The sequence below is a fragment of the Chiroxiphia lanceolata genome, chromosome 28, assembly GCF_009829145.1.
Source record: "Chiroxiphia lanceolata isolate bChiLan1 chromosome 28, bChiLan1.pri, whole genome shotgun sequence".
In the NCBI taxonomy this organism is placed as follows: Eukaryota; Metazoa; Chordata; class Aves; order Passeriformes; family Pipridae; genus Chiroxiphia; species Chiroxiphia lanceolata.
In genome coordinates this window covers 341,669-463,564 of record NC_045664.1, presented here as the reverse complement: position 1 = coordinate 463,564, position 121,896 = coordinate 341,669, and the positions used below count along the sequence as shown (strand labels likewise).

Genomic DNA, 121,896 nt, shown 5'->3' with positions numbered 1-121,896 from the left:
TTGTGCAGCTCTGACATGAATAAATGTCCCTCTTGAGTGTGTCATTACTGGAGCGTTGCAAAGGCGGTGAAGAATCCCATTCTTTGCAGACACCGGGATCCCGCAGTGCTCTGAGCTCCGGCAGCTGCAGACACTCAGTGCTGGGGCATTGCAGGGCTGAACAAACCCACACAGTGGGAAGGGTCTGATCCCTGGAAAACCCCCCGGGACAGGCCATTCACGGGGCAGGAAAATTCCCGTTCAAGGGGCAGGAAAAAGCCTGTTCCCAGGTCAGGAAAGACCCACTCATGGAGCAGGAAAAGGCTCGTTCATGGGGCAAGAATGGCCCGTTCCCGGGTCAGGAAAGGCCCGTTCCCGGGTCAGGAAAGGCTCGTTCCTGGGGTGGGAAAAGGCCCGTTCCTGGCTCGGGAACAGCCGCGTTCAGGGTCAGGAAAGGACCCTTCCCGGGGCAGGAACAGCCCCGCTCAGGGTCAGGAAAAGGCCCGTTCCTGGGGCGGGAAAAGGCCCATTCCAGGGGCACAGAAAGGCCCATTCCTGGGACAGGAAAAGGCCCGTTCCTGGCTCGGGAACAGCCCCGCTCAGGGTCAGGAAAAGGCCCGTTCCCGGGGCACAGAAAGGCCCGTTCCTGGGGCAGGAAATGTTCCCCGGTCCCCGGAAGCCCGTCCGGGGCGGTCCCGCCGCGCAGGCGCAGAGGCCGCGGCCGCCGCCGGCCGGGGCTGAGGCGCCGCTGCCGCTCCGGCCCCGCTCCCGCTCCGGCCCCGCTCGGCGCGGCCTCATGAGGCGGCGGGGCCGGGCCGGCCATGGGCGCCCTGGGCAGTCGCGTCCTGCGGCGGAGGGGGCCCGTCCCGCGGGGCGAGGCGGCGGCGGCCGCGGGCAGGGCCGGCAGGAACGGCAAGAGGAAGCGCGGCGGGGCCGCCGAGGGGCCCGGGGACAGCGACAGCGACGGCGACACCGAGCGGGACGAGCGGCTGCTGCACCCCCGGGGCCGCAGGTCCGGGGGCCGCGGTGACCCCGAGGGGGACGGGGCAGAGGGGGCGAGGGGGCAGCTCGGGGGGCACCGAGGGCCCCTCGGGAAGGGTTATTGAGGTTTTCTGATTTAGGTTTTGAATTTAACCTTTTTTGAGGGGTTTGGAGTTTTTGTTTGTTTGTTTGTTTGCTTTGCCGTTTCGGTGCTGTCGGAGGGTGTCGGATAAGCGTCCAGCCCCACAGCCGAGTGCCCGCAGTGCCCGGCACAGCCGGAGCTGGGGGGGCTCCGGGCCCCGCTGCCCCCAGAGAACGGGGCTGGTCCCCACTGAGTGTCCGGGGATGGCACACTCCGTGAATGATTTATCTCAGAGTTCTGCTGCCCCGGGTGCTCGCTGGAGTCCCACAAAGCACAACAGCTATGGAACTTTTTACTGTTTATACGTTCTAGCAAAAAAAGGAATTAGAGCTCACTGGCTACGAGTTACACGGTTTTCTTATTAATTAGTATTCCAGTATTCTGCTGGTTAATGATATTTTCTTTTCCGATACATCCACGTGATTTTCATTTAAAAATTTTCGTTTACATGTACGGGTTCTGCGATTGAGTCAGTATAATTTAAACACTGTGCATCAAGACAGGCAGCTCTTTCATGGTAAATTAAGTTGTGAATAATTATCCCAAGGCTGGCAGTGAGAGTTTTGGGGGTCAGGCCACTCTTTGGGGTCAGGGGAGGCTCTGGGGTGCTCGAAGGATGTTCCAACACCAGCAGTTTTCCCAGATTTTCCCAGTTTCCTCGTTTTGACTCTTATTTCTCTATTTCCCTTCAAATTTCCCCAAAATGTTCCCCCATTTTTGCCTCAAATTTCATCGATTTTCCAAATTTTCTCAAATTTCTTTATATTTACTCTAATTTTTCCCAAATTTCCCAACATTTCCCCGAAATTTCACCAATTCCCCCAAATTCTCCAAATTTTTCCCCAAAGTTTACTAAAACTTCCACATTTTTATCCAGAATTCCTGTAGTTTCCCCCAAATGTACCCAATTTTATGAATTTCCCCCAAGCTTCCCCATTTTCCCAAATGTGCCCCAAACTTCCCCATCTTTGGCCCAATTTTCCCCATTTTTGCTCAGATTTTTCCATTTTCCCCTAAATTCCCCTGATTTTTCCTCAAATTGCCCCATTTTCTCAGAATTTTCCCCAAGTGTTCCCATTTTCACCAAAATCTCCTCATTTCTGCTTCTAATTCCCCTAAATTTCATCACTTTTCCTAATTTGATGAAATTTGGAGAATATTTTGAGAATACCTTGGAATTCTGGGAAGTTCTGGATTTCCAGGGGGATTTAGGGCCAATTTTATCTCCTTTTGGGGCTGATTTGGTTGAATTTCACACTATTTCAGCAAATTTTGGGCAAATAGTGGCACAGGCAGGGAGTGGGGAAGTGGTGCCAGCCTGGGGAGGACGTGGCAGGGAAAATCCTGGGCTTGAGACCCACTGCTGCTGCTGTAATGGGACAGTTGGGAGCAGTGTCTCACTGTTTGTTTGGTTTGGTTTTTTTTACTAGGAAAAAATTGAAAAGCACATCGAAATACATTTATCAGACTCTGTTTTTGAATGGGGAGAACAGTGATGTCAAAATCTGTGCTCTGGGAGAGGAGTGGAACTTGCACAAGATTTATTTGTGTCAGGTAAGTGGCTCCTTTCTAAATCCCAGTAGGAACTGTGCCTTTAGTTAAATAATGTCTGGGAACTGTGAAGTGTGACTGGAGATTTATCCTTTTTTTTTTTTCCCCTTTTATTTGGGACTTTCACTCTTCTTGTAGATGCAAACAGTTAACCAGCTCCTGTTAGCAGTGTTGGGAAGCAGAGCTGCATCTTTGTGTTTGAAAAGCTTCTCTCTCTTCCTGTGTAATTTTTTTTATTCTGTTTAATTTATTTCATTCTTAGTCTTGGTGCATCCTCTGTGAAAACAGTCCTGAAATTTGTCTTTGATGTCCTGAGAACATGTTCCTGTTTGCTGAACGGGTGGCTAAGTGGCTCTTGTGGTGTGAACATTCTGTCAGGGCACAGGAGGCACTTCCAGGTGGGATTTGTAGAGCCTGTGGTGCCCCCGTTCAGTGTTCCTGTCCCCTGGGCTCGGGGGCAGGGACCTGCAGGGACATTGGTGGTGCTGGCTCTCTGTGCTTGGTATTGGTTGGTAGGAGCCCTCAGGAAGGATTTCTTGCAGCTGCCTGAGGAAGGTTTGCACAGGAGCTCTAGGAAGGAGTAAATCTCAGTGAGAACCTGCCCAACATCCTCTGTATGTACAGACCTTTCCTTTGGGCCTGGTTCAGGTGCAGTGCTCTGTGCTTGTGCCTCAAACACCCTCTGTGTGTACAGACCTTTCCTCTGGGCCTGGTTCAGGTGCACTGCTCTGTACTTGTGCTTCGGGAGCGCAGAGGTGCTGTTGGCTTTGCTGTGTCCTCTGTGTCACAGCTCCTGTGTCACAGGCTGTGGCAGGAGCAGAGCTGGCAGAGCGGCCTCGCTGTAGGAGTGATGTTTTTTGGGAGAGGAGTCTCAGGGGAGTTCAGTGTTCTCATCAGGCAGGTCCTGTTTCAGGTCATGCTCCAGCGTTGGAATTATGTTACTGTGGGTAAAATAGTTTTGGAGGTTAGAAATAACTGCATGTAAACGACTCTTTTAATACCATTGTGACTCTGAACTGCTGAGTAGCCTTTCTGAGCCTGTTTTTCAGCTCCTCTGGTCCCTCAGTCACTGCCTTGAGCTGGATAAAGGACAGTCAGGTGCTGCTCTGACTGTTCACAGCAGCTCTGAGAAATGGGGGATTTCTGTTCTCTGATGCCGTTACTAAAATTATAAATTCTTATGCAAATGGGGAGTGATCTCCATGGCAAAGCTGAGGCAGCCTCGTGAGGAGGGTGTGGTTAGTGAGGTCCTGGGTTTGAGAGGAGTGTGTTGTGTGCCATGGTTAGGGGTACACTGAGGGTACAGAAATACTGACCTGATCAAAATAAATCAAAAGTGGGGCTTGTGTTATTTGCTGCCTTGGGCTGAAATGCTGAGTGAAGAGGTCAGGGAATGTGGTACAAATAGACTTTATTTTTTTGATCTCTCAGGTAAACTTCATTGATAGCATCTCATAATGGGCACATCTGCTGCTGGGAAGGAAAATCAGGAACCCTAGTAGAGCATTATCTTTCCCTTCATTTGGATGGAAACCTCTCAAATTCTAGTTTTATGTGCCTTACACTTAATAATAAAAGGTATATTGCTGTAAATGGTGTATGTGTCTGTGTCCTTGGTATGAGACTACAGCCTTGTACAGTAATTTGTATGTCTTGCATGCCTTTCTTTTATTTTTCCCCAGTCCCCAAACTGGCATTCCCTAATGCCTGCAGGATTTGTTGTCTGCTGGTAACATCAAGGACTTAGCTCTTGGACTAATTCTGCCCCCACTGGTGGTGTGGTTTATAGGAAAAGAGCTTCTGTGGCTTTTCTGGCCTTTTAAAGCTCTTTTCTTTGGTCACACACATGTAGCCCAAATTTCCTGTAGGCGTTTTCAGTGTCAGAAACAGCAAATACAGTTGGCCCCTTATGAATCTGTCAGAATGTTTAAGCTTGTGAAAGTTCCCTTAACACAGTTTGTTCTGCATAGAGGTAAATATTAACCATGTTTTGTTCCATGTGCTGCTTTTGGCACTTCTGTTTGGGATGAAATCTCTTAGTTGAGTTCTTTTTCTCTCCTCTTCCCTCCTACAGTCAGGCTACTTTTCCAGTATGTTCAGTGGCTCTTGGAAAGAATCCAGCATGAACGTCATAGAGTTGGAGATTCCTGACCAAAATATTGATGTAGAAGGTAAGTGGGAACCTCTTATTTTAACGAAACCCTGAGGGCAGGGGTTAAGTTAAACCTCGTGGTCCTCAGAGGTGGCACCTGTATTTCTCTGTTTTACAGCTGCAGGGTTTATTTAACTGGTGGAAGCTCAGTGCTGGGCTGGGCACTGCCACAGCTCGTGTGTTCTGTTGGGGGCTCTGGGCTGGTCAGCACTCTGGTTTGTCCAGAGCAGCTGAGATCACAGGGAAGGTGTGCAGGGAAGAGGTTTGGTTATAGTTCAGGACTCTTTTGATGCCCCATGCTCACTGCTCTGTCTGTTTGGCTCCTGTTCCCTGTGCAGCCCTGCAGGTGGCCTTTGGCTCCCTGTACAGAGACGACGTGCTGATCAACCCCAGCCGCGTGGTCGCCCTGCTGGCAGCAGCCTGCATGCTGCAGCTGGTAAGTCAGGAGTGCCAGGATCTCTGTCTCTGCCTGAAGAGAGGCAGAACAGTTCATAAAACCCTCGCCAGCATGTCCTGTTTCACCCAGAGAAATGAATCAGCTTTTCAGGCTTAGTGGGAAAAAACCTAAACACAACTTTCCAACTTTTGTTGTGGCTAAGATTCAGGTGTAAGATTAAGTGCTGCTTTGAGTCATATCTAAAAGTAGATTAAAATAGGTTTTACAGCTCATTTGCTCTACCCTGAAGACATTCATCACGCTTCTCTTTCGTGGGAAATATTCTTCAGGCAAGTCTGTGTTTCTGGGGAGCAGTGGTTGAAATGTTTTGGGCAGCATAGCACAGGTCACTGCAGCCTGGGGTCTTTGGGGGTGGCTCAGGCAGGAAAATCCACATGAGCTGCACAGTGCCTGACATTTCCTGTTGGGAAATAAACACTCGGAATACTTGTGGGGTTTTTACCTCCCTGCAGGATGGCTTAATCCAGCAGTGTGGTGAAACAATGAAGGAAACCATCACCTCCCAGACCGTGTGTGGGTACTACAACTCCGCGGGGACGTACGGGCTGGACTCCGTGAAGAAAAAGTAAGGATTCCTGTCTCTGAGCTGCTTTGGACATGGCTAATGATCAGTGAGTTTACACACAGTACAGTAATGCCCAGGTTATTGTTTTATTAGAATCATAGAATCATGAAGGTTGGAAGGGACCTTTAAGATCATCCAGTCCAGCTGTCCAACCAGCACTGCCACTTTAACCCCTAAAACCTTATCACCCAGTGCCAGAGCCATACACCTCTTAATTCCGTGACTCCACCACCTCCCTGGGCAGCACATTCCAGTGCCTGACCACCCAAACAGTGGAAAAATCTGATCTGAATCTCTTCTGTCTCAGCTTAAGGCCATTTCCTCTGGCCCTCTCACTGCAGGCACAGCAGAGAAGAGCAGTCCTCACCTCTCTACAACCTCCTGTCAGGGAGTTGTGAGCAGTGAGGTTACCCCAAGTCTCCTCTTCCTGAGACTAAGCAAGCCCAGCTCCCTCAGCTGCTCCCCAGCAGACGTGTTTCCTGGATCCCTCAGAGCCCTGGTGCCCGTTGCTGCCCACGCTGCAGCACCTCAGTGTTCCTTTGGAAGTGGGGCCAGACCTGCAGGCAGCACTCGAGGTGTGGCCTCCCCCGTGCCAGGCACAGGGGACAATCACTGCCCTGCTCCTGCTCCACACTGTTCCTGATACAGGCCAGGGTCCATTGGCCTTTTTGGCCACTTGGCCTCACTGTTGGCTCATACTGAGCTGGCTGTCAAGCAGCCCCCCCAAGTCCCTTCCTGCTGAGCAGCTCTCGAGCCACTCCTCCCCCAGCCTGGAGCTGCAGGGGTTGCTGTGACCCAAGTGCAGGACGTGGCACTTGGCCTTGTTGAACCTCATGCTGTTGTCCTCGGCCCACTGATGGGGTCTGCCCAGGCCTGTCTGCAGAGCCCTCCTGCCCTCCAGCAGATCCACACTGCCACCCACCCTGGTGTTGTCTGCAGGTGTACTGAGAGCACAGGTGACCCCCTCATCCAGATCCATAAAGGTGGGAAAAAGGACTGGCCCCCAACCAGCCCTGGGGATGCTGCTGCTGATGGACCCCATCTGGATTTATGTCCCTTCCCCACAGCTCTCTGGGCCTGGCCATCAGCCAGTTTGTTGCCCATCCAAGACTCCACCCATCCCAGCCATGAGCAACTGGTTTCTCCAGGAGATGCTGTGGGAGATGGTGTCAGACACTTCACTGAAGTCTGGACAGACACATCCACAGCCTTCCCCTCATCTGCTGGGCGGGTCACTTTGTCAGAGAAGGAGATCAGGTTGGTCAGGCAGGACCTGCCTTTCGTGAATCCACGTTGCCTGGGCCAGGCTGTCCTGCCTGTGCCATGTGATGGCACTCTGGATCCCATCCACAACCTTGCCTGGAACCAAGGTCAGGCTGACAGGCCTGGAATTCCCTGCATCATTCTCCTGACCCTTCTTGTAGATGGGTGTTACATTTGCTGCTTTCCAGTCAGCTGGAACTTCTCCGGTTCACCAGGACTGCTGGTAGATGGTTGAGAGTGCTATGGCAAGTTCTTCTGCCAGTCCCCTCAATGCTCTGGGGTGCATCCCATCAGGGCCCATGGACTGGTCACTGCCCATCTCCTCCTGGATTACAGGGCCTTCACTCAGCTCCCTATCCCTCAATTCCAGGGCCGAATATCCTCAGGACAACTGATCTTGATATTAAAGACCAAGGCAAAGAAGGCATTGAGTACCTCAGCCTGTTCCTCATCCCCTGCCACTGCATCACCCTCTGCACTGAACAAATGATGGAGACACTCCTTGACCTTCCTTTTGCAGTGTATTTGTAGAAACTTTTGTGTTGTCTTTAACTATAGTGACTAAATCAAGTTCTTGTTGGGCTTTGGCCCTCCTAATCCTTTGACAGCTGCCTGATTTTGGCTTTGCTCATCCTATTGTTGAGGTTCTACTGTCATCAACTCCCTTAAAATCTGTGCAGATTGTGGCAGGTTGATTGGCCTGTGCTGTGACTGAGGGAATTACAGTAGTAAGGACAGTATGTTTGGTCTCGAGTGTGACAGTGAAGTAACACATGATCACAGGCTGTTTCATCGAAAAGTGGCTTTAATATGCAGAGTTCAAGCTGAACTTCAAATGAGGAGGGCTAATGCCATATTTGGGAGCAGAATGCTGAGAGCTCCCACCTGCTTCCTTGTGCTGGGACTCAGTGTGTTCTCAGAGCTCTGCGTGGCATTGACAGTCCTTGGAATTCTACTTGTACTGTGCCCTTGGAGAAACTCAATGCACTTTTAATAAGAGCTTCAGAAAATTTCCTGGCAAACTCCCAGTGTTTGAAAGAACTCTTTTTTTTTTTTTTTTAATATTTTTATGCATTTCTGGCTTGGGTTAAGGCAACATTTCCCAGTCCTGTGGGGCAGCATCAGGCTTTGTGAGCCTGAGCACCTGTTGCAGGAGTGTTGACATAGAGGAAAAACAAGCAAAGGTCTTAATTCCTTGCTTTCCATACAGGTGCCTTGAGTGGCTCTTGAACAACCTGATGACCCACCAGAGCATTGGACTCTTCAAAGAACTCAGGTACTGGGGCTGCACTTCCCCTGCAGGGATGAAGGACAACCTCTGCCCAAGTCTAGAGCTCACTGCAGATCGTTTTCTGGGCTGTTGCTGGTTGGTTGTTCCCTGTCTGCCCTTCTTCCTTTTCTCTCTTCTGTCTCACTGACCTGTTATGGTTGATTTTTTTCAGCATAAACCTTATGAAGCAGCTGATCAGCTCCTCCAACCTGTTTGTGCTGCAGGTGGAAATGGACGTGTACACTGCTCTCAAAAAGGTACTTCCCAAGGGGCTGCTGGGGCTTGGGGCAGTGGAACCTTTGTGGGATTGAGTGAAAGTATTTAACTGAGTATCAGAACCTCTACAGGAATGAATGCACTATGGAAATATCTCTTATTGATGCATGGATCACTTATTTAAAACCTTCTTCCACTGACTCACTAGAATTTGTTTGTTTTTCCCAGTGGATGTTCCTTCAGCTCGTGCCTTCTTGGAATGGGTCTTTCAAGCAGGTGTTGACTGAAGCTGATGCCTGGTTTGCTGAGCGCAGGAGAGGTAGGAGAAGTTGCCTGGCCTTGGTTTGGGGTTTGAGTGCAAGTAATTTCTTAATTTTAGTGGCAAATGGTGACTCACCTGCTCATAATATCGATCTCTGATCAACAAGTAAGAACTCAAATATAAATAGGGGCTGGCAAATATTGGGGAGAACAAGTTGTGATGCAGGTGCTCTGTGTTGCAGAGTTTGGGGGTGATGTTGCTTTCCTGGAATCAGCCCAGGGAAGTGCATTCCTGCCCGTGTTCTCCCACCTGAGGCTGCAGTACATCATCAGTGACCTGGCCTCGGCCAGGATCGTGGAGAGAGATGCCCTGCTGCCCTCAGGTGAGTGAGTGCTGGGCACAGCTGAGGCCTCTCCTCGGCTCCCGCGATGGGTTTGGGGCACCTCACCCCCAGAAGGACATGGAGGGGCTGGAGGTGTGCAGGGAAGGGAACGGAGCTGAGGAAGGGGCTGGAGCAGCAGGAGGGGCTGAGGGAGCTGGGGGGGCTCAGCCTGGAGAAAAGGAGGCTCAGGGGGGACCTTCTGGCTCTGCAACCCCCTGACAGGAGGGGGGAGCGGGGAGGGGGGGTCGGGCTCTACTCCCAGGGAACAAGGGACAGGAGGAGAGGGAACGGCCTCCAGCTGTGCCAGGGGAGGGTCAGGCTGGATACTGGGGAAATTCCTTCCTGGAAAGGGCTGTCCAGCCCTGACACAGCTGCCCAGGGCAGGGGTGGAGTCCCCATCCCTGGGGGGTTTAAAAGCCGTGTGGATGTGACAGTTGGGGACATGTTCAGTGGGGGCCTTGGCAGTGCTGGGGAATGGTTGGACTCAGTGACCTCAGAGGGCTTTTCCAACCCAAACTATTCCATGGTTCTACTCAGCTGATCCCATTCTGTGTGCCTTCCCAACCTGTCCTGCCCTGGAGTCACTGGGAAGGGCTCTGTGTTTTCTTGTCTTACTGCTCATGTGTTTCCTTCCAACATCTGTTTGTGGCTGGAGATTCAGCAGAAGCTGAGTATAAAGATTATAGGCATAAAAGCATTCTGCTGATCAGTCAGATTATCAAAGTACTCTGCAGTCAATACATAATACATTATCAAAGTTTAAATGATCTCAGAGCCCCAGAGATGGAAAAAAGGTCTTTTGCTTTTGAGAGAGCAAAACTTCCTGAGACTCAACTGTTTTCTAGCCATTACTTTCTAAGAAGAGCTGAGTAGGTTTTAATAGGATTTGGAATAATACCTGAAAATGAAGACCAAAAGCACAAGATGCCCTGAACTCTTCTTCTCTCTTCCAAGACAAGTGATGTTTACTAACAGATTTAGGATGATTTGGGGCAGAGAGGATATTCAAATATATTGCTCTTGACGTTTTATTTGCACTTTGACTTGTATAAAATGCATTCCCCTTCTAGGGCCGTGTGCTTTTTGAAGCCCAGAGAGGGAAATGCTCATGTTATTGGAGATTGCTGCTGTTACATCACAGTATCACTGGAAAAACGAAAAGCCCCTTCTCATCTTGCTGCTGAAATCTGAGTGCCCAGATCACTGTTCCCTGCTCAGCAGCTGTGTGAACCTGGCTGCTCTTGGATGAATAAGGCTGGAAATGGGTTATCACTTGAAAATGTTTTCCCACTATCATTCCTCTCTCTTATCATGGGAGACATGTCCCCCTCTTCCTTCTTCCCTTTTCTTCTCCCTTCTCTCAGCCAGGTCAGTTGTGCTCCTTGTAAGTGTTTGGAACTCTCATGCTCCCCCTTTGAATTTGGCTCCTGGTGTCCTTGTTCACATTTCCCTCTGGTCAGAGTTCCCTTGTCAGAGTTGAATCCTTGCAATGATTTTTGCATCTTAACTCTGCCAGTTTTCTCCTGGCTGTCACATACAGAGTTTGACATGGGTTAAAAAAATGTAACTGTCCATTCATGTGTGTCTGTGATGTCTGTGTGGGTGTAATAACCACGTGCCAATTAAAACTGAATTTATTGAGCTGTTCATCACTTTTATTTGTAATTTCTTGACATTGTGTACTTGTCACCTCTCCATACTTGAGATATGAAGTAGATAAGTCCACTCCTGCAGCATTGGGGGTCACAGTGGAGCCCTACCTTATGTAAATGTTTAACCTGTCTTTGAATTATGCTGCTATAAAGTTAATTTTTTTTCATCTCATGTTGGCTTTTCTCTTCATGCTGCTGTAGATGTCAGCATGATGCTGTGATGCCAAGTTGGGATGTTTCCTTTGAAGCCTGATGGAATTGTTTAGATCCTCCTGAGGCTTTCCTTGCCATTGAGCTGGTGTAGGGTCACTTCAGTTTGCCTTTCCTGTGCTGCCATGTCCTGTCTCTGCCAGCAACAATGACTTAATCACTCTTTGTGGCTGAATGTCTGAGCAGCCCTGAGCTCCTCTCTCTACCCCTTTGAAATGTTGGAAAGATGTTCTCAGAAGCTGGATTAGGGCTCTCTGTGCCTGTGAGGAGGGAGCAGGGCCTTTCCTCCCCAGAAATCTGCCCATCTCTTGAGTGAAAATGAAATTACTGCTCAAAGGGACTGGCTTTCCCTCCTTCCAGTTCTGGTTTAAATTAGTGCCTTAATAGCTGGAGAAGAGACTGTTTTCTGCACTGGGTGTTATGAAGTAGAAGAGGAAGGAACTCTGTTGTCCTGGGCTCAAAATGCCCCTCTCAGGGTGTTCTTTGAGTGTCAGGGGGAGGCAGCACTTCCACACAGGTAGGAGTGGTCTGCTCTGGTGTGCCCAGAGCACACTTGCTTGACCTCCAGTAAGTGAGTTAACATTTTGTTATGCATAAAAATCCCCAAAGAACAGCTCTGAGCTTTGATATGTGATATTTTACATGATCAAGTGATGTATAAAGTAAATGGAATCCATTTACTAAGGAAAGGTTATAGGTACAGTGCAAAAGTCATCATAAAGAATAACTTTGGGTTAATGACCCTTTAGATCCTTAATTGAATGATGATAGAGGAGAGCAACGCACTGTTACGAAGTGGCTTTGTCGCATGTGAATAAAATGTTGCAAAGCAGCAATTTGCAGGAGCTACACTTGATTGCCATCTCTTACCCTTTCTGTGGTTCTCGCTGCCCAGCTCTGGGATGGGCTGGGATGGGCAGCCTTCCCTTGCTGTTCTTCAGGGAGTAAATGTTGTGTCAGTTCTCAAACCCAGAAGCCTTTACCTGTGTGTGTCAGAGGATTCTGACAGGACTGACTGCAGCTCTGAGGCTGATTCGCTGGTGCTGGTTGAAGCAGCAGGAGGAGTTGTGTCCCAGCTCCCAGGGTGTGCAGAGCAGCGCTGGTGCAGTGCCCTGCCGTGGCTGGGTGGCACTGTGGCACAGGGGAAGGAGGAGCAGCTCCTGTGCCAGGAGGATCCCAGAGCTTTGGACTCTTGTAATCTCTTCATTCCAGCATGCAGCCAAAAGCTGTGTTCAATCAAAACTGTTGCTCTTCCTTTGCAAGGAGGTTTAGATAAATCCTGGGGCTCACTTTGGGACAGGCTGCCAGCATCCAGCATTTGAGGGGATGCTTCATAGCTGAGAGTCTGCAGAAGGGGGACTTTGCTGGGGACCTTGTGTTCTGGTGGAGGCCTTTTAGATAATTCTGGATGAAATTCCTCTCAAGGTAAAGAAGGAAATCACACTGAGTAGTTGAAAGTAATGCTGTGATTATTTATTTATTCACTTTTATACCCTCTGTGTGTGTAGGGCCTGCAGGCGAAAACTGAAATTCTGTGTTAGGAGTTCCCAAGACTCTTCTTTGGGCAGGAAAGGTGCAAGAGGCAGAAGTACATAATGTGTCTGTGTGAGCACAGTGTTCATTGTTCTGTTTTACTTGGTGACTTCTGAACATTTCCTAAGCTGTGCTTTCCTTCTTAATGTCTAGAAATTAACAGATGAACTGCAGTTGAAATATGAGGTATGAAATAGATACCTACACATAAACAAATAGAAAAGATGCTCTCCCTCCTGATTTGCTTTCATTCCTTGCCTTCTGACACATCCATTCTATGGCCCTTCCCTGCACAATTTTCCTTATCTCATTTTTACACTTTGTTGTACTTCGATGAATTCCCAGTTTGCTCCTGTCACAGTCTGAATTCTCACACTAGAGACAGTAGGACAAGGGCTGGGTTTAATTTTTCCTTCTGGGAGTTGTAAGTCGATCTCAGCCATGTGATCTCACTCCTCCTCCCTTCTGTCCCCTCCATCAGCTCCTGCTTTGGTTGTAGTCCCGGTGGTTCTTCTTCCTCCCACCCGGCCCATTCCCCCAGTGCTGGTTCTCATCCATGACCTTGCTCCTGTTCATTATCTGGACTGAGAACTTCTTACACCCTGTGCTCTTGGTGCCTGGGATCCCCTCTGTGTAACTGCCTGACAGACTGTTTGGGTTTGTTCTGTTTTATCTCTGGGTTGCAACATTAAATTAACAGAACTGATAAAATCTTTGTGTGTTCTCCAAGGAAGACATGAGTTGTGTTTATTCCTAGCAGGGCACAATTTCTATTTGTTTTACTATATCTGTGCTAAGTCACTGTTTCCTTTATCCTTGATTCTGTTTTCTTCTTGTGTAACTTGTGTAAAATTCCACTGGGGATTCAGAAAGCAGCATCTTCTCCCAAGGGGTTGTTAACAAGCTCCTTGGCTGAACAGAGCTTTGTGTGCTGAGAAAACGTGTTGAGTTGCATCACTTTTTGAAGTGGTGAATGTTTGAGGAGATGAGCATAGTCTGGAGTTCCTGCCTGTTGGTTGTGGATGTTTCTCTATATCCCTTCTCCTGTGGTTGAGGCTGGAGCTGGAGAACACAGGGAGCTATCAGGGGGTGGGTTGCATAGGCCATCCAGCTAACAAGTGTAACTCCATTATTTCAGTGTCATTTTATTTCTTTATTTCAAATGTTTATGACCATCCCCATTCCCAGCAGCAAAGACAACAAGCTTATTTATTTTTTTTCAATTTTAGAATGGCTGTCCTCTGTTTACAAACAGCAGTGGTTTGCCATGCTCAGAGCAGAACAAGACAATGATATTGGGTAGGTATATTACAGGCTTTCTTTTCTTTCTTTCCTAAATTAGAAACCTTCCTCATATAAATTCTGACATGATTAATTTGGGAGTTTACATTAAGGGGGGGGAAGCATATTTCAGTGGTTTTTGGGGGAGTAAGGATACTTCAGTGGTTTTAAACTGTTGCTCTCTGTGGGGCTGCCTGTTCCCTTGGGCTCCCGTCCTTTAACCAGCAGCACTCTGGAAAACTGGTAGAGTGGGACCAGAGGGCAATGCTGGGTGGGGGACACACGTTCTGTATTTTCTGTTATGTTGGTTAATGCTTCTCACCAGCACTTTGCTTTGCAGTGAGTGTCGAGGCTGCAAAAGGGTCATTTCTGAGCCTCCCAATTCCAGGATACTTTGGGAACAGTGCTGCAGATGGAGAGGCCTGTTCTGTCCTGGGCTGGGTGGGCAGGAGGCTGGGGGGCAGTGGAACTGTGTCGGTGCAGGAGGCAATCCATCCTTTTTTGTTTGTGCAGGGATAACTCCACAGTAACCTTTGTTCCTGCCCCTCCCGTCCTGGCCCCCCAGGCAGCGAGCAAGAGCCCAGCACCCAGCATGGCTCAGCATCCTGTCATCTGTTCCCCCATTCCCCTCTCCTTTCACAGCCTTTCCCCCTCAGGGTTGTGTTTGACATCTCTCCTCTGCCAGCTCTCCAGCTTTCCTGAGGCAGGGCATCCTTCTCCACTGCTGAGACCCCATTCTCTCCATAATCCTGCAGTTTTATATCCCATCTTTTTTCCTTCCTAGACCACGTGCTGCATGGTGTTGGCATTGCCTTGGTAGTGAGGAAATGCAGCTGATCTGGGGAGGTTTAGGTTGGATCTCAGGAAAAGGTTCTTCCCCCAGAGGGTGGTTGGGCACTGAACAGGCTCCCCAGGGTTTGGTCACGGCCCCAAGGCTGCCAGAGCTCCAGGAGGGTTTACACAACACTCTCAGGGACAGGGTGGGATTGCTGGGGTGTCTGTGCAAGGCCAGGAGCTGGACTCGATGATCCTGGTGGGTCTCTTCCAGCTCAGCATATTCCATGATTCTCTGACTGTGGAATTCCCTACCAGCTCCCATGTGTGTGGGGGTTTCCATGCCCTCCCCAGGGCTGGGCTGGGCTGTCCTGTGTGTAAGCCCTGAGTGGTGTCTGGGATGCTGAGCCTGTGCCTGGCAGTGGGTTGTGTGTGATTAGTGTGTGTTACATGTGTGTGTGTTCCCCCAGCTGTTCCCCTGCCTCCTGCTTGCTCTTTGGCACGTTGCCATGAGCCAAGTCCCCTGAGCTCTTTCCAACCACCAGAACTGTGGCAAAATGCAGCTGGGGGAGTTGTCCCTGTCTTTCTCTTCTCTCCTGGTTCCTAAAGTGCTTTGTGGAGAATAAATGCCAGGTCAGGCAGCTGCAAAATGTCTGTAACCTTCCAAAAACCAGCAAACCCAGTGGTTTATTTCTCCCAAAGCTGGGTCAGCCCAGCACGTGGAGATGGACAGGTTGGGTTGTGACGGGAGAGTTCACTGATTGATCACAGGCTGGAAGGTGTGAGAACCACTGACCTGATCTGAACCAGGGGCCATGTGGGTTGGGGCAGTGTTCAGTTCAATCATCATCATGGCCGGGCTTCGCAAACGAAGATTTGGGAAGGGTTCTGCCCACCTTTGTTACAAACACACTGGTGGCTGAGGCCAATACGAGATAGACACGTCCGGTTGCAAAAGGCACAGCAGAAAGACTCCTTAGATGGTATATTCTGTGAGGCATGATTCTTTCTGTGTTGTCTTTTCTCCTCAAGGGTGATCCTGCTGCGTTCTCAAAGGCATCAGCAGCGTTAGAGATGGGGTGTCTCCAGAGCTCCCGGTTGGAGGCCAGGGTAGACCAGTTCTGATGATCAGTGTGGCCAAGGCTGAGATGTTGTTTCAGGGAGTCCTTGTGTCTTTTCTTCGGGGCTCCTCTCATGCGGCAACCAGTGGCAAGTTCCCCATAAAGCAAGATCTTAGGGAGGGGGTGGTTGGTCCTTCATCCTGGAGCCGTGCCCTGCCCAGCACAGCTGTGTTCTCAGCAACATGGCCTCAATACTTGTGACTGCTGCTTGTTCTAGAACAGATGGATTGGTCACACAATCTGACCAGTGGATGTTCAGGATTGTACGGAGGCAGCGTTGATGGAAGCGTTCCAGGAGTCGCAGGTGGTGGCGGTGGATGACCCATGGTTCAGATCCATATGAGAGAGTATACAGCACAATGGCTCTGTAAACACTGATCTTTGTACTTTTCTTCAGGTGTTTATTACACCATACTCTTTTATGGAGTTTTCCAAAAGCTCTCTATGCCTTTGCTAACCTGTTATCTATCTCCCCATCAATCTCACCATCTGAGGAGATGAGGCTACCTGGGTAATTAAACTGCTGGACTGATTTGAACTCTGATTCACCAATGGTGATATGGGGATGATGGAAGACTTCCTGAGGTGCAGGTTGATAGAGAATTTCTGTCTTCTCTAAGCTGACTTCCAGCCCAAAGAGCTCAGCAGCATCTGCACAGCAGGATGTTAAACACTGCAGAGCTGCTTCTGTGTGGGCAACAAGGGCGGCGTCATCAGCATAAAGCAGCTCCCGGACAAGATGGTTTGAGGTCTTGGTGTGGACCTTCAGGCTTCCATCAGTACGGTATCAGATGTAGATCCCGTCCTGATCCTCGAGGTCTGCTGTGGCCCTTTGGAGCATCCTGCTGAAAAAGACTGTGAATAGGGTTGGTTCAAGAACACTTTGTATTATCACTTTGTATAAGAAGAAAGGAATTAAATCTGATTGCTCAAACTATCGTGGTATTACTCTGCTCTCCATTGCTGGCAAAGTCCTGGCAAGAATACTCTTGAACAGACTAGTACCCACTATAGCAGAAGGAATTCTACCTGAAAGCCAGTGTGGTTTCAGAGCCAACAGGAGCACCACAGACATGGGATTTGTTCTCAGACAACTGCAAGAGAAGTGTAGGGAACAGAACAAAGGTCTCTATGTAACCTTTGTCGACCTCACCAAGGCTTTCAATACTGTGAGCAGAAAAGGTCTGTGGCACATTTTGGAACGTTTAGGTTGTCCCCCCAAGTTCCTCAAAATTATCATCTCACTCCATGAGGATCAGCACGGCCAAGTCAGATATGGCAATGCCCTTTCTGAGCCCTTTCTAATAAAGAATGGTGTGAAACAAGGCTGTGTTCTTGCTCCAACCCTTTTCACAGTCTCGTTCAGCAGTGTTCAGTTACAGATCTCCCATCTTCCCTAAAGGTGAAAGTCTTCCCTGTTCTCTTGCTGTACTTCCGTGGCAGTAGCAATTCAGGATTATTCAGGTGGAGGGTTTGGCTGGATCATTACTGACCAACCAACAGCCAGTGGAACTGTTCTTAAATACATACAGTTCTGTTCTGAAACAGCTTGTGCTTTACCCCCAACACCCTGTGGTGTGGTTCCATAGCTCAGTTATGTGTTACATAGGAAATATTTCCTTAATTGCTTCCTTTTGATGTTATGTAATAGTGTAAAAAATCCCCCAAACTGTGATCTGAAGAATAGTCAGGATCTTTAAGAAGTGGTTCTCTTCAGCAGCAGTGCTCTGGGAAACAGTAGAGGTGAAATGCAGAGTTGTGACTCTCATATTCAACTCCTAAAGATTAATTTTGGATGCCATAGCTTGTTTCTGATGTGGTGTTTTCTTGGGAAGATTTTTGCACTGCTGCTGTGGCTGTGTCTGGGAGCAAACGTACCCTCCTGGGTGGTGGGGAACCACAGTTCCTGGGGAAGTGAGTATTAAGTCACCAAAATTCTGACACCAGGTAGGACCCTGTATTTGCTGATTTGGATGTGTTTTGGTAGTTCACTGCAGTGCAGTGGGAGCATTAGAATTGTCAGCCAGAGGATATATGAGCTGCTGGAAAAGTGAGTTCCCACAACCTGCAGTGGGGACGATGGGGATCATCCAGCTTGGGAAAGAGCAGCTTTCATGTTCAGCTGCAGCTGAGGTTTCAGTGGCTCTTGGAAGGAGTAGAGTGTTTTTCTTGTCTAGTTTTCCCTTTTGCAGTCTGGGATTTTTTAAGATGTTTTAAAGACAGTGGAACCCAGAAATGTCAGCACAGGCAGCTCAGCTACAATGAGCCTTGTGCACAGCACACAGTCCCTGAGGAGATCCGTGGGGCTTGGGGGCCTGGGAGCTCTCCTGTGCTGCCACCCTGCATGAGAGGCCTGGGGCTGGCAACTTGTGCCTTAGAAGGGAACCTGTGCAACTGTTCCTTTGTGTTAACACAGATGTCTTGGCCGTTTGTCCAACCTGTAGCTGGAAGAAAAGAATTAAGGTTTTATAAGCCCATCCTTTACCCAGCTCTGCCACTCCTCTTCCCACACCTGCTGCCTGTGTTGATATCCCAGCACATTTTTTCCTCAGAGGTAAGGAAACAGCCTTGGGAATCAGAACAAGATGTGACTCTGACTCCCCTGAGCTGAACTAGGGCTCTATTTCCACACCCTCCTTGGAGCAGAGTGTCATTGCACCTGCTCATCCCAACACTGCCAGCATGGAAATGGCACTGCTTGGACACGTGGCATGTGTGTGCTCTTGGTAACTTCAGGGAGGGGGAGAAGAGTTTCTCTTCTACTTGATGAGTTTGCATTTAAAAGGACTAAACATTTTATTTGCTCTTCAGGATTGGTGAATGTTTTAGTGTAACACTGGAGTTTGTGGCTTGGAACTGGAGCTACTCAAGGTCTACTTGTGCTAAAGTGGATCGTTTTTAATTAAACATGTGTTCTGTGGCAGAAGCCAGACAGATCTTTCGAGCCCAGAGCTGGATAGTTTCTACTCTAACAGTCTCTTTGGCAGTGTTTGAGGAGGAAATAGGATAACTCAGCTGTTCACTGTGTGGCAGCTGATGGAAGTGGTTAAAGCTGAAGTTTTGCATCATCTGAGGCTGCTCCAGGGGTGGGGAGGGGGATGCTAATGTCTGTCTGAGCATTATGGACTAATGTTTGTGAAATTTGTCACTATTTAAACAGAAATAAATCCTTTATCACCACTGCTGCATTTAGGTCAGCCACAGAACCAGTTCAGCTGGAAGATGTGGAAAAGCACACGGGAGGTTCTTGGGTGAATTTGGTTACTGTGATGAGTTTATGTGCTTAACCTGTTCATAAAACACTTCATCTCCCAGGGTTGGTTTTTGCAGAAATGGAGAGAAAAGACCCAGGCTCTGTTCATAAAAGCATTAACTGCCAGTTCCTGGGGGGTGTGAGCAGTAGAAGAGAACAGATGCTGCATTTCTTGTGGCTTGTGGAGCTTGGAGGATGTTGTTGGATCTTGCAGGTGTATAGTTTGACCTGTGGGGGGTTGATGTCTCTGGGGTTTATACAGCTTGGCCTGGTGTCACTTCAAGACTGTCTGGCAGTGGAAGTTGGTTGGCTGATGAAGTCATTGTGTGTGAAGTGAAGTGAGTACCACACCTCTGGAAAGCTGGGGCTGCTCTCCCTCCTGTGGCTCTGCAGGGCTGCTGGATGTGTGGAAGCACCAGAGGAGACTTGGGTGGAAGGAGCTGCTGTTGATGTGGGATGGCAGAACAGAGAGGCTCTGGCACGTCAGGAGCACTGAGGGAAGAGGGTTTTTTAGGCAAGTTGTATAACCAACCCCTTGAGAAACCTCTCAGTGTCTTGTGGCTGCTGCTTCACTGCACTGCTGCTCTGCAGGGCCCTGCAGCTGTGCCCCAGCACCACTTTCTGCTTGGGCCTGGGAGATGGGACTGATGTGTTTAAAAAGGACTTGGGTCTTTATGAGGCTTGAAGAATGTGTTTCACTGCAACAGCTATAGCTTTGTTATCTGGAAAAGTTCTGTTATAAAAGTCCTGCCTAACTGAGGTCTCACAGCCTGGTTTGTGTGGCAGTTTTATAGAGTAGTTGGATGTTTATGGGACAATTCAGGATGGAAGGGACCCAGAGAACTCATCTGGTCACACCTCTGCTAGAGAAGTGTTGGCTGTGGGTCCTTTCCAACTCAGGGTATTCTGTGATTGTGTGGTCAGACCAGTTTACTCCAGTCTGTTCATCTTTCCCACGTTAAGATATCATACAAAGCTGTCAAAGTGTCCTTAAAGATGCTCTTTTATTTTTTTCAGGCCCCAGGAAATAAATAAAGAGGAACTGGAAGGGAACAGCATGAGGTGTGGTCGCAAACTCGCCAAGGATGGTGATGTAAGTGGGGCAAAGGCTGAGGTGTGTCAGGCATTCCCAAAACACTCAGGCCCCCACTGTCAAACTGCATCCAAAAGATGTCATGAAATCATTTTGTTCTCCCCAGAAGGATGGAAACACGTGCTGTCTCTGCAAGGAGTAAGGGGTTGGTGTTTCATGGTGCTCTTGTGCTGCAACTGAGACAGTGTTTGGGAAAACTGTTTTCATGTGAGACTGTCATCTGAGACTTGAAAAATACAGGCAGTAAATAGAGTTCTGATCATTTTCCTTTTAGCTGGGAAAGGAACTTCTCTAGATAAAATGTGTAATAATCACAGCCAAAACCTCTGTGTTACACGTACACATCTGTGTCTTTAGGTAATAGATCTTGTGAAAAAACAGGAAACATGAATTTTTCCCTCTTAAGTCACTTAACCTCGGGAAGTTGTGCTCCAAGGAGTGCTTTGGGCATGGCTGGGGCCTGCAGTGAGTGCTGCTCACAGAGCAGGCCCTTCCCAGTGCAGAGTTTTATCAGCACTTGTGCCGTGTATTTTTGTCTGTCAGGGAGGCAGCTGACACTCAGCTGCTCTCACAGTCCTCTGGCTGCCAGCCAGTTCCCTACCGAGTATCTTGTGTTTCAGGCAGATGTTGGCAGGGCCCCTTGAATCCCCCCATCTCTGCAGCCTGGGGTCACATTCCCAGGATGGACTGTTGGGGCAGTGGCTGTCACCATTCCTGTGACACTCACCATCCATTGCTGGGGCAGTGGCTGTCACTGTTTCAGTGACACTCACCATCCATTGTTGGGGCAGTGGCTGTCACCGTTCCTGTGACACTCACCATCCCTGTCACAGCCACTGCTCAGGCTGGTTCCTTGGCTTTCCTGTCCTGCAGTACTGCTGGCGCTGGACTGGCTTCAACTTCGGCTTCGACCTGCTGGTCACCTACACCAACCGCTACATCATCTTCAAGCGCAACACGCTGAACCAGCCGTGCAGCGGCTCCGTCAGCCTGCAGCCCCGGCGCAGCATCGCCTTCAGGTACGGCCCGAGCCCTGCCCAGCTGGGCCTCACTGCAGCTCACTGCTTACCTTCAAACATGGACTGTCCCCTCTGAGGAGCTCCCCGTGCTGGGAGCACGGGGCGTTCTGGAGCCAGGTCCCTGCCGTTGTCCCCCAGGTTACGTCTGGCCTCCTTCGACAGCAGCGGGAAGATGGTTTGCAGCAGGACCACGGGCTATCAGATCCTCACCCTTGAGAAGGACCAGGTGTGTCTCTGGGTTTTTGAGCTGTTGAACTTGAATTGTGGAGTCCAAGGCATGAAAAAAATGCAGAGAAGCCACCAGTGCCCTTGAAGGGGAGTTGCTGTTCTTGTTGTTGCTTGTGTGGAATCTCAAGTGTTCCTGTCAGAGGTAGTGGGTGATTAAGGCTAATTTGTGAAATGGAACTAGAGTGGGGTAGTGTGGGCTTCACTAGTGTTGATAATATGAAATTAGTTCCCATATGAGTGAAATCAGTGCCCATGGTGCTGCTGTGTGCTGCCAGTGCCCTGGTCTGGACCTGCTGCTCTCCCAGCCTTCCAGCACTGCTGACATCACCCCTCTGGGTGATCTGTCCAGCAGGATCCTTACTTAGAGGCAAATTTGGAGTTTGTTCAAAGACTCCCTTGTAAGCTGAGGAGTTAAAAGAATGTCTACATGTTGTTCAAGGGTCGGATTTATTACTGCATTAAATAAATCAGTACAAGCCCCAGAGAGGAGCAGAGCTTCCTTAGAGCATGTGCCTTTTCCCACCCATTGCTGACAGCAGAATTTACTGAGGCAAGTGCAAGACTTGTAAATCAAGTTTCTGAGATCCCAGCCAGCAGTGATATGGAGGTGGTGAGAACACACAAAACCTTTCCCTGGCAGTACCATCCTCACTGTAGGGTAAAGTTTCAATTTTGCTACCCCAAAACGAGTTCCTGAAGTGGAACCCAAATATTCCTACCCACAAACTGAAGTTTACTTTAAAATACAGACTGTTGGGTGTTGCCTGGTTGGTGAAATCTCACGAAACTGAAAACTGCCCTTTTCTCCCCAGAGTGCTGGAGGGTAAATTTGCTTTCCTGTGGTTGTTTCCTGTGCTGCAGAGGCCTGGGAGCTCTGGGGCTGTGGGCAGCCTGAGAGTGTCTCATCAGTGCCAATGCTATAAACCATCTGCTGGAGGTGAAGGGGAATTGCTGTCTTGGGTTTATTTTTATATTCTGACTTTAATCCACAGTCATTAACTGCAGAGTGTTGTCTCAACCCTGTGCTCTTGGTCCCCCCTGCCCCACGTCCCATGTGCTTGCAGGAGCAGATTGTGATGAATTTGGACAGCAGGCTCCTGACCTTCCCCCTCTACATCTGCTGCAACTTCCTGTACACGACCCCGGAGAAGAGGGTGGACGGCGAGGCCCCGCTGGAGAACTTGGAAGCCTGAGGCCCCCCGGGGCCCTGGCAGCCCCTCTGCAGGCCCCTGGCAGCCCCTCTGCCCCCCTGGAGCTGCTTCCCCACCCCAGTGTCACCCTGAGCTGGGACAGCCAGGCCTCAGACCCAAAAACATCCCCGGCCTTGGGGTGTCCTCTGCAGCTCTGGAGACAAGAGGAGCGATCAGACAGGCCAGGCCCAGGCATCCTTCTGGTTCTAACCTTAGTTCTGCTCTGCAGCTCCATGTTTGGGAAGAGTGACTCTTGGGTTCTTCTGGGTGAAAACTGAGCCAAATGGGACATGGAGAGTTTGTGTGGATCAACTTGGGAACTTCACTGTTGGATTCTGAGCACACGCTGTAGGACGTGTGGGTTTGGGTTGTTTTATTTGTTGTTTTGGGTTTTTTTTAATAACTGATCTGTAAATACCAGATCCATATTCTGCTTATTTTTCTGGTCCTTTTCTGTTAGGGCCAAATAATCTCTGTAAATGTGGCCTCTCGACTTTGGTTATTTAACTGCACAGCCTTTCCCACCTGCTTGGTTTTGAGCCTTTTTGGCAGCTCACAAGCAGACATTTCATTCTTAGTCTTGTTTCAACATTGCAGCCAATTTTTGTCTCTTTTTTAGCACATTAATTTGCTAATAAGGATGTTCTTAAGCGAATTTTTTTTTCCATGTACTGCAAATACTCCTCACCATCATTTGAGTCCCAGCAGCAGCAGCTCTCAGCTGGGGTTCTGACTCTACTTACACAAACCAAATACCAGTTCTTAAACATTTTCTGTGGCTTGTTTTAGCTGTTACCTTGGGAATACATCCCGTGTTAGCTGAGGAACTTGTGACCTTTGAGTGCCTTTTATGTGGAACACCAACTTCACACCAGTTCACAAGGTCACAGGATCCAAAGGCAGAGCTGGGAACAAGGGATTCCTCTCCAGTGGGTTTGATGAATCGTGTCATGACACACTCTCTTTGGTCTTTGTTGGGTTTTATGTTTGTCTTGCAATTTTGAATTCTTACAGCTGGATTTTTGGATTTCAACTGGGAATTTTTGCCTCTTTAGCCTATTTTTTTAATGTCAGAAAAATATAAAACCATTTGTACTATATAACAAGGATAAAAATGTGTTGGGCAAGATGGAAAAACATGACAACTTGTCAATAAATGATTTCAAGTGGAATACTGCCCTTGTCTGTCCTTTCCTGCTGGGAATAGCTTTCTGTGTTGGATTCAGCCTGTGGATTCAGCACCTCTGTGTGATCTTGTGTCACATGGCTTTGGCAGCAGGGCAGAAGCATTTTAAGGTGTTCAGCTGCTACAGCATCAAATTTATTGTATTTAGACCCTTAATTCTGGCTTTAACTGGACGTGCCAACTCTTTGAAGCCATCCTGGACTCAGTAGACAGCAGCAGGGGCTGCTGGTTAATGGCAGAGGGGAACAGGGACATCAACCTCAGGTTGTTTTCAGCACCAGGGCTGCAGTCTGAGCTGTGGGGGTGGGTTGAGTTCTGCAGGGCTCTGCACCCCCATTCAGGGCCTGATCCTGCTCTGCCCTCACCCCCCTGGATCCCAGGATTCCCCTGGATCCCAGGGCCCCCCTGGATCCCAGGGCCCCCCTGCCCTGCTCGCCCTGGGCAGGGGTCCTGTGCTGGACACCCACCACCCTCCAGTGTGATGAGGGCATGAGACTGTGGAGCAGGAAACTTCTCTTGGAATCCTTTTCCAGACAGGAAGGACCCCTTCCCTTATCCCTGAGTGTCCTGTGCCCTCCCTTGCCCTCCTGGCTGTGGGAGGACTGTCAGTGCAAGGAAACAACCCCCTTCCCAGCTTCCTCCCTCTTCCCAGGGGCCAGGATCGGGGATTTGGGACAGGGTGGGGACCCTTCCTCAGGGGTTGCAGAGGGCATGAGGGGAGCCCAGGAAGCGAAGCACACACAATTCCTGCAGTGGGTGGTGGTTTTTCTCTCTTTATTGTCACTGACAGGAGCAGCAGTGGTGGCCGGGGGACATGGGCAGTACAAACACCACACTCGGGGAACGGTATGAAAAGTACAAAAATAAGGAAGCCTATATATAATATCATTGCAGTCAATTGCTAAAAATAAATATTGTAAACACGAAAGAACAACATCAGGTGAATCTACAGCACTCGTTTCTGCAGCCACACAGTCTTTGGCTTTATGACTCCCCTGCCCGCGGAGCCAGCGCCCACATCCAGATGCATTTTCTTTGCTTCAGGCCAGAAAGGTTTCAGACTGCTCAGGATGTCACAAGGGAGAGAATTTCCCTCTCTCCGGATTTCCCTTGTGAGCAGAATTGCCTCTTTTTGCCTTCATTGTTTTACCAGAGCAAGCCAATGATGTGCCAGAAGCAGGTTTGTCCCTCGCCTGCTGGAGGGGAGGGGGCTGTGCTGGGCTGGGGGCTCAGGGCTCCCCCAGCCCAGTTGGTTTTGTTGTTATCTGGTATCACCCTTGCCGGTGGTTGTTGCCACAGTTTTACACCTCTCCCCTCCCGTGCACTTGGACCTTTCACCCCCTTGTCTCTGCCAGCTGGTTTGGGTTGTCTGATAAGGGAGAGCAGGCACCGCTTGCTTATCTGTGGTCAAACTGCACCCGGGGCCAGAGGTCTGTGCCCACAGATAGGAACTGCACACCCTGGGTGACAGAATGTGAGCTTCTCCCTAAGCAGCCTTGGACTCCAGGAAGAGGTAAATTCCACTTGCCAGGCTCGATAATTTGCTGATTGTGTTTATATATATCTGTGTATATGCTGATTGTGTTTATATATAACTATATATATATTAAAACCCTCATAAAATCCTGGCCAAAGTACCAACGAGGAGAGAATTGCTAGGGAAGAAAGGCCAGAGACTCTGCTGCCTGCCTGCCTGCCTGGGAACGTGCTGGAACACCAGGAGTGCAAAGAAAATGCATCCAAATGGGAACAACCAAGTAAAACAAAGCCATCCTAAATCCACAAAGCAGCGCTTCTTCCTGGAGGGAAGACACAGACTGGGCAAGTCAGTCTGAGCAGTCTGTCCGTCTGTCCCTACAGATTTGATCTTCCCTTCATATCAATAATTAGGATTTAATCTTCCCTTCTTCATTTTAACACATTCACAGAACATCCCATGGCGTGAGGTCCCAGCCACTACAGTCAGACTGTACAGGAAACACCCCGATGCTTGTTCCCGGGGTCACAACAAGGAGCACAGACCCCTGCAGGATCTGTGGGAGCACAAATCCCTGCAGGTCATCCCACAGCCCCTCCTGCCAGCCCTGGAGGGCAGATCTGCTCCCAGGGGACACGGGGGTCTTCTAACGCTTCAAGTATTGCTTTGAACTGGGAACATTCCAGGCCCTGCTTCCTTCTGAGGAAAAGCAAAAGCTTTCTGGCCTTAAGGGATTCTCCTGGATATCCAGGTGGATATCCAGGGATGTGTCCCTCTGACCAAACCCAGCCAAAAACCCACCCCCCTGCCCCATGAGCTCGGGGCTGATCCTTCCTGCCCCTCTCCAACCCATCCTTCATCCCACACAGGTGAGGGGACTGTGGTGACCCTGCTCCAAACTCAGCTCCCCACCTTTCCCTCTCACCCTGCCAGTCACCTGCTCAGTGATCGGAGCCTGAATCAAAAGCAGGGCTGCTCAGATCCCAATCTTTCCCATTCTGCCCCCAAACTACTGTTGTATAGAATTCCTCTCACTAACCAATGAAAACACTACAGATTTCAGAAGGGGAACGACTGGCTAAGAGTAAAAACAGCCACTAATGCAACTCTGCACAGTTCAGCAGCTAAAAACATCTCTGTTTCCATTTTTCAGTAGGCAAAATGCTGGTTTTCTGAGAAAAAAATCACACAAAACTGCTTGGTACCAGATTAGAGGATTTCTGTATCATCCTTCAAGAATTTATTTGACACCTTCTAAAACTTCCACTAAACTTGGTTTCTTACATCATTTCTATACACAGGTTTTATTTGTTATTATTGCCTCGAGGCTTATAAAAATATAAGCATTTAAAATGCCCAAAAGAGTAATTTTGCTTTAAAATTGTGCTACTGAACTTGACCCCCAACACAGAAGAGAGACTTTTGGTAATGAGGTTGCCCCAAGCAGTATAAAAATATACATAAAAATAGACAAAAACTCTATCCTCCAATCTGAAGGGCTGTTTGTGGGGATTATTAGTTATTATCTTTTTTTGTACATCACTGGAATTTCATTATCTTCTGCTAAATATTTACAGGAACACCCCCCCCCTTCTGTTGGCCTCTGCTCCCCGGGGCAGAGACCCTGCAGGGTTTAGTTCATCCAGACTTTTATGTTGGCAAAAATTAATCTCTGTGTTTTGCTGTGGCACACAAGTGATGCTGTGTCCCTGGGGACACTCAGACAGCCCTGAGGATGCCAAATGGGAATGAAGTGACACCAATTCCTGTCACCTCCCTGAGGAGGTGGGGTTGGCTTCGTGGTGCCTCTCTGAGATCCCACGGGCACCGTCGGTGCTCAGCCAGGATGGTGACAGGAGGTCGAGAGCCCTGCAGAGCCCTGGGGTCATCTCACCCACCCACATGACCTTCCAGAGTACAGCTGGGGAGGGCAGGGGACAAAATAAAACCTCTCTTAGGGTTAAACCCAGCCTAAACCCGGCAGCGTCACCATTATCGCAGGGCCCCGCTGCTCCCTGGCTTTCTGCTTTCCCTTTTGTCCTGGTGATAAAGTCAGAATGCCCAAACCTTTTGTACAGCCATCCTCAGGAATTTGGGTCTCTTCCTCCAGTTCTACCCCAAGAAAATTTTAAATTAAAAAAAAAAAAAATTACACAAGAAAAAAAAAAAGAAAATAATTACTCTGTACCATTCTTCAATGACATGAAAAGGTGACGTTAAAACTAAGCCATACAACCCCCCAGACTATGTACATAAAAAGACGTCAGATCTCTTATAACATAAATATACAGTGTATAAATCCAGGTGCCACCTAAAGGCTGCAGCCACAGAACTATTTCACAGACACAAAGCAAACCGGACTCACCGCGCCGGGGGCAGACACACGGCCACAAGTGGGGGGTTCCAGGGGGGACACTGACCCGTGGCAGCCCCTCGTGCCACACGTGCACCAGGGAAGGAAGGGGGAGTGGTGCCAGGGGTGTAACGCGACCCTACGTACATGCCACGCTCCTACACTCTACTCGGGGCGTGGGGGAGAGGTCAGGAAATGGGATTAGACCCTGAGTCCCCAATTATTTCCAGGCACGTGCTCTGCTGGAGCAGGTCAAGGGGCCCCTCTGAGCCGGCTCCAGCAGGTTCTCTAATATTGCTCACCAAGGGAGGTACGTGGTACCTCCAGTGCAGCCTCGGCCCACGCCGTTGGAATTCTGCACCCTGTGCTTTAAGAGTTACCATGACTTTCATGGAAATAATACAGCCTTGATCAGGGTAAAAGACTAGTGGAGGTCTTTAGCCCAATCTTAGAGGTTTGCTTCTACAGCACGGACACCTACAACTCGACCAACATAAATAGGTACCATTAAAGTGACAATGCAGTGTCTTAATTATCTGAGCATTATCCCTACGAGGGGAGGGGCAGGAGGTTGGGAGGGGCGGGAGGAGAGCTGGGGTGTGATGGGGGAGGCTGCGGGTGGGACAGCTCCAGCTCTGCCTGGGAATGCAGGGAGAAGCCAAAAGACACTGTGAGCTTTACTCGACAGGTGGTTTTATGGCATGCAAGGAAACTCCTACGACAACACTTTGTACAGAGCCCACGGCATCTCCAGTCCCACCGCGGTGTCTCGGAGAGCAAGTAAAGCTACAAGTCTGCTCAGAGGGGAGGGGTGTGTGAGTGTGTGCACCGAGGGAGGGAGGGGTCGGGGAGGAACCGTCCTGTTCTGCTGAAACCAAGCTGGTGGGCAGAGCTCCCCCTCTACCGCTGCCCGGCCTCGCGGATGCGACAGGCCACGGCCGTGATGAGCGCGGCGCCTTTGCCGCTGCCGTCCTCCGACTGCAGGAAGGTCACTTCGCACTTGGGGGACAACTCCTTCACTGTCTGGTGCATGACGGTGGAGAAGCTGCAGGGACAGGCAGAGGTGCTGGTTGGACTGGCTGTGGGGGGAAGGGGACAGCCCCCAACCCCTCGCTGCCTTCCCCAGAGCCTTGAGGAGCACTGAGACCCCCAGGGCAGGGACAGGGGCGGGCAGGTGGTGAGTGATGGATGGATGGATGAGGAGATGGGTGGATGATGGATGGATGGGTGGGTGGGTGGGTAGGTGGATGAATGGATGGATGGATGGATGGATGGATGGATGGATGGATGGATGGATGGATGGACGAATGGATGAGGGGATGGATGGATGAGGAGATGGATGGCTGGGTGAGTGGGTGGGTAGATGGATGAATGGATGGATGGATGGATGGATGGATGGATGGATAGGTGGATGGGTGGATGGATGAATAGTTGGCTGGATGGACAGATGGATGGAGACGGAGCTGCCAGGGATGAGGCTTGGAAAGCCCAAGTCTCCATGCTTCAGCCCAAGCCCATAGTTACCACACAACCATGCTGTGCCTCCACTCAGGACTAAACCCGGCCCCTTCTCAAGTCCCATTGAGCCCTGAGAACACTAATAAACCTCAACAGCCCTGACCAGCCTCACCTGGGGGGGTTTTCAGAGCCTCCCTCTGCCCATGGGCCCCTCAGACCTATTTAAGCTCAGTGCAGTGTTTTAGTCCCTGTCTGAGCCCCACTGTCCAGCAGCACCACCCTTCACCTCTGGCATGGCCACATTTTTGTGTGGCCATGGACCTTCGTGATCCAGCTCATGGCCTCACCTCTTGGTTCAGACCTGCTCCATCCCCCTGACTTGGAGTCCTGGTTGAACCTGTTCACCACCAGCTCTGGTGGGCCTGAGGGGAGGTCCCTGCTGCATTACCTGTCTTGGTGCCCCCTCCTTTAGGGAACAGCTGGCTCTTGCTGTGCCTCGAGTTCAGGTCAGTGAGCTGCTGGCAGCCCTCGTGTCCCAAAACCACCTCAAATCCTCTCCCACTAACGCCTGAACCTTCCCCAGCGCACTGTGACCGCCCCGGCTGGGCGGGTGGAGCCCCCCGGGAACACAACCCCAGCCCCCTGAGCCACTCACTGAGGGTGCAGCTTGTAGAGTGTCCCGTCCACGCCGACCGTGACCTTGAGGAAGTCGAGGCCGCGGTTCTCGCGGATCTTGTCCACCACGGCGGCCATGCCGGCCCCGCAGAGCTGCGCCGCCCGCCGCGCCACCACCGTGCACACCTCCTTCACGATGATGCTGTCGTCGCATGTGGACTCCAGCCCCAGGTGCTGCAGGATGGAGCGCACCTGGAGCAGGGCCAGGCAGTCGCTGGAGGACACAGGGCAGCGTTAGGAGGTGGAGCGGGTGGGAGGTGCAGCTTCCCCTTCCTTGTCTGCGTCCCACAGAGCCCAGAGACTCAGGGCTTGGGTCACGGCGGCTCTGCAGCCCCCGTCCAACCTCAGCTTTCAGACCTGGGTGTGGCCCTGGTGTCACATCCTAATCAGGAAGGCTATTTCAGGACAAAGCCACGGAATTGGAGCGTGACACCCATGGAACCCATGGCCCCCTCTGCCCAGGGTAGAGGATAAAGAGGCATCTGTTCTGCCAACACCAGACAGTCTCCTAGCCTCTCCACACCGGCGCTGCCAGAACCACGTGGATTCTGCTGATTTATCTGCGTGGCACCACCCTGGGTCATCTAGCTCCAGACTGAGTGTTGGGACTTCTCCTGACAGCCCTGGGAATGCTTCCCCCAAAGTCTACCCCTGCTCTGACTGCCAGCTGGTGCTGACCCACCTGCTGGGCCTCACCTCTCTATCTGAGACAGGAACTTGGTCTCAAAGATCCCTCTGGTCTTCAGCCTCTCCGAGATCCGTCCCCGGAAGAGGAGCCCTCGCTTGGTGAAATCCATCAGGATGTTGCGGACAATCTCCCCCAGGTACATCCCACTGATCATCTTCTCAAACCTGGGAAGGAGAGCATGAGGCTGGACATCAGGATGAGAGGGGACACTGGGTCTGGGTGGGGATTCCAGCTCTGCCAGGTGCCTTTGGCACAACCCCCTGGAGCAAACCCAGCAGCACAGCCCCCACCCCGCAGGCAGGGACAGGGGACACACCGATGTGTCCCAAAGCCAGCCTCTGCCCTGCTCATCATCCCCGGCATCCACCAAGGGGCAGAACTGTTCCTGGACCCTCAGCTTCAACAGGGGTCCCTTCCAACCCCCCAAAGCCACCACCCACCTCTGCTTCCCAGGGTTGAGGGACAGCTCATCCACCGCCACGTCGAACTCCGTCCGTACGTCGTCCAAGCACCCACTGTCTCCGAAGGCCCCCCACTCCATGTTGACACACATCCTGCCCTCGTCCCCTTCCACCAGCTCCACGTTCCTCATCTCCTCCATGTAACAGGCGTTGCTGCCCGTGCCTGTGGAGAGGAGCAGGATAAGAGCCCTGAGACACCTCCTGCACCCCCGGGGCAGTCGAGCTCCCAAAGGCAGTTGAGTCCTCACCGACGATCAGTCCAACTTCACAGAGGGGATCCTCGTACCCACAGGTCATCATGGTGCCAACCGTGTCATTCACCACTGCCACCACATCCAGGTCGAACTCCTGCAGAGGGATGGGATTGCACGGGTTATTCCTAGAGGACTTGGAATTCCTGCTACGTCTGCTCCCATGGCTGGGAAAAGACTTGTCTGTGAGTGTGGGAGTCGTAGAATCCCAGAATGGTTTGGGCTGGAAGGGATTGTAATGATCATCTCATTCCACCCCCTGCCACGGACAGGGACACCTTCTACCAGCCCAGGTTGCTCCAAGCCCCAACCAGCCTGGCCTTGGACACTTCCAGGGATGGAACAGCCACAGCTTCTCTGGGCAGCCTGTGCCAGGGCCTCGCCACCCTCACAGGGAGGAATTTCTTCCTAACATCCAATCTAAATCTCTATTCTTTTAGTTTAAAACTGTTTCCCCTTGTCCTATCACCACCTGTCTTCCATGACCACCCACCTCCACGGACATCCCGCAGCCCCAGCCGGCTGCAGGGGGGGCTCAGAGCTCAGATCCCTCTGGGTTCAGAGGGGCTGGGTCAGCCCTGCCAGAAGCAGCCCCCGGGCAGGAGCTCTGGGTGGTCTGTGCTAGGGAAAGGAGCTCGTGTCTCCCAAAGCCATGGCCAGACAAGTCTACTCCAGTCCTGGCCAGGAGCCAGCTCATGGCTCCAGGGTCTGAAAATCCAACCTCAAGTGATGAGTAAGGGCGGCTGTGAAACTTCCGACACTCATTAGCCCTGAGCTCAGCCCAGTAATTTGTTTTACAGGCCAATTAACGATGCCAAAGACGGCCGGGAGGTGGGAGCAGCCGCCGGCTCCGGGAGCCGTGTCCGCTCACCTCCCTGCGGTGAATCGCCTCCTTCAGCAGCCCCACCACGTCCTCTCCCTCACAGCCCGTCGCCTTGAAGCCCTTCGTCCACTTCAGGAGAATTCCCTGTTGTGGGAAAAGACCCGGCAGTGAATCCCCAGGATGGCGGGGGGAGGCACAGCAGTGCACGGGGGCTGCAGGAGGGGGGGTTACCTCATCCAGGTTGTTCTGCTGGCAGGGGAAGGAGAAGGTGAACCCGAGCGGGAGCGACACGCCCTTCATTCCCATGTATTCCAGGAAGTCGGAGATGCAGTGGACGATGTGGTCAAAGAGCTGAATGAGCAAAGCCAAAGAAGAAGTTACCATCACAGCCCAACCTGCTGGAGATTCCAACCCATTCCAAGCCTGTTGGAATGTTCAAATCCATTCCCAGGACTTTGAACGGAGCTGCACTGTGGGAGGGGAGCAAACCCAAAAAAGCTCATTTTTCACCCTCTTCCCCACCCACAACGTGGCCATATCCCTGCAAAACCCCACCTCATGGGCCCCAGGAGGGACAAGGGCCAGCGGGGAGGTACCACCTTCCCCGGGGTGACACAGGAATCTGGTCCCTCTGCAAGGGATCCCCAGAGCCCGTCTGCTGGAGACACTCCCAGTCCCCGAGCGCTGCCCGGAGTGGTTTGCAAAACTCTTTCCACATAAGACTCTGGAGATGTCTCTCCCTGCTTGTGTTGTGGTTTCCCTATCTGGGAAATGGGGATGATGCTTATCTGCCCTTGTGGAGTGTGTGGGATTCAGGGAGGTTCAGTCATGTCTGGGAATAACACCATTTCTAATCTAAAAACCAGTCTCCAGCTTCCCAGACTCCAAAGTCTTGGGCAGAACTCGCTGCTCCAAGGGCAGGAGAGCACCAGCCTTCCCCACTCCTGCTTTTGCTCCCTGGAAAGGCAAAATCAGCTCCATGCTGAGCCCTGTTCCAGCCACCCCAGGGAAGACACTCCTTTTCCCTCTCCAGCTGCCCATCCTGACCTCCTCTCCTGTGCCCTGCATGATCTCCACGGGGATGGAGTAGATCTTGTTGTGCATCTCCACTCCGCGCCGCTTCCCGTTCCTGACGCGCACCAGCAGCACGCGGAAGTTGGTTCCTCCCAGGTCCAGGGCGAGGAAATCTCCTTTTTCTGCAACCCAAGAGAGGATCATCAGGAGAGATCCCAGCATGGAGCACCTGGAATGTGGCACAGAGCAGACCCAAACCTGCCCTCTTCCTGGGAGAGGGCTGGAAACCGAGACATGAGTGGGAGCGGAGACCAGGGGGCTGCAGGTTGGAACAGGGGGTGCAGGTAGGAAGGTAGAGGAGAGGTTTGCTCTTGACTTGGGGCAATGATGAGGTTTAGAATCATAAACCCATGGAATAACTTGAGTTGGAAGGACCCACAAGGATCTTTGAAGTCCACCTCCTGACCTCACACAGGACCTGCACAGGCTTCAAGCCAAGGTCAGGCGCTCACCCAAGCCACAGGCAGAACCAAGAGCACAACCCAGGCTGAGGGTGGGAAGAGTCCTGCTGTGGGGAAAACCACAGCGAGAGCCAGGCTTTGTGTGCAGTCAGGTGCAGAACATCCCAGAGGCTCCGTGCTCTGCCCAGTATCATCCTGGAGATTTGTGCCACTCCCGCCACAAAGAGGGAACTGGTCATGGCAAAGGATCCAGCCCTTCCTGAGGATATCAGGAGCAGCAATGCTGGCTCTGAGCAGGACACACATGGGCTTACACACAAGAGACGTACAGGTTTACCCACAGGATAGTCACCTGTCCCATCTGGAGTGGAGCACACGTAGGTGGGCAGCATTTTCACCGTCGCCTCCTCGTGCGTCTCCTTGCCCAGCCCTTTCTCCATCTCTTTCCTCATCCTTTCCTTCACCTCCAGCAGCTGCTCGTGGCTCAGCTTGAAGGGCTCCAGGATCTTCTGCCGGGCCTTGTGCTGGGCGTCCAGCCTGTAGGCCACGGCCGTCACCATGGCGGCCCCTTTGCCGCTCCCGTCCTCCGAGCGGATGAACCGGATCTCGCAGTCCGGCAGCAGCTTCCGCACCGTCTTGTGGAGGCGTCGGGCAAAGCTGTGGAGGAGGAGGGGGAGGAAACGGGACCTGAGTGTGCCACCAGGGGCAGTGACCCTCTGGGGACCCCCAGCATCCAAAGGAGGTGCTCAGGGGGACACCTGGGGACGCTCTGCTTGTGCCGAGCCGCACCCGCCGCCGGCAGGAGCAGATCCGAGCTCCCCCTCCGTGTTCCTCGTCCCTGTCCCCACCAGCTCCCAGACTCACTGCGGGTGTTTCTTGTAGACAGAGCCGTCCACGCCGACGGTGGAGCGCAGCCGATCCACGCCCTTGTTGTCCTTGATGCGGCGCAGGACCGCGGCCAGCGTGGCCCCGCACAGGCTGGCCGAGCGCGTCGACACGATCTGGCAGATGCGCAGCGTGGCCACGCAGTCCTCGTGCGACGGCTCCAGGCCCAGCTTGCTCAGGATCTCATGGGCTTTCTGCAGCCCTTCCTTCTCCCTGGCGGGGCAAGGAAAGGGTTCAGGCCTGGGAACCCGACCTTTGCCATGTGACGGGCCGGGTCTGCGCAGTGGGGTCTGTCCAGGGGTATCAGAGGGTGGGCTGGGACCCAGGACACGACACGGGTCCTACTTACTTCTCAATGGCAGAGACGTATCTGGTCTCGAAGTGGCCAGTAGTGAGCAGGTCTGGTGTGAGCCTTCCCCCAAACAACAGCCCTTCCTTGGTCATCTTCACCAGGATGAGTCTGACCAGCTCTCCCATGTACATCCCACTGATCATCTTCTCAAACCTGTCCACGGGGAGGCACGAGATAGAATCGTGGAATGGTTTGGGTTGGAAAAGCCCTCTAAGGTCATCAAATCCAACCATTCCCCCAGCACTGCCAAGGTCACCATTAACCCATGTCCCCAGGTGCCACATCCACATGGCTTTTAAATCCGCCCAGAGATGGTGACACCACCTGGGCAGCCTGTTCCACACCTGACCACCCTTTCAGAGAAGAAATTTTCCCTAATATCCATCCTAAACCTCCTGTCCCCCCCATGAGATCCCCCGAGCCTCCTTTTCTCCAGGTTAAACAATGTGCGTGTTTGGCTGCATGTGCCACAAGGTGGCCACAGGTTGACCTAAAACCAGTTGGCAGCCTCCCAGTCCCAAATGGATCTAGGTAATCCCTTCCCAGAGCAGCTTATCCCATCACTGAGAATATGAAGCCTTGTGGACATGACCATCATTCTGCAAGGAGAACTCATGGACACCTGAAGGGGGTCAGTCAGTTTGCAGAGTCCCCCCAGGCTCGCCCCACACTGCCAGGGGCCATGTGGGGAATGGGAGATCTGTAGGATCGGAATGTGGACATTAGGTGGGGGTGTTTGCCTGGGCTGGCAGATGAGTGCTGGCCAGAAGGGAACAGGAATCAGCACGTTCACGTGAGCAGCTCACGAGGGCAGCGGGTGGGATGGACAACCCCGATTCGTGACACAGCCCCTCTGCGCTCCGGTGGCAGAGGACATGGTGACCCAGTTAGCTGGGATGACCTCCCTGGTCCCAGGAACTCCGGCGCAACGGGAGGACGGACAATGCCGAGTAAACCACAAGCCTGAGCCCAGGCCAAGAATCTGCTCACAATTGTTTGCCAGGGTTGAGCGAGCCCATGTCGATCTCACGGTCGAACTCCGTCCGGATGTCGTTGAGGACACCGTCGTCACCGAAGGCCCCCCACTCCATGTTGATGCACATCCGACCCTCATCCCCTTCCACCAGGTCAATGTGCCTCATCTCCTCCATGTAGCAGGCGTTGGTTCCAGTACCTGGCCCGAGCATGGGGACACAGTGAGCGAGGACACTGCCTTGCCTCCATTCCCATTATCCCTCATTCCCACTATCCCTCATTTCCATTATCCCTCATTTCCACTTGGCCACAGCACAGTGCACCAAAGAAGGCGAAGAGGGAAGCAAACAGACATCGAGCAATGCTGGTTTTCCAACACTGGTATCCCCCTCTTTTTCTTCTTTTTTTTTTTTCTCCCAAAAGACCCTGAAGCCTGCAAGAAACAGGATCTCTCTCTGGAGTTCCTGGAGGGATGGACCCGCTTGCTCTCACTCACCAACGATGAGGCCAACTTCACAGTTGTGGTCGTCGTAGCCACAGGTCATCATGGTCCCCACGGTGTCGTTCACCACGGCCACGATGTCGATGTCAAAGTCCTGAGATGGTGGAAAGGAGAGAGGGTGACCAAACACGGACAAAACAGACCGAAACGTCTCCATGGAGCCCAGGAACCCTGTCCCAGGGATGTGTGTGCCCCCGTCCCACCACCCCAGGAGGTGACACACCTGCCCAGCCTCTTACCCCTCTTTTCTTGATGGATTTGCGCAGCATCGACACCACGTCCTTGCCCTCCACGCTGCTGCACTTGAACCCCTTTGTCCACGTCACGAGGATGCTCTGGGGGGAACAGCCAGAGGGAAGGCTCAGAGTGAGACCCCCACCCTGTGGGGCTGCCAGAACAAGGGACACGGGGTCCTGTGGGGGAGCCCCCCGTTATCAGCTCCCCGGCTGCGCCATCAGCCCTGTTTCCGTGTCAGATAAGGTTTATGGCCCTGAGATAACACAAGACCTGCTCATTGCTCCCCAGCAGGAGGGAAAGTGGTTCCTGTGACCAGGTTTTATGGAACCCTGGGGCAAAACCTGTTCACAAATCCATGGATTGCTCCTTGACCCACCCCTGAGGGGTGGGGGGCTTGGAATGGGGGCTATGGGCTTTCAGCCCCCATAGCCAGAGGCACCAGGTTTGTCTCCACTGCAGCCACCTGGCCGGGGGCTGAGCTGAGCCTTGGGGGGAGGAAAAGGGCTCAGCTGCATTTGGAATCTTCAACACTCCGGGCACAGGGCCCTCGGTGAGGCTGAGATGAGGAAACCGCAGCATGGAGAGACCCAGCCCAGGCAAGGTCAGGGGGACAGGCACTTCCTCCCGCAGCTTCTTTATTTTAATTTCCTTTTTTACAGCCCCTGTGTCTACTGGGAGGAAAGTGTTAATCCTCCTCTCCCTCACTGCCCCTGCAGAGTGGCTCAGGCACAGCAGCCTTGCCCCACAGCAGCTCCAGGGAGGACGTGCCAGATCGCCAGCGCTCCATGGAGCTGCTCTCTTTCCATCCCACTGCGGAGCCGGGTGAGATAAGGGCAAGGAAAGCATCCCCCTCCCTCGCCGCCATGAGCCAGAGCCCCGCGAGGCGGTGGGTGGCAGGGAAGGGGCCACGTGCCTCGCTGGGCTCCGGGATGTGGAGTCTCCCAGCGAGGTCACCGCGGCTGAGCGGAGCTGACAGCGCCCGGAGGGACCCCCCTCCCTGCCGCCTGCATGGGGGATGTGGTGCTCAGCACGTCTGGGTGCACTGGGCTGCTGGAGCTCAGGCTGCAGCCCGGGAAAAGCTGATTTCCGTGGAGGAATCCCATGGAAACATCACATCCCAGACCCCCGCAATTCCAGGAGTGCATCCCTCGCTTCGTCGGCACCGAGCTCTGCTGGCACACACGGTGACCCTGGGAACTGCTCATCACAGGGACCCTGTCAGAGCTCACTGGTGGATAAGAGATTAAAACCCCTCAATATAAATGAGGTAAAGTCCAGAAAATTCAGAAATCCAGAAGACTCTGGGGAGACCACAGAGCCCCTTCCAGCGCCTAAAGGGGCTCCAAGAGAGCCGAGAGGGACTTGGGACAAGGGCCTGGAGTGAGAGGACAAGAGACAATGGCTTCACACTGACAGGGGGTGGGATAGATGGGATACTGGGAAGGAATTCCTGGCTGGGAGGGTGGGGAGGCCCTGGCACAGGTTGCCCAGAGAAGCTGTGGCTGCCTCATCCCTGGAAGTGTCCAAGGCCAGGTTGGATGGGGCTTGAAGTAACCTGGGCTTGTGGAAGGTGTCCCTGCCCATGGCAGGGGGTGGCACTGGATGGGCTTTAAGGTCCCTTCCAGCCCAAGCCATTCCATGATCCTATGAAAACCTGGCCAAGACGTGTCTCAAACAGGAGACCCACCAGTGCTCACGCTCATCAAGCAGCTTTAAAAAAGACAACCTGGCACCTATCCTTAAAAAACATTGATGTTCCTTTTAACAGGGGTTTTATGATGTGTTTGGAGAAGATGAGAATCAACAGAATTATTGGGAAGTGACACCAAGCACTGCATTCCCTGGAGGAATGTTCTCTCCTCTCTGTCCCTGACCATGCAGCCACAGAGCCATTCCACCAGCAAAAACATTCATAACAAAGAAGGGGCAGTGCTGTTCTTAACCCTCCTTCACCCAGAGCTGGGGAATGGCTTCGAATGAGAGATGTGGCCCTTCAGGAAAGGTCATATGACCCAAAATCAATGAGACTAATTAAAAGCCTGAGCTAAGTTGTTGTGGGACCCCCAGCGAGAGCTCAGTCCATCCTACCACAGCCCCTCACCCACCTCATCCAGCTTGGTCTGGTGACACGGGAAGGAGAAGGTGAACCCAAGGGGGAGTTTCTTGTCTTTGATGTTCAGCTTGTCCAGGAAGTTGGCCAAACACTCGGTGATGTGGTCAAAAAGCTGGAAAAAGGGTAAAGAGTGAGACCTGCCAGGGCTGCCCATGCCCAGGGGATGAGTCAGAGCTGTGCCCACACCCCTGCCCACCCTCACCCATCCCCACACCGGCCATCAGGAATTCTTGTTCCTGGCACAGGATCCACTGGGCTCCTGCTGGGCCAGGCAGGGGGAAATGCCCAGCCCTGCTCCTGCCCCAGGACACATCCAGGGGTGCCGGGGTGACCCCGGGGGTGGGTGAGGGAGGAGGGGCCCACCTGCATCCCACTGCCACGCATGAGCTCCTCGGGGATGGCATAGATCTGGTTCTCCATCTCCACCTTCTGCAGCCCGTTGTCTGACACCTTCACCCGCAGCACACGGAAGTTGGTGCCACCGAGGTCCAGCGCCAGGAAATCCCCATCCTCTGCGGGACCAGGACAAGGGAAACTAAGCTTGGAGGGTCCTTGGCCTGTCAGAGCCCCAGGGTAACCAGCCACCTTCCAGGTATGAGGATATGGTCTGATTTTTAAATATATTTCACTGTTTTAATCATTATTATAATGTTTGGTATTTTATCAGAGCTGTGGCCTGACCCTCCTCTGCACCCCTGACACGCCCACAGCTGATGGGGGATCAAGGCACTGCCGTTGAGCTGGATATGGATGTCCTGGGGAGGATAAATCCAACCAGCCACATCCAGAAACCCAACAGTGATCTCAGGGAAGAGGAGCTCCAGCCTCAGGCTCCATAAGGAAGAAGGCAGTAGAGCCATTCCCGATCCTACTGATGCTTGGTGGAAGCTCCCAAACCTCCCTCCCAAGGGGTTAAACCCTGTGAGCAGCTGTGAAAACACCAGAGCTTGGCTAAACTTTTCATATCTGGGAATGCACCTCCTGTTGGGGCTCAGCTGGCGCAGCCCAGGCCAAGCTCCCTACCCTGCCCCAGGAATCCCACATGCTCCCAGCACCACGGGAAGATGGAAGTAGGAAACCAGGGAGGGATAAACTCCAAAAGACCTTTGGGGGCTCATTGCTGCCTTCCCGGGGGGAGCTGGAACGTGACTCCTCCAAGGGGAGCCCCAAAGGCCAGCCCAGGGTCTCCCCTCCTGTTTGTTTTCAAGGCAGCTCGCTGGGCTGGGGACCCGGGCTAAGGGAAAAGCGCCCAGCTGGCTGTTTTAGTGGGGAGAGGGCCGGGGAAAGCCCTCTATCAGCACTGTCGGAGTCCTGAATGCATTAAATGTGCTGTGCTGGCTCCCCCGGGCCGATCCCGGCGCCCGGGGGCCGCTTTGTGCCGGCCGGGGCTGCTACAAAGGGGCCACAGTTGGGACAAAACCCGGGGGTTATTAGTATGCACACGCCAGCGGGGCCGCCGGCATCTCCAGTGACTCCAGCTGAAAAGGCAGCTCCGGGGCTCCAGCGGGCCTGGCGCCTTTCCTGGGGTCACCTCCGAGGGCTCGGGGCGAGGGAACGGGGCACGGGACCCACGGGGAGCTGGAGCAGCTTTAGAGAGGCGGAAAAGGGCCATGGAAAGCTGCCCCTGGAGCTCCGAGGAGAGGAGGAATGAGAGGGCTCGGGGGTCACAGGCAGCTTCAGCAGGGTCAGAGCTGGGGATGGAGAACGTGGAGGATGGGGGAGCACTGGGGAGTCAGCACTGCACCCCAAGGGGGAACAGAACAACACCCAAAGAGTCAGAACAACATCCCAGAGGGGTCAGAACATCACCCAGGGGGGTCGGTGCATCACCCCAGGGGGGCCATTGCAGCACCCAGGGGGTCAGCCCATCACATATCCCCAGGGTGACACAGAGCAGTGGGGGCCCAGCTCTTGGTGACACCAGCCCGTGCCCAGTCCCCAGCACAGCCCAGGTCACACCCCGGAATGGGCTGGCCAATGGAATAAGGAGGTGCCAAGGCTATCACGCCATTATCTTAATAAGAGCTGAAGTTCAGCGAGTCCCTGCACAGGTTCTGGCCAAGCTTCAGTTGTCTCTGGGGCCCCGCAGTCCCTGCAGGAGCCAATAACCCCAGACCACTCCAAACCTGGACCCTGTCAGAGCTCCTCCCTCCTCAGCCAACGCCCCTGACACAGCTCTGAGAGAGGCAGCGTGGCCAGAATTCGGGGCTGGAGGAGGACACGGGGCCGTGGGAGCACCGAGCTCCTGCGCTGGGGCAGCCAGACCCTGCACACCCCTTCCTCCTCCTCCCCTTGACCCTTTGCAGGGATGAGGTTTAAACCAGTTTGGCAGCTCCTTTCGCAGCCTGTGTGCCAGCCACAGGGCATTCGTGGCCACGGTGGCTCTTCACACAAAAAACACACCAGGAAAACCTTGGAGAAGCTCCTGGCTGTCCCACTGTCCTTGGTGAGGCCACCACAGGGACCCCCCTCAGCCATGGGTGAGCAGAGCTGGATGTGATGTCTGGCTGGGCACCACTGGCATCGTGTCCTGCCCTACACACAGGTCACTCTGTGCTCCTGCTCCCCTTGCCATTGGCACTGATCCTGCTCTGCTCGTTGGCAGAGCATGGAAAGCACCTCAGGGGGCTGATAACTATGCCAGGGATAAGGGCACTGGAGCCAAGAGGGTCACAGATTGCTCAGTTCCTTGGAGATAATGCAGGGAACCCAGGAGGCTCACAAAAAAAGGGCTAAGGAGCCTGGGTGGGGCCATCCTGCCCTCCTGCCCAGCCCTCACACACTCGGTGCTTCAGCCAAGCCACACGAGGGGCTCGTGGCCCCTGGAGCCATGTGGGACCAGCTCTGCCCTGCCCTCACTGTAGGACCCACACACCACCCCCCATCCCCCTCACACTGCTCAGCACCCACCAGAAGGGCACGAGCAGCCTGGTGGCAAGGGATGAGGTCAAGGGGTGGGTTCCCAGGTGGATCAGCTTTTCAGGAGGGAAGAGGCAGCAAATTCTCCCTTGGAAGAGCAGCAGCCATGAAGCTGAGGGATGGGCTCCGTGACCAGCACCAGGTCCCAGTCAGGCTCCCACAGCCCCTGATAAGGTATCAGAGGTGGTGCTGAGCCCGCAAGCCAAACAGGGAGGGCAAACATGGAGCCCTGATTCCAGGGGCTGCTTGCTCCTGGCAAACCACCCAAGGGTGAGAGCTGAGTGCCTGGGAAAACCCCTGTGCTCCCAGAAAGAACCCATGGGGCAGAGGAGGTGGCCAGGGGAGAGGAGCAGCATGTATGGGATCGTGTCCCAGCACCTCGGAGATTGGTCACCCCAGAACCCCCACCCCCAGTGGAACCACAACCTCCCAGTCACTGCAGTTCCACTGTGGAGGAACCCTTGGTCAAACTGGGGAAATAAAAATTAAGAGGAAAAGTTGGAGCAGATCCAGGCTCTGCTGCCCAGGGGAGATGCAGGAGAAAGTTGAGGCACCAACCCCAGCACTTCCCACTGCCACCCCTCACCAGCCCTACCCTCCTGCCGGATAGTTCATGGAATCATGGAATGGTTTGGGTTGAAAGGGACTTTAAAGACCATCCAGTTCCACCACCGTGCTCTTCCACTAGCCCAGGTTGCTCCAAGCCCCATCCAACCTGGCCTTGGACACTTCTAGGGATGGGGTAGCCACAGCCTCCTTGGGAAAGCTTGCTGGGAATTCAGTAAATCCCCAACCACAAGACTTTGGGCATAAAAACAGTGTTTTTTTCCAAGCCTTTCAAGCCCATGGGCCAGAGGAGCTGGTTTGCCTGCAGAGGCAGCTGGCTATCAGCAGGAGCTGAGCCCACTGGCCAAGGGAAAGGTGCTGCCAAGAAGAGCCACCCTTCAGATTTCCAAGGATTAGACTCCCAAATCCTGCAGCATCCTCCTGAAACCTCCAGGCTGGAGTTATCAGCTGCTGGGGCTTAACAAAGCATGCAACACAAGATCCTTGTGTCAACACCAGTGTGGAGGAGGAAATGTGGCGACACCAGCAAAGCCTGGAAAAACCAAGAATGGAGCAGGGAGGAAGGTGGTGGTTGCCCTGAGCAGGGAGAGCCCTCGAGAGAGTCACTGGGGATCCGAGGAGAAGCTTATTTAGGATATGCTCCCCCACCACCTCAGTGCCAGCACAGCACAGCAGCATTCCAGTGGGTGCCAGAGCCCAGCAAAGCAAGAGAAGTTGTTACTGGGAGAGTTTCTGCTTCCAAAGCAGAATTTCCCCCTCTTATCGCACGCCATGGGAACAGGGAAGCCTCCAAGAGCTGGGAGCCGGGGCTGTGTTTTGGCTTAACCTGCAGATGTGACCTTGTATTTCCATAAGTGCCTCTCATCCGCCTGGATCCCGCTGTGGGACCTGGCTGTGCCTTCCAGGGGGTGGAATCCCACAGCAGAGATATGGGGGCTGCAGTAGGAGGCAGGGAAGGACAGGGATGTGTGGCGGGAGGATGGTGAGGAGCCCAATGGCACTGGCATTTAGGAGCAGGCCTGGAGCAGAGGAAAAGCTTGTCCTGGAAGTGGGAGCAGCTGCTGGCACCTGGAGCAGGTGGGAGCAGGACTTGGTGCCCAGCCCAAGTCAGACTTTGCCCAGGAGCTTCGAAAAAAAAGGGAAGAAGGAAGGACACAGCCTTGGACATTGAGCTCCACACCATCTGTGCCAGGGATTTGGCACGTGTGCCACCTTCCAGCCTCCCCTCTGAAACCCAAGAGCAGCTGGTGCTGCTCACAGCCTGGGTCCAGCTGGAGCTGGACAGGGAACTCCAGCTCTTGGCTCCAGAACCCTCCCATTTCCCAGCCCCCCTGGGCAGCTGCAGCTCCATGACTGCCCCAGCACCCCTCTGGAGTGACATTTTCCATTCTGCTGTTCGCCCTTCTCCCTGCCCCGGGTGAGAAATGTCAGCTGGGGCACTGACGCAGGGCAGGATGCCAAGGACCCGTCCCGGAGGGGCACAGGGAGGCATTGCTCCTTTCCCAGCAGGGTCAGGGTGCTGGGAGCACTGGCACACCCTCCACCAGCACCCAGCACCTTCAGCTGCTCCAGTTCCCATGCCCAGGGGCGGCTCCTGGCCATCCCTGTAATTACAAATATTCTCCAACATTTAAATAGATTGGAATCTCGATCCTGGGGCAGGGAGCCAGGTCCAGCTCCTGGGTGTAGGTGCACAGAGGGGGCCGAGCACAGGGGATGCTCTGGGTGCCCAGATACTTCAGGGATTAAAGGGGCTCACAAGGAAGGTGGAGATAGACTTTCAGCAGGGGGTGTAGTGAGAGAACAAGGGGGAACAGTTTTAAACTAAAAAAGGTGGGATTTAGATGGAATATTGGGAAGAAATTCTTCTCTGTGAGGGTGGGGAGGCCCTGGCACAGGTTGCCCAGAGAAGCTGTGGCTGCCCCATCCCTGGAGGGTTGGACACTCCAGGTTGGATGGGGCTTGGAGCAACCTGGGCTAGTGGAAGGTGTCCCTGTCCTTGGCAGGGGGTGGAATGAGATGGTCTTTAAGATCCCTTCCCACCCAAACCATTCCATGATGTGTCTTCACAGGGACACAGGAGATGCCACCACTCACCCCAGACCTCACTGAGACATTACCAGCAAACACCCAACACTACCCAGTGATCCAGAGACCTCCAGTCACCACCTACAACTCCCTGACAGGAGGGGGGAGCCAGGGGGGGTCGGGCTCTGCTCCCAGGGAACAAGGGACAAGAGGAAACAACCTCAAGCTGTGCCAGAGGAGGGTCAGGTTGGATATCGGGGAAAGTTTCTGCATGGAAAGGGTTGTCCAGCCCTGGCACAGCTGCCCAGGGCAGGGGTGGAATCCCCATCCCCCATGGATTTAACAGCCATATGGGACATGGGTTAGTGGTGGCCTAGGCAGCACTGGGGGAATGGTTGGATTTGATGACCTTAGAGCGCTTTTGCAACCCAAACTATTCCATGAGTCTGTGATTCTGTGATTTCACAACTCTATCACTTCTGTCCTTGCCTCCAGAGAGCAGCCATGAGTTTTTTTGGCTCTGTCCCTCTTTGTCCACCTCTCCTGCTGGTGACCAGCAGCCTCTGCCCCTGTGGTTTCACAGACCCCCCTGGAGGTGCCAACACTGGAGCAACCCCAGCTCTGAGCAACTCCATCCAACAGGACTGACCATCCCAGGGCCTCTTCCTGGACTGCTGCCATCCCAGATGTGGAGCCAGGGCAGCTCCAGCTGCTGAGGGCTCCGTCCCTCCTTCCCTTCAGCAGCCAGGAGCACTCCACCAGTTTGGAGCACTTGGTGGGTCCTGGGTGCGTTGGTGGGCAAGGGGTGATGCTGCAGAGATGGAGACCAGCTCCTCCCCAGAACACCAAGCGGGGAGAGGCAACAAGGAAATTCCCCTCTGGATGCCAGAGGAGGTAGTTTTTTGGGCTGAGAGGGACAAGCTGGGTATGTGGCTGTCCAGAGCGTGCCTCGGGCACAGGAAGTGGGCAGAAAGGCCCATTGTGAGGAGCCTGCAGAGCCCCTGCTCCCGCCGGCCCCGGTGGCTCTCAGACAGCGCTGGCAGCGCTGCCGCCTCACTGCTCATGAAATCTGATGAGCCGGACCCGTGACTGTCTCTGTCCTGCCAGCAAGGGCATGCCAGGGCAGCTTCCCACCCTCCCTCCCACCAGCGGGAACTGGGAGCCCCTCCAGTGCCAGCAGAGGGGGAATAGGCCTGTCCCCGCACTCAGCCGGAGCAGGAGGAAGCCCCCAGGACCAGCAGCGAAGGCGGCCCTGGTGCCATCCCTGTTTGGGCAGTGCCATGAGGATGGGTGGTCTCCACCTTCCCTCTGCTCTCCCAGGAGCATCTCCCCTCCCACGGTACCTGTCCCGTCCGGGGTGGACCTGACGAAGGTGGGCAGCATCTTCACAGAGGCGGTGGGGTTGGTCTCTGCTCCCAGCCCCTTCTCCATCTCCTTCTCGAAACGTTGGGACACCTCCAGCAGGGTCTCATCGGAGAGCCGCATGTGGTACAGGTACTTGTCGACCTGAAAGGGGGACATAAAGCCCAAAGGTCAGGTAGGGACATGGGCACGGGGGCACAACCTCCAGGATGTGCTCAGGGCAGTGGTCAGCCCCTCTCCTGGGGGTGACACAAGGAGCAGGGCGGGAGCAGGTCGTGACCCATCCCAGGGCACAGGACATGGCACCAGTGGCACATCACCGACACAGCACTGCTGGAACAGCTCATCCCAGGAATCACCCACCACCGCTCCTGCACCTCTCCCCAACCATCCAGGGCTACTCTCCAAGGAGCTGCCTCCCTTCCCAGACCGCTTGGGAATGCCAAACCCTGAGTTGCACCTGATGCTCCACAGCATCTTCCCACTCAGTCACCTACAGACACCCAAACAGGTTGCTACAGAAGCAGGAATTCAAACTCAGGAGTGAGTCAGGAGGTCAGGGATGGAGGTTTTCAGGTGTGGAGCCCTTCCCATGCCACGGCACCAACGCGCCTTGACCTTGACCCCCGGGGAGGAATCCACTGCCCCGTCATTCCTCTGCTGCTGAGGTCACCCCAAAAGCCAAGAGCTACTCAACCCCCTTGAGCAAACCACGCTGGTGTGACACAAGTGGGTGCTGGTGTGACACAAGTGGGTGCCACGGCCAGAGAGGAAAGAAATCCACCCCCTGCTCCTGGAAATCATTATACCCTTGAGCTGGGGATATGGAGAAGCCCAGCTCCTTCCATAAATGGCATCTGCATCTTGCCTTCCCCAAGAAAGGCATGGAAAGATTCCTCCCTGGCCCTGACCGTGCGTGTCCGTGCGGCCGGGCCGGAGCAGGGAACGGGAGAGGCAGACACTGCCCACTCCCAAACGATGCCCTGCTTCAATTAGCTTCACTTAAAATTAATTAAAGGGCAGCTGCAAGCCCTGAGAAGTCAAGAGGAAAACTCCACCCCGCGCGCTCACCTGTCTGCAGGCACGTACGGCGGGTCAGCGGAAGCGGGCTCGGGCTGTGCTTTATGGGGCTGCGCTGGAGGAAATGGGCATTTTGTGGGCGACTAATTGCACCCGCCCAGCGTGACCTTGCTCATGGACCCCGGGCTGCACAACACAGCCCTGCTGTGGTTTGGGCTGCCTGTGTTTCAGGCCCAGGGTGCTCCAGCGCATCCCTTTTTTCCCCACCCCCAGCTCTGTTGGAGATCTGGGAGCTGAGATCCCAGTGGCGAAGTCAGAGGAGGGAGGGAGGTCAGAGGATGGAGGGAGGCCCAGCCCAGCACATTCCAGGAGAGACGCTTCATCTCCAGGGGAGCAGCATCCTCACTGGTGTGATGGGCAAAACCTCCTCCTCCTCCTCACTTCTCCTGGTGTTTTCAGCTCTTTCCCAGCAATTGGGAGCTGGGAGACCAGGCAGACAGGAGGGAAAGGCCAAGAACAAGGAAACCTGGAGGTTTCCCAGTGCCAACTGTTTACCGGCCTCTCCTTATCCACCCCAGCAGCAGGAAAGTCAAACACTCCTCCCTCCCCTCATATTTGCTTTCATCTGCTGAAAATTCCCTGCCATGTACCAAGGCTCTGGTTACTGGCACCAGCAACCTCCAGTTAACTGGTTAACTGGTCACTCTTGCCCTACTGCCCCAGCTCACCTCCACTCTCTCCTTTCCTCTCCCAGCTCCAGGAGCTGGAGCCCACTTCTGTGCCAGCCCCAGGGTAGGAAACCTCCCCCTGAGTTGCACCAAGGGTTACCCAAGGGTTATCCTGGGGGCTATCCCAACACCATCAACCCAGGAGAGACAGTCCAACCCCATTTCTTAGGGGTGAACTGGAGAGAGAGAGATATGCTGGGAGAGAGATCATTATCCCGGGAGATACAGACAGTGTTATCCCAGCTCATGGAGACCTTCCCCAAAGTCCTCAGGAGCCACTGACCTGCCCTCAGCACAGCAAGGACCCCAACCAGCCTCATCCCTGCCCAGCAGCCTCTAGTGCTCAGGGGGTCCTGGTGGCACCACTGGGAGTGGGGATGGGGTCCCACTGAGGGGTCCCCATCCCAGCAGTGGGGTCCCAGTGAGGTGTCCCCATCACAGGGGTGGGTTCCCAGAGGGGTGTCCCCATCCTGATGGAAGGGTCCCAGTGAGGTGTCCCCATCCCAGCAGTTGGCTACCACACCACAGACTTCAGCCTTGCCCAAACTGGTGTTTCTCCCCCATCTGTCACTCTGCTGCTTTTCCCCCTGTCATGGAAGCTCTCATCCCAGGGAAGTAGGGAGCTTTGGGAGCTCAGGTGCTCCTCAGCAGTGAAGATACTGCAGTGCACAACCCACCCCCCCCAAATCACAGCACAGGGATACCACCCAGAGGTTTCACCTCCTTCCCCCAGGACAGGCACCGCTCAGCACGTCCCCCATGTCCTCCAGGCTCCAGTGTACCCAGAATAACCTCAGCCTGAGGAACAGGATGACCTTCCTCTAATCTCCAAAGCCCTCTAAGACCTGGATCATCTTCTGCCAACGTAGACATTGCCCCACTTGGCAGTTAAGGCAGGTCAGGACACCCTGCAGGACGGCTTCTTCCCCAGCGAGACCACCTTGAGCTGTGCCTGGTCCCCACCAAGGAAGAGCCATGGCCACCGTCATTCCCAAAGATTCCCAGCCCCATGTCCCACTTTGTTATTCCAAGCACCCCTCAAATTGTTGCAAAGATGGGATAAAACAGGGAGAGTTCAGCCTGCAACACCAGAGCTGCAGCATCTTTCAAGACAAAAACACCCTCTCAGTCGTTTATTGTTTTTGAAGCTCATGGAACAGTTTGGGTTGGATTGCCAATTCCAAACAAATAAAGTCACTAGGTTAGGATCCAGGACAGGGCAATTGAATTTCTGGAAAGCTTTCAGCCTGACTAATAGTGTTTCCTGAAGGAAATCTAAACAAACTGAAGGCAGAGGGAAGGGATGGAGGCTGGGAAGTGCCAGGCGTGCTCCAGCCCAGGACATTGTGTTGAAGCACCGGATCACGGAGTTGCTGCGACTGTAACGAGCTCGATGCCACCTTTTGGGACCAAAACCCAGCAAATCCCCATCTCCTGGCTCAGGGCTGTCTCCAAGGCTCAGCTCATTTCCAGGCCAGATGCTGGAGAAGTCGCCCATCCCAGCTGCACAGACACCCTGGGAAAGGTCTGCCCGTCCCGCGGCTGAAGAAACTTCGAGTTGCCCAATTTTTGTTGCTGTGTGAGCTGAGCTGAGCCAAGCCGAGCTTAAAGCAACCCAACAATCAGCTTTGGCTTTGCAAGCTCTGGTAGCAGCACCATGGCTGGATGGTGTTTTACACCTCAAGACTCCTCTTAATCAGGTGCTGGACCCCAAGGGGTCTGTGCTGTGGAAATATTAATCAGTCTGTGAATAACTTAATTCCAATTCAATTCCACTATCCATGGAAAAGAGCAGGCAGTGTTCAGCCTGGAGAAGGGAAGACTCGGGGGAGACCTTAGAGCATCTTCCTGTGCCAAGAGAGATGAGAGGGACGTGGGACAAGGGCGTGGAGTGACAGGACAAGAGACAATGGCTTCGCGCTGACAAAGGGTGGGATAGACGGGATATAGGGAAGGAATTCCTGGTTGGAGGGTGGGGAGGCCCTGGCACAGGTTGTCCAGAGAAGCTGTGGCTGCCCCGTCCCTGGAAGTGTCCAAGGCCAGGTTGGATGGGGCTTGGAGCAACCTGGGACAGTGGAAGGTGTCCCTGCCCATGGCAGGGGGTGGCACTGGAGGGGCTTCAAGATTTCTTCCAACCCAAACCATTCCATGATTCTCTAAATTCCTTGGTTTACTGGTTGTTTACCTCACGTGGGTGCCGGGGGGGGGCCCAGGGGAGCCCAGGGGGAGCCGGGGCAGGATTGCTGTGGGTGATGATGGAAACTGCGGCGTGACGGCGCTTCCGGCACCGCGCAACCGCTTCCTGCCCGGCCAATGTCCCCAGGAGGGGAAGAGCCCGGGGAGGTTTGTTCTCATGCAATAAGGTCTCTGGTACATCTTTCCCGTTAATGATCCCAGGCTCTGGGAAGGGGAAGCTGCTTGCTTTTAGTTTTAATTTTGCTCTGAGTCCTTTCCCAAAGCCACGTGCCTGCCGAGAGCCGGAGCACGTGTGTCCAACCCCGGCATGTCCCCGCTGGGTTTGTCAGCTGGATGTGCCTCACGCAAGCAGCGTCTTAAGCAAAAGCAGAACACTGGGAGAAGCTGGCTGGTTTATAGACTGAATTCTTTTCCTTTTTGGCAACAAAGCCAAACATTTGTCATGTGTGAGAACAATGGAGTGGTGTTCAAGTTTGGAGAAGGCTGGAGAACCTCAAACCCACAGTGTGTGCTGTCAACCCTCCCTCCAGGGAAATTTTTCCTGGGAGTTATCTTTTCTTTAAACCACTTCCCTCCCTGTCACAGTTTTTAACTTAAAACATGCTGCTTTGCAGGAACCCCTGAAGTTTTAGGGAATGCTGACTCCCTCCGTGCTTCTCTCAGCAGGGGATGCTGTGTGAGCACCGGATGTGCTCCCATCCCACCTGGATCTGTGGCTGGATGTGATGAATTCTGGGAAACCGAGGCACAGGGAGCAGCAGAGGCTGCAGGGTAAAGGTGTCCAGCGCTGGGCAGGGTTTGTTCCCCGCCCCAGGACAGACCCTGTGCCACGTCCTCGCTCCCTGCCCTCCGCACACCAGCGCTGCCCATCCCTGCCCCGGGTTTCCCACCCCGGCTGACTCAGTGCAGGGAACTGGCTCGTCCCCTTCCCCGGGTTGCCGTGGGTGACACAGGGGTGATGCTGGGCTGCGCCCACCCTCCCCCAGCCCTGACCCCGGTGGCACCCACGTCCTTCGGCTCCTCCGCGCCGAATCCAGCCCCATGTGCCCTCCCCACCAGGGCCGAGCCTCGGATGACACACGCCCGGAGTCATCTCGAGCTGAGTGAGTCAGATGTTTCCTGCTCGGCCGGTTCCTCCCCATCCTCACCCTCACCCCCGGGCCGGCAGCTGAATCCCTGCCGGAGGAGGAGCCGGGCACCCCCGGCGAGGAAGTCACGCGGTGGAGCATCCACCGACCCGTTCTCGGTGACCCCACTGCTCCACAGCCCCACAAAAACCCAGCTGAACCAGGAAAACACTCTGGTTTCCAGCTCTGGACTTGGAGACATCCAACTGCTCCCAGCCCTCGAGGCACCTCCCTGCCCACACGTCCTGCTCCTCCCCCGTTTTAAACCCCGGAGGTCTCCAGGGCAGGGATCAGAGCAGCATTCTGCTCGGATGTTGGATGGGAAGGCCTTGCTGGGGCCAAGAATCCCCCTTTGGTTGCTGGGAGCATCCCACTGTGGAGGGAAAATTGAGGCTGGGCTGTTCTGGTGAGGCAGGGAGGAGCGAGGGGACACCAGGCAACTTCCCAAAGGTGTGAAGTCCTGACACCGACCTTGGCAGCCTTAAGGGAAGCTGTTAAGTTGGTTTTCCAGGAATTTGCCATAGGTGCCCCTCCCACAGCCACAGAGGCAGCCAGGGAGGAATCAGTTGGATAAAACTAATCCCTTGGCAAAGGAAAAATAAAATAAAAAAAAAAACAAACAACAAACAAAAAACCCCAAAAACAAAACAAGGAAAACCTGCCCCTGCTTGGAAACGACCACAAATCCAGGAAAATTAACCTCATTGCCAGTGTTTCCCTCTTTTGAAGGAGGGATGAGGAATAGGAGACGCTCGACTCCCACTCCTGTCGCATGACAGAATGAGGTTGAGGGACCAGGAAGCCCAGCGTGAGCCGGCACATCCCAAGGGAACACGGTTCAGCGGCGGCAAACTTTCAAGCTGGGATCTCAAAGGACGCTGCTGAGGTTAATTAAAGTTTGCACGATCCCTTGGGGGTTAGATAAGTCCAGACAACCCACTTTCCAGCCAGGAAAAGGGCAGGAGGTGTTGGGGATGTAGGTAACATCTCCCCAGGGTGGGCAGGGGAGCAGGTAAAACTGCTCCGTGGCAAGAACAGGAAGAAAATCCTATTTTTGAGACTATTTTCAAGGCCTTGAGCTGGACACAAACCACAGATGTTGGAAAAGGCACTTTCTTCCCTCAGTCGAGCCCCTTTTTTGCCTGATCCAAAGGGAAAACACATCCTAGGCTACCACCCGCAATTTTTTTCCTAAATATAGTCTCAAATTCTGGGTTTCATAAAAAGACCCAACCAAATAAATCGCAGCTTTCCAAGAATTTCACACCCTACAACTCCCCGTGCTGGGGAACCCCCCCCCTTGCCTAGGGAGATTTATAAACCGGGAATACTTTGTACATCCCTGGTGGAAGCAGCCAGGTTGGACAGCTGGCTGCTCCCCCCTCTGCCCTCTCCCTGAGCCGAGCTGAGCTCCCTGCTGCCTCCCAGCTTTGCCTCACCGGGAGGATTCATAGGAATTTGTTTAAAAATATCCCAGAGAAATCCAGTTGTGGAGGCGGCTGGGAGGGCAGCGCTGTCTCCCACAGCATCCCGAGCTCACGCCGGCGGCTCCTGGATGGTTTTTTCCTCCCTCCCATCTCAACAACCGTTTTGGAGCTCGGAGGGAAGTGAAGCCGGTCCCCCAGGCTCTGCACACCCTTTTCTCGCTGGGTAACGAAGCCGAATTCCTTCGTCCAAGCCTTCCCACTCCATTATTCCCAGCTCCTGATAAGGAAGGCGTGAGCAGCCCGGAGCCGGGAGCCGGGCTCTGCCACTGGCCTATTTCTGCCGTCGGGTTACACAATCCCTTCCCGTGGATTTGGCTGTTGCACAACCCCGGGGCCACTGGCGAGCAGAGGGAGAAGCCGAGCCCATATTTCCTTAAGGATAGTTTTGCGCCGGGAAGTTTTCCCTGCACTTTGTTTAGGTTGGGGTTGGGTTTTTTTAAATGTCCTGCCTTGTTTTCCTTCCTATTTAGCGCCCGCAAAGGGCCAACGTGGCGAGTTTCACTTCCCCAGTGGCGTCTCCAGGGTTATCCGAGGGCTCTCTAAGCATTTTCCTCTTCTTTTTTATGGCAACATTTGCAAATCCCGACCCCCTCACACTCAGATCAGCAAATCCTGACCACTTCCCGACCTCAGGAATCGCAGCCGAAGCCCTCTCTGCCCTATTCCCAGATGTCCCAAATGCCGGTGGAGCCCTACGGGAAGAGCCCGAGCCTCAGCACATTCTCCCATCCAGTATTTTTTTTCCAGGAATAATTTATTAAGCCTAGCCTAAGCGCTGTCCTGGCCAGACAAAGGCCAGCTACCCCGCGAGCCATGGGAGAGTAGGAACACTTGTGCTTTTCCAGCGCCTGAGCTCGGGAATTGGGGTGACGAACACTCAGTGAACTCTCCGTGCATCCCAACGGGACGCTGCCACTCGGGGTTGCGATCTGGGAACAGGCTCGGGGAGTTCGGGCCCCCAAAATTAAGGGTTCAAGACCCCGAGATGAAGGGATGGGGAGGCAGGAAGGGGTTTTCCGTCGCTGTCAGTGCAGGGATGGGGGGCACACACGCGGTCCGGTGCGGGGTGGCACTGGGGTGGCACAGCGCGGACGAGGGGACCCGAGGTACCAAAGCTACCGCCGGGCTCGTGCCCCGGACTGACCCCGCTCGCCGCGGGGGCCTCGGCTCGGAGCTCGGCACGGGGCGGAGCGGGGGCAGCGGCTCCGGGGATGCTCCGCGGCCGCTCCGCGCGGGCGGGAAGCGGCGACACGTGCTGCGAGCGGCGGCCGCGGGGGTCGCGGCTCCGGCGGGGGAGAGGCACGGAGATCCCCCCCTTCTCCTCCTCCTCCTCCTTCTCCTCCTCCTCCTGCTCTCCCCCTCCTCTCCCTGCGCCCGCCCGGCCACGCGGAGTCCCGCAGCCGAGCACGTACCGCACGCGGTCCCGGCCGGGCAGCGCCGGGGCCTCCGCCCGCCCCCCCGGCCCGCTGCACCCCGGTTCCCCTTCGCTCCCGGGCCCCTGTGCCTCCTCTTCCCCTTTTTAATGCTTTTGTCTTTTTTCCCTTTATCCTTTTTTCTTTTTTTTTTTTTTTTCCCGTTTACTTTTTTAATAAACTTTTTCCCTCCTCCTTTTCCCTCCTTTTACTCTTTTCCTCTCCTTTTTCTCTTTTTTCTTCTTTCCTCCCACCTTTCCCCTCCTTTCTTTTCTTTTTTTTTTTTAACTTTCCCCCCCTCCTTTCACCTTCATTCTTTTTCCTCTTCCCCTTTTTTCCCTTCTCCTTTTTTTCCCCCCTTCCCTTTTCCTTTTCTCTTTTCCCTTTTCACTCCCCTCCACCTCTTTCCCTCTTTCCTTTTTTTTTAACAACTTTTCCCTACCCTTTTTTCAACTTTTCTTTTTTTTCTTTCCCTCTCTCTCCCCCTTTCTCCCTTTTTTCCCCTCTTTCCCTTCTCCTCCCTTTTCACTTTCCACTTTTCCCTTTTCACCTTTCGCCCCTCTCCATTTTTTCTCTCGTTTTTCCCCCCTCCCCATCCTCACCCCCCCCTTTAGCTCCCCGCCGCTTCGCCCTGCGCCCCGCTCACCTTCTGCGCCTGGTCATGGTTGAGCTCGGTGAAGAAGTAGGCGAGGAGGTGGGATGCGATCATGGCGGGCGCGGAGGGTGCGGAGCGGAGGTGCGGAGCGGCCGCGCGCTCCCCGCGCCAATGGGGCTCATTGAGGAGCTTCCCCGGCCCACGAGTGACGCGCGGCCTCCGCGAGCCCCCATTGGCGGGGCCCGAGGGTGTGAGCGCGGGGCGGGGCCGGGGGGCACCGGGGGGGCACCGGGGGTGACACTGCGGGGGGGCACTGGGGGAGCACGGGGGGTGGGAGCTGGGGGGCACTGGGGGAGCCCTGGGGCACTGGGAGGACACCGGGAGGGGTGGGCTGGGGGAGGGGGGAGCACTGGGAGTGTGAACTGGGGGGCAGTGGGTGCTACTGCGGGGGTGCATTGGGGGGTCAGTGGGTGGTACTGGGAGGGCACAGTGGGAGTGCGCTGGGGGAGCACTCGGGGACTGGGAATGCACTGGGGGGCTGTATTGGGAGGTACTGGGAGGGTGTATTGGGGGGTAATGGGAGGGCTGAGGGGGCACTGGGGGACTGGGGGCCCACTGGGGGGGATGGATTGGGGGGGTACTGGTAGGGCTGGAGTTGCACTGGGGGAGGGAATTGGGGGGATACTGGGGGGGTGTATTGGAGGATACTGGAAGGGCTGGGGATGCACTGGGGAGAGCACTGGGGGATCAGTGGGAGGTACTGGGAATGTGTATTGGGAGTGCACTGGGGGGTTGAGTTGGGGTACTGTATTGGGGGTGCAGTGGGGAGTGCATTGGGGGGTCAGTGGGAGGTACTGAGAGGGTGTACTGGGGGTATGGGGGGGGCCGGGGGTGGAGAGGGGGGCACTGTGGGATTGGGGGGTGCACTGGGGGGTGAACTGGGGGTGTACTGGGAAGGATGGGGGGCACTGGGAGGGCACTGGGGGGGCACTGGGGAACTGGGGGGGCACTGGGCGATGTACTGGGGTGTATTGGGGGCACTGGGAGGGCTGGGGGTACACTGGGGGGGCACTGGGGGGTACAGGGAGGGTGTCTGAGGGGTGCACTGCGGGGGGCTGGGAGTGCACTGGGATGGGCATTGGGGGGTGCATTGGGAGGATAGTGGGGGGCCTGGGGCTGTACGGGGGGGGCACTGGGAGGGTACTGGGGGGCCTGGGGCTGTACGGGGGAGGCACTGGGGGGGGGCACTGGGATTTACTGGTGGGCTGGGACTGCACTGGAGGAGCAGTGGGGGACTGGGGGTGCACTGCGGGGCTGCATTTTGTTGTACTGGGGGTGGGAGTGCACGGGGGATAAACTGGGGGGTACTGGCAGGGTGTATTGGGGGTGCACTGGGAGTTCACTGGGGGGACTGGGAGTGCGCTGGGGGTGCACTGGGAGGTACTGGGAGGCTGGGACTGCATTGGTACTGGGAGAGTGTATTGGGGATACACAGGGGTGTACTGGAGTGGGCTCTGGGGGCTGGGGGTGCACTGGGGGGGCTGGGAGTGAACTGAGGAGGGTACTGAGGGGGTGAGGGGGCACTGAGGGGGGGAGGGTACACGGGGGGGATGCACTGGCAGACACTGTGAGGGCTGGGGTGTGCTGGGGTGTACAGAGGATGTATTGGGGTGCACTGAGGAGGGCACTGGGTGGGCTAGGGGTGCAGTGGGGGGCCTCGGGGTGAACTGGAGGGGTGAACTGGAGTGTGTACTGGGGGAGCTGGTGGTGCACTGTGGGGGGATGCACTAGGGGTGTACTGGGGTGTCTGGGGGTGCACTGGGGGATTAACTGGGGCTGTACTGGGGGTGCAGTGAGGGGCTGCAGTGGAGTCTGCTGGGGGGATGTATTTGAAATGTACTTGGGGGTGCACTGGGATGTACTGGGGTGTGCATTGGAGCGGTTGGGAGTGCACTGAGGGGGTGCATTGGGGTGTACTGGGAGGGGAGGGGGTACCTGGGAGGTGCATTAAGGTGTATTGGGGGTGTACTGGCAGGGTGCATTGGGGGGTGCAACAGGGGGCTGCATTGGGGTGTACTGGGAAGGGTGAGGGTGCACTGGGAGGTGCATTGGGATGTACTGGGAGTGCACTGGGAGCGTGCCCTGGCGGGTACTGGAGGGTCATCGAGGTGCACTTCCTCAGTGCACTGGGAGTTGGGAGTGCCTGGGGGCAGGAGGGGTGTACTGGGGTGTACTGGGATGTACTGGGGGTGCAGTGAGGGTGTGCAGTGGGGCCTACTGGGCAGATGTGTTTGGGGTGCACTGGGAGGGTATACTGGGAGTGCACTGGGGTCATGCATCGGGGTGTACTGGAGGGTACGTTGACGGTGCACCGAGGGCTGGGGCTGCACTGGGAGATGCATTGGGAACACACTGGCAGGGCTGAGGGTGCACTGGGGGGGTGCACTGGGGTGAACTGGGAGGGGTGGGAGTGCACTGGGGGGTGCATTGGGGTGAACTGGGAGGGGTGGGAGTGCACTGGGAGGTGCATTAGGAGTGTACTGGAGGAGCTGGGACCACACTGGGAGGGTGCATTGAGGGTGCAGTGGGGTGGCTGGGGGTTCCCCGGGGGCTGCATTGGGGGTGCACTGGGGGGTGCATTGGGACATACTGGGGGTGCAGAGGGTGTGCAGTGGGGTCCACTGGGAGGATCTTTTTGAGGTGCATTGGGGTCCATTGGGGGGTCCATTGGAGGGGTTGGGAGTGCACTGCAGGGGTACATTAGGGTGTACTGGGTGTGCTCTGGGGGGTGCATTGGGATGTACTGGGGGTGCACTGGGAGGTGCATTGTGGGGTGCACTAGCAGCGTGTGTTAGGTTGTACTGGGAGGAGTGGGGGTGTGTTGGGAGGGCACTGGGAGTGCACTGGGAGCGTGCCCTGGCAGGTACTGGAGGGGTGCACTGAGCTGCACTTCCTCAGTGCACAAGGGGATTGGGAGTGCTGGGGGGGTGCACTGGGGTGTATTGGGGATATTGTGCAGGTGTGCAGTGGGGTCTACTGGGGAGGTGTATTTGGGGTGCACTGGGGGACTTGGGAGTGCACTGGGGGGGTGCACTGGGGTGTACTGGAGAGTGCATTGGGGGCTGGGAGTGCACTTGGGGGATGCACTAGGGGGGTTGGAGGTGCATTGGGCTTGCATTGGGGTGCACTGGGAGGGGCTGGGGTGCACTGGGGGAGCTGGGAATTGGGAATGCACTGGGGGGGGAGCTGAGAGTGCACGGGGGGCTGCACTGGGGGTGCACTGGGGTGGTACAAAAATGGGGCTGTACTGGGGGGCCTGTGCTGCACTGGGGGTGCATTGGGGTGGCACTGGGGTGGTACAGTGGGGATGCACTGGTGGTGCACAGGGGTGCCCGTGCCACACTGGGGGTGCCCCCGCGTGTGTGCAGGCGTGTGCCCGCAGCCCGTGTGCCCACAGCCCGTGCGTCCGTGTGTCCGTGCCCACCGCCGCCGCCGCCATGGGCGCCGCGTGTGCCGCTCCCCCCGCGTGTGCCATCACATGCGTGTGAACGTGCGCGGCCCTGCGCACCCGTCAGGTCACATCCATCACCCGCGGCCCGCGGCGCTCGCGTGTCCCGCCGCCCCTGCGCGGGGAGGGGGTGCCGGGGGGTCGTCGCCGCGCCCCAAAGGCTCCCGGGGAGCATCGCTGGGGCCGGGACCTGCCTCCACCATCCCGCCGCGCTCCTCGCCTCCGTCCCGGCTCCATCTGGGCATCCACGGGCCGCGGCCGGGCGTTGGTGGCCCGAAGCCCTACGAGGGCCGCGGCACGTCCTGGCCCTCCGGAGCGGCTCCGCTCCCCGCTCCCAGCAGAGCCGGTCCCAGCAGGACCGGGGCAGGAGTTACCCAACCCGTCTGCCTGCTCCCGCCGTTTTCCCAACCAGTTCCGAGCAGCGCCGGCTCTTCACGCCTTCGCCCTCTCAGAGTCCTTTCTACGTGGTCATTTACATCATTTTGGTGGTTTTTTTCAAGGAATTGTAACCCTGTTTCAAAGGCTAGAGGGGGAGAAGCAACCAAAGCCAGAGCTGAGAAAATCCTGCTTCCAGACACCTTTTCCTGGAGGATCCAGTGTCACCGGATCCACCCCGAGCGTGTCCGGTGTTCCAGTTAAATGCCCCCATCATGACCTGGTGCTTTTTAGGATTTGGACTCACTGATCCTTGTGGAACCCTTCCAACTCAGGATATTCCATTAATCTCCGTAGCTGCCCCTACACTTCAATTCACCCTCTCATCAAGCTTTTCTTTTTTTCCCCCTAAAAACCCAAGTTGTCTGTGGTTAAGTTGAAATTAAAGCAGCGTTTGAGCCTAAAAATAGCCAGGCACATCTGTCTGCCTTCCCCATCTGCCACTGGCCCGGCTGCATGAAGGAAGCGACTGTTTCTGCAAAATGAGGGCTCTGTCTCATCCTTCTGTCCCGTAAAATCAGTTTATTCGGGGAGAATATTCCCCAAGACTCCACTGATTTGCCAGATAATGCCCTAGTCAGGAAAAGGCAGGAGGAGCCAGGCTCCACTCAACCTGTTCCTCTAAATAAAGTAATTTTTTTTAAATTTGAAATGCGGTTTTCCAGCAGGTTTTGGAATTCCTTTCGTGGAATAAAGCTCCAAATGGAAATCTTTTCAGGCTGTCCCAGCTGCTTCCCAGCTCTGTGTGGGCTTGTAATAATCTATCAGCATTTAATGGCACATTCCTTAGGAAAAGGAAGCGGTTGATTGCAGGGATTGGAGCTACAGCCAGCTCTAATTCCTCTAATGTGATTCCTTAAGGACGAGTGGTGCAGTAATGACAATGTTGGATGTGAGGAAGGGCCATGCCCAGTGGCTGAAGCAGGGATGGAGCATCCTGGAGTCCTGGGGTCAACCTGCCCCACAGCCCAGGGCAAAGCCCCCCAGAGCACACTGCTCCTGGGGGCCCCCAGCAGAGCTTGGGAAACCTGGTGAGGGTCATATCCCACTTCTATACTGGGGAAACTGAGGCATGAGCAGGGATGGGGATAGAGGAACTGGGAACATCCAAGTATGGAGCAACCGGGATGATCCCGGGGCTGGAGCTGCTCCAGGAGAGGCATGAACTCATCTGGGATCACCTGCCCCGTGATTCATCACTCTGTCGCTGCTCCACATAGTTTCCAGTGAGGTCTCATTGGACAGGGCCGTGGAGACACACGTCCCCTCGAACCCCTTGGCAGCGGGGTGACACCGGTGACCAGTTATTGACTCTGCCCTGTCACCCAGCGCACTGGAAACCTGGAGCTGGGCCGGACCCAGCCCTCGTACGGGGCCAGGAATAGAAAACCGGTCGGAGAACTTTTCTCTCTTCGGCAGCCGCAGGACGAGCGCGTGACCTTGGGCTGAGCCGGGTGAAACAGCCCTTCCCCAGCTCTGCAGAGAGGGAGGGGATTCGCCCACCCCAAACTGCGCCACAGAGGGGGAGGGAGGGGAGGGTTGTGCCCTGTCCGTGCTGGGGGTGGTGGGAATCCATCCATCCATCCTACTGCGGCTTCTCTGCAGATCTGACAGCCCTGGAGCAACTCCCAGCCCAAACCTCCAGCTGCACCCCACGGTCACTCCCCACATCCAGCCCTCCCCAGAACGGCCGCAGGGATTTCCCCGGGGGTCAGAGTGGGTGTCCCTGGGCTGGGCCGCCCCAGTTCCTGCAGTCTGGATTCCCACCTCACACACCAGGCTAATCTCCATGGAACGGACGGAAAAGGGGAGATTAAATTAGATTAGCTGGAGCCACCTAATTTTAGCGTCCTCACGTGTCACCAGCACGCTGCTCCGGCTCTTCCCTCGCTCCCCCAACCCTGCACCACCCTCAAAGCCATCGGGGCCACCAGCCAGGAGGAATCCAAAGGGGGTTTGGCCAGGAAGTGGCACCCAGCGATGGTGTAAGCGGGTGATGTGTGAGTGGGCACAGGGGTCACTGGACCTCTGCCAAGGGGGGACTGGGGGTGATGGTCACCCCCAACTGGTGATGGTCATCCTTGACTGGTGATGGCCATCCTGGACTGTTGGCCACCCTTCACTGGCAGTGGTCACTCTCTGATGGCAGTGGTCACCCTCCACTGGTGGTGGCCAACCTCCACTGGTGGTGGTGGTCACCCTTGATCTTGGGATCATCTCCACCCCTGAGCAGCCTCTTCTGCCCAGGAGGATTTTCTGGTGGGACCCTTCACATTGGCACGTCCTGTTTTCCCCCTCCATGCCCAGTTCCCACCCTGCCTGCCCTGCTGCCTCCTCCCCAATCACTGCACCACAAGGATGACGTTGGCCTGCCCAGACCTCCCCTGGGGCAATGTCAGCTTGTTCCGCTGTCAGAGCCCGCCAGCTCCATCAAACGTCTCCTGACCCAAGAGGACATCAGTTTCCTCATGGGACCAGCATGGAGAGCCTCAGGATCAGTCCTGTGACACCACAGGGAAGAGGTGTCTGGCCCCACACCATCCCCAGCATTCCAGCAAGGTCCCCAATGTCCCAGTTTGGTCCCCAATGTCCCAGTTTAGTCCCCAAACCCTGGAGAGGATGTCAGAGCTGGCAGGAGCTCTGGCAGGAAGGATGGTGTCCCCAAAAGCCGGCATGGCCAAACGCAGGGAAAGCTGGGGCCCATCCTGTATCCCAGAGGGGCTGTGTCAGGTGCCACAAAGCCTGGCACAGCTCCAAGGTCAGAAGTCCCAGTCAGGACACAGGACCCTGAGTCACTCTACCGGGGATGAGCAACTCCCGCATGTGGCACTTTCCCAATCGCAGTGGAAAGGGGAGGTTTCTCCTGCACCCCTGGGGCACTTTCCATAGTCACCACCATGTCCCACGATGTGGGACACACCACGTTCCTGGTGCCACCAAACCAGAGCAGGACCGGGCAGGGGATGCTCGGTGCCAGGGGGTTTTTCCTCGCCTCCTCCATGGGATACCTCATCCTTCCTCCTAGCACTCTGGGTGTGAGCAAGCTGCATCCCAGGGGTCCCATCTCTGTGCCAGGAGGGGGATAACCCTGCCACCACCACAGGATGGCCCCGTGTCACAGCCACATCCAGCCTGCGAAATCCTTCCCACCCAGCACAGACGATCAGAGGAAATAACCCAGAACTCAGACTGAAGGAAGCCCCAGGTGCGAGGCTGCGGCAGGATCCCACCCTGCAGCCCTGTGGTGTCCTGGGAGAGCCACTGCAGCAGAGACAGCAGCCACATCGCCGTGGCAGAGCCATGTGCGGGGGGATGTGACTCCCAGTCCGTCTCCGGAGTCTGGATGAGATGCTGGGAAGAGCCAACGAGGGAGTGAGGGGCTGGGAACCCACCTCCTGCCTCTCTGAAACCCATGGCACTGCTGGTGGGCAGGGAAGGATTGAATCCCCTGATCCCCCAAGTCCAGAGCAATCCCTGAGCCCAGCCTGGAGCTCTCTCCAGGATATATGAGCAGAGCTGGGCTCTCCTGGGACCCTTGCTCACCACAAGCAGCATCTCCCTCTCTCCCTGCTGGGATGATAATGGCTCAAAACTCACCATCAAATATGTTTCCATCAATTCACTCTGACAGGCAGAAAGACACCGCAAGTATTACATCCTCTCTTGCTCCAACATCACCTCACCTGGCTCAGAGCTGGAGCTTTGGGAAATAGCTCCCCTCCACTCTCCCATCAGTTATCCCCCAGCATCCATCCCATGATCTCTTGACACCCACAGTTGTTCCCCTTCCACTCCCATCCCTCTGTGTTGCACCCGTTACAGCTCCTTATCCAGATACAAGGAGCATAAACACCCCAGAATCCCAAATCCAGGGAGAAAATCCCCTTACCTGGGTGAAGACTTCATTGTCCATCCCGTTCTCCGCATGTATGGACGTCATCCTTGGAGCATCCGTGGTCTGCCAGGACTGGGAGCTCGCCGTGCCGAGCCAGGTCTGGGAGAGCTTTATCACCTCTGATCCCCGCGGAGGAAGGCCCTGCGTGCCAGCGCCGAGGTCATTGGCTGGGCACCGCGGATGGGGATGGGATTGGAACAGCACCGGCGTAATCCCGGAGCTGTGGGATGAGGGTGACGGAACTGTCTGGGATGAGATGCTCTGTGGCAGGTTTGGGCTCCTCCTGCCCCGCACCAGCCCCCCCATGGAGCATCCCTGTGTGCCGTACCCCTTGGCGTGGAAACAAGGAACGGCTGGATCACGGATCAGCCCACGGGTGACCCCACATCGCTCTGTCCCTGTGGGGGTGACCTCGCCTGCCCCCAGCCCAAATTTCAGTGCAGAGTTTCACAATGAATCCTCTCTCCTTTTTCCTGGGAGAGGGGAAATAAAATGGGAAAACGCCTGCTGGGGTGGGCTGGGTGTGTCCGCAGGGGCTGGAAGCCCCCAGCCGGGGTGGGTCTGCACCACCCCAGTCCTGGGAACACGTCATGCGTGTGCACATGTGTGCTGCGTGTGAGCGCACACGTGGCACAGGGACACGTGGCCCCCCGCATGGATCTGACCCAGCAAAGGGCTTAATGGAATCTGCGGCATCTGCCACGGCAGCAGCGTCGGCTCCTTCACTCAGGTAGAGCTTTGGGAGTCCTGGAGAATCCCAAAAAACGCAGATGGGGGATAAAAGAGGGGGAAAAGAGCTGCCTGGCTCCTCCCCCACTCTGTGGCTCCGTGGCTCCCGTGGGTCCATCGCTACGTGACCACGGGCACGCAGGGCCCTCTCCTGCCACCGGAGAGGAGCTGCCAGGCAAAGAGGTTTAAGGTTGATGCATTTATTAATTCTGTCAGAGATTATCCAGCTCGGAGGGCTCAGCAGCACCAGCAGCCAGTGCTGGGGGGTTACCCAGGACGGGAAAGGCAGGAATTGCTGTCAGGGATGAGGAGGATGGAGCTGCAGCCCCAGGTTGCCCTGCCACAGGCAGGGATGGGTTTGAGATAAGAGGCAAGGCTCTGGACTCAGGCACCACCTGGCTGGGCTGAATATTAAACCCAGCCCTAAATCTTAGTCTGGGCACTGAGCCCAGCCCCGGCCCTTGGTCAGGTGCTGCACAGGCTGGGAGGGGCGAGGCAGAGCTGAGCTCTGGCCCAGGCTCCATCCCTGTCCTCATCCCCACCCCTCTCCCTATCGTCATCCCTGTCCCAATCCTATTCCCGTACCCATCCCGTCCCTGTCTGCATCCTGGTCCTGTCCCTATCCCATTCTTGTCCCTATCCCATTCCTGTCCCTATCCCATCCCTGTTCCAATCCCATTCCCATCCCCTTCCCTACCCTGTCCTCTTCTCCATCCCCCTCCCTATTTCAGTCCTGTCCCCATCCCCACCCCTGCCACCATCCCTGTCTTGGTCCCTGTCCCCATCTCATCCCCATCCTACCCCCATCCCATCCCTGTCCCCATCCCTGACACCATCCTTGCCCCCATCCCATTCCCATCCCCATCCTCATCCCTGTCTCTGTCCTCATCCTCATCCCTGTTCCCATCCTTGTCTTGGTTCCATCTCATCCCCATCCTGCTCCCGTTCCCATCCCTGTCCCCACCCCTATCTTGATCCCTGTCCCATCTCCATCCTCATCCCTGTCTCTGTCCTCATCCTCATCCCTGTCCCTATCCCTGCCTTGGTTCCATCTCATCCCATCCTGTTCACATTCCCATCCCCATCCCTGATGCCATCCCTGTCCACATCCTAGTCCCTGTCTCTATCCCATTACTGTCCTCATCCCTGTTCCTGTTCTCATCCCTATCCCCATCTCCATCCTGGTTCCTGTCCCTATCCTGTTCTTATCCCCATCCCCATCCCTGTCATCACCCCTGTCCTGATCCCTGTCCCATCCCCATCCTCATCCCTGTCCCTGTCCTCAACCTCAGCCCTGTCCCCATCCCTGCCTTGGTTCCATCTCATCCCCATTCCCATCCCTATCCCTGTCACCATCCTTGTGCTGATCCCTGTCCCTATCCTGTTTCCTGTCCTCATGTCATCCCCATCCCCTTCCCCCTCCCAACCCAAGCCCCACCCTTTTCCCTGTCCCTACCCGTCCCCATCCCATCCCAGGACTCATCCGGACCCCAGGACACGCAGCCCCGGCTCCCCCCATCCACCTGCCTCGTGCGGGGAGTTTGGCAGCACCTTCATCCAGCGGAAACTTCTTTTATCTCCAAAAATTCCTCTGCGCTCCGACGGGGAAAACTCCGTCTGCTCCAGGCTGGGATCCTCCCTCCGCCGCCCACGGCTCGTACAAAGGCTCCTTCACCCGGGAAGGACAGAGCCACCTTTGTTATCCCGCTCCGACCGCGGCCGGGAGCAGCGCCGGCTCCGCCATCCACCTCCCGGGAATCTCCAGGATCGGGAAAATCAGTGAACCGCGAGCACTGGGTGGTGGGAGATGTGGAGTGGGGGCATCGCTGCCTGTCCCAGATTTGCTCCCTCCCACTAATCCCAGCAGGATTTTAATTATTATTTTGATTTAACCGAGCCAGGATTGTTTAGGATCCCACTGGAATAATGGGTGGGGTCGAGAAGATCCAAGGGACGCCGAGCCCCACAGCCCGGCCGTCCCTGCCGGAATCCTCACGGCGCTTATAAATCCTATTGTCTCTCCCGCCTCATGGATAATCCCGGCACGGCAGGGGCGAGACCTGCCCCTTCCCAGCGTGGGATTCCCGGGAATCTCGGTGGGTGGCCGGGGACAATCCCCACCCCCCGGTGCCCCACCCCCTGCCTCTCCTTACAAAGGGGGGATAAATAATCCCTTTATAAGGAGGGGATGGAGGAGCTGCTGGCCGGGATGCAGCGGGACGGGATGCAGCAGGATGGCGATTTCCCTTGGGATGTTCCCCAGCCCCCTGGGATGGGAACCCACCCATCCGCAAATCCCACAGCATCAGCCCCAGGGCTGCATACAAACGAAGCCTCCGGGTTTCCCTCGCAAATATTCCTTCAAATTTCTGTGTGAGCTGGGAAAGCTCAGCAGGACAGATCTCTCCCTCCCACCGGAATATTTGACAAAGACAAGGAGATGGGGATCCTGATGTCACCAACAGCATCGATGGCAGCACGAGAGAGGATTTCATGGCTTTAATGGCAGGATAAAAGCTTTCCAGGAGCCTCCCTGTCCATATGGACACTCACCCTCCCACATTTCCCAACACTGGCAGCTACAAACCCACCCCCAGGCCCCCTGAACCCACTGGAAGTGGGATGGGGGTCCCGATGCCAAGCCAGGCTCGACCCTTGGAGAGCTCAGGGACCAGGTTGTGAATGATGCCAGGAAATCCAGGGTGCAGCTTCCCGGGAGAGTGGGTGTCTTGGGACATGTTTGGCAGCACAAGGAGGAGGATGGAGACGTGGCAGTGGCCGGAGGTGAGGCCACGGCTCCATAAACCCCCTCAGAGTGTTTTATTCCCATTCTCTGCACCCCTGGCTGGGATCTGGGCATCACAGAGCACAAGGCCGGCGGCTCTGGCATGGACAGGCCGCTTCCTAGACATCTGGGACCATGCCAGGAAAGATTGAGGTTTAATCCTGTGCCAACAGCTGCCCCAGGCCCGGATCAGCCCTGGCACAGTCCCCCTTCCCTGACCTTCCCACCCCAACCCACCCCCTGTAACTGGACGCCAACAGGTTCTTTTTCCAGTCTTGTGACACCGGGAAATGTCAGATCCCAACAGCCCCGGGGTGGGTGGGATGGGGTGACACCAAAGGGGTGGAGACACCTGGATTTGGGGAGCGTCCTGGGATGGGGTATTGGGACCTGGCTCCTGCTCTGGCCATGCTCAGAGACAGAAAATGAGAGGCACAACTGAGCCTGAAAGTTTGGAAAACAGCATTCCTGGGGGGTCAAACCACAGACAGCTCGGACGCTGTTTTACAGGAATTCAGCTTTTCCCAAGCTCCTGTTCCTAAGTGTGACTCCTCATCACTCTGACTCCTGATAATTTTGCCCCCTAAAAAACATGACCTGTATAAAATGAGGTTCCTAATAATTCTGACCCTTAGCAACTGTGATCCCTAAAAAACATGGTGCCTAATAACCCTTACCCCCAATAACTGTGATCCCTGAAAAATGAGGTCCCTAATAATGGTGAACCCTAATTACCCTGACCCCTCAGAACTGTGACCCCTAAAAAAAAAAATCCCTAAAAAATGTGGTCCCTAATAACTGTGACCCCTAAAAAGCATACTCCTTAAAAACTATGACCCTTAATAAACTGTAGTTCCTAATAACCATAACCACTAATAACCCTGATCCCTTAAAATCACAGTCTCTAATCACCATGACCCTTAACAACCCCAAACCCTAATAACTGTGATTCCCAATAACTATCACCCCTAAAACCCATGGTCCTTCATAACTGTGATCCCTAAAAATGAGCCCTAAAAGACATGGTCCCTAATAATAGTGATCCCTAAAAACAGTGACCCCTAAAACCCATGGTCCTTAACAACTATGAGCCCTAATAACTGTGACCTCTAATAGCCCCAAAATCTAATAACTGTGACCTCTAAAAAATGTGGTCCCTAATAACTGTGGTCACTAATAACTGTGACCCCTAAACAAAATGACCCCTAAAAAATGTGGTTCCTAATAACCCTGGTCCCCAAATAACTGTGACCCCTAAAAAATTGGGTCCCTCATAGCCATGACTCCCAATAACCCTGATCCCAGTAACTGTGACTCCCTCATCACCCTGACCCCCAATAACCTTGATCCCCCCATTCCTTTCCCTCCAGTTCCACTTGTTTCCCCTCGGGGTACATCCCCTGCAAACCCCATTCCCAGCAGGCCCTTTTCCATCTCCTGCTCCTGACTTTTCCCTCCATATTTAATCCTCATCCATCCAACCTGGAGCATTTCCCAGCTTTTCTGGACACAGAGAAGGAGCAAACCCCAGCTGGGGAGATTCAACCCTCCCAGTTCCCCCTGGATGCTCCCACAGGTGAATCCAGGTGAGCAGCCGGGGACAGACCCGTTGTGGGGTGACTTCACACCTTGGATCGATTTGTCAGATCTTGGAATTATGCCCAGATTGGGGCAGGAATAATGGGATTATCCAGAGCCGGCTGTGGGATAGGGAAGCTCATTAAGGAGCATTAAAGAGGGGAAAATTGGGTTTTTCCAGGTTCTAATTAAAACCTCAATTAACTTCCAGGTGCCTTGGAGACTCATTTTGGGGGCATTAAGGGGGTTCTTTACAATTTGCTCCCTGCCCTTGCTCTCCCTACAGACACAGAACAAACTTCCAGGATCCTGGAACAGCTGGGGATGGTATCCAGCCTCCCTCAGGTGCTTCCAGATTTGGAGAAACTGAGGCACGACAGCCCCAACCCTCCGTGGGGGAACACGTCCATGCCCCCCCACCCCCACAGAGCACCCACTCCCCTCTTGAGCCCTCAAATCCCCCCGGGAAAAGCAGGATGAGTACCCTTGGAGGGTTTTTTTCCCATGAAAACACCAGAGGGGAGGGGAAATCCATCCCAGTGGTGGGACTGGGGTGAGATTCCCTCCACGGTGAATAACCCAGGGTGACCTGGCTTCACTTTTGGGGGGAAAAAGTGAGATTTTTTTTTTTTTCCCCAGCCTCCCTCAGTTTTCCAGCACGACAGGGACTAACACTGCCATCTACCGAGCCAGCCCTCGTGTTATTAATCCTCATATTTCTCTTCTCCCCAGCCAAAAGCGCTTCCCACACCTCCGGGGACACACGAGGCCTCTCAAACCAACCTGTCTCTCCCTGTGGAGTGAATCCCAGTGCCCATCCCTGTACAGACCCCCAGTGTCCACCCAGGATGGTTTTGGGGTGCTTTTTTGGGATCGAGGCTCTGTGGCTCTCAGGCTGGGAGGGTGAGTGGAGAAGAGGCACAGGCAGAGCACCCCCTGCCCCACCCTGTGCCCCTCATCAGGCCCAGATGAGCCGCACCTGAGCCTCGCTGGCCTCAGGGCTATTTAAGGCTCCTGGTTTTGTTCACTTTCCCCTATTTTGGGTGTCAGCTCGTGAGGTGCAGCATCAGTCCCTTCCTAGGATGGGGGAGCCCAGTGGAGCTGAGGAGGGGCTGGAGGGGGTCCCTGAGTCCTTGGAGATCTTGCAGCCCCCGGAGGACCCTCAGCCCTCAGAGGTCCCTCAACCCTTGGAGATCTCACAGCCCCTGGAGGACCCTGATCCCTCGGGGGCCCCTGATCCCTCAGAGGTCCCTCAACCCTTGGAGATCTTGCAGCCCCTGGAGGACCCTGATCCCTCGGGGGCCCCTGATCCCTCGGGGGTCCCTCGGCCCTCAGAGGTCCCACCGCCCGTGGGGGTCCCTCAAGCCCCGGAGGTCCGGCAGCCCCCGGGGGTCCTGCAGCCCACGCCGCCCCCCGAGGTGCTGGAGGGGGTGCTGAGCCGGCAGTTCGGGCCCCTGCCCCGCGCTGCCCCCATCGCCCGCCTGCGCAGGGGGGCCCGCGGCGAGTACGAGCCCACCGGCGACCTGGCCGAGGTGCTGGAGCGGCGGCAGGCGGCCAATGCCAAGGAGAGAGAGAGGGTGAGGGACCCCAGAACCCCGCTGGACCCCCCAGAATCGCACCCCGGGAGGGCCGAGGGCTGTGTCCCATCGTGGTGGGAGCCCCAGGGCTGCCTGAGCTGGGGGCACCAGCAGTGACTCCCCCATCCAGGGATGTCAGGGAGGGGCTGGGGAGGATTTGCATTTGGGGAAGGGGTGGGTTTGATCCTGAGGGGTCCCAGTTAAATTTTAGGAGGATCTGGTTTAATCCTCGGATGGTCAGTTCAATTTTAGGAGGACTCAGTTTAATCTGAGGAGCCCAGTTTGATCCTGGAGGGGTCGGTTTAATCCTAGAAGGCTCAGTTTAATTTGGGGTCATGGGGGGATGGGAGGGGCTTAGTTTAATGCTGGGGACCCTGGTTTAATCCTACACAAAGTTTAATCCCACACAAAATTTATTTGCGTGGGACTTGGTTTAATTCTAGGAGGGTACAGCTACACTCTGGGGAGACCCCAGTTTAATTTTGGTAAACCCGGGTAAAGCCAGAAGGACCCAGTTTAATCTTGGGGGTGGGAAGCAGTTTAATTCTAAAAGGGCCCCAGTTAAATTCTGAAGTCCCAGTTTAATTTTAGGAGGGCCAGGTTTAATTCTGGTGAGCACAGTTTAATCCTGTAGAGGGCCCAGTTTAATCTTGAGGACCCCAGATCAACTCTAGAAGAGCCCAATTTAACCCTGAAGGCAGCAGTGTAATCCCAGAGACCCCAGTTTAAATCTAGTAGAGCCCAGTTCAGTCATGGAAGGGGCAAGTTTAATTTTGGGGTCCCAGTTTAATTCTAGGAGGCCCTAGTTTAATCCTGGCATTTAATTCTGGGAGGACCCAGTTTAATCCTGTGGGGAGGCCTAGTTCAATCTTGGGGAACCCAGTTTAATTCTAGAAGGGCCCCAGTTTATTGCTGGGAACCCAGTTTAATTCTAGAGGGGTCAGGTGTGTTTTAGTGAACCCAGTTTAATCCTGTAAAGGCTACAGTTTAATCTTAAGGACTCCAGTTTAACTCTAGGAGGGCTCAGTTTAATCCTGAAGGGCCCAGATAAGTCTTGGGGAGCCAAGTTTAATTCTGTGAGAGCCCCACTTTTATTCCGTAGAGTCCAGTTTGATCCTGAGGTTTAACTCTGTTTAAATTCTTGGTTGAAGTCTGGAGGGACCCCAATTTAGTTCTGGGGTGTCGGATTCAACCCTGGTGAACCCAGTCAAATCCCGTGAGGGTCCTGATTCAATCTTGGGGTTCAGCGCTTAACCCCGGGGGGTCCTGGCCTAGCTCGGGGATCCTGGTGCACCCCAAGGATGCCCCCTCGGTCTCTCACTGGGTCCCCCCCGGGGGTCCCTCTGTCCCCCAGATCCGGAACCTGAACAGCGGCTTCTCCCGGCTCCGGACGTTGGTGCCGCTGGTGCCGCGGGACCGCAAGCCCAGCAAGGCCGACACGCTGCGGGCGGCAGCCCAGTACATCCAACTGCTGAGGGGACTGCTCAGGGACTGCCAGGTGGGCCCCAAACTGACCCCAAACCCCCCAGTACATCCCACTGCTGAGGGACTGCCAGGTGGGCACCCCAAAACTGACCCCAACCCCACCCCAAACCCCCAGTACATCCCTCTGCTGAGGGGACTACTGCAGGACTGCCAGGTGGGCACCCCAAACTGACCCCAAAACTGACCCCAACCCCACTCCAAACCCCCCAGTACATCAGACTGCTGAGGGACTGCCAGGTGAGCACCCCAAAACTGACTCCGCATCCCCGAACCCTCCCATAGTATGGGGGTTTGGAGGGGCTGGTGAGGGTTTTCTTGGTATTTTTCAGCTTGGAATTAATAACTCAGTTTATTTTTAATTATTAAGTTGTTGGGGGCACCCCCATCTCTGGGGACCCCAAAACTGACCCCTGGCCTTCAGCCCATCCCTAAAATGTGGGGTTTGGGGGGTTTGATGGGGATTTGCTTCTTAATTATCAGGTTGGTATTAATTTAATATTTAAAAGTAAATTGAGTTTTAACAGGTGGGACACCCCAAAACTGACCCCCAAGACCCATATAATGTGAGGTTTGGGGAGCTGATGGGGATTTTCCTGCTTGAAGTTTTTGAGGTTGGAATTAAGTTAATAATTAAAATAAATTGAATTATTATTGGGGGGTGGGTCGTTGTCACTGGGGGGATCTGCTGTTTTTACAAGGGGGGAAATTTTAATACATTTTTAAATATTTTTATATATTTTTTTAATTCCCCTTTTCCCAGCAGCTCGATGCTGATGCTGAGCAGCAGCTGGGGGACACTGGGGGGGTCCCACCGGGGGGGCCACCTGAGACTCGGCCTGGCAGTGCCCCCCCATGTCCGTGGGGACCCCCTGTCCTGCCCCCCTGCCCTGGGGCGCTGCAGGAGAGCGGGGGGACGGTGAGTGGGGGTACCCTGGGAGGGTGGGGGGACACCTGAGGGGGACAGAGCCCCTTGGGGGGCACCTGGGGGCACAGGTGGGGGGGCACCTGGTTTATACCGACATAAACAGGGAGGGCTTCAAAGCACCTTTCACCTCAAAATATTCCAAAGGTGCGAAAAAAATATTTTTTTTTTCTTTTTTTTTTAAGGTTTTTCCTGCCGTCCCCAAAATTCCGGGGGGGCCCGCAGGGGACCCCCCCTACGGTCACGTTCAAGGCTCCAGATCTCATTCTTGGGGTCACATTCCTGTCCCGGAGCCCTGCACCCCATGAAGCCAGGACCCCAAAACGGGGTGCGGGGGGGGGCGTCCATCACCCCTAAAACGCGGGGGGTAAGAGGGGTAGAGCTGTAATTAATTGCTCTATGAAATTGTAATGAATAATCATCTGCCTCTCCCCCCCAGGTGAGGGCTGATTAGTGATTGTTAATATAAATCCCAATTAATTGCGTAATAAAAGGAGGTCGCGGGGTGTCGGCGCTGTTTTGGGGGCTTCCCCCCTTGTTTATTTGCAGTGATTGGGTTCTCGGGGGGGCCCGGGGGGAGGGCGGGGCGGGGGGAGGTGCGGGGACACGCGTGGTGTGTCGGGGGGGGGGCGGCCCTTTGTCAGGATGCTCTGAGGAGGAGGAGGAGGAAGGTGGGTGATGGCAGCAGCCCCCGGCCGCAGCATCCTTGGGAGGGGGGGTGATCTGGGGGGGGGGGGGGGGGGGCGGCTGGGTGACCCCCCCTTTTCCACCCCCACTCCCCATCTGGCTGCATGCAGGTGAGGGGGGGTTGTATCCCTCCCCTCCCCCCCTTTCCCAGGCCTTCATCCCTCGGTGGTACCCGACCCCACCCCTCCTCCCACCCCATCCCCACCCCCGGGGGGGTGCGATGCTGCAGCCCCCCCAAATCCATCCCGGTTTTCCCGCTCCCCCCCCGCCCTGCGGCTGCCGCAGCGGCGCTGGGCGCGGCGAGGGCGGAGGCGGTGGGGGAGGGATGTTGGGGGGGGCAGCCTTGGGGGGTCCTACCTCACCCACAGCCCCCCCAGGTTTGCGGGGGGCCCTTAGAGCCCCCCCTCGGCCCCTGGGGGTGCTCAGGCCCTGCGGCCTGGGGGCACCGGGGCCCCCCCCGGATTTTATCCCAGCCAAGGTCCCCCCTTCCCGCTGAGCCAGGTGTGCACCCAGCACTGAAATTTGGGGGGTTCTAATTTCGGGGGGGGGCTCTGCTTCCGTACCTAGTGATGGGGGGGCTTGGGGGTCACCCTCCGCGATTTGGGGGAGCAGCCCCGCCCTGTGCTTTGGGGGTGCCTGGGCAGCAGCACCCCCAAAGCACTTCAGTGACGATGCCCTTGGGGGGTGGGTGGGTCAGCGCCGGCGTTTTGGGGGTCCCCGGGCTGGCGGGTTGGCTGAACCCTGACACGCGGTGGCACTGCAGCATCAGCCCCGCGGTGCTGGGTGACCCCACTTCGGGGTGGGGGTCACGGGGGTGCGCCCGTGGGTGTGCTGAGGTGTGTCTGTTCTCAGTTCCCATCGGTGCATTGAGCTGTGTCCGTTCTCAGCGCCTATTGGTGCACTGAGCTGTCGGTTCGCAGCTCCCGTGGGTGTGTTGAGCTGCACCTGTTCTCAGCCCCTGTTCCCGTGGGTGTGCTGAGCTGCCCGTTCTCAGCAGCTGCTCCCCCTGGTGCACAAGTGGTCCCGGTTCTCAGCCCCTGCCCCACTGCTGCACGAAGCCGTGCTCGTTCTTGGCCACCACCCACATTGGTGCGTTGAGTTTTGCCCGTTCTCAGCTACTGTTCCCATTGGTGCACAAAGCTGGTTCTGAGCTCCCATCTGTGCACTGAGCTGTGCCCGTTCCCACAGCAGTGTGCTGAGCTGCACCCATTCTCAGCCACCACGCTCATCACTGAGTGCACTGAGTTGTGCCCGTATTCAGCCGCTGCTCCCATCAGTGTGCCGGGCTGTCCATTCTCAGCTCCCTGTCATGCACTGAGCTGTGCCCGTTCTCAGCTGCTGCTTCCATCGGTGCACCGAGCTGTGCCTGTTCTCAGCTGCTGCTTCCATTGGTGCACTGAGCTGTGTCTGTCCTCAGCTGCCACCCTCAGCGATGTGACTGTTCTTGGCGACCACTTCCATCAATGTGTCGAGCTGCCTGTTCTCAGCTCTCATCAGTGCACTGAGCTGTGCCCCTTCGTGGCCACTGGTCCCGCTCATGCACCGCGCTGGGCCCATTCTCAGCTGCTGCTCCTCCCATCAGTGCACTGAGCTGCCTGTTCTCAGCTCCTGTCGGTGCACTGAGCTGGGTCCATTCTCAGCCACTGTCCCCACGCTGCCCCGATTGGTGCCCGTTCTTGGCGGCTGCTCCCATTCTCAGTTCCCACCAGTGCACTGAGCTGTGCCCATTCTCAGCTGTCGGTCCCACCCATGTATTGAGCTGCACCCGTTCTCAGCTCCCATCCGTGCACCGAGTTGTGCCCGTTCTCAGCCGCAGTCCGTTAGTGCTCACGCACTGAGCTGCCCGTTCTCTGTGCCCATCACTGTGCTGAGCTGTGCCCGTTCTCAGCTGTCACTTCCTCAGGGGGTGTAACCGAGGCCGGGCGGTGCAGGCAGCAGAGGATCCCCCCCCCCGTCCCGGGTGTCCCCAACCTGCCAACTCGTCACCCCTGGGGCAGGGCGGGGCCGCCCGGGCCTTATCTGCGGGGTGCAGCTGTGGGGTATCTCGGTGGCTCCTTCCCAATCCGTGTTTGGGGCATGGTGCGGGTGCCGGGGGTGACGCCGCGCGTCCCGCAGGATGAGCACGGCCGCCAGCCCCGAGCCCCTGCCCGAGCCCCCCGGGCCCCGCTGCGCCCCCCAGGACGGTACCGAGTTCCTGCGGGCGCGGGGCGGGGGGGGCGACCTGCGCCAGGACTTCAACCTCATGGAGCAGAAGAAGCGGGTGACCATGATCCTCCAGAGCCCGGTGAGCCCCTGTCCCCGCGCTGTCCCTTCTGTCCCCAACCCCCCTGTCTTGTCCCCAACCCCAGCCCTCCTGTCCCCCATCCCGTCCCGCCTGTCCCCAAACCCTTTCACGTCCCCAAACCCTTCCTTCCCGTCCCCCACCCCATCCTTTCTGTCCCCAACCCCTTTCCCTGTTGTCCTAGCCTTCCTGTCCCCAAGTTCAGCACTCTTGCCCCAACCCCATCCTTTGTGTCCCTGCCCCATCCCTCCTTCCCCGCCCCGTCCCTCCTGTCCCCAGGCCAATCCGTGCCACCGCGATGCCACCAAGTGTTGGCTCGGTGCATGTCCCCACCTGCCAACGTCACTGCTCCGGTGCTGCTGTCACTGAGCTGCCAGTGCCCCCGCTGCCACTGTGCCACCACGCCAGTGGTGACACTGGCACCAAGATGGTGATGCCACCATCGCTGTGCCACCGAGCCGGTGGTGCCACCCATCACGGTGCCACCAGGCCAGTGGTGTCGCTGACACCAAGCAGTGCCACCATCACTGTGTCACCAAGCTGATTGTGTCACCGACACTGAGCTGCTGGTGTCCCTAACACCAAGCTGGCAGTGCCACTTCCACCAAGCCGGTGATGTTGCCCTCCCCCACCCCCCCCATGTCCCCAATGGTCCCCCCACGTTGTCACCGTGTGCCCGGGTGCCGCAGTCTTTCCGGGAGGAGCTGGAGAGCCTCATCCAGGAGCAGATGAAGAAGGGGAACAACTCGTCGCACGTGTGGGCGCTGCGGCAGATCGCCGACTTCATGGCCACCACATCCCCCGCGGCCCTGCCCACCTCCCCCATGGGTACGCGGGGCACGGGGGGGTTTGGGGGCACTCACAGGAGGTGTAATCTGTGGGGGCGTGGGTGGGAAAACCCGCAAAACCTTGGGAGCCACCAAACCTTTGAGGGGCACCAAAATCTTTGGGGCCACACCTTGAGGGTCACCAAACCTTTGGGACCTGTGGGATCCCCAAAACCTTTTGGTTCATCAAAACCTTCGAGACCTTTGGGACCTTGGGAGGCCACCAAACCCTTGGGAACCCCACAACAATTTGAGGAACACCAAATCTTTGGGGCCACCAAACCTTGGGGGCCAACCAAACCTTCAAGGCCTTGGGGACCCCCAGAACCTCGAGGGCCACCAAACGAACCTCAGGGACCACTAAAACCTTTGGGGTCACTGAACCCTGAGGGCCAGCAAACCCATCCCCACAACTCCCCACTCCCCTGTCCCTGGTGAACCCCCCTGAGGCTCGGGGGGTCCCAGCGCTGACGGGGGGTCCTCAATGCCCAGCGCTGGCGTCGGTGACCCCCATTAACGACCTGCACGGGACGGAGGGGCCGGCGCTGGCCAAGGGCGAGCGGCTGATGCGCTGCAAGGTGGGCAGCATCCACCGGCTGCTGGACCTGTACGGCTGGGCACAGCTGGGGCACGCCGCCGTCACGGTGAGGACCCCGAAACCGGCACAGGGGGGTTGGGGGAGGGCCTAGGGAAGTTGGATCAGGTCTAGGGGGCATTTGGGGGAGTTAAGGGGGGTTTGGGACCTGCTGGACCTGTACAGCTGGGCACAGCTGGGACACATCACCATCACCATGAGCACCCAGAAAGGCCATGGAGGGCTGGGGTTGTTTGGGGGTTGTTTTATGGGGATTTGGGGGAGTTAAGGGGGTTTGGGGACCTTTTGGGGGGTTGGAGATTTGGGGGAAGTTGGGGATTTTTAGGTGGTTTGTAGAGTTCTTGAGGGGAGTTGGAGGTTTGGGAGGTTGGGATTTTGGGGGGTTGGGGATTCTGTGGTATTTTTTTGGAGGGGGAGTTTGAGGGGCATGGGGCTTTGTGAGTAGTTGGGGGGTTCTTTAGGGGTGTTGGTTTGGGAGGGAGATCGTAGATTTTTTTAAGGGTTTGGGAGTGTTTGGAGGGGTCATTTTCGGGGAGGATGCAGGATGTTTTTGTGGGGATCTTGGCTTGTTTTTCACGCCCCTCTGTCCCCCTCTGTGACAGCTGAGGGTCAGCAAGGAGCAGGAGCACTTCTTGGTGGCCCCGCAGGGGTTGGCGTGCAGCGAGGTGACTGCGGCCAGCCTGGTGAGCCCCCCGCCCCTAACCCCGACCCCACGCTGGCTGTCTGGGGGGCAGGCCCGGCCCCCCTGATGCCGCCGCGCCCCCCAGGTGAAGGTGAACGTGCTGGGGGCCGTGGTGGAGCCCGGCAGCACCGGCTTCGCGCCCGACGCCCGCAGCTTCAGCCTCCATGCCGCGATCTACGCGGCGCGCCCCGACATCCGCTGCATCGTGCGGCTGCACACCCCGGCCGCGGCCGCTGTAGGCACCAGGGGGCTTTGGGGGGCTTGGGGGGCTGCACACCCCGGCTGCGGCCGCTGTACGGACCGGGGGGCTTTGGGGGGCTTGGGGGGGGCTTTGGGAGAGTGGGGGGTCTTTGGGAGAAGCTGGGGTTTGGGGGGATTTGGGGGATTGAAGGGTGTTATGGTGATTTGGGGACATTGGAGGATGGGGAGATTTGGGGGGGATGGAGGATTGGGGGAGTTTGGGAGAGTTGAGGGTCTTTGGGGGAAGCTGGGGTTTGGGTGGATTTGGGGGTTTGAAGGGTGTTACAGGGATTTGGGGACATTGGAGGATGGAGGGATTTGGGAGGGCTTGGAGGGGAAGAGGATTGGGTTAGTTTGGGGGAGTTGATGGTCTTTGGGGGAAGTTGGGGTTTGAGGGGATTTGGGAGATTGAAGGGGATTATGGGGATTTGGGGACATTGGAGGATGGGGGGATTTGGGGGGGCTTTTGGGGGGATGGAGGATTGGGTTAGTTTGGGAGAGTTGAGGGTCTTTGGGGGGAGCTGGGGTTTGGGGGGATTTTGGGAGTTTGAAGGGGAATTGGAGATGTTGAGGGTTTGTGGGAGAGGGGAGGATTGGGGGTCTGGGGGGGAAATTGGGATCTGGGGGGACTGTGGGGGTTTAGAGGGTATTATGGGAATTTGGCAGCACTGGGGGCTGGGGGGAGACAGGGTGAGTTGGGGGTGTTTGGGGGAGATGGGTTAGAGGAGTTGGGGGTATTCGGGGGTGTTTGGGGACTTCAGGGGAAGTTGGGGTTTGGGGAAGTTATGGGGGTTTGGAGAGTATGACAGGGATTTGGGGGCATTGGGAGTTTGGGGGACTGGGAGAGTCGTGGTGTTTTTGGGGAGGTGGGGGTTAGGAGAGTAGGACAGATTTGGGGGAGTTGAGGGTCTTTGTAGAAGGTTGAGGTTTGGGGGGATTTGGGGGGTTTGAAGGATATTTTTGAGACTTGGAGTTCTTGGGGGTTGGGGAGGACAGGGAGAGTTGGAGGATGGGGGGATTTGGGTACATGGGGGGTTAAGGAAGTTGGGTGTCTTTGAGGGAAGGGTTGGGCTGGGGAGGATTTTGGGGCCTTGAAGTGTATTATGGGATTTGGGAGCATTGGGGGTTTGGAGGGGACAGGGAGAGTTGGAGGTAATTGGGGGTGTTTCTGGGGGTTAGGGTTGTTTGGGCTCTTTGGGGGCAATTTGGTTTTCGGTGGGATTTTGTAGTTTGGGTGGTGGAGGGCTTGGGGGGAATTTAGGGACTTGGTTTTGGGGGGATTTTGGGAGGGTTGGGGGTTTTTGGGGATGGTTTTTTTGGGGGGTTGTGGATTTTTTGGGAGTGGAGTTCTTTGTGGGGTTCTTTGGTTTAGTGTTTCTTTTTGTGGGATGTTGGAGGGGGTTCAAGGTTGGGTTTTTCGGGGCGTTGCTGGTTTTTGGGGTGCTGCCGTTCTGCGGGGGTGTTGGGGGTCCCCTGTCCCCTCCTGCCCTGTCCCCCCCGTGCCCAGGTGTCGGCCATGCGCTGCGGGCTCCTGCCCATCTCCCGGGCCGCGCTGCTCCTGGGGGACGTCGCCTACTTTGACTTTCGCGGGGAGGTGGAGGACGAGGCCGACCGGGTGGAGCTCCAAAAGTGCCTCGGGCCCACCTGCAAGGTGAGGGGGCGCCTGGGGGGGACGTGGGGTGGCCCTGCTGCCCCTCTCCACCCCGCTGAGCTCCCGGTGACCCACAGATCCTGGTGCTGCGGAACCACGGAGTGCTGGCGCTGGGGGACACGGCCGAGGAGGCCTTTTACAGCATCTTCCACCTGCAGGCGGCCTGCGAGGTCCAGGTGAGCGCGGGGCGTGTGAGGAGCTGTGTGTGGGCTCAGCTGACGGCCTGGTGACCCTGGCAATGGGCACTGAGTTTGTACGGCCTCAGCCAACACCGTGGTACCCCAGGAATGAGCACTGAGCTGTGTGTGGGCTCAGCTGCAGCCACAGGCCCCAGGACCGCGCACTGAGCTGTGTCAGGTCTCTGCCACCACTGTGGGGCCCTGGCCATGAGTGAAGCTGTGCCAGGCCTCAGCCACCAGCCCAGTGCCCCGAGACTCTGCACTGAGCTGTGCCAGGTCTCTGCAGTCAGTACAATGTCCTGGGTCCGTGAGCTGAGCTGTGCCAGGTCTCTGCTGCCAGAACAGTGCCCTGGGCCCATGCACTGAGCTGTGTATTGTCTCACCCCCGCTGCAGTGTCCCATGACCAGGTCTCTGCCACTTGCACAGTGCCCCAGGACCATGCACTGAGCTGTGCCAGGTCTCTGCAGTCAGTGCAGTGTTCTGGGTCCATGCACTGAGCTGTGCCAGGTCTCTGCAGTCAGTGCAGTGTTCTGGGTCCATGCACTGAGTTGTGTGCGGTCTCAGCCCCCGCAGTGCCCAGCACAGGGTCCGTGGGCAGGGCTAGGGCTGCCCCCCATGCTCCCTGCCCTCACCCTGCCCCTCGCCCCGGGCAGGTGTCGGCGCTGGCGAGCGCGGGCGGCGCCGAGAACCTGATCGTGCTGGAGGGGGCGAAGCAGCGGGTGCCCCATGGCCCCGGCGCCCTGCGCCGCGCCGGCACCACCTTCGGGCCCCTGCACAAGAGCCGCCTGGGCGAGCATGAGTTCGAGGCCCTCATGAGGATGTTGGACAACCTGGTGAGCACCCAAACACACCAAACCCCCCAGGCCCCCCGAACTGCGCTCAGACGCCTCTTTGTCGCCCCTGCCTTGACGCCTCCCCGCTCTCTGCTCCCCAGGGGTACCGCACGGGCTACACGTACCGCTACCCCTTCGTGCAGGAGAAGAGCAAGCCCAAGAGCGACGTGCTCATCCCGGCCACCGTGACAGCCTTCGTGTTCGAGGAGGAGCCCGCCGGGACCCCCGCGCTGCGCCAGCACGCCCAGAAGCAGCAGAAGGAGAAGACGAGGTGGCTCAACACCCCCAACACCTACACCAGGGTCAGCCTGGCCGAGGAGCCGCAGGGCAGCGCCGGCGGCCAGAGGACAAAGACCACGGTGAGGGGCAGACGCGGCTGCACGGGGCCGTTGGGGACGTTTGGGAAGGGGTTTGTCTCGGAAATGGTGACGGGTGGGGTGTGGGGGATCCCAGGTAGGGGTGGCCGGGATGTTACTGATCCCGCTAAAATTTGCAAGGCCCAGGGATCCACCCTCAGCTCGTAATAATGGTTAGTTTGAAATCCCACCACCCCTTTTTGGGGAACTGAGAGCCATTGTCTTCGTGGGGGTCTACCTGTATTACTGGAGTCTCCCCTTTATGCAAAATGCATTTCTTGGGATCTGCCCTCTATGTAAAATGAGTTTATCGTGATCTTCTCACATTTATTGGCATCTCCCTTCTATATAAGTTGAGTTTATTTGGGTCTCTCTGCATTTATTGAAGTCTTCTCTCTATTATCAGCGTCTCCCTCCTACACGAGGTGCATTTGTCAGGGTCTTCCCACATTTATCAGGATCTCCCCTCTATGTAAAATGTATTTATTGGGGTCTCCCCTCTACTACTGGGGTCTTTCCTCTATGTAAAGTGCATGTGTCAGGGTCTCCCCCCTGTACAAAGTGCATTTACTGTGTCTCCCCTCTACACTGGGGTCTCCCCTCTGCACAAGTTGCATTTATCAGGTCTCTCTGCACTTCTTGTGTCTCCCCTCTATTATCGGGGTCTCCTTTCTGTTACTGGGGTCTCCCCCTTCCCAACACACCTTTTCTGGGGTTCCCTCCCTGCTGCTGCAGTGGCTGCGAGCGGACGAGGTGGAGAAGGGCAGCAGTGGGACCCCCATTCGCATCGAGAACCCCAACCAGTTTGTGCCCCTCTACACGGACCCGCAGGAGGTGCTGGAGATGCGCAACAAGGTGCGGCCCCGCAGGGCTGGGGCGGGGGCATGGGGGGGATTTACCCCCATCCTCGGGGGGATTCAGCCCTGTCCTCACCCTCAGATCCGGGAGCAAAACCGCCAGGATGTGAAGTCGGCCGGGCCCCAGTCGCAGCTGCTGGCCAGTGTCATCGCCGAGAGCAGCCGCAGCCCCGTAGGCACCGTGTCACCTTGTGTCACCCTGTGTCCCCAGCCCCATGTCACCCTGGGTCACCCTGGGTCACCCTGTGTGCCTGTGACCCTGTGTCACCCTGTGTCCCCAGCCCTGTGTCACCCCATTTCCCCAACCCCTTGTCACCCCAAATCCCTGGTCACAGCGCTGACCAGCATTGTCACCAAGACCAGCCACAGTCCCACACGTGGCACAGTGTCACCTCATGCCACACTGTGTCCCCAGCCCTGCACCCCCAGCCCCATATCACCCTTTGTCACCCCATGTCACTTAATGTCCCCAGCCCCATGCCACCCCGTATTCCTGGTCCAATGTCACCCAATGTCCCCAGCCCCATGTCCCCACACATCCCCCTCCTCAGACCACCAGCCCTTCCCTCCCCAGCATTCCACTGGTGAAGGGGGTGACACCACTCCAGAAGGGTGACACTGCTGTGGAGGGGGTGACACCACTCTGGGGGGTATTGACACCACTCCAGAGGGGTGACACTGCTGTGGAGGAGGTGACACCACTCCAGAGGCACTGACACCACTCCAGAGGGGTGACACTGCTGTGGAGGAGGTGACACCACTCCAGAGGCACTGACACCACTCCAGAGGGGTGACACTGCTGTGGAGGAAGTGACACCACCCTAGAGGAGGTTGATGGTGCTCTGAGGGGGGATGTGACCCTACTCTGGAGGGGGTGACACTGTTCCAGGGGAACTGACCTCACCGGGGGGGTCTGTTCCAGTCCACCGAGAGCCACCTGGGGGACGCGGAGGCCAAGGAGGGCTCCCGGGAAGAGGCTCCCCCCGAGCCGGAGCCCCCCAACCCCTTCAGCCAGCTCACGGACCAGGAACTGGAGGAGTACAGGCAGGAGGTGGAGAGGAAGAAGCGGCTGCAGGGTAGGAGGGGCACACCAAAATACCCCCATCTCCCCCGGGTGGCACTCAGGGCACCCCATGGCCAACGTGTCTCTCCGTGGCAGGCGAGAAGGACGCGGTGGCCGAGGAGAGCGGGGCCCCCCTGCCCAAAGCCCCCCCCGGCTCGGCCCCGGAGCCCCCCATGCCTGCGGAGCCCACGGAGGGTGAGTGGGGTGACAAGCACCCCAAACCCAGGAGCGGGGCCCCCCTGAGCAGATGCAGTGGGGGGATGAGGGGGCTGAGGCCAAACCACGCTGACACAGCTCGATGTGCCCCCGTGTCCCTCTGCCTGTCCTGGGGGGTCCCTGCTCCGGAGGGGCCGAGCCTCAGTGGGGATTCGTGGCAGGAGGACAAGAGTGTCCACTGGTGGCTTTGTGGGGTGCAAGGACACCCCTGTCCCCCATCCCAACTCCGGCGGGTGCGACATTCCCATCATTCCGGTCGGCTGCGGGTGTCGGGGCTCGGGGCTGCTGGCTCTGCCATGGTGTCTCGTGGTGTCTGTCTGTCTGTCTGTCTCCACAATGTCTCCTTTCTCTTTCCTCCCCGTGTGCCTGTCACCCAAGGAGTTATCCCTGAATCCCTGGTGCCGTAGTAAGTACGGAGAGGCCATCCCGGAGGAGGGACACGGGCTCGGGGGGAACTTTGCTCTCCGTGGCCCACTCAGGGATCCCCAAGGAAGGAAACCCCTTAGGAAACCCACTGGGAAATCCCTCCTTGTTTGCTTCCTCCTTTTCCCACTGCCTCTTCCCAGCTCTCCATCCCACATCGCTTGTCCCGCAGGGAGGGGGGAGGTTCGGGGAAGCGGCACCTGCGGCAGGACGGGATCAAATCCCAACGTTCTCCACCCCTGGAGGGCAAATCCTGCTCCTGCCCAGGCCCCACTGGTGACTGGGGGATCAAACCCCAACAGCACGGGCACTGCCACCCCAATTCCCTGTCCCCTCTCTGCTCCCAAGGTGACAAGAAGGTGGATGGCGGCCAAGCCCCGGCCGATTCCACCGCCAAGAAGGAGCCACCGGCGGTGGTGAATGGGAAGGACGAGGAGCAAAGCACCGAGGAAAACCTGGGAAAAGGGGGGACGGAGCGGACAGCCCCCAACGCCGACCAGGATGTCCCCAAGGAGAAGGAGACGGTGACCAGCACCCCCGTCTCCCCCGACGGTTCACCCTCCAAATCACCCTCCAAGAAGAAGAAGAAATTCCGGACCCCATCTTTCCTGAAAAAAGGCAAAAAGAAGGAAAAGATCGAATCTTGAGTCTCCCCGGAGGCCTCGCTGGCGGTGGTGGCCATCCCTGGGATCCCCCGGGGCGGGGGAACGGCTCCTGCCTTGCGCGTCTGGCCGAGGCCCAGCCCCAAACCCCCGGAATCCGGCTGTTTTCTGGGTCCTCCTGGCACGAGGCACCTCGTCCCCCTTGTCACCCACTCCCAGAGGCAGTCACCAAGCTTAGAGAGACTGTGGTCCCCACCTGGGGAAATTCCTGCTGCACCTCCCTCCCCCTCTCCCTTCTGGGCTCCGACCCCTTCCCACCATGGTCAGAGAGTTGGATTTTCCCACCAGAGCCCAGATCCGCTTGATTTGAGGAAGAAAAGGGTGTTTTGTGGTTATTTTCTTCACCTTCTGTTTCAAGCTCTGCTGGAATGGCATTGGCTTCATCCCCAGGAAAAACTGCCTGTTGCTTCACCGGGAGAATGGGACCGGGATGAAGGTGGGGGATTGCTCTTCCCAAAGGAGAAGCCAAGGTTTCTCCTTCCTGGATCGTAATCTTCCTCTCCTTGGGCTGAAGAACCGCTTCCTCCCCTTCTCCTGGTGCTCCCACCCTGCGTCCCCCCCACCCGAGGAAGAGCAGCAGGATTTCCCACCCCTGGAAAAGCCCCCACCTCACCGCACGACCCACACCTGGGAAAGTAGGGAAAAATCACCTCCGGGAATCGTCTGTGTTACTTAAAACTGAGCAAAACTCACTCACCAAGTGCTACTTCGGGATGAACACACGCTGCCAACTCCCGCCGACACCCCCGGCCCCGCTCACACCACCCCACCCACAACGGATCCCTGCTTTGCCCAGCTCTGGATTCCCAGCACAAGTTCAGTCCTTCCTGGCGTTCCCTCCTAGAGTTACAACCTCCCGGCCAAACCTCTTCCCAGGAAGAAGAGCTGATCTGCTGATCTGCCCTGCAGCCGCTCCAGTGCTGGGATTTTGGGGATAACCCAATGGAATTGGGCCCCATCCTCCCAATTTCCTGCAGTGCTCACCCTGAGCCTTCCAGGGGGTCCTGTCTGGGGGGGTCTGGGGCACCCAGAGCTCCCATATTGGGGTTTCCTCACTCCCAGCAGGATTGTCACGTGTGCCATCACTGTGGTTTCCAGGCTTTTTGCTGCTGTGAGGCAGCTCAGGGAGGTTGGATCCCCTCTAGAAAAGCAGGAAGCCCATGGGATGGGGTGTGGGGAGGGATCGGGGTGCAGGAAAGAGCAGAGAGACCCCTGGGTTACCAGACCCCCACAGCCAACCTGAGCCTGGAGGTTGGGAAGAGCCTTTGCCCTGCCCAGTGTCCTCCCCAGGTCCCCATCCTGCTCCCGCAGGGACTGGGGGGACCAAGGGGACACCCTGAGCCCCCAAACCCCCTCTGTTCCCCCAGCCCTGTCCCCAGGGGGGCTGTTCCTCACTGCCACTGATTTTAAGGCTCTTTGAGGCCATTTTTGTCCCTGAGCCTGTTTCCCCCCCCCCCGGGTGACCCCCCAGGGACAGCTGTGTCACCTCCCCGGGTGGCACCATCACACCCGGGGGCGTTCCTGAATGACAGCACTGCCACACAGCCCAGCCCCGACCCGGGGGCTTTGTCACCCCTTTATCCCTGAGGGACTGTCCCTGGGAGTTCTGTCACCCCTTTGTCCCCAAAGGTTTGTCCCCAGGGCCTTTGTAACTCCTTTCTCGAAGGGCCACGGGCTTTGCAGAGGTGACAGGGATTGATTTCCTCGTCCATGGAATTCCAGGGCTCTCGGGCAGGGAAGGACTCGGTGCCCCAGCAGGGACAAAGGCTCCCGTGCCACCATCATCCCACAGCGAGGGTCCCTCCCGGCTGCTCAGCTGGAAGGACATGGATCTGAGATCACATCCCAGGACCATCCTTGGGATAACCCCCCCATCCTGGCTCCCTCCCCTCGCTCCAGCAAGGCTCGGGGTGGGGGTCTCTCCAGGGAGGGCAGGGATGGGGCGAATACCCGGCCCGGGGCTGTGCTGGAGAACAGAGGCTGATCCCCTCGTTGGCCGCGGAGAGGGCGATCCCGGGGATCCAAAGGGATCCAGAGCCCCTTTTCCCACCTGGGCTCCCGGCAGAGCCCCGCCGCGGGACTGGGGGGGGGGGGGGGTGTGAAGCCCCGGGAATGGCCCCGGGAGGAGGCCGGGATGGGGGATGTCCCCGCGAGTGACAATCGCGGCCGGGAGCGGTGGAACGCCGGTGTAAATAAACAAATAAACCCCGTGTTTGGCACCGGCAGCGCCCGGACACTGCGGGTAGAGAGGGGTGTCCCGGGCTCGGGGGGGTGGGATGGACATGGGATGGGCTGGGGATAAAGCTGGGGATAAAGCTGGGTGAGATGGGGGGGGGGGGATGGGGATACCAGCATGGGGAGGGGGGTGGAGCTGGGATGGAGTTGGGAATGGGGATGAGATGGAGCTGAGGATGGGGAGAGAGCTGGGATGGAGGTGGGGGTGGGGATGGAGCTAAGATGGGATAGAGGAAGGGATGGGGATGGAGCTGGGATGGGATGGGATTGGGATAGGGATGGGGATGGGGATGGAGATGGGGGTGGGGATGGGGACAGGGATGGGGATAGGGGTGGGGATGGGTCTGGGGACAGAGATAGGGCTGAGGATGGTGTGTGGACAGACAGGGGAATGGAGTTGGGGTGGGACAGGGCTGGGATGGGATGGAGGTGGAGCTGGGGCTGGGCCTGGAATCAAGCCTATTTATTTTTACCCACAGAAATGTTAATGTTTGAGAACCCTTAAGGGTTTGTCTGGGGGTCTGGAAGATACCTCTGGAACTGCTGCACAGTCTCTCCTTCCCTTCTCTTTGAGGGGACAGATGCCAAGTTCTCCTTGCAAGTTTGAAGGGCTGCCCTGACCAGGGAAATTCAGGCCTTGGTTCCTTTCTGGGTGCAGGGGGGACAATGGGAGATGTCCCGGTACCTAGACAAGCACTGCCACATTCCACATGGATGTTGGCTTTCCACGTTTCCCTCGTGTCTCCCAGAGGATGCAGCAGCTGGATCAACACTTGGGTGTTCCATTAAAACACAACACTTTCTGTCTCAGAGCAGGGGGTTGAACTTCAACAATAGGGATGTGGAACTTCAAATTTTGTCTCTCCTCTGCAGCAGGAGAGAAGTGTGACAGCAGGAGTTGTGCTCATCTAATTAGGTGGATTCTTGGGTAGAATCTGGGGAAAATCAGGCCAGTCACAAAATTGGTTTTGCTGAGAAATTGCTGCTTCCCACAATTTATCTCAGTAGTTTCGTTTGTAGAAGATGCTGCTGGTCAGAAACAGGAATTCTTTTCTGATCTAAAACAAGTCTCTTGGTTCATATCCAGAACTGAAGAGCCCCCCCAGACTGATGCAGGAACCTGCAGCCCATGACTGTACCCACAGCCTGTGACCTGTCACAGCCCCTGCAGGGAACAGCCTGGGGGGAGCGGGAAGGACCAGACCTATGGCAGGTCTAACATTCACGTTTTAAAGCAGATCTGCATTTGCCAGCAGGGATAGGATTGGAGCTATGGTAAGAAGAGCCACTTTGGTAGGACAAGAGAGGCTCTAGCCAGGTACAGTTTTGAGGGAGGAAAATTTTCTGTTAAACCTTTAATAAAAAAAAGGACACTAGTGCAGATACTGAATCTGCTTTACACAGTGTTACTTGTCTGGAACCAGACTACAGGATGAATTATTGGAATTATCTGAATATATAAATGCTGGGCTAAGCCAGAAATACCACATGCCCTGTTCAAACGGTCCTTTCCCAAAAGGCCATTCTCCCACACCCCTGCACACATGCAGGCTGTTAAAATGGTTTGCAGAGAGGTATTTTCATCCAGCTTTTGAGTCAATCAGCCACCTTTAATCTCCAAGAGGAATTTTAGGCAATCTGTTTGCAAAGCAGCTTTTTATTAATAAAAAGAATTATAAGCAGTAAGAAGCCTGAAGAAAACCACTGTGATGAAGCTGCAGTTACAGGCAGACTCTTCCCTTCCTTGGCCTTCACATGGTATAAAATCACAGTAAGAAAAAGCAAGACAAAATTAGTGGGGTCTGTTTTCACCATCTACCTGGTGGTGACTCCCATTCAGGAGAACAGAAGCCACTGCTAATCATGGCAGAGTCCTTCCAAAGTGTTAAAAGGGGTCATTTAAGCTCCTCTGAAGGTGCAAGAGTAACAAAAGCTTATCCATGGTGCTCTTTTCTAATCTTCTGCTTGAAGGAGTAACGAACTAGAAGCTCTTCAGCCATACAGCTGCTGTGAAAGAATGGTGTGAGGACAGGAAAGCTGCCACAAAGAAAGTCTGTGGGGGATGCTGGAAAGGTGAGAAGCAACAAAATTGACCTTCCTCAGCCTTCTAACATCAATATATTAAATTTTCTTGCCAAAGTTATCTAATGAGGAAAAAAGGCTTTTTTTTTCTTTTCTTAAATACAACTGTAACTTAAGCCAGCAGTTAAAAACATCATCACGCTCATATCCCAATGACTGTTTATACTCAATTTTGTTAACAGTTGTAAGAAGAAAAACCAAGTTAAAAGCACTTTTTGGTGTGAAGGAATACAGGACTGGCTCCTTTCCAATGGAAAACTTCTTAGTTTACTGCCCTGAGACAGGACGAATTCAGGAACTCAAATAGAAGAGGCTACAGCACTCAGTCTGCAATGAGGGCTTATTTTCTGAGCACAAGTGCTGTGCTCCCTAGCTTAGCACCTCACAGACTGTGCCCGAATTTTGCAGGAACTTCCTGAGCTCTCTCCTCTCCTCTTCCCTACCGTGGTGGGTTGGCCCTGGCTGGACACCAGGTACCCACTAAAGCTGCTCTGTCACTGCCCTCTGCAGCTGGACAGGGCACAGAAAACATAATAAAAAGTTCATGAATTGAGATAAACACCAGGAGAGATCCCTCACCCATCACCGTCACGGGCAAAACAGACTCACCGGGGGGACAGTAACTGAATTTATTAACAACAAAATCAGAGCAGGAGAATGAGAAGTCAAATCAATCTTACAAACACCTGCCCCCCAGCCCTCCCTCCTTCCTGGGCTCTCCCTTCACCCCCTCCAGCAGTGCAGGGACACGGGAATGGGGGTCACAGGCAGGTCATCACAGCTTGTTCCTGCTGCTGCTGCTCAGGGAGACGAGTCCGAGTCCAATCCCTGCTCCAAGCTGGGCCCCTAAAGGCTCCCAAGTCCTTCCAGCAAACCTGAGCCTCCCAAGTCCTTCCAGAAAACCTGCTCCAGCCTGGGCTCCTCTCTCTACCGGGACCCTGCTCCAGGACGGGCTTCCCAGAGGGTCACAGTCTGTGTCAGGCATCCCCTGCTGCGGGTGGGCTCTTCAGGGCTGCACGTGGATCCCTGACCCACCCCGGCCCTCCATGACCTGCAGGTACATCCCTGACCCCCTCGGCCGTGCCCGAGCTGCACGTGGATCCCTGACCCACCCCGGCTCTCCCCGAGCCGCAGGTACATCCCTGACCCACCCCGGCTCTCCCCGAGCCGCAGGTACACCCCCGGCCGTGCCCGAGCCGAGGGAGCAGCGCCCGGCGGAAGGAAATGGCTCCGCCGGCCCGTCCTCCTTCCCTCCCCTTCCGTCCTCTCGCTCTCCAGGCTCGGGGGCGGGCGGCCAGCGCGGGGAGCCGCGGCCGGCAGGTCCCGATGTGGTGCTGACCCGCTGCTGCAGGACCCGCTCCCGCTCCTCCGGTTCCTGCTCCCGCCCCGGGAGTGAGCGCGGTGCGACCGCGAGCGCGGGGCTGAGGGGCGGCCATGGGCCGCAGCCGCTCCCGGTCACCGCCGCGGCGGGGTGAGGGGCGACCCGGGGAGAGGGGAGTGAGGGGGGTCCCGGGGTGAGGAGTGAGGGGAGACCCGGGGTGAGGGGGAGTGAGGGGAGATGAGGGGCGAGGGGGGACCGTGGCGGGACCCAGGGGGGTGACGGGACTGGGAGTTCGGGGTGGGTTCGGGGGCTGGGGAGGACCCGGGCTGGGGCTCGGGAGGGACCGGGACCGGGGGGGCCGGGCCGTGCAGGGCAGTTGGAAGGGCCAGGCCTGGGGCCGGAGCGGGGCCTGGGGCGGCCCAGGGGTTGGAGGGGTCCGAGGACTCCCCAAAAAACCCTCCAGGGCAGGGGCGGCGGTGAGGCCTCGGCTCCTCGCTCTGGGCAGAGCAGAGACTCCCTCCCTCCTCATCTGCTTTCTCCTTCTCTTCTTCCTCCTTCTTTTCTTTTTCCTTCTCCTCTTCTCTTCCTCCCCCTCTTCTCCCCCTTCTTCTCCTCTTCCTCTCCTCCTCCTCTGGCCCCCCTCCCCCCTCCTCAGCTTTTTGGGGCCCATCACCCAACAGCTCATCCCCCCAATCCCGGGTGATTCCCATCTCCCGAATGGAGGCTTTTCCTGCTGCTCTTCCCACTCCTGGGGGTGCCCGTGGGGGTCCCTGAGCCCAAGACTGTGCTGGGGGGGGGTCAGGGAAGGGGTTGGGGCTGTCCCGGGGGGCTGGGACATGGGACATGGGAACATGGGACATGGGGACATGGGACAGGGAATGTGGGGATCCTTGGGCCTGGGGGTCAGGGAGGGGCTGTCCCAGGGTCTGTGCTTGGGAGCTGGGATTTTCTGTCCGGGTTTCCTTTGGGAGGCGGGCAGGGAAGCAGGAGCTGACCCTTCCCTGGGCAGAGCGCCGGCGCTCGCGCTCCACGTCCCGGGACAGGGACAGGCGACGGCGGGAGCGATCCCGGTCCCGGGACAGAGACAGGAGGAGGAGCCGGTCCCGCTCCCCGCACCGGAGACGATCCAGGTGAGGGCAGGGACCATCTAGGTGAGTGCAGAGGCAATCCAGGTGAGGGCAGGGACCATCTAGGTGAGGGCAGAGGCAATCCAGGTGAGGGCAGAGGCAATCCAGGTGAGGGCAGAGGCAATCCAGGTGAGACCAGGGATGATCCAGGTGATGGGAGAGACATCCAGATGAAGTCAGGAATGATCCAGGTGAGGGTGGGGATGATCCACAGGAGGGTGGGGACCGTCCAGGCCAGACAGGGACATCAGTGTGGGGTGGAGACAGCCAGGTGAGGGCTGTTGGGTGACATGGGGACAGTGGGAGCTCCAGGTGGGAAATCCAGGTGGGAATTGCAGCCCCACCCCGTGTGCCCCAGCAGGTCCCCACGCCGGCACCGCTCCAGCTCCTCGTCACCAGTGCGGCCCAAGGAACGCCGGGATGAGGAGAAGAAGGAGCTCAAGGACTCCAAGAAGGAGAGACAGATCACAGGTGAGGGGGGATTTTCCTCCTGAAACACTCCCTGTGAGACACATCCCCTGTGAGACCAGCCCAGGGAAACCAGGATTTTCGGGAATCCAAACATCCGTGTTTGTCCAATCCCTGATTTCATTCCCTCAGAGGAGGATCTGCAGGGCAAGACGGAGGAGGAGATCGAGATGATGAAGATGATGGGCTTTGCCTCCTTTGACACCACCAAGGTGAGTGGGGGGCCCGAGGCCACTCCCGTGGGCTCTGCAGTGTCACCCGCCCTGTTTGGGGACAATCCATGGGATTTGGGGAATGTTTCTCCTCAGGGGAAGAAGGTGGACGGTGCTGCCAATGCCTACGCCATCAATGTGTCCCAGAAGAGGAAGTACAGGTGTGTCCCACCTTTTTTTGGGATAGAGGAAGGATTTGTTTGGTGAGGTAACTGTGGCCGCTGCCCTTGGGGTGATCCGGCTTCCAAGCCTTGGGAAAATGGGAATTCTGTGAGGTTTAGAGGTGAAAACAGAGGTGAGAGGCATCTGGATCCCCCTGGGAGTGGGGAAATCGGGTGGGGGAGGTGAGGAGCATGTTGGGAACGGGTGGGATGTGCCTAGTGTGGCCTGAGTGGGACTGGAGCAGTGGGAAGCAATGCTGTTCACCTGGTTTATTCCCAAAGAACACCCAATTTATCAGTTCTGATCCATTTTGATGGGAATTTGAGGGTAGAGCCAGGCTGTGCTGCCAGGATCCTCACACAGCCCAACCTCTGGAGCAGCTCCTCACTGGGAGCCTTCCTGTTTTCAGTCAAATCCATGAGGAATGGGGTTCCCTGTAGCTGTCAAGCCCTGTTCCCAGCCTCCCCAGGGTGTTTTTGTCCCGATTTCCCCGGATCCGGGGGTTAACTCTGGCTCCATCCCGGCCCAGGCAGTACATGAACAGAAAAGGAGGATTCAACAGGCCCCTGGATTTCATCGCCTGACTGGGGGACATGGCCCTCACCGTGGAAGGATTTTGCTTCCCTGGGGGGATCTGGTGCCAGATTCCAGTGGGTTATTCCCAACAAACCCCACAGCTGAAGCTGCCCCAAGTCGCTGTTTCCCAGATTTTTGGTATTATTTTTGTACAAAGAGGTCAGTTTCTGGCCGGGATTTTGCTGTGTATTCCCTAGTTTTGCTTTGTTTCCTTGTTAATAAAACCCCGGATCTGTTTTTTCCTTTAATTTTTATCATTCAGGGATGAGGCAGAGATGAGGAGAGGTCGCTGCAAACCTCTGGATTTACACCCAAAATGCAAAATTTAAACCCAATTCCCCCTCACACAAATCCTTGGGAATTAATACAAATCAGTTGAATCCCGAGGGGCCCCATTTGAGCCCTGGAGGTGTGGGGGGGGCTCTTTCCCATCACCTGCCCCCCTGGTGGAGCTGTGGGATCTGGGTGCTCCCAGTTTGGGGTGGTTTTGGGTGCTCGGAGCCCTGTCTGGGGTGGGGGGGTGCCCTGCCCCGGGGGGGTCCCTGGGTGGTTCCTGATTTGGGGGGGCCCAACGTGCTCCCTGCTGTGGGATGGAGGGGAGGCCTTGCATGGGATGTCACTGCCCTGGGCTGGGGGTCCTTCCCACGGTTGGGGGGGGAGCTGCCTGCAGGGGGCTGCCCCAGGGGGGCCCCTGCCCTGCATTGGGGGTCTGATCCCAAAGGGGGTGCCTGCACTTAGGGGGTCCCTGTCCTGGGGTGGGGGTCCCAGCCCTGAAGGAGATGCACTTGGGGGGTCCCTGCTCAAAGGGACTCACAGCCCTTTGGGTGGGTGGTCCCTGCCCTGGGGGGGGGATCCCAGCCATGAAGGGGGTGCCCTGAGGGTCCCAGGGATCCTTCCTCTGTCCTGGGCGGTCCCTGTCCCTGCCCCGGCGGTCCCTGTCCCAGGGGTTTCCTGTCCCTGTCCTGGAGGGAGGTCAGTCCCTGTCCCGGGGTCTGTCCCTATCCCGGGGTCTGTCCCTGTTCCGGGGGGTCCCCGCGGGTCTCACGTTGCCCCCCCTGCATCGAATCCGAGGCCCCGCCCCCTTCCCGTCCGGCCCCGCCATTGGCTGCGCGGCAGGAAGTGAGTCAGGCGGCAGCGCGTGCGGCGGCGGGGCGGGGCCGTTGGGTGGGCGGACCAATGGCAGGAGGGCGTGGCTCTCTTGCCCAATCACAGCGGGAGGGGGGTGCGGCCCTCGGGCGCCGCCACGCCCCATCACCGCCACTCGTGCGGGCGCTGGGCGGGGCCTCCCTTAACCCCCACCAATGAGCGACCGAGATGGGCGGGGTCTTCCTTAGCGTCGTCCAATAGGCGTTGTCGGGGGCGGGGCCCGAGCGGGGCCTGGAGGAGCGGCCGCTCGGGGCGGGCAGAGGCCGCCGCGCCCCCCCCGCCGCCGGACCGGCCCGTCCCGGCCCCGCCATGGCCGCCCCCCCCCGCCTCGGCATCCAGATGCTGCTGGAGGCCGCCGAGTTCCTGGAGCGGCGGGAGCGAGGTACCCCATACACACACCCCCTCCCCTCCCCGCGCTGCCCCCGGTGCCCTCGGGCCGGGCCCCGCGCTGACCCGCGGCCGCCGTTGTGTCTCCGCAGAGGCCGAGCACGGTTACGCCTCGCTGAGGCCCGGCGGCAAGGACGGGGAGGCCTCGCGGCGCCGCGCCAAGGCCCGCAGGAGCAGCAGCGGCGGCAGGTGACGGCGGCACCGGGAGGGGGCGGGGGGGACCGGGCCGGGCTCGTTGTGGGGCTGCCGGGCAGGGCCGGGGGGCTCCTGACACCGGGGGACCGGGCCCGTGAGGCCCCGCTGCCACCGGGATGTGCCAGGGCCGGGGTGACCCTCCAGGCCCCGGTGAGGCCCAGCTGTCACGGGGCTCCCGGCAAGGCCGGGAGGACCCTCCTGTCGCCAGGGGACCGGGTCGTGAGGCCCCGCTGTCACCGGGGGTGTGACAGGTCTGGGAGGGCTCCTGTCACTGTGGGACCGGGCTCTCTGGGGTCCCCCCACTGTCACCGGGAGTGTGACCACGTCAGGGAGACCCTCCTGTCCCAGGTATTTGAGGACGGTCCTGGTGTCACCGGGGGTGTGACAGGGCTGGGGGGGCTCCTGTCACCGTGTGTCTGGGCCCAGTGAGGCCCCACTGTCACAGGGCCTGTGGCCGGACTGGGGTGACCCCCTGTCACCAGGTGACCAGGCTCTGGTTGTGTCCCCCTGTCGCCAGGTGTGTGACAGGGCTGGGGTGACCCCCTGTCACTGTGGGTTTGGGGTACTGTGAGGTCCTGCTGCCACCAGACACGTGGCAGGGCTGGGGTGACCCTTCTGTCATGGGGGTGCTCAGTCCCTGGTGGGTCCCTCTGTCCCCGGTGTGTGACAGGGCCAGGGGGACCCTTCTGTCCCTGTTTGCTCAGGCTCTGGTGAGGCCTGTCTGTCACCAGCTGTGTGACAGGGCTGGGTGGGGCTCTGGTGCCACCAAAGTCCTGCTGTCACCGGGTGTGTGACACCGTGGGCGGGACCCTCCTGTCCCCAGGTGACCCGGGCACGGTGAGGCCCCGCTGTCACTGGGTGTGTGACAGGGCTGGGGGGACCCTCCTGTCACCAGGGGACCAGGCCCAGTGAGGTCCTGCTGTCAGAGGGCCCCTGGCAGGGCTGGAGGGGACCCTCCTGTCACTTCCTTAATTATCCACCCTGAAATCCACCCAGAGCCTTCCTATTGTTGCTCCCTGGTTGTTCCTCCCTGTTATCCCTGCCTGGTTTTTTCTCCCTGTTATCCCTCCCTGGTTGTTCCTCTCCACCGTCCCTCCCTATTATTTCCTGCTGATTTTCAGTCCTAAACCTGAAAGTCCTAAACCACCTTTCCTACAAGTTGAAATCGGCTCCACGCACCCACGTTGAGTTTTAGGAGCAAATTCCACCATCCCAGGAGCAACAGGAGTTGCCCTCGTGCTTTATTCCTTCACTTTAACATCCCAAAATTCCCTCGGATCGCCGTGGAGGGGGAATGATCAGCTGGTTTGGGAAGGGCTGGCTCCGGGCTGTGCCTCCAAGCCCGGGGAAGCTCCGAGGGGCAGCGGGTTCATCCCGACACGTCACTGGCACCGGACGGTGCCAGGGAGGAGCCAGGCGGGGATGGCACCACGTCTGTCAGGAGCAGCCCCGTCTGCGCCGACCTTTGGCAGCCGCCGGAACAAATCCACCTGGATGTGCATGTGCCCTGGTTCCCGGGGTTCTCCCGGGGTTCTCCCGGGGTTCTCCCGGGCCCTGTCCCGCCCACGCAGGTGTCCCGGGCTGTCAGGGGAGTGGGAGGCAGCTGAGGCCTCGGGCTCTTGTTTCAAACAGGCTCCAGGTGAATCCGGGGGATTGTCCTGCCTGGACTTGCTCCAGGTTTCCCTCTCGGAGGATTTTGTTCACTTCAGACCAAGCTGTTATGTTTTTTCAGGGGAAAAAGAAACACATTCCGAAGGGAAAGCTGGTGATCAGCTGAAGTTTTAATTAGTGGGAATTGTAATCAGGGACTCCATGGGTATGAAATTGTTCTGGAAAGGATCTGGGAGCACGTGGACGTGTTCCATCTGCTCCAGGGTGAAGCTGCCATCCCCTCTGTCCCTGTTTATTTTATCCAAAATTAAAATTCATCAATTATTTGATATTTTCCCAAATATTGGTGATGGTGGATGCAAAGCAAAAGGGAAAACAACCATTCCAGGAAAGATTCAGGTGGAAGAGAGGATGAGTTTGTAATTAGTGAGGGTGATGGGAGCTTCATCCCTGTAGTACTGTGCTTGGGAAGTGTTTGGATAAGTTAGGATCAAGGGAATAGCTCAGAAGGTTGCAGCCTGTCACAGCCCTGTGGTGAAGGGCTGGGGGTGAAACATGTGGATTTATTGGCTCAAACGTTTTTGGGGCTGTGAGGGCCGTGGCTTTTGGGAACTGATGGCACTGGGAAGCCAACAGAGCCTCCAGAGCCGGGTGATCCATCAAGAAATGCTACTGGCAAAGTGAAGGAGACCCTGGAGAACATCTGCTGCTGCTGTGTTGGTGGCATCTCTAGTTTTTCTTTCAGTGGGATCCCCCCTTTTCCTTTGCTGCCATCCCTTGTTTTCCTTTGACATCTCTCGTTTTCCCTTCAGTAACATCCCTTTTTCTTCCCTTTGGCACATCAATTCATTTTCCCTTCAATCCATCCCTTGTTTTCCCTTCAGCATCGGGACCAACCTGCCCTCCCAGATCCCATGGGGCCATCCCAGCAGACATCCCTCTCCAAACAACCTGTGGCTCATTCCCACCGTTAAGTTCTCAGGCCATGTAACAACATTTTTCCTGAGGTCAAGTGGAGCTTCTCGAGGCCTCCAGAGATTTTAGGGAGTCTGTGGCCAGGGAAGCAGCTCTTCCCCGAGCATCATTCCTGGGACATGGGCAGCAGGGCCTCCTGTGGCTTCTTTCCCAGGTTTCAACAGGAATTTCGTAGCTTGTGTTTTCCATCTTTTCCCAGCTCCGTGGAAATTCGGAGCTCCGGGGGGATTTGTTGTGGATGTGACGTGTCAGCGACGCGTTCAGAATCTCCTCTGGAGCTGCTCCCTGTTGGACACAGGGAAGGGTTTTTTCCACGTCTTCCTGGCATTTGAGGGATGACTTGGAGACAGGAATGGGCTCTGGATGCCGGCGAGGCTTGGGAGGCCCCCGGTCCCTGGAGTGTTCTGAGCCAGTTTGGGGATCCCACCCAGGCTCTGCCCAGAGTCGGGATGGAGCAATTTCCCATCACTGGTACCACTGTTAATCCCAATCCCAGTTCTAAAGCTTGACCCTCTCTGCATTAAAATCCCATTTTCCAGCTTTCCTGACCCTTTGTTTCCATTTGTCCAGCAATTCCCCCATGTGCATCCTGCCGTGTTCACCATCCCTGGCTCTGGAGCAGCTCTGGAAGCCCCCCGGGTTTGCAGCTTTTCCAGGGAGTCTTTGCTAATTCCAACATGTTAATCTCAGCTGTTAATCCCTAATCAACCAGAGGAAGTAATAACTTCTTCCTTCTTTTCCAGGTCGACACACAATGAGATGGAAAAGAACAGGTGAGTGCTGGAGGTTTGTCAGGAGCTGGGTTTTGGAGGAATTGTTGCTTTTCCAGGGGTTTTCCAGCTGAGATGGGTTGAGATGGAGGGTAGGAGGGAAGGGGTGGGATAAAGGACACCAAGGATTGAAGCATTCCCTGTCCTTGACTGCTGGGAATGATATCCATCTCCTCAACCAACTCCCACTCCACTTAGTCAGGAAAATTATCTTTCCCCAGGCTCATCTTTGAGCCAGTTGGAGTTTGGGATTTATCCCAAGAGTAAATCCCACTTTCTTTGCCTGTGTTGTCATCTCGAGGTCCTTTGGGTGAGGAAATCCCTGTTTACTCCCAGTGTATCCCAAACAAGACCAACAGGTCCTTGCAAAATCCCAGTTTGGAGCTGCCCAGGATCGGGTGGTTCAGAGATGGGTGTTGCAACCCACTCCCAAGGATCTGACCTACATGTTGGGATTGGAGCAATGGACACAGGGAAACTGGGATGTGCTGGGAGCATCCTGGTTATCGGCAGGTAAAGGGATTTATTTCCTCATGGAGCCAGAGTTTCCCTTTGGTGTTAATGTCCTACGTATTAATGTGGAGAAAACCTGGATGTTACATGGAGAGGGAGGATTTCTGGACCGTGGTCAGTGCTCCCACAGGGATCTGGTGTTGGTTTGGATCCAGAACAACCCCGTTCCTAATAAAAGTATGGAAAGGAAGTACTCCCAAGGGATTTACAGCTGGGTGTCAGCCTGGGCAGCTTTGCCGTCAGCAGGAACCAACCAGCATTCCTGAGGTGGAGATTTTTGGGAAGACAATGAACACAAGTGGATAGAATTCCAAGGTCATTGGCATCTCCTTGCCAGGGATCATCCCGACAACCCAGGGTGCCCGCAGGGTTTATCCACGAGGTTTTTCCAAGGTGTCCTTGGGCCTGACCATGGTTTTCTCCCAGTTTCTGGAAACCCCTGGAGGCTGGGAAGGCCCCTGGCTGGGTTTAGCTCCCCCCAGCTCAGTTTTCCCTGGGGAAGCTGATCCCACTGCTCCCGTTCCAGGCGTGCCCAGCTCCGGCTGTGCCTGGAGAGGCTCAAGGGGCTGGTGCCCCTGGGGGCGGCGGCCGGGCGGCACACGACCCTCAGCCTCCTCACCAGGGCCAGGCTCCACATCCAGGTGAGCCGGGAAAACCGAGATGCGACCCCGGGAAGGGGGGCAGAGATGAGAACATCCCCCCAGGACGGGGTGTGGGGCTGGGGGGTGCTGGGATTGGGCTGGGATAACTGGGGGAGCAGAGACAGTGGGCTGGATTAACTGGAAGAGTGATGGATTAGGCTGGGATAACTGGGAGAGCACTGGATTGTGGTGGGATAATGGGGAGTGCTGGCGTTGGGCTGGGATTACTGGGGGAGGGGTTGGGATTGGGCTAGGAGGACTGGGAGAGCAATGGCATCAGACTGGGATAATGGAGGAGCACTGGATTGGGCTGGGTTAACTGGGAGAGCTCTGGGATTGGGCTGGCATAATTGGGCAGCACTGGGATCAGACTGGGATAACTGAGTGCTGAATTGAGCTGGGATAATGGGGAGTGCTGACATTGGGCTGGGATAACTGGGAGAGCAATGGATTGGGCTGGGATATCTGTGGGAGGGCTGGGATTGGGCTGGTGCGATGGGGGGAGTTGGAATCCATACAGCTCCACGTGCCCAGCTGGGAGCCCCTCGGGAACCGTGGTGGCCATGCCGGGATCCCGGGGCTCAGGGTGCCGTGTGTCCCCCCGCAGAAGCTGGAGGACCTGGAGCGCCGAGCCCTGCACCAGATCGAGCAGCTGCAGCGGGAGCAGCGGCACCTCCAGCGGCAGCTGGAAAAGCTGGGAATGGAGCGGGTCAGGATAGACAGCATCGGCTCCAGCCTGTCCTCCGAGCGCTCCGACTCGGACCGAGGTGAGACCCCACTCCGGGGGACGGCCGGCGGGAGGTCCGGCCCTGCTGGGACTCCAACCGTTCCCATTCCTCCGGCAGAAGAGATGGATGTGGATGTGGAGAGCACGGACGACCTCCCGGCCGACCTGGACTGGAGCAGCAGCAGCCCCAGCGACTCGGACGAGCGCGGGAGCCTCCAGAGCCTGGGCAGCGATGAGGGGTATTCCAGCTCCGGCGGGACCAGGGCGAAGCCGGCGAGCGGCCGGAAGCTTCCCCTCGGGATGTAGGAAGCGCTTCCCGCGGCCGTTCCAGCGGCGCCGTTCCCATGGGATCCCGTTGGCCAGCACACCGACCCCCCCCCACGTCCCCTGCACATCCCGCCGATCCCGCTGCTCCCGGGGCTCCGCTCGCACCCGCCGGCTCCTCGGCCCGGCCAGGATCTCCTCATCCAGGCCCTACATTCCAGCCACGCTTGGAAGCGCCTGGGAATATCGTGGCAGTAACAGTGACCTCCAGAGCCTTCGCTGGGTTCTGTCCCAGGCTGTCACCGCCCGGTATTCCCAATCTTCTCCACATTTGGCCGGCGACATCGTGTTCCTGACGCTCAGGACCCAAAAGCTGAGTTTTTGGGAGCAGATCCGAAGGCAGAACCGGCCTCTTGTGGAATTTCCACCTGGGAGAGAGCAGAGCCAAGCTGAGAACCCGCCCACGGAGCATTTTGGGTGGGCACAGGGATCGACCTCAGTCGGGGGGTTCCTCCCCCCCCGACTCTAAATATTCAGGGACACCTCATCCCGGCCCTGCCGAGGTCCCGGAGCATTCCCGGCGTGGGGAATGGCAGCCCCCCCTCGGAACAGCCACCTCCAGGCTGGGAAGTTTCTGCCCTCCATAAACCCAAACGGGGCGTCCCACCTCCCGTGGCATGGCATTCCAGACTCCTGGAATTCCTCTCCACGCTTCCAGTCTCGGGGACAGTATTTTCTACCTCGGAGGGAGCCCCCGGCCTCTCTCCACCCCTTCAGCACAAAGATGATGCCTCCGCTCAGCAATAACCCCGTGGGACCCCCCGGATCGGCCCTGGAGCTCTTCTCCATCCATCCGGGATCTTCCCAGGCTCATGGAGGGTTCCAGAAGCCCCCGAGGGCACGGGGGTCCCGAGCCGGAGCGCACTGAGCTGTCCGTGGTGTTCATTCAGTTCCCGGTGCACTGGAGGGAACATTCCCACCACTTCCTGCTTTTAGAGCTGCTCTGGGAATGTTGGCACTTGGAACTCTGCTTTCCACACCTTCCTTTTCCCTTCGACCACTCCAGGGGTTTTCCAGCCCCTCGGGACCCTCTCGCTCCAGCCCCGTGGGGTCAGTGAGTCCTCAGTGTCCGGCAGAGAGCTCTCCAAGGGCTTTTCCCAGTGCTGGGATGAAAAACAGGCTCTGAGGGCCCCTTTTCTTCAGGAATTGCAGGTGCTGAGAGGCACCAAGATGCTCCACGGAGTGCAAGGGGATGAGGGGGAAACTCCAGTTCTTTTCCTTTTTCCTGTCCCATTTTCCTTCCTATTTCCCATCTTTCCTTTCCTTTCCTTTCCTTTCCTTTCCTTTCCTTTCCTTTCCTTTCCTTTCCTTTCCTTTCCTTTCCTTTCCTTTCCTTTCCTTTCCTTTCCTTTCCTTTCCTTTCCTTTCCTTTCCTTTCCTTTCCTTTCCTTTCCTTTCCTTTCCTTTCCTTTCCTTTCCTTTCCTTTCCTTTCCTTTCCTTTCCTTTCCTTATTTTTACTTTACTTTCCTTTCCGTTTCTTTCCATTCCTTTTGTTTTTCTTACTTGCCTTTCCTTTCCTTTCCTTTCCTTTCCTTTCCTTTCCTTTCCTCCTTTTCCTTTCCTCCTTTTCTGCTTTTCCTTTCTCTTCACACCCCAATCCCATTTCTGGCCCATTTGGGAAGCAGGAAGCTGCCACAGGCCCCAGGAATTACCCAAATCTCCCAAGTTTCGGCTCTTTTTCCACATGCTGATTCTTAAAAGAGAAAAAAAAAAACTCCAAACCACAAGGGATTTTCCTTTAAAGCCCCTGGAATTTCCCACCCTCCAGCATCACCACAGCCCATGGGTGCCTGAGCTCAACCCCCTGCACCTTCAAAAAGAGGGAAAAAAAGGCAAAAAGATGGAAAACACCAAGAAAAAGTGGAATATCAGCCCTTGGGGGCCGGTGACTCCGGTGGTGTTTGGCCAGATCCGTCCCTTCCCTGGGGAATCCCAGCGGATCCCTCTGGGCAGGGGATTCCTGGCGTTGGGAAAGCCCTTCCAGAGGTACCAAACGCTGGTTTTCGGTTGGTTTTGGACATTCCAAAGGTTTGGCCTCAGCGCAAATGAGGGTTTGGGGCAGGTTTGTGCCTTTTTCAGTTCCCAACACCTTTTCTTTTCCCCCCTTTTTTCCTCCCTATCCCAACCTGACCCTTCCCAGCCCTTTGCTCTGTGGGGCTGTGCTCCGGGAACCCCCGAAACGCTGCACTAACCTGGAATGGGGCTGGAGCCCGGCGGATCTCCGGGTCCCCCCGGGCCGTGCCAACCTGTTCCTGGAATTCACTGATCCACCAGCATTCCTATGAAATAAGCTGCAGGAAGGACTTTTTTATAGATTGTGATAAAAATCCAGGGAGTGGGAGGAGCTGTATCGGGACATGATGGGTGGGAATCAAACCCACCCATTCGTGGGTTGTTTTTCCTTTCTTTTTCCTCGTGGAAGGCAGATCCTGACCTGCTGGCTCCCGGGAAGTACCAAAATGTTCGTTTCATCCTTGATTTTTCCAGTGGAGCCACCCCGTCTCCACTCAACCTTTCCTTTATTATTCTTTGGGGCACCTCTTATTTGTGCTTTCCCATCATTTTTTCTGTTCTTTTTGCTCCCCAGGAAGTGGATCCGCCCCGGCCTCAGCTCCCTGGGGCAGTTGGGAGTGGGTGCGGATCCCATTCCCAGCCGTTCCTGCTGTAAATATCCCGTTGTCGGGCTGAATCCCATGTCAAGCCAATGGAATGGTGCTTTTTTTTTTTTTTTAGGAATTCCGTGTTTTAGGAGACCTTTGCTGTGTCCATGGATATTTCTGTCTTGTTTGATTGTTAGGAAATAAATTATTTCGTTACAAAGGAGCTGCGTGAGCCAGAATTGCTGCGGGGAGGGAGCGGGAGGCACCTGGGGATGGTGGGAATGGGAATCTGTGCCCCTGGGAAGGCAGAGCCCTCAGCCCCATCCCTCGTCTTGCATCCTCTATCCCACATCACAGAATCATGGAATCGTTTAGGTTGGAAAAGACCCGAGAGTGTCGAGTCCAACCTGTGACTGATCTCCACTGTCCCACTGAACAATCCAGTCGTTCCTTGGACACCTCCAGAGGTGGAGACTCCACCACCTCCTAGGGCAGCCCCTTCCAAGGCCTGACCACCCTTTCCAGGGAGAAAATCTTCCTGATGTCCAACCTGACCCTCCCCTGGCACAGCTGGAGGCCGTTCCCTCTCCTCCTGTCCCTTGTTCCCTGGGAGCAGAGCCCGACCCCCCCCAGCTCCCCCCTCCTGTCAGGGGGTTGCAGAGCCAGAAGGTCCCCCCTGAGCCTCCTTTTCTCCAGGCTGAGCCCCTCCAGCTCCCTCAGCCCCTCCTGCTGCTCCAGCCCCTTCCCAGCTCCGTTCCCTTCCCTGGACACCTCCAGCCCCTCAGTGTCTCTCTTGTTGAGGGCCCAGCCCTGGACACAGCCCTGGAGGTGCCTCGGCAGTGCCAGCACAGGGACGGGCACCGCCCTGGGGCTGTGACACCCCATGGCTGGGACAGCCCAGGGGCCACTGGCCTCCTGCCCCCCTGGGCACCCCTGGGGTCACGTTCAGCCACTGTCACCAGCACCCTCAGGTCCTTTCCCAGCTTTCCAGCCACTCTTTCCCCAGCCTGGAGCACTGAAGGTGGTTGTTGTGGCCCAAGGGCAGGACCCTCTCCCTTGTTGGCCTCTGCTCCTCCATCCAGCCTGTCCAGATCCCTCTACTGAGCCTTCCTGCTCTCATCCCATTTTTCTCATCCCACAGTCTCCATCCCATATCCCTCATCCCATATCCCTCATCTGCCCCTCATCCCACATCCCCCATCCATGTCCTCCATCCCACATCCTCCATTCCGCGTCTCTCATCCCACATGCCTTATCCCATTCCTCATTGCACAGTCTCCATCCCTCATTGTGCATCCCCAACCCCTCATCCCACATCCCTCGTCCATGTCCCTCATCCTGCATCCCCCAGCCCTCAGCCCCCCGGATGCTCCCAGGGGGGGATTATCCCAGTGCTGCTCCCAGCTCTGCCCATTCCCAGGGCTGGGCTGGGGCTGGAGCTCCTCACTCAGCTCCCCAGGTCCCGGCTGCACTGATGGTGTGATGGGTTGGCCCTGGTTGGACACCAGGTACCCACTAAAGCTGCTCTGTCACTGCCCTCTGCAGCTGGACAGGGCACAGAAAACATAATAAAAGGTTCATGAATTGAGATAAACACCAGGAGAGATCCCTCACCCATCACCGTCACGGGCAAAACAGACTCACCGGGGGGACAGTAACTGAATTTATTAACAACAAAATCAGAGCAGGAGAATGAGAAGTCAAATCAATCTTACAAACACCTGCCCCCCAGCCCTCCCTCCTTCCTGGGCTCTCCCTTCACCCCCTCCAGCAGTGCAGGGACATGGGAATGGGGGTCACAGGCAGGTCATCACAGCTTGTTCCTGCTGCTGCTCAGGGAAACGAGCCCGAGTCCAATCCCTGCTCCAAGCTGGGCCCCCAAAGGCTCCCAAGTCCTTCCAGAAAACCTGCTCCAGCCTGGGCTCCTCTCTCTACCGGGACCCTGCTCCAGCACGGGCTTCCCAGAGGGTCACAGTCTGTGTCAGGCATCCCCTGCTGCGGGTGGGCTCTTCAGGGCTGCACGTGGATCCCTGACCCACCCCGGCCCTCCATGACCTGCAGGAACATCCCTGACCCACCACGTGGCCTCCATGGGCTGCAGGGGCTCAACTACCTCCCCAGGGGCTTCCCCACAGAACCTCAGGGGAATTTCCACTCCTGGAGCAGCTCCTGCCTCTCCTCCTGCGCTGCCCTGGGGCTCTCCAAGGCTGCTCCTCTCACGTGTTCTCACTCTGCTCTTCTCTGGCTGCAGTTTTCACCTGCACAAGGACTTTTTCCTCCTGCAGTTCGTTCTCCCCAAGGTGTCACTGCCATCCCTGCCGGGCTCAGCCTCGGCCAGCACCGAATCCATCCTCGAGCCTCTAGAATTGGTTCTGCCGGACTCCAGGGAAGCTTCTGGCAGCTTCTCACAGAAACCACCCCTGGAGCCCCCCTGCTACCAAAACCTGGGCACACAAACCCAACCCAGACGGGAAAAGCTGCCAGGAGCCAGAGGGAAGGGAGTCGGGAATGTTGTCCGTGTGCCCCCCAAATCCACCATATTCCCCCAAATCCCCGCAGCCCCCGAGCCGAGTGCCCTCCCAGACCCCCAAAGGAGAGCCCCGTGTCAGGGAGAGCCTCCAGACTGTGGGGGGGGATCCAGGGGGGAGTTCATGGGTCTGGGGTGGGGGTGGGTCATCCTTTGAGCAGCTCCACACCAAAGCCCCTGTGCCAGTCCCACCCTGTGCCCCTCTGCCTCCCTGTGTCACCTCCATGTCCCTTTGCCATCATGGGCCCCCCTCCCTGTGGCCCCCACACGTCCCAGGCTGCCCTGTCCCCGTGTCACCCTGTGTATCCCAAGTCCTGCCACTCTCTGTGCCCCCTGTGCCACCCCATGTGTCCCAAGTCCTTCTGCCACCTCCTGTGCTCCCAAAACCTTCACGGGAAAATACATCCCTGTGTCTGGAATCCGGTGCTTTGTCCCTTGGCCCTGTCCTGGGAGTGTCGGGGTGAGCTGAACTGGAAGGGGGTCACCCCTGTGCCAGGGGGGGGCATCCCGGGGTCAGTCAGAGCAGCACCAGCTCCTCCCTCGTGTCCCCCCAGAGCTGCCAGAGGGGGCACAGGGGGCGGCAGGAGGACAGGAGGACATGGGGACAGGGGGACAGGGGAGCCTGGAGGGCACAGGCAGGGTGGGACACCAGTGACAGAGGGGTAGGGAGAGGACACAGGGTGGCAGAGGGACACGGAGTGGGGCACAGAGGGTGGGACACCGGTGACAGAGTAGCACACGGGGGTCACGGGTGGCAGAGGGACACGGGGGTGGGGCACGGGCAGGCAGAGGGGTAGGGGGGGGCACGGCGGGGCCGGGCAGGGCGGGGCAGGGCTGTGACACCTCGGTGCCCTCCAGGTGGCCTCACCTGGGGCAGGTGACCCCCCGGAGGGGGCCCGGCCTCCGGCCGCACCTGTTCTGAGGGCTCTCGAGTGGCCAAGTGGGGACAAGGTGACCGCGGAGGGACATTGCGGGAAGGGGAGTGGGGGGCCACACCCGGGGAGTGGCAGGGGACAAGGAGGGGGGGATGGGCAGGACCGGGGGGGGGATACGGAGACATTGGGGGTGGAGGGGGACACGGGGGTGTGGGGACATGAGGGGGAACATGGGTATATGGAGGTGGGGGAATATGGGGGAACAAGGGAAAAAGCAGTGGACGTGGGGGTGTGGGGACATGGGAGAGTAGGGGGATGTGGGGGAACAGGAGAACATGCGGATGAGGGGAGAGAGTGGGGGGACACGGGGGGACATGGAGGTGTAGGACCGTGGGGACCTGGGGGGGACATGGGGACCTGGGGGTAGGGGGACACGGCAGAGGGGTGTTGATGGTCTAGGGGTGGGGGGACATGAGAGGTGGGGGAGGATATGGGGGGATTGGGGATGTCCCCAATGTAGGGGATGTGGATAGGAGGGATAGGAGGGATGTAGGGGGACGTGGGGCTGTGGGGACATGGGGCGACATAAGGGGACATGGGGGGAATGTGGGGGTGTGGGAACATGGGGACCCCAGTGGGGACATGGGACCCCAGTAGGGACATGGAGACCTTGAAAGGGGTCCCTGGCGGGGATATGGCCATAGGGGACACAGGGACATGGGGTCGGTGGCAGGGTGACAGGGCGGGGGTGGCCGCCCCCCCCGTATCCCCGCGGCTGTGACACACCTGTCCCCGTGCGCTGGCACCGACCCAGGGCCACGTCCCGCGGGCTATAAGAGGCCCCGGGCTCGGCCCTGCCAGCACCGCCACTCTCCCTGTCTCTGTCCCTGTCCCTGTCTCTGCCCCCGCCATGGCCCTGCCGCTGCCGCTGCTCCTCGCCCTGCTCGGGGCCACCCCAGGTAGGGCCCCCGTACCCCAAACCGGGAGGCACCCCCAGAGCTGGGGACACCCCCAGGGACCCCGTGGTGGGGTGAGGGGGCTCAGACACGGGGGTGCCCCCGGGAGGAGGGGATGCCCGGAGGGGGGGTCAGACCCTGAGTGCCCCCTTGGGGTCTCAGGGTACTGAGGGGTGTTATTGGGGGAGTCCCCGACATCTGGCTCCCCCCATGAGCGCTGGGGGTGGGAAAGGGCATCTTGGAGGGGCAGGGTATTGAGTCGGGGATCCCAGACAGCCGAGTGCCCCCGTGGAGGGAGGGGGTGCAGTTTTGGGGTGGTGTGTACACTGGGGGGGGTCCTGGGTGCCTGGATCCCACTGGGATGGTGTATTGGGGGGGAGGGGGGCTGGTCCTGGAGACCCAATCCCCCATGAGGATTGGAGGGGGGTGTATTTGGGGGTCCCAGATGCTCAGGTTGCCCCCGTGAGGGTTGGGATGAGGTACTGGGCGGGGGGTTGTCCTGGACTCCCGGCCCCCCCCGGCTCGACACTCACGGCCCCACAGGTCTGGGGGCGCCGGGGGGGGGCTGTGGGGTGCCCCCCTCTGCCTGGTGCCAGAGCTGGGACACTGCCCTGCGCTGCGGGGCCCTGGAGCACTGCCCCCTCCTCACCCAGAGACCCCCGGATGTGGTGAGAGAGCCCCCCGTGTCCCACCACCCTCCGTGTCCCCATCACCCCCCACGTCCCTGTCACCTCCTGTGTCCCCTATGTCCCCCCACCCCACTGTCTCTCTACCCCCTGCATGTCCCCAAAATCCCACAGGGGTCCAAAGACCCTCTCATGGCCCCACACCAACATGTCCCCATGCACCCTCCTTGGTCCCCCCTGTTCCCACATCCACATTTCCCCACACACTCAAGTCCCAGAGTCCCCATGGCCCCAATCCCCGTGTCCCAGAGTCCCCATGTCCCCATGGCCCCAATCCCCGTGTCCCAGAGTCCTCATGTCCCCGTGTCCCCACATCCCCGTGTCCCCACATCCCCATGCTACCCCATCCCCATGTCCCACGTCCTCGTGCCCCCCACATCCCTGTCCTCTGCTACCGTTCCCCCCCATCCCAGTGTCCCCAACTCCCCATGTCCCCGTGTCCCCACACCGCCGTGTCCCCGCTGTCCCCTCCCGCAGGACACCTGCGCCCTCTGCCAGCAGCTCTTCGCCTTCCTCCACCGCGTGTCCAACCAGTCGGCCGTGCAGGTGCCCGCGGGACAGGGGGACACGGCGGGGACAGGGACAGAGGTGTCACCGTGGGGGTCACCGTGGGGGTCACCGTGGGGCCGGGGGCAGAGGTGCCACTGAGGGTGTCACTGGGGGTGTCACTGGGGGTGTCACTGGGGGTGTCACTGAGGGTGTCACTGTGAGTGTCACAGGCACAGGTGCCACTGAGGGTATCACTGTGGGTGTCACTGGGGAGACAGGGACACAGGTGTCACTGAGGGTGTCACCGTGGGTGCCAGCAGGTGTCATGGAGGGAGGTGCCGCTGGAGGTGTCGCTGCGGTTGCTGAGGTGGCGGCTGTCGCTGTGGGTGCCACCGCAGGTGCCGTGGTCACAGATGCCACCACGGGTGCCATGGTGGTGGGTGCCACTGTGGGTTTCACTGTGGTTGCTGGGGTGGGCAGTGAAGTGGTGGCAGATGCCAGCGGGTGCCACGGTGGTGAGTGACACCATGGGTGGCACCATGTGTACCATGGTCACAGATGGCACCACTGGTGCCCGTGGTGCAGCGGTGATGGGTGTGGCAGTGGTGGGGGTGGCGGTGTCGATGTCCCTGTGGGTGTCCCTTGGGTGTCCCCCTGGGTGTCCCTGGGTGTCCCTGGGTGTCACCGGGGTGCCCCAGCGCAGGTGGCAGTGGAGCAGGGGCTGGGGGCTCTGTGCCTCCCGCTGCCCATCCTGGCGGCCCCGTGCCAGTCCGTGGTTCACTCGCTCGTCCCGCGTGTCCTCCGGGAGCTCCAGCACCTCGTGAGTGGCACCGGGGGGACGTGACCAGGGCACACCCCGGGGTGCTGGGGCTTTGGGGACACTGTGATACCTGGGAAGATCTCGGGGGGCTGGGGGCAGTGGGGACACTGTGCCATCCAGGGACCCCCTGGGATGCTGCAGGTTTGGGGACATCTCCAGGCACTGGGGGTTTGGGGACACCTCGGGGTGCAGAGGGTTTGGAGACACTTGGGACACCTGGTTGTGCCCCATCCTGGGTCCCTGTCGTGCCCCCCAGGTGCCCCGGCAGATCTGTGCCAACCTGAAGCTGTGCCCGGCAGAGCCTGGCAGTGCCACAGCCGTGCCCGCCCTCGGGGCACTCGGCACCCACCCGCAGGTATGGGAGTCCCGGGGGGCAGCAGGGGTGGCTCCAAGGGTGTCAGCAGGGCCACCACGGGGCTGGACCCTGCTTGGGGGGCACAACCAGGGGCAACCCCACCCCTGGGCTCTGCAGTGAACATCCCGCAGGAGGCCAAAACCCCACCATGGGGCTCGGGTGAACCCCCTCCTGCAGATCCCACCACCCAGCTCCAGAGGGAACAACTACCCATAGGAGGCCACAGAACCCCATCAGGCTGCAGAGTGACACCTTCCCACAGCCACAACCCCACCATTGAGTGACCCCTCTCCCACAGCCACAACCCCACTGAGTGACCCCTCTCCCACAGCCACAACCCCACCACTGAGTGACCCCTCCCCAGAGGGAGCTGCAGCCCCACCACTGGGCTCTGGAGCGAATCCTCCCTCCAGGAGAGCACAGCTCCACCACTGGGCTCTGGAGTGAACCCTGACCCCAACCCTAACGCCCCCACACAGTTCCACTCCCGGGCTCCAGACTGAACCCCCCCCCAGGACTCCAAAGCCCCCCTGGGCTCGAGCACCCCCTCCCAGGCCCAGCCCGGTTCTGGGCTCCTGCTGTCCCACGGGAGGCCGCGATGCCACCCTGGGCTCAGTGACCCCCCCCGGGTCACTGGGCTCAGAGTGACCCCCTCTCCCTCCCGCAGGAGCCCCCCCCGGGCCCGGCGGCGCTGCCGGTGCCCCTCCCGCTGTGCTGGCTGTGCCGCACCTTCGTGGCACAGGCCGAGGCCGCCATCCCCGTGCCCAGGGTGGCCGCGGCGGCCACGGGGCTGTGCCGGGCGCTGCCGCTGGTGGCCGTGGGCGCGTGCCAGTGCCTGGCCCAGCGCTACGCCACCCTCCTGCTCGAGGGGCTGCTGGGCCGCCTGGGCCCGCGCCTGCTGTGCCGCCTGCTTCTCGCCTGCCAGGGCACCGCAGATGACACGGGCGTGCCGCCGGTGCTGCTGGAGGCCATCGTGGTGCGGCTGGCGGAGTGCGTGGGCCCCGAGGTGAGGGGACAGGTCCCTGGGGAGGTGACGGGGCACCCCAGGGTGGCACAGTGCCGAGGGAGTCCCACCACCCCTGGGCACACCATGAGGTCCCCGGAAGGTGCCACCCCCACTGAGAGGACGCTGTCAGGGTCCCCAAGGGTGTCACAGGCCTCGAAGGGGACACTCAAGAGTGACCCAAGTGGGGGAGAGCACCAAGTGTCACAACCCCAAGGGACACCCCAAGGATATCACAGCCCTGAGGAGGGGGTTCCAGGAGGCTCCCTGGGGTGTCCCCACCCTTGGGAGAACCCCTGACCCCCATGTCCCCCTTGCAGGACCTCAAGGGTGTCGCCCCCCCCGCACTGTCACCCCCCCTGGGCCCCTGTGCCCTGGGCCCCGTGTACTGGTGCTCCGGCCCCGAGCCTGCCCGGCGCTGCCAGGTGAGTGGGGACGGGGGGACGTGGGGACGTAGAGGGGTGGCACCCCCTGCACCCCCCACTGACCCCTCTGTGTCCCCCAGGCCCTGCAGCACTGCCAGGAGCATGTCTGGCTGTAGGGGGGCTCTGGGGGCCCCCCCAGCACTTCCCAATAAAGCTTGGATGCAGCTCTGCCTCTGTGTCCCCAGTTTTTTGGGGTGTTTCTGGGGGTCACAGGGTGCTGGGGGGTCTGGGTAGGAAGCAGTGGAAACCATGACCCCCCTAAACATAAAAAAGACAAAAGGTGAAAATGAGCTACAAAAATAAGTGGGTGACATTTATTTGGGGTGGGGAGAGACACACCAGGAGGCTTGGGGGTGTCCCCAGAGGGGTTAAGGGTGATCCCAAGGAGACCTAGGTGTCCCCAAGGGGCTCAGGGTTTCCCCAAGGGGCTCAGGGTGTCCCCGGGGCTCTCTGGGTGTCCCCAAGGGGATCTTGGGGTGTCCCAGAGACAGCTGTTGGTGCTTCCAGGGGGGTTCTGGATGTCCCCAAAGGCGTCTCTGCATCTCCACAAAGGACTGGGAGTGATCCCAAGGGGGTCTCTGGGTGTCCCCAGGGGTCTGGGGGTGTCCCCTGTGGTCTCAGGCCCCTTGTTGGTTTGTCTCATCCTCCTCGCGTCGTTTCCAGATCTGTGGGAGAGGGGGAGGGGTGGTCAGAGCACATCCTGGGGATGCCAGGGACATCCTGGAGGTGCCAGCTGCCCCCCGCCCCCCTCACCTGGATGTAGGCCTCGGACAGGGTAATCATCTGTGGCAGGATGTCGGTCACCTGCAGGTCCTGCAGCTCGTACCACTTCCCTGTGCCCTGCCAGGACCAGGAGGGGACAGGGTGGGCCAGGGGGTCCCCGTGGCCCCCCCAGGGCCCCCCGGGAGGGGGACACTCACGTGGTGCAGGACGTGGATGCGGTAGGAGCCCTCCGAGGGCTTCCCATCGTGCACGATGTTGGCGATGAGGTCGTAGGTGGTGTGAGCGTGCGCCGCCTGCACCTCCTCCGACAGGTACTCCCGCAGGTCCACGTTCCTGGGCACCCCACGTGCCTCAGGGGGGCAGGGGAGCCCCCACAGACCCCTCCAGGTGCCTCCAAACCCCCTCCAGATGCATAGACACCCCCCTCCCCAGACACCTCCAAACCCCTTCTCGGTGCCCACATGCACTCAACTCCTCCCAGATGTTTTCAAACCCTTCTCTGATACCCCCAGAACCCCCCAAAGATGCCCATAACACCTCCGAATGCCCACAAATCCCTCCCAGATGGCTACAATCCCTCCCAACACCCACATACCTTCTCCAGGCACCTTCAAACGCCCTCCCAGATGCCTCTACCATCTCCTAGATACCTACAACCCTCCTCTAGGCACCTTCAAACATCCCCCACGTCCCCAATCCCCTCCTAAATGGTTTTAAACCCCATCAAGTGTTTCCAACCCTTCCCCAAGTGCCTTCAAAGCCCCTTTAGATGATTTCAAACGCTAAACCCTCCTCCTGGATACTTTCAACCCCTCTTAAATACCTACAACCCCCTCCACACACCCACAACCATCCCTAGACATTGTCAACCCTGCCCCGCCACTCACAATCTCCTCTGGGATGCTTTTAACCCCCTCCACACGCTCCCAACCCTCCCACCCCCTCCCCAATCCCCCCCTCGATCCCTTTAGATGATTTCAAACCCCAAAAGCCCCTCACGGATGCTTTCAACCCCTCCTAAGACACCTACAACCTCCCCCACACACCCACAACCACCCCTAGACATCGTCAACCCCCACAGTCTCCTCCCAGATGCTTTAAACCCCCTCCCCAGGCTCCCAGCGCCCCCAGCCTCCCCCCAGCCCTGGCTCACGTGATGGGGAAGTTGACAATGGTGGGGTTCTTCTCCACGAAGAAGTTGTTCTTGGTGAAGCGTTTGATGCAGAAGATGAGGTAGGGGGGCAGGCGGGTCAGCTGGAAGCGCTTCAGGAAGTTCTCCTTGTAGGTCTTGTACTCCTTCTCGGTGCTGCCGTTGAACTTGGCCAGGATGCTGAACAGGGGCACCTGAGGGATGATGAGCTGCTCCTTCTCGTCCTTGTAGAGCGGGGCCGTGGGCAGGTCCAGGGTCAGGTACAGGAAGGTGGACTCCACCATGCGCTCCTGGTACTCGCTGTTCTGCAGCAGCTGTGCCTTCTCCTCCGCGGGCTGGGGGGTGGGACCCCTGGGTGACACCCCTGTGGGACCCCAACACCCCCCGTTGGGCCCCAATGGCCTCCCCCAGACCCCGACACCCCCACTGCACCCCACCACCCCCATTCTACCCCGCCACCCCCATCTGACCCCAATAACCCCCCACTGTCCCCCACCACCTCGCTGGACCCTGACACCCCCAGCTGACCCTGACACCCCCAGCTGCACCTCACCACCCCTTGTTTGAACGCAACACCCCCCACCATACCCCATGGTACCCCAACACTCCCCACCATACCCCTCTATACCCCCACACCCTCCACCACACCCCAATACCCCCCACCATACCCCACTGTACCCCAACACTCTCTCCCAGACCTTCCCTGGCCTCAGCCCCCATTTGAACTCATCACCCCCCACTGCACCCCAACACCCCTGTGTGACCCCAACACCCCCCCTGTATCACAACATCCCAGTATGACCCCAACCCTCCCACTCCCCCCATTCCCACCAGGTCGGGGTGTGGCAGTTTCTTGGTGAAGATGCGCATGGAGCCCTGGAACACGTCGGTGACGATGGCTGTGGGGACAGGGGGGGCTCAGCAGGGACAGCAGGGGGACAGAGGCCCCCCTGGACCCCCCAAAATCTCCCCCCACCACCACTCACTCTTCTTCTTCCTCTTGGTGCCACCCAGCGCCGCGTGCAGAGCGTTCAAGAACCAGGACAGGAATTCCACCCCGTCCCCTGCAATGGGGGCACAGCAGGGCTAGAGCCAGAGCTGACTCTGGATCCTGCTCTGCCCCACCCAGCACTGCCCCTCAAATCCAGCACTGTCCCCCACATCCTGCTCTGCCCCTCAAATCCTGCTGTCCCCCCACATCCTCCTCTGCTCCCTCAAATCCAGCTTGGCCCTCATATCCAGTGTTGTCACCCAAACCCAGCACTGCCCCCAAATCCAGATCCCCCAGACCCAGCCCAGCCTCCAAATCCAGATCCCAGATCTACTGCTGCCCCCAGATCCAGAGCCCCCCTGAATCCAGTCACCCAAACCCAGTCCTATCTCCTGTATCCAGAGCCCCCAGACCCAACCCTGTCTCCAAACCCAGCGGTGTCACCCAAACCAAGCCCTGCACCCCAAATCCAGAACCCCCTGGGTCCAGCACTGCCCTCAAATCCAGAGCACCCCAGGTCCAGAACTGCCTCTCAAATCCAGCCCTGCCCCCCAAATCTAGAGTGCCCTGGGTCCAGCTCTGCCCCCCAAATCCAGCATTTCTTCCCCAATCCAGCACTGCCCCTAAATTTCAGCCCTGCTCCCCAAACCCAGACCCCCCAAAGCCCACCCTGCTTGGTGATCTGGAAGTTCTTCTTGCTGCAGAGCACCACGGCCTGGAGCATCTCGTGGGGCGACACGTGAGCCTTGAAGTTCCTGGGGTTCCAGAGCTTCCTCATGAGCTCCCCGAAGCGCTGCACCAGCAGGAACATGATGTCCCCGGGCGGGCGCTGGATGCGCCGGTAGTTCTCCTCCTCCAGGAAGTAATTCCGCAGGGGGGGCACGTTGGACAGAGCCTGGGGGGTAGCAGGGGGGATTCAACCCCCGGGACCCCCAGAGAGGGAATCTGCGAGGGTTTTGAGGGGTTTCTGAGGGCTGCACCCCCAGCAGGTGCAGAGCCCCTGGGGCAGGACGTGGGATCCATCCCCAGAGTAGAGATTTAGGGGTTATGGGGAGGATTCAACCCCAAAAAACCCCCTGCGTGCCCTCTGTGTGTAAAGTCTGTGGGGCAGGAGATGGGATTCATCCCCAGAGCAGAGATTTAGGGGTTATGGAGGGGTCTCATGCCCAAAAAGAAGCCTGCATGCCCTCTGCCTGTAAACTGTAGGATTCATCCCCAGAGCCCCCAGAGCACAGATCTGGAAAGGGGCTATGTAGGAGTTTCACCCCAAAACAAAGCTTGTACCCTCAAAGTGTAAAGCCTGTGGGAAAGGATGTGGGATTCCCCCCTGGGAACCCCAGAGTGGGGTTCTGGGAAAGGGTTTGGGACAGTTTTGAGAGGACTTCATCCCAAAATGAAACACCTGCGCTCCCCTGTGTGTAAAACCTGTGAAAAGAGAGGTGGGATTCCTCCCCAGAACCCCCACAGTGGGGTTTTGGGGGGGGTTATACGATGGTATCACCCCAAAACAAAGCCTGCACCTCCCAGGTGTAAAGCCTATGAGAGTGGACATGGGATTCATCCCTGTCAGCCCCACAGCAGGGTTCTGGGGTGGTTTCACCCCAAAATGAACTCTGTACTCTTCAGGTGTAAAGTGTGTGAGACAGGAAATGGGACTCATCCCCAGGACCTCCAGAGTGGGGCTGTGCTGGGGGTTCACCCCAAACAAAGCCTGTACCCCCCCCCGGTGTATCTCCCGTGGGGAAGGCGGGGTTCACTCCCACAATCCCCCGTGGGGTTCTGGGCTGATCCCCCCCAGGACAGCCCGTCCCAGTGACCTGCAGCACGGCATTGGCGTAGTCGTTGGCCTTGATGTTGTTGAGCCCCACGATGCCCGGCAGGTACGTGGTGCCATCGTAGGCCCGGGACAGCTTGGCCTGTTTGTCCAGGTGGGCGATGTGCTGGGCTGTGAAGGTGGGCTTGAGCACGTACTGCGGGGAGAGGCACCCCTCAGAATGGGAGGAACCCAAACCTGACCCCTCAGAATGGGGGGGGACCCAAACCTGACCTCTCAGAACAAGTGGGGATCCACAGCTGACCCCTCAGGATAGGAGGAACCCACACCTGACCCCTCAGCATGAGGGGGGACCCCAAGCCTGACCCCTTCAGAATGAGGGGGACTCAAACTGATCCTCCTCAGAATGAGGGTGCCCAAATCTGGCCCCTCAGAACAAGGGCAACCGCAAACCTGATTTCTCAAAACAGAAAACACCCAAACCTGACTCCCCTCAGAACAGGAGTACCCCAAACTGACTCCCCACAGAACAGCAGTACACCCAAACCTCACCCCTCAGAGCCAGGGTACCCCAAACCTGACCCCCCTCACAGCTGAGGCACCCCAATGCTGCCTCCCCAGCAGTGGGTGCCCCCCAGCAGTGGGTGCCCCCGGTGCCCCCGCACCGTGATGTCCTCGAGGGAGGAGTCGATGATCTCGTAGTTGTCAGGCAGGCAGTAGAACTTGAGTGTGTGCAGGTTGAGGAACACGTGGTGGCTCAGCTGCACGCTGTGGATGTAGGCGTGGGACTTCAGCCCGCGGCCTGCAGGGACAGGGGACACCATGGGGCTCAGGGGGAGACACCATGGGCTCGGGGGGGACAGGGGGACACCACAGACTCAGACAAGGACAAAGGGGGGGACACCACGGGCTCAGGGGTGTCACTGCAGGAACAGGGGGGCAAGGAGGGGACACACGGGTCACCAAAGAGAGAGAGGCACACAGAAGCCATGGGACAGGACAGGCAGGACAGAAAGAATCCCTCACTCATGTACGGGGGGGGCTGTGCCCTCACCAAGGGTCCCTGTGCCCCCTACAGCACCCCAGTCCTGGGTGTCCCCCATGTCCCACCCCCAGCAGCACCTCCATCCCTGTGTGTCCCTGTCCCCCCCAGCACCCCAGTCCCTGGATGTCCCCCATTCCCCCTCGCTCCTGAGTGTCCCTGTCCCCCACAGCAGCCTGCTGTCCCCAATGTCCCCCACACAGCCCCCAGGTGTTCCTGTTGTCCCTGTGGCCCCCACACAGCCCCCGGGTGTCCCTGTTGTCCCCATGTCCCCCACACAGCCCCCACGTGTCCCCCGTGTCCCTCCCAGTTCTGGGGCAGGTCTCACCCTGGAAGTACTTCCCGCAGACCAGGCAGGCGTAGACGTTGATGTGGGACAGGGAGATGGAGCAGAGCTTCTCAAAGTCGAAGTCCAGGACACTCCTGGGGAGGGTCACAGGGCTGAGTGGGGCTGAGGGAACCCCCAGGCACAGGGGCACCCCCAGGAGGGGCAGGAGGAACCCCCCAGCCCCCCATCACCCACTTGTTGATGGTGTCCAGGTAGGGGCAGTGGCGGCTCCGCTGGTCCTCGGGGTCGAAGCGGCCGTAGCGCACTAGAGGTGGGGGAGATGTTAGAGGAGGGCACAGGGCCCTGACAGCACCAGGGCGATGCCCCCCTCCTTACAGACCCTTGAGGCTGAGCCCCAGCTCCCCCCAGTGCCTCCGACCACTGCCCAGAGTTGAGCTCAGCACCCCCACAGTCAGTCCCTGTGCCCCCCTGGGAATCCCTGGTGTGTCCTGTCCCGCACCGTCCCCACAAACTCTCCATTCCCACCCTGGTGCGTGTCCCCATCCCAGTGTCCCCCCAGCCACTCCATTCCCCGCCCCTCCGCTGCCCCTCCTACACCCCAATGTGTCCCCCAATACACCCCCGCGTCTCCACCCCCCAGTGCCCCCTCCCAGACACCCCAGTTCAGCCCCACCCCACCGTCCTGTCCCCCCCAACCCTAGTGTCCTCCGGGACATCACTGTGACCTGCACACACCTTCCCCAGTGCCTCCCAGATCCCTCAGTGTCCCCTCACACCCCACAGCCCCCACCTCCCCCGACGCCTCTCCGGTGTCCCCCCAGACCCCACAGCGGTGTCCCCCCACACACCCCTCCGGCTCTGTCCGCACCCCCCCAGTGCCCCCCACCACTCAAGTCCCGTCCCTCCTACCCCGGTGTCCCCTCACACCCTCGCCCCTCATCCTCCGGTGTCCCCCGGGACAACCCCTGTCCTCTCAGCCCCCCCCAGTCCTCGCCACCCTGTGCCCCCCCTACACCCCAGTGTGTCCCCCCGGTCCCCTCAGGCCCCCATTCCCCCCTGTCCCCCCGCTTCACCCCCGCTTTCCACCCCCGGTTCCCACCGGCGGGCTCAGGCTCGGGGTCGGAGTCTCCGTCGGGCTCGCGCTCTCGCTTCACCCGCACGGGCGCGGCGGGGGCGGCGGTCCCGGATCCCGCTCCGGAGCCGCCCCCGGTGCCCGGTTCCCGCTTGACGCGAGTGAGATCCACCGGCAGCGCCTCCGCCGCCTCCCTCCGCCCGCGGTCGCGCTCGGCGTCCCGCCGGCCCCGCGGCCGCTCCGCCTCGGGCTCGCGGCGGCCCCGGGCAGCCCCGCGCGGGTCCCGCTCCCGCTCCCGCCGCCCGCGGCTCGACATGGCGGCGGCGCGCGCGCACTGCGCCTGCGCGGGGGGCGCGGGGGCCGGGCCGTGCGCACGCTCGACTGAAGGGGCGGGGTCAGCGCTCACCGCTGAGGGCTCTGCGCACGCGCGGCCGCCGGACCCGCGGGGCTCTTAAAGGCGCCGCGTCCCCGAGACCGACCTCCCGGGACCGACCCCCCTCGGTAACCGGGATGGAGGCGGCGGCCCCGGCCCCGGGCTGGCGCTGCCGGCCGGGCGGGCGGCTCGACATGAGCCACGGCTTCGTGCGGCACATCCGCCGCAACCAGCTCGCCAGGTAACATCGCCGGCGGCTCCGCGCGCCCCCCGCTCCCGCCGCGTCCCCCTACCCCCGGTAACCGGTTCCCGGTGCGCAGGGACGCGTACGACCGCGCCGTGCGGCAGGCGCGGGGCCGGGCGCGCACCCGGCTCACCCCGAACCCGCCCCGGCCCCGCCGGCCCGACCAGCAGGTGTACCGGCCCCGGGGCTGCGGTGAGCGGGGCACGGGGGCTGCGGCGGGGCGGCTGAGGGGGGGCACCCAAGGGTCGGGGGACACGGAGGGCACCCCTGGGAGGGTTGGGGGTCACCAAGGTGGGGGGACAGCGGGTGGGACTCCAGGAGATGGGTGAGGAGGGGATGGCACCCTTGGGTGCTGGGGGGGGACATCCAAGGGGGTGACAGTGGGGGGAGGGCAACCCTGGGTTGGGGGGGGAATCCAGCGGGGGCTGGGGAGCGGGGGGGCACCCGGAGGGGGTCAGGGGTGGGGGGCGCCCTTGTTGGTGACAGGGGTGGGGGGCATCCAAGAGACAAGAGGGAGCGCCCAGGATATGGGCGGGGAATGGGGGGGCACCCCTGGGGGGGCACTCAAGGGCGGAGGGGGTCGGGGGGACCCCAGGTGTGGATGGAGGGGCACTGGGGGGGTGCTGGGTTGGGGCTCCCCGCGGGTCTCACAGCCCCCGCTGAGGGTGTAGGTGCCACAGGGGGTCCCGGGGGCGATGCCAGCGCGGGCCCCCCCCCCGGCGACCCCCGCGGGGCCCCCCCCGACCCCTCCCGGGGGCCGCGGCTCTTCTGCCTCGAGTACGAGGGGGACGACGGGACCGTCACGGCCGTGATCGTGCACCAGGTGGGACCCCGGGGGGCAATGGGGCACCAGGGGGGGTTCTGTGGGGCAGGAGGTGCTGCCATGGGTAGGGGGGTTCCATGGGACAGTGGGTACCCATTGAGTGTCTGGGAGGTCTCGTGGGGTCGGAGGTGCTGCTGTGGGGCCAGGGGTGCCATAGGGTTGGGGTGCTGTGGGTGAGAGGTGCTGTGGGGCAGGGGGTGCCCATTGAGCGAGGGGGTCCCGTGGGGCAGTGAGGTGCCACTGTGGGCCAGGGGTAGTGGTGTGGGGTGCCGTGGGAAGCGATTCCATGGGGCAGGGGGTTGTGATGTGGGGTGCCATGGGAGGGGATTCCATGGGGCAGGGGGTTGTGATGTGGGGTGCCATGGGAGGGGATTCCATGGGGCAGGGGGTGGTGGGGTGGGGTGGGGTGCCATGGGAGGGGATTCTATGGGGCAGGGGGTGGTGGGGTGGGGTGCCATGGGAGGGGATTCCATGGGGCAGGGGGTGGTGGGGTGGGGTGCCATGGGAAGCAATTCCATGGGCAGGGGGTGGTGGTGTTGGGTGCCATGGGAGGGGATTCCATGGGGTGCCTCTGTGGGGCCCAGTGGGTGTTGGGGGGGGAGTTCTGTGGGGAAGGGCATGCCATGAGGTGCAGTGGGTGCCTGGGGGGTTCTGTGGGATAGGATGTGCTGCTCTGGGGCAAGGGGTGCCATGGGGTCCCATGGGGCAGGGGATGCCCTGGGTGTGGGTGCCGTGGGGGCTCTGTGGGCGCTGTGGGGGCTGTGGGGGCTCTGTGGGTGCTGTGGGGCTCCCCGGGTGCTGTGTCCCCAGCGGTGCCGTGCCCCCCAGGGGGACAGTGCGGAGGAGGTGACGCGCCGGGTGTGCGCCCGCAGCCCCCTGGAGCCCCCCCTGCGCAGGGCCCTGTGCCAGCGCGTGCAGGACGAGCTCAGCAAGCGCCGGGGCACGGGCTGACCCTGCCACGCCCCCCCGGGGGACACAGGCACCCCCCCAGGACGGTGCCACCCCCCAGGGACCGGTGCCACCCCCGCCAGTGTCAATAAAGGTGCTGCGAGGCTCCGGTGTCTGTCACTGCTGGGGACACTGGGGCAGGGGGACATCCGGGGGGGCTCCTGGGGACCCCCGTCTGTCATCCCCCTCAGAGTCCCCTCTCAGGGTGTCCCTGTGTAGGTGGCCATGGTGCCATGTCCCCCCGACCCCTCTGTCCCCTTCCCGGTGCCATTTTTTGCCCAAGGACCCTCCCTGGGGTCCCCTCCCCGATGTCACCATGTCACCAGGGACCCTTCTGGGAGGCCACAGCCCCCTCCTGCCCCTGGCGCAGGTTGGTGGCACCTGTGGCCAAAGTGGGGTTTCCCCAGGGTGGGTGCCACTGGTGTGTTATTGTAGGGTCTCCCCAGAGTGGATTGTGGGGGGGTCTGTTGTGGTTGGAGCTCCCTGAATCAGGGCCCTTTGTTATTGTAGGGTCTCTTGGGAGCAAGGAAGGGGGTGTTATCATAGGGTCTCCCTGGAGATCACCCTCCTGCTCTGTTATTGTAGGGTCTCCCAGCAGCGAGGCATGGCGGGGGGTTATTGTAGGGTTTACCCCAAAGCGGGTTCTGGTGTTTATTTATTGTAGGGTCTCCCCAGAAAGTGTCCAGCTCATTTGTTATCATCAGGTCTCCCTGAAGTGGGTCCTGCTGATTCATTATTGTAGGGTGTCTCCAAACAAGAGTCATGGTGTTTATCTACTGTAGGGTCTCCCCAAAGTAGATCTGTCATGTTTGTTATTGTAGGGTCTTCCCAGAGATCATATCATTGGTTTGTTATTGTAGGGTTTCCCAGAACTAGATGCTAGTGTTTATTAATTGTAGGGTCTCCCTGGAAAGGTCCTGCTGGTTTGTTATTGTAGGGTCTCCCCAAGGCAAGTCCCGGTGCTAATTTGTCATAGGGTCTCCCTGGAAAGGTCCTGCTGGTTTGTTATTGTAGGGTCTCCCCAAGGCAAGTCCCGGTGCTAATTTGTCATAGGGTCTCCCTGGAGGATCTAGCACGTTTGTTATTGTAGGGTCTTCACAGAGACCATCCTACTGCTTTGGTATTGTAGGGTTTCTCAAGAGAAGGCACAAGGAGTTATTATTGTAGGGCCTATTATTGTAGGTTTTGGTGGGTTTTTTTTATTGTAGGATCCATTTGCTATTGTAGGGTCTCCCTGAAGATCACCTTGCTTGTTTGTTATTGTAGGGTCTCCCCAAAGCAGATTCTGGTGCTTATTTATCATAGGATCTCTTTGCTATTGTAGGGTCTACTCTGAGCAAATCCCACCGGTTTGTTACTATAGGGTCTCCCCAAACAATTCTTGGGGTTTACATATCACAGGATCTCCCCAGAGGGGTTTGGCACACTTGTTATTGTAGGGTGTCCTCAAAGCTGATCCTGGTGCTTATTTATCGTGGGGTCTCCCCAGGGGTCACCCTGCTGCTCTGTTATTGTAGGGTCTCCCCAATACGTTTGCTGTTGTAAAGTCTTCCTGAAGATTGCCCCATTGTTTTGTTATTGTAGGGTCTCCCCAAACCAAGTCCTGGTGTTTATTTATTGTAGGGTCTTCCTGGAGCTGAACTTATTGATTTGTTATTGTAGGGTCTCTAAAAAACAGATTGTGGAGCTTTTTTATTGTAGTTTCTCTGTTATCATAGGCTGTCCCCAAACAATTCCTTGTGTTTATTTATCGTAGGGTCTCCCCCGAGTGGGTCCAGCACGTTTGTTATTGTAGGGTCTCCATGAAGATCATTCTGCTGGTTTGTTATTGTAGGGTCTCTCCAAATAAATCCTGGTGGTTATTTATTGTAGGGTCTCTCTGAAGTAGATCCCATGGGTTTGTTATTGTGGAGTCTACACCAAATCAATCCCCCTTATTTGTCATTGTGGGGTTTCCCCAAACACATCCCAGTGTTTGTTGATTGTAGGGTCTTCCTGGAGATCATCCCGCTGCTTTTATTGTAGGGTCTCCCCGGAGGGGGTCCAGCATGTTTGTTATTGTAGGGTCTCTCCAAATGAGTTCTGGTGTTTATTTATTGTAGAGTGTCCCCAGAACTCATCCTGCTGATTTGTTTTTCTAGTGTGTCTACAAAGCAGATTCTGGAGCTTTTGTTATTATAGGGTCTCCCTAAAACAGATCCTGGTTATTTATTTATTGTAGGGTGTCCCTGAAGTTCATCCTCCTGGTTTGTGATTGTAGAGCCTTCCCAAACAAGTCTTGGTGCTTACTTATTGTAGGGTATCCCCAGAGTGGGTCCAGCATGTTCATTATTGTAAGGTCTCCCTGGAGCTCATCTTGCTATTCTGTTATTGTAGGGTCTCCCTGAATCATGTACTGGTGCTGATTTATTGTAGGGTCTCCCTGAAGTGGGTCCTGCTGGTTTGTTATTGTAGGGTCTCCCCAAAGAGCTCCTGGTGTTTATTACAGGGTCTCCCTTGGGTGGGTCCTGCTCTTCTGTTCTTGTGCAGTTTTTCCAAAGAAGGTCTGGCACGTTTGTTATTGTAGGGTCTCTCCAAAGCAGATCTGAGTGTGTATTTATTGTAGGGTCTCCCCAGAGCTCATCCTGCAGGTTTGTTATTGTCGGGTCTCCCCGAATGAGATCCTGGTGCTTATTTGTTGTAGAGTCTCCCTGAAGATCATCCCAGTAGTTTGTTATGGTATGGTCTACCCAAACAAATCCTGCTGTTTATTTATCATGGGGCGCCCCCATTGCTCTGTTGTCAAAGGGTCCCCACGGTGCTGGGGGGGGGGCTCAGTCTGTGCCTGCGGGGTGGGGACAGTGGCAGTGGCTGGAGGTGACCGTGCCAGGGCCAGTGCCAGGCCCAGGCCCAGGAGGAGGAGGAGGAGGAAGAGGCCGAGGCCGAGGGCCACCAGGAGCCAGCGGCGCTGTCCCCGGCGCTGTCGCCGTGTCACCGCCCGAGTGCTGCGGGTGAAGGCCTCGCTCTGCAGTGGGACACGGGGGGTACAGGGGACAGCCCACGGGGGTGACACACAGCCCCTCCATGGCCCTGGGTCCCCTCCCTGGGGCTCCACAGCCCTATAATGCCCCCCAGGGCTCTGTGTGTCCCCCTCGGGCCGCGTGTCCTATAATGCCCTCCAGAGCTCTGTGTGTCCCCTCCCAGGGCTATATGTCCCTACAGTGCCACCCCTGTCCCTGGCCGCATGTCCCTGGGGTCCCAAGCCCGGGGCTGCAGCCACTCCAGGTGTCCCAATAGTGCCACCATCCCCGGCCGTGTGTGTCCCCAGGTCTATATGTCCCAATAGTGCCACCCCCGTCCCCAGCCGTGTGTCCCCAGGTCTGTGTGTCCCTGTAGTGCCACCCCCGTCCCCAGCCGTGTGTCCCCAGGTCTGTGTGTCCCTGTAGTGCCACCCCCGTCCCCAGCCGTGTGTCCCCAGGTCTGTGTGTCCCTGTAGTGCCACCCCCGTCCCCAGCCGTGTGTCCCCGCCTGTCCCCACGGTCCTACCGCCTGTCGCAGGTCCTGGGCCCGGCTCTGCAGCCGCTCCAGGTGCCCTTCCCGCTCCATCGCCCGTTCCAAGTTCTGCCGCATCAGCTCGGTCACCTCCGCCGCCTGGCGCTGGCACCGTGCCAGCCCCGCCTGAGGACACACGGGGGGACAAGGGACGTGGGGGGACACCGTGGGGACACGGGGGAGACGCTGCGAGAACGCTGGGGATGGGGGCACCCGCGGGGAAGGAGGACCGTGGAGACCAGGGGGACATGAGGATCATGGGGACACGGGGACCATGGGGACACTGGCAATCCGGGGACAAAGGGTGACCACGGGTCACAAGGACCGTGGGGAC

General features: G+C 57.6%; 9 protein-coding genes across 13 annotated transcripts; 7 read left to right on the top strand and 2 right to left on the bottom strand.

Annotated features, from left to right (window-relative positions):
• Nucleotides 1–763: 763 nt before the first annotated feature.
• GMCL1 (germ cell-less 1, spermatogenesis associated) lies at nt 764–23,746 on the top strand. Of its 2 annotated transcripts, none has more exons than XM_032712769.1 (14): nt 764–991; nt 2,533–2,656; nt 4,728–4,824; nt 5,144–5,241; nt 5,715–5,827; nt 8,301–8,366; nt 8,533–8,617; nt 8,805–8,895; nt 9,080–9,220; nt 13,845–13,914; nt 20,062–20,137; nt 21,011–21,156; nt 21,295–21,382; nt 22,449–23,746. In XM_032712769.1, the coding sequence occupies exons 1-14, from the start codon at nt 801–803 to the stop codon at nt 22,575–22,577; spliced, it is 1,515 nt and encodes a 504-aa protein (XP_032568660.1). In that variant the 5' UTR covers nt 764–800; the 3' UTR covers nt 22,578–23,746. The 2 variants fall into 2 exon arrangements, with proteins under 2 accessions (XP_032568660.1, XP_032568661.1); XM_032712770.1 differs by lacking the exon at nt 764–991 and adding an exon at nt 4,085–4,231 and having other exon boundaries at nt 2,548–2,656.
• A 767-nt stretch (nt 23,747–24,513) lies between these two features.
• On the bottom strand, nt 24,514–54,115 carry LOC116799543 (hexokinase-2-like). The gene is given in 20 exon segments (XM_032712763.1): nt 24,514–28,458; nt 28,461–28,524; nt 28,527–28,635; nt 29,704–29,937; nt 30,420–30,575; nt 30,852–31,035; nt 31,121–31,220; nt 31,995–32,090; nt 32,178–32,297; nt 32,994–33,142; nt 33,774–34,078; nt 34,286–34,519; nt 34,656–34,811; nt 35,649–35,832; nt 36,130–36,229; nt 36,375–36,470; nt 38,478–38,597; nt 38,849–38,997; nt 45,343–45,505; nt 53,978–54,115. Coding segments are annotated over 20 exon segments (2,973 nt in total). The 5' UTR covers nt 54,041–54,115; the 3' UTR covers nt 24,514–28,267.
• A 14,114-nt stretch (nt 54,116–68,229) lies between these two features.
• Nucleotides 68,230–71,357, top strand: FIGLA (folliculogenesis specific bHLH transcription factor; the record flags this gene model as incomplete). The annotated part of the gene is made up of 4 exons (XM_032712417.1): nt 68,230–68,433; nt 69,788–69,931; nt 70,679–70,834; nt 71,026–71,357. Coding segments are annotated over 4 exons (627 nt in total), but the record flags the coding sequence as incomplete, so codon positions are not given.
• A 98-nt stretch (nt 71,358–71,455) lies between these two features.
• Nucleotides 71,456–84,618, top strand: ADD2 (adducin 2). The gene is made up of 15 exons (XM_032712766.1): nt 71,456–71,511; nt 73,643–73,811; nt 74,498–74,636; nt 75,128–75,279; nt 75,833–75,913; nt 75,998–76,147; nt 77,660–77,803; nt 77,881–77,979; nt 78,637–78,816; nt 78,918–79,175; nt 79,908–80,027; nt 80,112–80,201; nt 80,952–81,105; nt 81,189–81,287; nt 82,080–84,618. The coding sequence occupies exons 2-15, from the start codon at nt 73,644–73,646 to the stop codon at nt 82,376–82,378; spliced, it is 2,133 nt and encodes a 710-aa protein (XP_032568657.1). The 5' UTR covers nt 71,456–71,511; nt 73,643; the 3' UTR covers nt 82,379–84,618.
• A 3,408-nt stretch (nt 84,619–88,026) lies between these two features.
• Nucleotides 88,027–90,824, top strand: SNRNP27 (small nuclear ribonucleoprotein U4/U6.U5 subunit 27). The gene is made up of 6 exons (XM_032712786.1): nt 88,027–88,181; nt 89,041–89,161; nt 89,520–89,629; nt 89,759–89,838; nt 89,935–89,999; nt 90,530–90,824. Exons 1-6 carry the CDS (start codon nt 88,145–88,147, stop codon nt 90,582–90,584), a joined length of 468 nt encoding a protein of 155 aa, XP_032568677.1. The 5' UTR covers nt 88,027–88,144; the 3' UTR covers nt 90,585–90,824.
• A 1,155-nt stretch (nt 90,825–91,979) lies between these two features.
• MXD1 (MAX dimerization protein 1) lies at nt 91,980–99,141 on the top strand. 3 transcript variants are annotated; one of them, XM_032712784.1, is made up of 6 exons: nt 91,980–92,104; nt 92,202–92,298; nt 95,634–95,663; nt 96,700–96,814; nt 97,422–97,581; nt 97,663–99,141. In XM_032712784.1, the coding sequence occupies exons 1-6, from the start codon at nt 92,032–92,034 to the stop codon at nt 97,845–97,847; spliced, it is 660 nt and encodes a 219-aa protein (XP_032568675.1). In that variant the 5' UTR covers nt 91,980–92,031; the 3' UTR covers nt 97,848–99,141. The 3 variants fall into 3 exon arrangements, with proteins under 3 accessions (XP_032568675.1, XP_032568674.1, XP_032568673.1); XM_032712783.1 differs by having other exon boundaries at nt 97,660–99,141; XM_032712782.1 differs by having other exon boundaries at nt 97,422–99,141.
• Nucleotides 99,142–104,743: 5,602 nt separating this feature from the next.
• SFTPB (surfactant protein B) lies at nt 104,744–108,772 on the top strand. Of its 2 annotated transcripts, XM_032712779.1 has the most exons (8): nt 104,744–104,827; nt 105,368–105,492; nt 105,988–106,056; nt 106,703–106,819; nt 107,076–107,174; nt 107,842–108,180; nt 108,498–108,602; nt 108,683–108,772. In XM_032712779.1, the coding sequence occupies exons 1-8, from the start codon at nt 104,779–104,781 to the stop codon at nt 108,716–108,718; spliced, it is 939 nt and encodes a 312-aa protein (XP_032568670.1). In that variant the 5' UTR covers nt 104,744–104,778; the 3' UTR covers nt 108,719–108,772. The 2 variants fall into 2 exon arrangements, with proteins under 2 accessions (XP_032568670.1, XP_032568671.1); XM_032712780.1 differs by lacking the exon at nt 106,703–106,819 and having other exon boundaries at nt 105,988–106,098.
• Nucleotides 108,773–108,889: 117 nt separating this feature from the next.
• USP39 (ubiquitin specific peptidase 39) lies at nt 108,890–115,914 on the bottom strand (the record flags this gene model as incomplete). Its single annotated transcript, XM_032712416.1, has 12 exons — nt 108,890–109,267; nt 109,356–109,442; nt 109,523–109,658; nt 110,479–110,810; nt 111,307–111,374; nt 111,462–111,539; nt 112,136–112,361; nt 113,284–113,436; nt 113,906–114,042; nt 114,611–114,705; nt 114,806–114,875; nt 115,671–115,914. Coding segments are annotated over 12 exons (1,674 nt in total), but the record flags the coding sequence as incomplete, so codon positions are not given.
• Nucleotides 115,915–116,102: 188 nt separating this feature from the next.
• Nucleotides 116,103–118,137, top strand: C28H2orf68 (chromosome 28 C2orf68 homolog). The gene is made up of 4 exons (XM_032712785.1): nt 116,103–116,257; nt 116,337–116,452; nt 116,941–117,083; nt 117,912–118,137. Exons 1-4 carry the CDS (start codon nt 116,154–116,156, stop codon nt 118,032–118,034), a joined length of 486 nt encoding a protein of 161 aa, XP_032568676.1. The 5' UTR covers nt 116,103–116,153; the 3' UTR covers nt 118,035–118,137.
• The last annotated feature ends 3,759 nt before the right edge of the window (nt 118,138–121,896 follow it).

Bases quoted from the DNA above. Each gene is read 5' to 3' on its own strand.
- GMCL1 (XM_032712769.1), top strand. From the start codon at position 801: ATGGGCGCCCTGGGCAGTCGCGTCCTGCGGCGGAGGGGGCCCGTCCCG. The intron at 9,221-13,844 runs GTGAGTGAGTGC...TTTCAATTTTAG, and splicing joins AGATGCCCTGCTGCCCTCAG to AATGGCTGTCCTCTGTTTAC. The intron at 21,383-22,448 runs GTGTGTCTCTGG...ATGTGCTTGCAG, and splicing joins TCACCCTTGAGAAGGACCAG to GAGCAGATTGTGATGAATTT.
- SFTPB (XM_032712779.1), top strand. From the start codon at position 104,779: ATGGCCCTGCCGCTGCCGCTGCTCCTCGCCCTGCTCGGGGCCACCCCA. The intron at 106,057-106,702 runs GTGCCCGCGGGA...GCCCCAGCGCAG, and splicing joins CCAACCAGTCGGCCGTGCAG to GTGGCAGTGGAGCAGGGGCT. The intron at 106,820-107,075 runs GTGAGTGGCACC...CGTGCCCCCCAG, and splicing joins TCCGGGAGCTCCAGCACCTC to GTGCCCCGGCAGATCTGTGC.
- C28H2orf68 (XM_032712785.1), top strand. From the start codon at position 116,154: ATGGAGGCGGCGGCCCCGGCCCCGGGCTGGCGCTGCCGGCCGGGCGGG. The intron at 116,258-116,336 runs GTAACATCGCCG...CCCGGTGCGCAG, and splicing joins CGCCGCAACCAGCTCGCCAG to GGACGCGTACGACCGCGCCG. The intron at 117,084-117,911 runs GTGGGACCCCGG...CGTGCCCCCCAG, and splicing joins CGGCCGTGATCGTGCACCAG to GGGGACAGTGCGGAGGAGGT.
- SNRNP27 (XM_032712786.1), top strand. From the start codon at position 88,145: ATGGGCCGCAGCCGCTCCCGGTCACCGCCGCGGCGGG. The intron at 89,162-89,519 runs GTGAGGGCAGGG...GTGCCCCAGCAG, and splicing joins CCGCACCGGAGACGATCCAG to GTCCCCACGCCGGCACCGCT. The intron at 89,839-89,934 runs GTGAGTGGGGGG...GTTTCTCCTCAG, and splicing joins CCTCCTTTGACACCACCAAG to GGGAAGAAGGTGGACGGTGC.
- ADD2 (XM_032712766.1), top strand. From the start codon at position 73,644: ATGAGCACGGCCGCCAGCCCCGAGCCCCTGCCCGAGCCCCCCGGGCCC. The intron at 76,148-77,659 runs GTAGGCACCAGG...CCCCGTGCCCAG, and splicing joins ACACCCCGGCCGCGGCCGCT to GTGTCGGCCATGCGCTGCGG. The intron at 77,804-77,880 runs GTGAGGGGGCGC...GGTGACCCACAG, and splicing joins GCCTCGGGCCCACCTGCAAG to ATCCTGGTGCTGCGGAACCA.
- MXD1 (XM_032712782.1), top strand. From the start codon at position 92,032: ATGGCCGCCCCCCCCCGCCTCGGCATCCAGATGCTGCTGGAGGCCGCC. The intron at 92,299-95,633 runs GTGACGGCGGCA...CTTCTTTTCCAG, and splicing joins AGGAGCAGCAGCGGCGGCAG to GTCGACACACAATGAGATGG. The intron at 95,664-96,699 runs GTGAGTGCTGGA...CTCCCGTTCCAG, and splicing joins AATGAGATGGAAAAGAACAG to GCGTGCCCAGCTCCGGCTGT.